This window comes from Oncorhynchus mykiss, chromosome 8 (assembly GCF_057628025.1).
Source record: "Oncorhynchus mykiss isolate SJ-2025 chromosome 8, ASM5762802v1, whole genome shotgun sequence".
Lineage (NCBI taxonomy): Eukaryota > Metazoa > Chordata > Actinopteri > Salmoniformes > Salmonidae > Oncorhynchus > Oncorhynchus mykiss.
In genome coordinates this window covers 24,756,691-24,872,193 of record NC_143029.1, presented here as the reverse complement: position 1 = coordinate 24,872,193, position 115,503 = coordinate 24,756,691, and the positions used below count along the sequence as shown (strand labels likewise).

Genomic DNA, 115,503 nt, shown 5'->3' with positions numbered 1-115,503 from the left:
ATCTGTGGAAAGAACTGAAAACTGCTGTTCACAAATGCTCTCCATTCAACCTCACTGAGCTCGAGCTGTTTTGCAAGGAGGTATGGGAAAAAAATTCAGTCTCTCGATGTGCAAAACTGATAGAGACATACCCCAAGCGACTTACAGCTGTAATCGCAGCAAAAGGTGGCGCTACAAAGTATTAACTTAAGGGGGCTGAATAATTTTGCACGCCCAATTTTTCAGTTTTTGATTTGTTAAAAAAGTTTGAAATATCCAATAAATGTCGTTCCACTTCATGATTGTGTCCCACTTGTTGTTGAATCTTCACAAAAAAATACAGTTTTATATCTTTATGTTTGAAGCCTGAAATGTGGCAAAAGGTCGCAAAGTTCAAGGGGGCCGAATACTTTCGCAAGGCACTGTATATCCCAATGCCCCAGGGCAGTAATTGGGGACACTGCCCTGTATAAGGTGCCGTCTTTCGGATGGGATGTTAAACGGGTGTTTTGAATCTCTTAGGTCATTAAAGATCCCATGGCACCTATTGTAAGAGTAGGGGTGTTAACCCTGGTGTCCTGGCTAAAATTCCCAATCTGGCTCTCAAACCATCATGGTCACGGAATAATCTCCAGTTTACAATTGGCTCATTCATCCCCCACCTCCCCCCTGTAAGTATTCACCAGGTCGTTGCTGCAAATGAGAATGTGTTCTCAGTCATCTTACCTGGTAAAAGAGCGGAAAAAAAAAAAAATATTCAGGCCCAGACTACTCTTAAATGCTGAAGCTATTCTGAAATGTGCGTGTGTTTATTGATGTAATTATAGTAGGCCTACAAAGGGCTTCCATCGATCGGCCCCTGAGATCACCAGTAATGGCCATTAGTGGACAGTGGTCTATTGTAATAGTTATGCATCTGCCAGGTCACAAGTTTAGACTTGTTTACAAGAGGAAAGATGCCTGCCTAATGAAATGGTCCTATTGAAAACATTGAGTGAAGATAGAGGTTGATTAGATTAGAAAGTTAGGCTACTGGACACACACTTGAGTGTGTCTGGCAAAAGAGATTTCTTTTCCTGGTGAAATACATTTTAAAAAATGTGACCAACCATTTTTAATAATTTGATTTTTTAAATAAATGATTGATAGCCTGTCATCAAACGCAGTGACAGTCTGGTTATGCATTTCAAAATGGTGATGAATCATTACCTATAGGCCTATAACACATGCATGGCAGCTGTTTCAAATTTCAGTGTTCAATGAACAAACATGCTCAGAGTTCAAAGGGCTAAAATATCCCAGACAACTGCCACCTATGAATGACACCAATCATTAGCTTACCGAAACAAATACGTTTCTTGCACTGGCATCTGATTGTCAAATATCGACTGCACATTATTTGCGTGGCCTATGACCGCAGTAAATGTCATCAGGCATGTTTGATTTGATTCTACATGAAGCCAGCAAACACCACACCAGCCTGCAAGTGCGCGCGAAAGAAAGCGCTGACGTTCATTTGTAGTTATTTTTTTAGACCCTCCGCTCCGGAGTAGCCTAGACTATTGGTCAAATAATGCCCCCTGTGGTGATAGCTGCATTTCATTACTGGGTAACACAAATATAATTTGGATGCAGCAGGCCAGTCATTGGTGAGTCAAGCTGTCTGCAAAAACGTCAGGATAATATCGGCTCGCAGCTGGAATGCAAGGTTGATTCACGAAGAAGAGTTAGGAGGTAGAGGCAACGCTGAAGACACGCCAGTCCGACCGATACACACTGCACATACAGGTAGAGAGAAGCGATGGCGACTCCGGTTTCGCAGATCGCGTTTCTGTGGAAAATTGACAGTGATGCAAAGTGTCGCTTGCGTTGCATTGAAGCTATGGGGTGTGGATAGGGTAAAGTCAGCGGGTGAGAAAGTGCTCTAACTTGCGAGAGAACGAGTTTGAATAGAGGTTAGCCTACATTTGGGATTTTGTTAGCGATGCAACTGTGCTGACCTGCACAATTGGCTGCTTTGAGAATAACGTATGCTATGCTATATTATTTTTCATATGTATAAATCTGTTTAGTTTACCTTCAATTTATGTTGCTTGGCAATTTAGAGGTGATGTTACTCCACTCCCCCAATGTAACCCCTAGGATGCTTTAGTGACATTGACCGTTCTGAGACCGAAATACCAGCTGTCAATGCACTCACCTTCTTTAAACATGATAGACAGTCACCATTGAGTATTTTGTAACATTGCAAGCAGAATGGATTTATTGGTGAATACTGCTGCAATTGAATGTAAGGTTTAAGAATACTTGTCTATTTGTCTATAGACTACTTGTCTATTAATCTTGAATTATTATTATTATTATTATTTAATATTCAACAGCCTCCATGAAAAGTACATGTAGCCTATTAGTATCCGACCTGAGGTGGGCTGTCAGGTATGATTCGGCAGTGCTCGACTTGGACCGAAATAGATGCCGGTACTCGTTTTGGGTGCGGGGCTGTTTATATTAAGGTGCAGGAGCTCCACGATACTTTTGAACTAATATTCTGTAAGAGGAACAGGAGCTCAAGCCATAGAAAATGTGAGGTGCTGGAAGGCTACTCATGTCAAGCGCAGTGTTCGGGTGTTTCTCTCTTTCCCATGAGAACGTTGTGGTATTCTGACAGCAAAAGCGCGGGCCCTCCAGACATTTTCCCCTCTGACATCAACAGGTTGCTCTTGGTTAAACCTCTGCAGATATGACTCATTGAAAGTCTGAACGAGTATGTTTGCCTCATATTGTTGCTTTCCTGTGCGGTGTGGATGAGACATTCCTGATCTAACTGTTGCATAGACAGTCAGTAACTGGTTGGATTTTGTAATTACTGTGATATAAAGCATGCCTTTTCAGTGCTTGTGTCGCATACGGTCATAACATTCAGTAATCAATATCGCACTGCACTTTATTATAGATAATATGAACTATTGAATCCTACATGTTTTTTGTTGTTGTTGCACATTGATACGATGGTACGTTAGTGACCTCATTCATCAGGTGGGTTTCTGAGCTAAAGTTTATCCTTGTCAAGCCATGTGATGCTGGCTACATCACCACCACTATCATCCATATCTCTGTCGGTGCTCTGATAAGCATGTGTTTACCATCCAGCCATGAGGTCAGTGAAATGGAACTAGTGACAATTGAAATATTCTACAATGGGCCAATCAATAATGCCTAATGATTTTAACCATTTACCTCGTGGTTTGTCGAATGTTCCTTGCTGCTTAGTTAGCACTAGTTAGTTTGCAGAACAGTAATTCGATGGTCAATTGATTGTGGTCCATTGGTTGCATTGATAATGAGATAATTGACATTAAGCCTTGTTTATCATTCAGGTTATTTGAAAACTACAGTGCTTAATATATTGAATCTGAATCCATCATATTTAATCTGAAATGATGAGTGAACAAGCATACAGGTGACAGACTGACTGACTGACAGACAGACAGCACATCAAAGGCTGACTCACAGTTCTGAATGCATGAATGGAATACTGTGTCTGATTCATTCTATTCTCTAGGCCTGTTCCACTCTGACTGTCAAACACAGACACACATCCCTTCAGCAGAGACAGACAGCAGAGACAAATGGCTGTGTGTGTGAGCGAAAGAGAGCGCATCCGTGTGTGTCCGAGAGAGAGAGCATCCGTGTGTTTGCGTGCGAGTCGAGAGCTAGCGTCCGTGAGTGTGTGTGTGCAAGAGCATCTGTATGTGTGTGTGTGTGTGTGCGCGTGCTCTTGTTTTGGGCTCACTAACAGCCTTGTCTTAGAACACAGGGCACGCTTCTGATATTGAAATGAAACGAGGCCCTACTGGTCTGGAACACTTCAATTTAATCAGGTGCCCCAGCGATCTGTGCATTTCATTAGTTCTGCAGCTATTTATAGCAGCGTTTACACAGGCCAGGAATGATCCAGACAGCCACTATCTATAGCCTTTTGTGTGTGTTTGTGTGTGTGTGTGTGTGACAGGTGATGGGCTATTGATCCTAAAATAACCATGTGGTGACAGTGCTGGCTTGCCGGTGGACTGGACATGTCGGGGTGTATTAATGATGGGAAGGTGTGACAAGCCCCTTGTTCCTCCACTTCTCCCTATCTCCTTCTCACCTCCACCTCCCTCCCTTCCTCTCTCCACTTTTATCTCTGTTCTACTCCCCTACTCCACCTCTCTCCAACCTCTACTCTACCCTCTCACCCTCCAATCATCCTCTCCTCTTTTCTACCACATCCCTCTCCTCCACTCCTCTCCATCTCTCCTCCTTCCATCCCCATTCCTTCCCCCATTACACCTCTGTGGGAGCACCCATCCTAAACCCATCACCTAATCTTTTGCCAGAATATTACTGACCTGGGCCAGAGATTAACATCTGTTGGCTGGGGTTTAGAGAGGTAAACACTCTCTTTCTCTATTCGCTCTCGCTCCGACTCTTTCTCTCTATCTCTCTATCTCTCTCTTTCTGACTGCCTGTCTCTCTCTCTGTCTGCCTGTCTGTCTCTCAGTGTTGTTCTTTTACTTTCCTGTGGAGTGTTTTAGAAGGCATCAGTAGTTGTGAGAGCAGAGAGAGTGTAAAAAGACTCTATAACCAGTCTGATTAATCAGATCACCATTTCATCTGAATCATGCTAGGTTCACTTTAGATATATGAGAAAATATAGATGGGTAAGAGAGGGAGGGAGGGAGGGAGGGAGAGGTGGGGGTACTGGGGTTCATAACCAAGATGATGTCATAGTAAAACAGCCTGGAAGGTTAATCTCAGAACACATTTGTTATTCTAGGACATGAGCTAGAGATGCAAACCAACAGGACTAGTTGTGTGTATTTAACGGACTGAGTTTGAGCTCCATTATTCAGTAACATCAGTGGTCAGTTAGCCTTCCCATTGAACTGGTACGAAGGACAGTTTGACTGTCCACTTCCTCCACCCTTGAAGCCACCATTACTCTCTGCAAGGATTCATCACAGCATTTGGACTGAGCTCACCTTCATCTCTCTCTCTCACTCTCTCTCTCTCTCTCAATTCAATTCAATTCAATTCAAGGGCTTTATTGGCATGGGAAACATGTGTTAACATTGCCAAAGCAAGTGAGGTAGACAACATACAAAGTGAATATATAAAGTGAAAAACAACAAAAATGAACAGTAAACATTACACATACAGAGGTTTCAAAACAGTAAAGACATTACAAATGTCATATTATATATATATATATATATATACAGTGTTTTAACAATGTACAAATGGTTAAAGGACACAAGATAAAATAAATAAGCATAAATATGGGTTGTATTTACAATGGTGTGTGTTCTTCACTGGTTGCCCTTTTCTCGTGGCAACAGGTCACAAATCTTGCTGCTGTGATGGCACACTGTGGAATTTCACCCAGTAGATATGGGAGTTTTTCAAAATTGGATTTGTTTTCGAATTCTTTGTGGATCTGTGTAATCTGAGGGAAATATGTCTCTCTAATATGGTCATACATTGGGCAGGAGGTTAGGAAGTGCAGCTCAGTTTCCACCTCATTTTGTGGGCAGTGAGCACATAGCCTGTCTTCTCTTGAGAGCCATGTCTGCCTACAGCGGCCTTTCTCAATAGCAAGGCTATGCTCACTGAGTCTGTACATAGTCAAAGCTTTCCTTAATTTTGTGTCAGTCACAGTGGTCAGGTATTCTGCCGCTGTGTACTCTCTGTGTAGGGCCAAATAGCATTCTAGTTTGCTCTGTTTTTTTGTTAATTCTTTCCAATGTGTTAAGTAATTATCTTGTTGTTTTCTCATGATTTGGTTGGGTCTAATTGTGCTGTTGTCCTGGGGCTCTGTAGGGTGTGTTTGTGAACAGAGCCCCAGGACCAGCTTGCTTAGGGGACTCTTCTCCAGGTTCATCTCTCTGTAGGTGATGGCTTTGTTATGGAAGGTTTGTGAATCGCTTCCTTTTAGGTGGTTGTAGAATTTAACGGCTCTTTTCTGGATTTTGATAATTAGTGGGTATCGGCCTAATTCTGCTCTGCATGCGTTATTTGGTGTTCTACGTTGTACACGGAGGATATTTTTGCAGAATTCTGCGTGCAGAGTCTCAATTTGGTGTTTGTCCCATTTTGTGAAGTCTTGGTTGGTGAGCGGACCCCAGACCTCACAACCATAAAGGGCAATGGGCTCTATGACTGATTCAAGTATTTTTAGCCTAATCCTAATTGGTATGTTGAAATTTATGTTTCTTTTGATGGCATAGAATGCCCTTCTTGGCTTGTCTCTCAGATCGTTCACAGCTTTGTGGAAGTGACCTGTGGCGCTGATGTTTAGGCCAAGGTATGTATAGTTTTTTGTGTGCTCTAGGGCAACAGTGTCTAGATGGAATTTGTATTTGTGGTCCTGGTGACTGGACCTTTTTTGGAACACCATTATTTTGGTCTTACTGAGATTTACTGTCAGGGCCCAGGTCTGACAGAATCTGTGCATAAGATCTAGGTGCTGCTGTAGGCCGTCCTTGGTTGGTGACAGAAGCAACAGATCATCGGCAAACAGCAGACATTTGACTTCGGATTCTAGCAGGGGGAGGCCGGGTGCTGCAGACTTTTCTAGTGCCCGCGCCAATTCGTTGATATATATGTTGAAGAGGGTGGGGCTTAAGCTGCATCCCTGTCTAACCCCACGACCCTGTGTGAAGAAATCTCTCTCTCTCTCTCTCTTTCTCTCTCTGTCTCTAGTCATGAAGGGGGATCATTTATTTTCCAACCTGAGAAAAGCCACGTTCTACCAGCGGGTCTACCTTCTGGGAGGAGAGGAGCTGCTGGTGCTGCAAAGCACTGTGGGAGTTTCCACGCTGGGTGACAGCTTCCATCAGATCACCGACTTCAACGACCTACCCACCTCCCTATTTGCCTGCAACGTGGACCAGTCCGTGTTTGAGGAGCAGGATGGCAAGGTAAGGTCAAACCACTCTCTTCCTATCTATGGGGGAGATAGTTGCACAATGTTCCCCCTGCTATTTTCACTCAGGCCTAGTTTGTTCTCATTTGGCAACCCATCTGAGGAAAAGTGTGATTCAAAGGTGATGAAATTGTAAAGGTCACATTGACCTTGTTTTTCCTCCTGGTCCATGCTTCCTCCACAGATCTTGTTATCTACTGTATGACTGTTTGATTCTCATATTCTGTATGACATATTGATTCTCCACGCGGTCCCGTGTGGCTCAGTTGGTAGCGCATGGCGATTGCAGAGCGTCTGCTTAATGACTAAAATGTAAATGAATAAATTAAATAAATGTCTTATTGAGGGCAATTTGTCCTTGGCAAACAAACACAGCAAATATCTCTCTGACCTACTGCACTCCACTCTGTGGATGCCTGGCAGCCATTTTCTCCATTTATCTGGTCTGCTGATGGGTATCATGTCTCTCGGGCTGTCCTCGTACCCCACACTGTCCTCATAAACCACCATTACCCGGGCTCGGCCTGTCAGGCCTGTTATGTCATCCAGTTCCCAGCTAAAGGTCAGATCAGTGGTCGTCCACTGTTTTGTGGCTCTTGCTATGCATTCTTCTGATCACCATCTTGGCAGGCAGTGGTTTTGAAATGTGGCTGAGGAGTCCTAAGGGATGTCCACAGAGCCATATGACTTGTCTGAAGTTCTATCTGCTGTCCATTAGGGAAGGGCTCTTTGAATCTCAGCATCTGAGGACAATGGTCATCTAGACCTTGACCTCTGCTCCCCCTTGTACATGCATAAAACATACATGTGCTGCCATGACAACCAGTATAAGCATCACCATTCCATTTCCCTCTATATAATGAGCCATGCTGAACCTTAACACCAGCCTGACAAGGCGACACCATTCAGTACCTCTGCTTCTGCTGACTGATCTACCAGGAAGAAATCAGCCCAACAGAACCTGGATGTTTCCCTGTCTGTTTTTCTTCCTGATTTGCCTCGCCCTCAAATTGCTTGACCCTTGTTGGCCACGACGACTGAAGCGTAGTTTCTGTTTGTGGACCCTGGCCAGAATCAATTCAAGTTTCTGTGATAAGATTACCTTGATGGAAAGCCCTCCGTAATGAATCATGACTATTTATAGCTACGTAGTGTTATTAGCTTGTTTCTATTAATAGTTAAGTCTGTCTGGGGAGTGGGGATGGAAAATCAGTCAGTCCTAAAGCCCCAGTGGACTGCAATGGAATTTGGAGTGTCATTGTTGGCCCTCTCAGTTCCAAGTTCTAACTACGTGATTTATCTCTGAATGTCCTCGCCGTTGAGGCTCCAGACTGTTTCCAGGACTTGGGGTGAGACACAGCCACTTGTAGAGCTGAAGGTTGTTTGAGCCAGAGCACCTCCAAGACTAATACTAAATGGCTGTAAGGATGGAATCCCTTCCACCTGTGTGCCACAGACCTTTTCCTATAGTCCTTCACTGCTCAGGGCCTTTTCACAATCGATGGTATTGATCGTCAGCTTGGAAATGTCAAGGTACAGTGGAGGAGTCTGAGTATGATTCATAACCAGTGCGACGGGGACTGACTGACATGGCATTGCAGTTGACAGGGAGAGTTCAGTAGACTGACGTGTTGCGCCTTCTCTGTTTTCTTCTACAAGGTTATTTTCTTTGTCCTTTGAATGCTGCAACACGTTCCTGTTGAGAATGTAAGTGGGTCGTTTCACAAAATGCCATCCCTTTTGATATTTTAAGTCAATATTTGTGCACAAATGTTGCATTTTAAAAGCCTGTTATATTAAACAAAGTGCTATAGACCACGTGGAAATTCTAATAAATCAGATTTGTTATACGAATAAAGGCAAAGTGCCATAATTCAGCATTTTGATGTGTCTCAGTGTACCCTCTGTGACTCCTAGGAAGATTTGAACCCACTTAACCCCAAAATGTTTTCTCCATCATGGTAAAGTCATTTCTAAACGTTATTATTTATTTCATGTTATTAGTCATTTTAAGGTCCAAAAACAACAACCTGTTCCTCATTTTAAGGTCAACCCTGGTACGTGAGCTGAACTCTCCTTTTAATATGGTGAAACTACAACTTGTTAAAAATATTTATTTCTAGAGGAACATTGAACATGTGATAGTCAAATCACAGTGTAAAATCAGGTGAGCCGGTTCTACACTTTCTATCATTTTTTGTTTGTTTGTTGTGACGCTTGCATTCAATTGCCCCTCCCTGTTGCACACAACAAGCTTCCATTTTTCCTGTTACAAGGAGATTTATGGCTGGTGTAAGATGAAATCATCAATCCTGTTACTTTATTTGGGACTCATTCAAGTCTTTTTTTTTTCTTTCTTGAGATGGGGGGAAAAAGTGTTTTTTATCCACGTGAACATGTGCTCTTTATGCCAATGTTACAATAAGGTGAAATAAACATTTAAAAAGTAGTTACACTACTCAAAAGGAACGACCCGATTGTGTAGGTTTTAGTGTCTGATAGCAGCTTTAGCTGGGGTGAGAGAACACCTTGGATCAGAAGGGGAGTCTCTGAAAGGCAATGTGTTGGCTAGACCCTAGACTAGTGTGTCCTCTGCCCCATACACTATTACAGCCAGGGCGTTGAAAGGGAGAGGGCTCAGAAATGCAACACCAATGGAAAGTTTCCTCCTTAATGGAAGGACGAAGTTGGCTATTAATGGAATGTCCGAAACAAGGAAGTAGCGGAGGAAAATAGCTGATTAATGGGAAAAAACTGGAGCTGGGGGTGACACCCTGACCGGTCAGTTCCTCTCTGAAGATCCCAAGTTTCCTGACAACATTGTAAGGAATCTAAATGTGAGGTTAGCGGTTATGTAACCCGTCGTTTCTACTTTATATGGGCATATCACTTTTATGTGCCCAGCTACAAGTATGGCCTTTTGCGCCGCATGGATAGTTTACTTAGACTAAGTACTCTGTGTGCGTCGACCCCCTACCCTATGATCCTGTCTGCTGCAAGGTTGGCCAAAGTTTAAGGAGATTAGCTGAAACAGTATCTGGGTAACAAGACACTGTGTTAAGAGTGCTGTATCAGACGGTTGCTCTCTGAACAACATTTATGGGGTGGCGGGAACAGAAAAAGTGCTGATGGTTTTGCAGCAGAAAAGCATTAACATTCCTCCGTCTCCACTTTATTGAGTTAGCCAGCGAGGATACACACAGAGACTTGGGCTTTTTGTTTTGAAGCCTTGTGGTTACAATGCAATATCCATGTACGGGAGTGACTATCAATGTGCAGTTTTAAAGACTGGTTTGACCAAACACAACAAAGTTCCATCCGAGTTAGCACCTCAAAGGTTACGATATACTGTATATGTGAAGATGGCTACACTGTAATAGAATTCCTGCGTGGCCATCTTCAGTGACTGGGTAAGTTTCCTACTCTTTAGGGGAGTTGTTGAGACCATTTTAGAAAACTCAAAGGCATTGTGAATGAATGAGATCGATACAATCTATAATCCCTGTTTCATCTCTGACACTGACTGAGGTCCGGAAAGGGTTTGTCCTGCCTTGTGCAGGTCCTCCCATTCACTGCTTATGTCACTCCTGTCTCTCTCTCTCTCTCTCTCTCTCTCTCTCTCTCTCTCTCTCTCTCTCTCACACTGTCTTTCTCTCTCTCTCTCTCTCTCTCTCTCTCTCTCTCTCTCTGTCTCTCTCTCTCTCTCTCTTTCTCTGTGTCTGTGTCCCCGCTCTGTCCCTGCTGAATTTTCAACACCCGCACCATGCCTGAGCTTTCTCACTTCATGTCCAACAAAACAATGCTTTCTCATCCTCTAGGCTGCAGATGCCTGCTGGATTAAATCCACCGTTGATATTTACTCTAAGTGTCCCTGTTAGAGTTCTTTCCTCACATAATTTTCTCTGATGCGGAGAAGGAAAGAGCTGCTGATGGTCCCCTCTGGTCCTACAGATGTAGGATCTTAATTTGATCACCCTGTTGCAGGATAACTTTCCAACACAGGACATTTTAAACTTGTAATGTGTTTGAGGTTTAAAAAGGCTTCTAAAGTTTGTAATTTCCACTTTGAAATCCCTTACGAAAATGTTTTAAATCGTAACAAAAATGGCCATTAATTAGAATCCACGTAATAATTCATATTTCCTGTTGCTGCAAGATTGTCCTGCTGTGGGAGACTGGCTCAAATTAAGATCCTACATCTGTATAAATATGTTTCTATATCTATAGGTATCTTCTTGTGTGGTTTTAATTTTCTCCTTCATGCTGGACTCCTCTGCACAGCGATGAGTCAAGCATCTTTTACATTATGCTGCTGTGTATAATAGGCTGTGGATTATTGATGGCAGTTCTCAGTCAATCGGTTAGGTGGACACAGCAGTGAGATGTGTTTGTGCTGTTACCCAAGGTTGTAAATAAATCCCCTACTCCAGATATCTCTCCACCAGAGTTTCAGAGAATGGATCAGACTCTTATTGTCTCTCTCTCACCGCTCTCTCTCTCCAGTTCTCGCTCTCTCTGACTCGCTCTTCTTCTCTCTCTCCGTCTCCATCTCTCTCTCTTCTCCCTATCTCCTTAAAGAAAACGAGGAGCCTTTGCTTTGACAACAAAGACCAGAATGCCCTTTAGAAGACATTTGCAAATATATAGCGTAATTGGTTTTCAAAGATGCCAGCTTGTAAGGGTTTGCTGGGCCTTTTTCATTGCTTTCTCTCTCTATAATATATTATGGTAATAGCATCTTGCCAGGATGAGAGAGTTAGATAGGAAAGGTAATTTATTTTCCTTCCCTTCTGGCTTTCTAACTGAAAACGGTTTGTTATTTTATTTCTTCACAATTCACAAAGTATTGCGTCTAATTACACTGGACACAAATATAAACGCAACATGTAAAGTGTAGGTCCATGTTGCATGAGCTGAAATAAAAGATCCCATCATTTCTCCCTACACACAAAAAGCTTATTTCTCTAAATGTGTTTACATCCCTGTTAGTGAACATTTCTCCTTTGGCAAGATAATCCATCCACCTGACAGGTGCTGGCATATCAAGAAGCTGCTTAAACAGCATGACCATTACACAATAAAACAATAAAAAGCCATACTGAACAATAAAAGACAATAAAAGGCCATACTGAAATGTGCAGTTTTGTCACACAACACAATGCCACAGATGTCTCAAGTTTTGAGGGAGCGTGCAATTGGCATGCTGACTGCAGGAATGAACACCAGAGCTGTTGCCAGAGAACTAAATGTTTATTTCTCTTCCTTAAGCCGCCTTCAACATTGTTTCAGAGAATCTGGCAATATGTCCAACCGGCCTCACAACTGCAGACCACGTGTAACCACGCCAGCCCAGGACCTCCACATCCTGCTTCTTCACCTGTGGGATCGTCTGAGACCAGCTGATGAAACTGAGGAGTGTTTCTGTCTGTAATAAAGCCTTTTTGTGGGGAAAAACTGTCTCAGGCTGACCCACAGCTAGGGCCTAATGAATTTATTTCATTTGACTGATTTCCTTATGTGAACTGTAACTCAGTAAATTAGTTTAAATTGTTGTATTTATATTTTTGTTCAGTAGAAATACTTTCACAACCACTCATCGTACTCTGTTTGTTGTGAACAGCAGATCCTCCTGGTGCCGCAGATCCTCCTGTTTTGTTTTTTTCTTCCTTGTTGACGCTGTAAGTTATTCCTCTGGGAGCCTGTGCTGCTCACTCTTGCCTGGAGACACGGTTGAACGGTAATAGAAGTGACCTTCGTGTTGGGGCTGAAGGGATTTAGAGAGCGAAGGGGTGTGTGTGTGTGCGTGTGTATGACAATAGGAGTGACCATCGTGGTGAGCTGAGCTAAAGAGACTGATTGGTACGTTTGGGACTAATAGATGTTGGTCCGCTGTGCACCATCTCACACACACACACACACACACACACACACACACTAAAACTAACACTCATGCTAAATGCACAGTCATATTGTGCTCTCTCTCATAGTCTTATTCACTCATATTATACTGAAGTCACTCACACATCCCCCAGGCACACACACACACGGTAGGCCTACACTTTACCAAACTCATGAAGCTTTAGCCTCAGGTAATGGGAGGAGAGACAGCCATTAACATCCAACCTCCAGCCGTGATTAGTTACATAACACCCTGCTCTACCCTTCAGGTGACAGTATAAGTATCTGACATTCCAGGGCGATTCTAGGTACACCTGGTCAAAAGGATTCTAGTATATTACCGCTTGATTTGAGTGATCACTCGTTAGAGCTCTCTAATGAACCTGTTCTGGGTTCATCGCTGGCTGTCAATGGGCACAGTGCACCCCACCACGCTCTGAGAAGACATAGCAGACAATTGTTTGATATGGGTCATTATCTGAGGCAGCAAAAAAAAATACCTGTACGGGCCCCATTCATCTCGTGCAGACAGTCTCTGACACTTTCTCTGCAAACTTTCAATCAGATTAACAACAAATAAAACAGAGCTGAAATGTCGTCAAGCTGAACAAATGAATGACAGTAGATGAAGAACGCTGTCTGTTTGAGTGGATGTGTGTTAGAGTTGGCGTTTACTGACCGTGGGAAAAGGCTTACAAGAGATCTGACTCAAATCATCCTTGATGGTCTGGTTCCTAATGAAATGACAAATCATTCTAATTAAAAACACATTGCTGTATTTGCTTAGCTATCTCAACGACCTGGGAACAAGTCATTAATAAACTGAATAACAAATCTGTTTTTTATTGTATTTCTGGGGATATCTGAGAACAACTTGCAGTCTGTCTTCTGGGTTGAAAGATTATCTAGCTTGTGCTAATGTTGTTGCAATGGATGATGTGCAGCTATGCGCACACACACACACACACACACACACACACACACACACACACACACACTGGTTAATTATTAGCCTCAGGAGTCCTGTTGCTGTACCATGTCTATAGTTTGTACACAAACTCAGTAACTGCAAACACCAATTCTGTGGAGAGAGAGAGAGAGAGACCTTTACAATTCTGTTTGGTTCATGAAAGCTCAAGAACACCAGACAGCTAGTGATTGAATCAGAATCCTCTCAGGTGCTATGTGTATGCTTCTTATGATGGTGACAAGGCTCTATCTGTTGAGACTGACCTGTTATACAGGTCACATTCTGGATGCGGTCTGCCACAAACCGGACACCTCAATCTTATGTTCCCTTGTACAATAAATCACAAACAAACTAGTATCAACTATACAAAAAATACAAAACTGGTCAATTCTCCATAATATCATGCACATACTGTACTACTACTACCTTGTGGTAGAATAATTAATAATGCTAGGTTTTTCCATCTTCGGTTACTGTGGTATAAAGTGTTTATGTACAGGCTGTGTGTGTGTGTGTGCACGCCTTGTTATTGTCATACCCTGCAATGTCTGTGACGCGAAGGTCACAAGGTCACACCGCGCTGCTGATTCCACAACAAATGCTTCCGGGGGAAGCAAATATGGGACAGCTCTCAAACACACCACACATACTCATCAATACTATCCAGTTATAGACTGCCACAGACTGCCACAGACTGCCACAGACTGCCACAGCTACTCATGGCTTTAGGCTTTTCACGGGGTGCTTCATGATGTAGTATGGAATGATATCGAATCTTTCCAGTAGACAAATATAAGCACCCACCAAATGATTGTATTATTGGAACGTTTTGACTGGAGATAGCAGATGTTTTCAGCTGTAAGGGAGTCATGGTATTGTGCTGGTAGTGGAGAATATGGCAGAGTTTTCAGCTGTAAGGGAGTCATGGTATTGTGCTGGTAGTGGAGGATATGGCAGAGTTTTCAGCTGTAAGGGAGTCATGGTATTGTGCTGGTAGTGGAGGATATGGCAGAGTTTTCAGCTGTAAGGGAGTCATGGTATTGTGCTGGTAGTGGAGGATATGGAAGAGTTTTCAGCTGTAAGGGAGTCATGGTATTGTGCTGGTAGTGGAGGATATGGCAGATGTTTTCAGCTGTAAGGGAGTCATGGTATTGTGCTGGTAGTGGAGGATATGGCAGAGTTTTCAGCTGTAAGGGAGTCATGGTATTGTGCTGGTAGTGGAGGATATGGAAGAGTTTTCAGCTGTAAGGGAGTCATGGTATTGTGCTGGTAGTGGAGGATATGGCAGAGTTTTCAGCTGTAAGGGAGTCATGGTATTGTGCTGGTAGTGGAGGATATGGCAGAGTTTTCAGCTGTAAGGGAGTCATGGTATTGTGCTGGTAGTGGAGGATATGGCAGAGTTTTCAGCTGTAAGGGAGTCATGGTATTGTGCTGGTAGTGGAGGATATGGCAGAGTTTTCAGCTGTAAGGGAGTCATGGTATTGTGCTGGTAGTGGAGGATATGGCAGAGTTTTCTGAAGTATTTGTTGGATAAGAGCAGGGTTTCTTCTGGATCAAAAAATGGCTTAGGTGGTAGGTGTGGATGGGGGGGTGGGCCTGTGGTAATGGGTGTTGGTCTTTCGGCAGGCTGCATTTGGTCCGGGCCCTGGGCAAGAACATTTTAAAGGTCCCTGTCTTGGCAGGGGTGCTGTTTTAAAGTAAATGTCCTGCAATTCTATCCATTCTTCCATGGAGCTGAGAGAGAACAATGCTGTTTTAATCCTAATTTTCCTGCATTATCTTTGTCCATTATCTCTTCAACATACTTTCTATCCGTTTATATATTTTTGTCCCAAACATTATTTTCATTTTTCTACTGTTTGGGCCGAAGTGGCCTGCCCAAGACTTGTCTACGCACACATGTGTGTGTGTGTGCATGTGTGTGTGCGTGTGCGTGTGCTGGCAGCTTCCTGCCCTGCTCCTGTGTGAGGGAAAGTAGATGGAAATATCCAGTGAGTGAGCATCCCTCTGGCCCAGGGCTGATAGCCAGACCATAATCACCTCCACAGAGCAGCGACAGGAAGTGGCTCGCACTCACAACCTTCACCTCTGGGAGTTGTGTGTGTGTGTGTGTGTGTGTGTGTGTGTGTGTGTGTGTGTGTGTGTGTGTGTGTGAGCTCTCCTAGGTCCTGAATAACAGCTTCCTGAGACAGACATACAGTATATCATATTAACACACACACTGATGCACGACTGCACACTATACACACACACATACTGACTCTGAGGAGGAGCTGCCATTCACAGCTCCTAACTAGTTTCCATAAGACTGTCTTTTTGATAAGGATATGTATTTAATTGTCTTTTTGATAAGGATATGTATTGGCTGTCTTTTCGATAAGGATATGTATCGACTGTCTTCTTGATAAGGATATGTATTGACTGTCTTTTTGATAAGGATATGTATTGACTGTCTTTTTGATAAGGATATGTATCGACCGTCTTTTTGATAAGGATATGTATCGACCGTCTTTTTGATAAGGATATGTATTGACCGTCTTTTTGATAAGGATATGTATTGACTGTCTTTTTGATAAGGATATGTATTGACTGTCTTTTCGATAAGGATATGTATTGACTGTCTTTTCGATAAGGATATGTATTGATTGTCTTTTTGATAAGGATATGTATTGACTGTCTTTTTAATAAGGATATGTATTGATTGTCTTTTTGATAAGGATATGTATTGATTGTCTTTTTGATAAGGATATGTATTGACTGTCTTTTTAATAAGGATATGTATTGACTGTCTTTTTAATAAGAATATGTATTGATTGTCTTTTTGCTAAGGATATGTATTGATTGTCTTACCTCTTGTGATTGGATTTGTGCAGTAAAACCCTCCAATTTAGTAAAATGTTGTTTTGAGTGTCCAAAGCTTTTTAATATTTAGAGGCAGAGAATGAGAGAAATACAATGAGAGAAATATGGAGACAAGCCAGGGTGGGAAGAGTAAGAGAGGGAGGAGGAGATATGTGTATGTGTTCTTGGCTACTGTCGCACATGGCAGGGTGTTGCTATGTGTCATCACATCGTTAGACTCCGGCCCTGCAGGGTGACTGGCGATGCCTCTGGGCCCTGGGGGGCACAGTCACAGATGCTGGGCCACAGCCCTGACAGGCATGAAGCACAAACAGGCATACACAGACACACGAATGCATGCACACAAATGCACACGCACACATACAGACACGAACCCAAGAATGCACGCACTCATGCACACACACACACACACGCACACGCACGCACACACACACACACACACACACACACACACACACACGCCCCTACCTAGTTTCCAACCACTTAGGCTACCAGCTGTGGATCAGGGAAGACGCTGTGGGGCTGTCAGTCAGGCTGGGAAGAGAGGTGGATGGTAATGGGGGGAGGGAGGGAGGCTGTGGGGGTAGGGGTGAGCCTATCCAACCCAACCCTGCTATGTTCTTGTTGTTGTAACATTGTAAAGCCATATCTTTCTGGAGCCATGCCATTCTGTTTCAGAGCTCTGTGGAATGCATTCTGGGCCGGAGCACCAGGTGGCAGGCTTGTCTGGAACAGAGTTGGCATGCTTTACTGGTCACCTGAGTAGCTCTCGCAGTAGATAGCTGATCACCTCAAACACAGAGATCAACACAGCTCTGATGCTGTCATGTAAGCTCATGTAGACTGGATCAAAATGGCTTCCTCCTGAAAGACTGTTTAGCACTGGGTTTTATAGAACCGTCTGATAACAATTTGTAAGGAATGACAAATACATGTGGTTCAGTCCTAATGCCAAGCCATTTAGTCATGTTGATAATATATGTTCCTCAGAGTCTAGTGGAAACTCCCTGAGACCTCCTGTATAGAAAGGGAGACATGGGGAAAACATAGACGCTGTGGTGCACATGGAGATGCGCTGTGTTTCAGAGTATGACACGGCTGGGAAATAGATTAGGGTTGTAGTTCTGCTGGACTCTCTGTAGCTATGTTCAGGCAATTGGATTCCTTTACAAATGACAGCCCATGCTCATGTAGTTCTACCTGTGATGGGGAGTCTACCGAGCTAATAGCTCTGTGGTTTTACAGTATCCCAAACCATTCTGTGGTTTATTTGTCCATGGGAAAGATTTTATTTGAAGTCCAGGCTAGGATCCAGATTGGATTGAATTCCACTAGTGTTTGTTGTTTAAGTCCAGTGTGTTCCTGCTCTGTGTAACTCAAAGGGCTGTGTTGTTGCTCAGTCAGTCACTTATCACAATGAGGAGGAGCATTGCAACATCCGGCTCCAGGCCCCCGACATGGATACAAGTGGAAAATCTATAAATTGATGAATGTTGGGAAGGAGAGAGGGAGAGAGGCTGATGGGACCAGCTGGATGCAGCTGTGCTGGAGGAGTGTGTGTGTGTGTGTGTGTGTGTGTGTGTGTGTGTGTGTGTGTGTGTGTGTGTGTGTGTGTGTGTGTGAGTGAGCGAGCGAGCGAGCGAGCGAGAGTGAGTGAGTGAGACCAGGACGTACTGTACAGTGCAATGGTCTGACCTGCCCTCTGTGCTTTGTGGTGTAGTGTAGACCTTTATTAGCTGTGAAGTAGCAGAGGGACCGTTTGTTTTAACTTTACCCTACAATGGCCTTTAACTGGTCACTGTTGTCACTGCTGAGAGAGAGAGACCGGATCCATCCAGCCAAGGATAATCAGGCCTATTGAGCTGGACTACAGTGATGATGAGTCTGGTAGTGTTATGGAAATCTCCTGCAACATCATCTTACATGCTCAGGTTGGGTTAGGAACATCATTCTCAGTAGCATGTTATAAACTAGTTCCTCACACCATTCATTCATGTAGCATTACATCCGGTCCTGTATAGCCAGGCAGACAGGCCCTGGGGGGATGCAACAGTATGACTCATAGAGTCTCTGTGGGTTAGCCCAGTGTAAGACAAGGGTACAGGTAATAGGTAGGCACCAGGGTATATTTAGCTACTGAACTGAGACCTGAAGTCAGAAATAGCCTCAGAATGGAGGGGTTCTGCAGACTTCCTAGTAGGGAATGCGTCAAATGCTTGCATAAACATGGTGACTACGCAACAGCTTAGCCATTGAGTGCAGTTAAATATGTTTCTGTGCTTATTCACATTTAGCTTTGTGTTATCTGGCCAGGCTGGCAGACTTACATTTAGCTTTGTGTGTTCTGGCCAGGCTGGCAGACTTACATTTAGCTTTGTGTTATCTGGCCAGGCTGGCAGACTTACATTTAGCTTTGTGTGATCTGGCCAGGCTGGCCAGACTTACATTTAGCTTTGTGTTATCTGGCCAGGCTGGCAGACTTACATTTAGCTTTGTGTGATCTGGCCAGGCTGGCAGACTTGCATTTAGCTTTGTGTTATCTTGCCAGGCTGGCAGACTTACATTTAGCTTTGTGTTATCTGGCCAGGCTGGCAGACTTACATTTAGCTTTGTGTTATCTGGCCAGGCTGGCAGACTTACATTTAGCTTTGTGTTATCTGGACAGGCTGGCAGACTTACATTTAGCTTTGTGTGATCTGGCCAGGCTGGCAGACTTACATTTAGCTTTGTGTTATCTGGCCAGGCTGGCAGACTTACATTTAGCTTTGTGTGATCTGGCCAGGCTGGCAGACTTACATTTGGTGTCAATGGAGGATTTGGGCAAAAGTTGGTGTTCTGTTTCTTATCTAAGTCTTGATGTAGGCCTAAAGCCTCAAGAAAAATATTGAGTGATACCATAGTTTGCCGCATCAGTTAGGTTGATGATGTTCACTGTATTTATCTGTGGGAACTTGGGGCAGTGTAATATAGTACGTCAGACACACACACACACACACACACACACACACACACACACACACACACACACACACACACAGGGATGTTTTCAGAGTTACATGAACACTGGGACATGAATAAACACCCATTTAGCATTTACTTTGTCTTCAGCCCTGCCTCATCTGTAAACTCTTGAAAGCTCAGCAGCCTCCACTTGATTTTATTCCAGTTTATTTTTCCACGTCGCACAAATGCTTTACGAGTCTTGACAACCCAGAGCAATTCCTTTTGTGTTTATCCAAAAGCTTTCTGCCGGCTCGATAAATCAAATGTTTTGTGAGGTTGTTTCGTTTTATTTTCTTGTCAGTTTGTCCCAGCTAATTTATCTACCTCTTTTCCGTCTGGAAATACAGACAGTCCACCTTATCTTAATAAGTCGTTTACTTAATAAGTACATCACTGATGGCTTTGTTATGGAAGGTTTGGGAATCGCTTCCTTTTAGGTGGTTGTAGAATTGAACGTCTCTTTTCTGGATTTTGATCATTAGTGGGTATCGGCCAAATTCTGCTCTGCATGCATTATTTGGTGTATTATGTTGTCCTCAGAGGATATGTTTTGCAGAATTCTGCATGCTGAGTCTCAATTTAGTGTTTGTCCCATTTTGTGAATTCTTGGTTGGTGAGCGGACCCCAGACCTCACAACCATAAAGGGCAATAGGTTCTATAACTGACTCAAGTGTTTTTTGCCAGATCCTAATTGGTATGTTGAATTTTATGTTCCTTTTGATGGCATAGAATGCCCTTCTTGCCTTGTCTCTCAGGTCGTTCACAGCTTTGTGGAAGTGACCTGTGGCGCTGATGTTTAGGCCGAGGTATGTATAGTTTTGTGTGTACTCTAGGGCAACGGTGTTTAGATGGAATTTGTGTTTGTGGTCCTGGCAACTGACCTTTTTTGGAACACCATTATTTTTGTCTTACTGAGATTTACTGTCAGGGCCCAGGTCTGGCAGAATCTGTGCAGAAGATCTAGGTGATGCTGTAGGTTCTCCTTGGTTGGTGACAGAAGCACCAGATAATCAGTAGACACTTGACTTCAGATTCTAGTAGGGTGAGGCCGGGTGCTGCAGACTTTTCTAGTGCCATCGCCAATTCGTTGATATATATATGCTGATGAGAGTGGGGCTTAAGCTGCATCCCTGTCTCACCCCATGGCCCTGTGGGAAGAAATGCATGTGTTTTTTGCCTATTTATACCGCACACTTGTTGTTTGTGTACATTCATTTTTTAATGTCGTATGTTTTTCCCCCAACACCACTTTCCATCAATTTGTATAGCAGACCCTCATGCCAAATTGAGTCGAAGGCTTTTTTAAATCAACAAGCATGAGAAGACTTTGCTTTGTTTTGGTTTGTTTGTTTGTCAATTAATGTGTGCAGGGTGAATGCGTGGTCTGTCGTACGATAATTTGGCAAAAAGCCAATTTGACATTTCCTCAGTACATTATTTTCACTGAGGAAATGTACGAGTCTGCTGTTAATGATAATGCAGAGGATTTTCCCAAGGTTGCTGTTGACACATATCCCATGGTTATTGGGGTTAAATTTGTCTCCACTTTTGTGGATTGGGGTCCTTGGTTCCTTGGTTCCAAATATTGGGGAAGATGCCAGAGCTAAGGATGATGTTAAAGAGTTTTAGTATAGCCAATAGGAATTTGTTGTCTGTATATTTGATCATTTCATTGGGGATACCATCCACACCACAAACCTTTTTGGGTTGGAGGGTTTTTATTTTGTCCTGTAGCTCATTCAATGTAATTAGAGAATCCTGTGGGTTCTGGTAGTCTTTAATAGTTGATTCTAAGATTTTGTCTTTGATCATGTATATGTTTTTGCTGTTTGTTCTTTGTTATAGAGCCAAAAAGATTGGAGAAGTGGTTTACCCATACATCTCCATTCTTCGTGTTGTTGTTTGTTGGATTCTTCAATTACATTGAGCTGATTTCTGACGTGCTGTTCCTTCTTTTTCCGTAGTGTATTTCTGTATTGTTTTAGTGATTCACAATAGTGAAGGCGTAGACTCAGGTTTTCCGGGTCTCTATGTTTTTGGTTGGACAGGTTTCTCAATTTCTTTCTTAGATTTTTGCATTCTTCATCAAAACATTTGTCATTGTTGTTAATTTTCTTCGGTTTTCTATTTGAGATTTTTAGATCTGATAGGGAAGCTGACAGGTCAAATATACTGTTAAGATTTTCTACTGCCAAGTTTACACCTTCACTATTACAGTGGAACGTTTTGTCCAGGAAGATGTCTAAAAGGGTGTCACGTTCTGACCTTAGTTATTTTGTTATGTCTTTGTTTTAGTATGGTCAGGGCGTGAGTTGGGTGGGTTGTCTATGTTAGTTTTTCTATGATTTGCTATTTCTGTGTTTGGCCTGGTATGGTTCTCAATCAGAGGCAGCTGTCAATTGTTGTCCCTGATTGAGAACCATATTTAGGGAGCCTGTTTTCTATTGTGTTTCGTGGGTGATTGTTTTCTGTTTTCTGTTGTGTGTCTGCACCAGCTAGAACTGTTTTCGGTCGTTTCTCTTTGTTAATTTGTTATTTCGGTGTTCATTAAATAAATATGGACACATACCACGCTGCACCTTGGTCCTCACCTTCTTCCACCGACGACGACCATTACAAAGGGATTGAATTTGTTGTTGCCCAATTGTTTTTTGGTAGGTTTCCAAACTACATTCCTTCCATCTATAGCGTTTCTTCATATTATTCAGTTCCTTTCGCTTTGATGCCTCATGATTGAGTATTGCTCTGTTCAAGTAGACTGTGATTTTGCTGTGGTCTGGGGTGTCAGTGGACTGACTGTGAACGCTCTGAGAGACTCTGGGTTGAGGTCAGCGATAAAGTAGTCTACAGAACTACTGCCAAGCGATGAGTTATAGGTGTACCTACCATAGGAGTCCTCTTGAAGCCTACCATTGACTATGTACATACTCAGCGTGCGATAGAGCTGCAGGAGTTGTGACCAGTTTTTGTTGGTTATGTTGTCATAGTTGTGGCTAGTGGGGCATATGGGGGAGGGTATGCGTCACCACAGTCAGGGGAAATACTTGCGTTTACCTGCTGTATGGTAGCAGGGTGGAAGTCTTTTTGTGGTAGCAGGGTGGAGATAACCACTTGTGCGTTGGGGAAAGTAGAAGCTTTTTCAATCACTACCTTGAGTGCTGTGGCCACCCTTTCCTGCTCTGCTCTCAGGTCGTTTGTGCCTGTGTGTGTTATTATGTGGCTGGGTGACCCTAGTTGGTCCTCAGAGGTCTAGGGGGCGCTGGGTGTTTGGACATCAGGGTTTAGACACGGCGTTGGGGGAAAATATTATTTTCTTGTATATATTTCCCATTTGAGTCCATAAGGAGTACAATCTGTGTCTTGTTTGTCCTCAGTGGGTATGGGGCGGTTGTCAGGAGGGCTATCAGGGTGGCTGACAGGGTGTGTGCTCAGAGGGGGTGAGACCCCCTTGGCTTGGGGTTCTTCATTTGTCTGTCCCACTGTGATGTCGACGCTATGGTCAGGGGTGGACTGTTCTGTTATGGTGTCGAGACTTTTCTCGGAAGCTCAGGTGGGCTGTTCTGCTGGCTTCTCTGCAAGGGTGGCCACCTCTCTCTAGTAGGTTGTTCTCTGTCACACGTCATCCCCTCACCCTCTCCTCCAGCAGTCTGATCCTCTCCTCTAGTGCTCAGTTCTTCTCCTGCTCTTTCTCCTGTAGATGTTGTCTCACTACAGTCCAGAGTGCAGATATGTCTCTCTCCACCAGCTTTCCAGGTCTGGTTAAGGGGATGTTGTTGTGCTGGACTGTTGTCTGGGTCTGTGCTGACTGGAGTGTAATCACCTGCTGTTCCAGCTCCACCTGCCTTACCTCCAGCTGGGTGAATTTAACCTTCATTTCAATGAGGGAGTAGTATTCTGTGCTGGGAGGTTGACTTTCAGCTTGGGGTTGCTCGTCTGTGGTGTTATATAATGAAGAGGTCTGGTCTGACCCGCCCGGGGTGGGGGTGGGGGTATCTTTCTCAAGGGAGAGCTTCTCCTGCTGGGCTAATTCTTTGATTAGGTGAAAGTCCAGCTGAAACTGTTTGGGGTTGCCCTGTACCAATACGGTTCCAGATTTATAGAGATTTATATTAGCTGACTCAGAGTCCTCATTGTCTAATATCCTAATATCTAATTTAATCTAATCTAATTTCATTTCTAATTTCCACCCCTCGTTAACCCCCCCCCCCTCTTAACAGAGAGGTAGTGTGTTAATATAGCACTGTGCCATGCCAGGGGATGGTCTGTGTGGAAGATTAAGTTGCTTATGTTCTCATTTTTATAAGTCAGCAAAAAGTGTCTCTTGATTTTCCATAAGGAGCTCCATTTTGCACTATTTTCTTGCCTCATCATTTTTACATACAGAGGGTAATGTATTTTATTTACCTCTGAACTGCAGGAGACAGATTCAAATCCCTCTGCATTTGGATGGAGTAGCCTGTTTGATTCTCCTGTTGTCACTTGACACGTCAGTGCTAATTGAAGCTGTATCTCCTTGTCCTAGCAGGCTTGGTAGTCCATCTCCTTGTCCTAGCAGGCTTGGTAGTCCATCTCCTTGTCCTAGCAGGCTTGGTAGTCCATCTCCTTGTCCTAGCAGGCTTGGTAGTCCATCTCCTTGTCCTAGCAGGCTTGGTAGTCCATCTCCTTGTCCTAGCAGGCTTGGTAGTCCATCTCATTGTCCTAGCAGGCTTGGTAGTCCAACTCCTTGTCCTAGCAGGCTTGGTAGTCCAACTCCTTGTCCTAGCAGGCTTGGTAGTCCATCTCCTTGTCCTAGTAGGCTTGGTAGTCCAACTCCTTGTCCTAGCAGGCTTACTAGTCCAACACTCTAACCACTAGGCTACCTGCCGCCCCATGATAGTCCAACTCCTTGTCCTAGCAAGATTGCTAGTCCAACTCCTTGTCCTAGCAGGCTTGGTAGTTCAACTCCTTGTCCTAGCAGGCTTGGTAGTCCAACTCCTTGTCCTAGCAGGCTTGGTAGTCCAACTCCTTGTCCTAGCAGGCTTGGTAGTCCAACTCCTTGTCCTAGCAGGCTTGGTAGTCCAACTCCTTGTCCTAGCAGGCTTGGTAGTCCAACTCCTTGTCCTAGCAGGTTTGGTAGTCTAACTCAGCATTCAGTCCTAATAATGTCAAATATATCATTGTAATGTATTTCTCTTCTTGGCTTTTGAATATAAAATATGGCTTCAGACTAAACATTACTCACTCAGTTCCAGGTTGGATGGTGTTTTCTGTTTGTTTGCCAGAGCATTTGCTGTATAGCTTGGGCCTTCCAGGTAATTCCGTAATTCTGTCCAAAATCAGGTTGCAGGTTTTTGAGTTTTGATCTGGAGTGAAGGTTATGCTGTGGAGGGTAGAATCCTGTACATGTCCCTGCCTAAAAAAATCTAAGTTTATCCAACTCCAAATCTATATTTTTCCAATAACATGCTGAAAAATGCAGGAGCTCACCTGCTCATGACCTCTCTGTCTCTGTCTCAGTCTCTGTCTTCTCTCTCTCTGTCTCTCTGTTTATCTTCTCTCTCTCTGTGTCTCTGTGTGTCTCTCCATCTGTCTACTCTCTGTGTGTGTCTCTCTGTCTCTCTGTGGCTCTCCATCTTCTCTCTCTCTGTGTCTCTCTCTCTCTGCTTATCTTCTCTCTCTCTCTTTCTCTCTCCCCCGTCTCTCGATATATACTCTCTCTCTCCTCTCTCTCTCTCTCTCTCTCTCTCTCTCTCTCTCTCTCCCGTCTCTCGATATATACTCTCTCTCTCTCCCGTCTCTCTATATACAGTTGAAGTCAGAAGTTTACATACACTTAGGTTGGAGTCATTAACTCATTTTTCAAACACTCCACAAATTTCTTGTTTGTTTCTTTGTTAAACTATAGTTTTGGCAAGTCAGTTAGGACATCTACTTTGTGCATGACAAGTAATTTTTACAACAATTATTTACTGACAGATTATTTCACTTATAATTCACTATTTCACAATTCCAGTGGGTCAGAAGTTTACATACACTAAGTTGACTGTGCCTTTAAACAGCTTGGAAAATTCCAGAAAATGAGGTCATGGCTTTAGAAGCTTCTGATAGGCTAATTGACTAATAGGCTAATCATTTGAGTCAATTGGAGGTGTACCTGTGGAATTATTTCAAGGCCTTCCTTCAAACTCAGTTTTTTTTGCTTGACATCATGGGAAAATCAAAAGAAATCAGCCAAGACCTCAGAAAAAAAATTGTAGACCTTCACAAGTCTGGTTCATCCTTGGGAGCAATTTCCAAACGCCTGAAGGTACCACGTTCCTCTGTATAAACAATAGTACGCAAGTATAAACACCATGGGACCACGCAGCCGTCATACCGCTCAGGAAGGAGACGCGTTCTGTCTCCTATAGATGAACATACTTTGGTGCGGAAAGTGAAAATCAATTCTAGAACAACAGCAGAGGACCTTGTGAAGATGCTGGAAGAAACAGGTACAAAAGTATCTATATCCACAGTAAAAACAAGTCCTATATCGACATAACCTGAAAGGCCACTCAGCAAGGAAGAAGCCACTGCTCCAAAACTGCCATAAAAAAGGCAGACTATGGTTTGGGGACAAAGATCGTACTTTTTGGAGAAATGTCCTCTGGTCTGATGAAACAAAAATAGAACTGTTTGGCCATAATGACAATCGTTATGTTTGGTGGAAAAGGGGGAGGCTTGCAAGCCGAAGAACACCATCCCAACCGTGAAGCACGGGGGTGGCAGCATCATGTTGTGGGGGTGCTTTGCTACAGGAGGGACTGGTGCACTTCACAGAATAGATGGCATCATGAGGAAGGAAAATTATGTGGATATATTGAAGCAACATCTCAAGTTATCAGTCAGGAATTTTAAGCTTGGTCGCAAATGGGTCTTCCAAATGGACAATGACCCCAAGCATACTTCCGAAGTTGTGGCAAAATGGCTTAAGGACAACAAAGTCAAGGTATTGGAGTGGCCATCACAAAGCCCTGACCTCAATCCTATAGAAAATTTGTGGGCAGAACTGAAAAAGCATGTGTGAGCAAGGATGCCTATAAACCTGACTCAGTTACACCAGCTCTGTCAGGAGGAATGGGCCAAAATTCACCCAACAAGTTAAACAATTTAAAGGCAATGCTACCAAATACTAATTGAGTATGTAAACTTCTGACCCACTGGGAATGTGATGAAAGAAATAAAAGCTGAAAGAAATTATTCTCTCTACTATTATTCTGACATTTCACATTCTTAAAATGAAGTGGTGATCCTAATTGACCTAAAACAGGGAATTTTTACTAGGATTAAATGTCAGGAATTGTGAAAACTGAATTTAATGTTTATTTTAATTCTATAGTTAGACTATAAATAATAGTGGACAACTTGAATACAGTGTTTGACATGACAACGAATGAAAATGCCATGGACGAGTTATTGTGACAGGGTAGGAAACAAAGTGATGTTCAGTGTTTCCTAGGGGAACCTATAATCTTTGGCTACATTAAATCTTTATTCGTATTTATTCATATAGCTAACTAGCGATTAGCATTAGTGGCTAACACGAGTTAGCTTAATTTGGTAATAAAATACTAACTAGCTGTTTGCAGATACATTTGATTTCCATTGATCATTTTTTGTGTGATTTTGTTGTCAGCACATTCAAAAAAGTATTTAATAAGAATATTTCATTCATTCAGATCTAGGATGTGTTATTTTAGTGTTCCCTTTATTCTTTTGAGCAGTGTATATATATTTTGTTCATATTCAATGGGGTATTGATTGTGTGACTCAGTAGAGGAGTGTGTTTCTGCATAGATGTTGGGGTAGGGACGCGAGAGGAGCAGGGGTCGGTTTGTCTGACACAGAGGGAGAGAGACAAAGTAGCCAAACCGACTTGCGCAAGTTAAACTTGTTTCTGCAATAGGTTCTTTTATCTCATCTGGTAGTGTCTGTCTTGACTGCATCAACTTGATGTAAAGAATCTAGCTAGCACTCCCTGTGTCCTTGTCTACATTCATTTTGAACAACCTGTTGGTTGATCATTGTAGCCTTCTCCTTCTCATTTAGCCAACTTCATTCTATAATTGTAAATCCATTTTGCATTGATTTGGACTTTTCCCACTTCATTTGCTACACATGGAGCATCTGACTGGAGTGGTGTTTGATGGACCCACGGTTACACGTTACACGGTTACACGTTACACGTTACACGGTTACACGTTACACGTTACACGGTTACACGTTACCGGTTACACGGTTACACGTTACACGCCTGAGACGTGTCGCCTGCCGGTAAAACTGTCATAAAACTCTTGTTTTATATGAATCTATAATGTCATGGTCTAACCTTGTATGTAGCAATGCCACATAGATAATTACATTTTTGACAAAGCCTTTTAATTCAAATAAGCTTTAAAAAAGAAATAAGAACCTCGCAAGTAATCGAATACTAACGTCCGTTCGAATGCCGGTGTCTGCCGGTCTGCCGGTGTCTGCCGGTGTGTTCTAACAGTAGTCAGTGTGTAATTCCCTCGGCTCGGTGGTGTGCAATGGATGAGTCATACACACACTGTCTCCCTGACTGACTGGCAGACAGATCACACAGCTACAGCTGCTCAGCCAATGGGATGAGGCACAGCATTGAAGGGGAAAGAGAGAGTGACCATAGAGAGACAGACATTACCCCCATCCGACACACATCTATGAATGCACGCACGTACGCACCCACGCACAAACACAGGCATCCACGTACAAACACAGGCACCCACGCGCAAACACACGCACCCACGCACAAACACACGCACCCAGCAACAAACACACGCACAAACACACACCCACGCACGCACAAACACACGCACCCACGCACAAACACACACACCCACGCACAAATACACGCACCCACGCACACACACACGCACTCACGCACAAACACACACACCCACGCACAAACACACGCACCCACGCACAAACACACGCACCCACGCACGCACACACACACCCAGCAACAAACACAAGCACAAACACACGTACCCACGCACAAACACACGCACCCACGCACAAACACATGCACGCACAAACGCACAAACGCACAAACACACACACACACACAAACACATGCACGCACAAACGCACAAACGCACAAACACACACACACACACAAACACATGCACGCACAAACGCACAAACGCACAAACACACACACACACACAAACACATGCACGCACAAACGCACGCACCCAGCAACAAACACACGCACAAACACATGCACACACACAAACACACGCACCCACGCACAAACACACACACGCACCCACGCACAAACGCACAAACACACACACACACACAAACACACGCACCCACGCACAAACACACACACGCACCCACGCACAAACACACGCACACACACACACAAACACACGCACAAACACACACACGCACCCACGCACAAACACACGCACACACACACACAAACACACGCACAAACGCACGCATGCACCCACACACAAACGCACCCACGCACGCACAAACACACGCACCCACGCATGCACAAAGACACGCACCCACGCATGCACAAACACACGTACAAAAACACGCACGCACAAACACACGCACAAACACACGGACAAACACGCGCACAAATACATGCACCCACACACGCACGCACGCACGCACCCACGCACAAACGCACGCACGCAAACACGCGCACCAACACACGCACCCACGCACAAACACACGCACCCACAAACACACGCACAAACACACGAACCCACAAACACCCACACATACACACACACAAACGCATGCACCCGCACACAAACACACGCACCCAGCAACAAACACACGCACAAACACACACACACAAACACATGCACCCGCGCACAAACACACGCACCCACGCACACACACACGCACAAACACACACACCCAGCAACAAACACACGCACAAACACATGCACAAACACACGTACGCACGCACAAACACACGCACCCACGCACACACACACGCACCAACACACGGACCCACGCACAAACACACGCACCCACAAACACACGCACCCACGCACACACACACGCACCAACACACGCACCCACGCACAAACACACGCACCCACAAACACACGCACAAACACACAAACCCACAAACACCCACACATACACACGCACAAACACATGCACAAACACACGTACGCACGCACGCACAAACACACACAAACACACACAAACACACGCACCCACGCACAAACACACGCACCCACGCACACACACACACACAAACACACACACCCAGCAACAAACACACGCACAAACACACGCACGCACAAACACACACAAACACACACACACGCACCCACAAACCCACGCACAAACACACGCACGCACCCACACACGCAACCACGCACAAACACACGCAACCACACACAAACACACGCACAAACACACGCAACCACACACAAACACACGCACAAACACACGCACAAACACACACACACCCAGCAACAAACACACGCACAAACACACACACACCCAGCAACAAACACATGCACAAACACACGCACAACCACGCGCACAAACACACGCACCCACACACAAACACACGCACCCACGCACAAACACACGCATAAACACACGCACCACACACAAACACACGCACAAACACACGCACCCACACACAAACACATGCACAAACACACGCACGCACCCACACACAAACACACGCACAAATGCACCCACACACAAACGCACGCACGCACGCACCCACGCACAAACACACGCACCCACGCACAAACACACGCACACCCACACACATACACACACACCCAGCAACAAACACACGCACAAACACACGCACAACCACGCGCACAAACACGCGCACCCACACACAAACACACGCACCCACGCACAAACACACGCACCCACGCACAAACACACGCATAAACACACGCACCACACACAAACACACGCACAAACACACGCACCCACACACAAACACATGCACAAACACACGCACAAACACACGCATGCACCCACACACGCACAAATGCACCCACACACAAACGCACGCACGCACCCACGCACCCACGCACAAACCCACGCACAAACACACGCACGCACCCACGCACAAACACACACACGCACCCACGCACAAACACACACACCCATGCACAAACACACGCACCCACGCACAAACACGCACCCACACACAAACACACACTGCACGGATTCAAATCAAAATGTATTTGTCACATGTGCTGAATAAAACAAGTGTAGACTTTACCCTGAAATGCTTACTTACAAGCCCTTAACCAACAATGCGAGTTAAAAGGTAAGAATATTTGCACACACAAATAGTAACACAATAAAATAACATACTGAAATAGATGACACTAGCACGAGTGGCGAAACACAGACACAGACTCAGAGACACAGACTCAGAGACACAGACTCAGAGACACAGACACAGAGACACAGACAGACACACAGAGAGACACAGACAAGAGAGACAGAGAGACACAGACATAGACATAGAGACACAGACATAGACATAGAGACACAGACATAGACAGAGAGGCATAGACAGAGAGACAGACATAGAGACACAGACACACACAAACCTAGAGAGACAGGCAGACACAGACAGACAGACAGACGGGAGAGAGACAGACAGACAGACAGACGGGGAGAGAGAGAGAGACAGACAGACAGACGGGGAGAGAGAGAGAGACAGACAGACAGACGGGGGGAGAGAGACAGACAGACATAGAGAGCGATAGACAGACAGACAGACATACGGGGAGAGAGAGACAAAGAGACATAGAGAGCGATAGACAGACAGACAGACGGGGAGAGAGAGACAAAGAGACACAGAGACTGAGAGAGAGGCAGAGAGGTCATGTCTTGAATGGCAGTACCACAACAGCAGCCTGGTTCACTGGAGTTTTACACTTCCTGCGTGCCTGGCTCCCTGTCTACACTGCTAGCATTGGCACACACACACACACAGCCCTGACTGGGTCATGTGTGGTGCAGCTGTGGAGCTGTTAGGTGTGTGTGTAGTGTTGAGCGAAGATCAAGTCTGATAAAGTTGCTTAAACAGAGACCACAGTAACCTTGCTGCCAGGCTGACAGACACAGGGGAGGAGAGGTGTGTGGTCCAGGGTGTACGTGCAGGCCCAGGGGTCGCAGGACCGATGGAGCTGTCATTGGGACAGGGAATAACGTGCTTCTCCTCTGGTATGGATTGGCTGATGATGGTAGCACAACCATAGCTGTTGTAACCGCTGTCGTTAATGCAGTAGAGGTCAGCAGATGTTTTGGACACTTGCTACATATTATTTCTATATAAGCGTTGGTGGTCTGTAGCAGGTCGTGACATTCGTTGCTCTATGATTCAAAATGGAGATTGTCCTGTAATAGCAGGTCAATAGGCCCTGGTTGTCACACAATGAGAGGTCAGACCCTCACCCTCTGAGTTACAGATAGGACTGTGTGGTCCTATCTGTCCACCGTCACGGCGGCAGGTAGCCTAGCGGTTAAGAGCGTTGGGTCAGTAACCGAAATGTTGCTGGTTCGAATCCCAGAGCCGGCAAGGTGGACAAATCTGCCACTCTGCCCTTGATCAAGGCAGTTAACCCCCAACAGCAACTGGTCCCTGGGTGCCAATGACGAGGATGTTGGGTTAAATGCAGAAGTCATATTTCAGTTGAATGAGTTCTGTTTTTAATTTGCTGTATGGGGGGAGAGAGGGGCGTAAGGTAATGTATTTTCGGGGCGTGTAGCGTACAGCTGTATGTATTGGCTCCCTTCACCCCTCCGTGTCTGGCCCTGGACCAGACCCCACCTGCCCCAACCAGAAGCCCTCCTCCTTTTCCCTGCTGTCTCCTCTCCTCCAGGCTCCAAGCTGCAGCTGGCTGGCCTCAGGGAGAGATGGCCTGACTCCAGGTCTGTCGACTGGATATGTGGCTGTGGTCCTCAGCCTATTGTATGTTCATATTTTCATTTAAACCTAGCTAAATAAAGTCTTTAAGATGAAAAAATCTCAGGATATTGGATGGAATAATTGTCTGTTTACTAAACCACTAAAGCTAACAGAGCTGTATGCAGGCACAAACACACACACACACACACTCATCCCTCACCTCTTCCGACAGGATCAAACACAGGGAGGTCCAGAGCTGTCAAACATTGATCATAAAGCCATGGGTTTATACAATAACCATAATCCCTCGCCTCGCAGAAAAAACTACCAAATCCTAGCCGGCTGAATTACATTTATTTTAGGAAAAGGCTTAATCCAAATATATCCCAAGCTTGTCATTTGCTTTGATTCATGACATAAAAACCCCAGCTGTGCTGTGTGTTGTGTTCACTCTTCTTCCCCTGCTGTCTATCTGTCTGTCTCTGTGCTGCTCAGGAGAGGAGAGAAGAAACCCCTCAGTAAACATTCTGACAGGCTGGCTTTGCTGCTATTTATAATTCCTGGTGTTAAGTCCTGACTGGGCAGGACTATGCAGGGATAGTTGAGGATGGACAGATGCTATAAAATACTAAGATTCCTGTAGTCCATGAGTGAAATTGATTGAAATCTGCCATACTCTTCTGACTGGTGTAACACATTCCATGCCTGACTGTTTTAAAAATGTAGCATTGAGAGCTATAACAACCCAATTTGCTGTTCCGCTGTATCTACGTCATTGCGTCCACTACCTATCAATGCTATTCTAGGCACTTCCTCCATCACCTGACCTGTTTCAGCTGGAGATGTGTAATAGTCCCTACCAGAAAACTGTTCTGTGGGTCAGTCTCAAACTCCATTGCGGAGGAATGGACCTAATCCCTTCAGAAATAGTCTCTAATCCAGGAGACATTGGCCCTAATCCTGCACTGTCCGGCCAATCTGCTATGCTCTCTGTCTTCAATGACATTTCAGAGAGGATGCCCTGGCACATTGAGACACTTCCCCTCTGCTGGCGCTCTCCAGTAATTAAGGAAATGCTCTTGACTTCCCAGAGTGCACCAGGCTACAGTCTCCCCCCATGTGACACAGACTGTCAGGTCACACTGACCTTGAACATGCTGCGTTTTGTTTCTGATGTTGTCTGTTGAATTTAGATATGCATAGTGCTCCCACCCTTCATTTAGAAAAGGACTGTGGGTGAGTGAGGTGAGTGAGGTGAGTGAGGTGAGTGAGGTGAGTGAGGTGAGTGAGTGAGTGAGTGAGCGAGGTAAGTAAGTGAGTGAGGTAAGTGAGTAAGTTAGGTAGGTAGGTAGGTTCTGCTCCATCCATTCCATCTCCAACCCGAAACACACTCACCTACCTACCTATGTCAGAGATGTGGAGGGGGTGGAGAGAGAAGAGGTGAGGCACCAAGTTGGACAGTGGTTTGTATCAGTTAATTGATTGGAGGGAGGGGGGATTAAGAAATAAGGAATGGCCAGGACACGTGAGCTAACCACACAATGGTTTCCACTGTTGCCCCTAGTGGACACTCATTGATAATGCACTCTCTGTTTCATAACAGGTATAAACTGATAGAAGATACACTCCCATAGAAAACAGAACAATGTACAATGCATTCAGAAATTATTTAGACCCCTTGACTTACTTAGTATTTAGACCCCATAATCTAAACACAATACCCCATAATGACATAGCAAAAACAGGTTTTTAGACATTTTTGCAAATATATTAAAAATAAAAACAGAAATGCATTTATTTACATAAGAATTCAGACCCTTTGCTATGAGACTTGAAATTGAGCTCAGGTCCATCCTGTTTCCATTGACCATCCTTGTTTCTACAACTTGATTGTAGTCCACCTGTGGTAAATTCAATTGATTGGACATGATTTGGAAAGGCACACACACACCTGTCTATATAAGGTCCCACAGTTGACAGTGCATGTCAGAGGAAAAACCAAGCCATGAGGTTGAAGGAATTGTCCGTAGAGCTCTGAGACAGGATTGTGTCAGGGGCACAGATCTGGGGAAGGGTACCAAAAAATGTCTGCACCATTGAAGGTCCCCAAGAACTCAGTGGCCTCCATCATTCTTAAATGGAAGAAGTTTGGAACCACCAAGACTCTTCCTAGAGCTGACCGCCCGGCCAAACTGAGAAAACGGGGGAGAAGGGCCTTGGTCAAGGAGGTGATCAAGAACCCAGAGCTCCTCTGTGGAGATGGGAGAACTTTCCAGAAGGACAACCATCTCTGCACCACTCCACTAATCAGGCCTTTTATGGTAGAGTGGTCAGGTGGAAGCCACTCCTCAGTAAAAGGCACATGACAGCCTACTTGGAGTTTGCCAAAAGGCACCTAAAGGACTCAGACCATGAGAAACGACATTCTCTGGTCTGATGAAATCAATATTGAACTCTTTGGCCTGAATGCCAAGCGTCAAGTCTGGAGGAAACCTGGCACCATCCCTATGGTGAAGCATGGTGGTGGCAGCATCATGCTGTGGGGATGTTTTTCATTGGCAAGGACTGGGAGTCTAGTCGGGATCGAGGGAAAGATGAACAGAGCAAAGTACAGAGAGATCCTTGACGAAAACCTGCTCCAGAGCCTCAGGACCTCAGACTGGGGTGAAGTTTTACCTTCCAACAGGACAACGACCCTAAACACACACCCAAGACAGCGCAGGAGTGGCTTCGGGACAAGTCTCTGTATGTCCTTGAGTGGCCCAGCCAGAGCCCGGATTTGAACCCAATCGGACAATTCTGGAGAGACCTGAAAATAACTGTAACGTGACAAAATGTGGAAGAAGTCAAAGGTTCTGAATACTTTCCGAATGCACTGTATCTGCAATTCATCCTATGAGTAAATAAACTGCTGATGAAGCTCATCACCAAATACAATCAACCACCACAGTCAGAAATAATTCACACATTTACTAGTGTGGCTTTAGTTTCAATGTCATTCTGAGAGTCACCCAGGGAGCGGTATGTAGCCCAGCGGCTAAATTGTTGGACATGTAGCCGAAAGGTCGCCAGTTCAAATCCCAGTCCGGGCGTTGTGAAAGGGGGGAAATTGATCTGGCAACTGGAGGGCTGCTGGGTTCATATTCTAACCCAAAATAACCCTACCGTTTGGCCCTTGAGCAAGACCCGTAACCCCACACCATGCTCTCCATCCAGCTTGACCCTGTGCTCCTCTCAACTGTGTGTCTGAAGATTCATTTCTGTTGTTCGCTGTAACTATGAACAATAAAGTTGTGTTGTATTTTACCCCTCTTCTCCTCTTCATCCCCCCTCTCCCTCTCCTCCCTGCATTGTGTGCTGCTGAGCTGAGTCCGTTGGCGTCAACATGAGTCTTTCATCAGCCCTCTCATTAATCAAGTCATCACTCTGCAGTCTTCTGTCTCTCTCTTTCACTTCCTCATCTGTCTATTTTCCCTCTCTTATGCTCGCTTGCTTTTCCCCTTTCTATCCCTCTCTCCCTTTGACTCACTGTTTCATTCCCTTTCTCTCTTTCCTCCAACTCCCCTTCTCTCTCTCTCTCTCCCTGCGGTATTCAATTTAGGAGCTACATTTTGAACTGTGATATGCCCCTGAAAACACACAAACACAGTTGAGACAGACAGACAGACAGACAGACAGACAGACACCCTTTTGAGCTAGTTTTAGCTTCACCTGTGAGTGCACTGCTTCTTTGACGTCATTGCAGAGATTGCTCAGTTGTCTGTGAGGAGAGAGTGAGAGCTGGCTTGAGCTGGTGTGAGACGCCTCACCATGTCCTAGTATTAGCATCAGAAAATAAGTTCTGCAGCCACTCCTCTCCCCTCTGAGAGATGTAGCCTAGCTATTTCCTCCAGCCGCTCCTCTCCCCTCTGAGAGATGTAGCCTAGCTATTTCCTCCAGCCACTCCTCTCCCCCTCTGAGAGATGTAGCCTAGCTATTTCCTCCAGCAGCTCCTCTCCCCCTCAGAGATGTAGCCTAGCTATTTCCTCCAGCCTCTCCTCTCCCCCTCTGAGAGATGTAGCCTAGCTATTTCCTCCAGCCACTCCTCTCCCCTCTGAGAGATGTAGCCTAGCTATTTCCTCCAGCCACTCCTCTCCCCCTCTGAGAGATGTAGCCTAGCTATTTCCTCCAGCCACTCCTCTCCCCTCTGAGAGATGTAGCCTAGCTATTTCCTCCTGTGATGGCCCTAACTGCAGATGTAGCCCCTGTGTATTGTAGCATATAGGCACCACTGGCTGATCCAATTTGAGATTGACTGACTGGGAGGAAACAGGCTCCATCTGGCCACCTGCTTTTCCTTTAGATGGAGACGCTGATACGACTAGGTCCCGCTTTGAAGACAGCTGCAACTTTGTTCTTGTGTCCAAGGATGGAAGCAGTAATGTAGAGTTACAGTAGATAGACATGCGTCTATGGCTGTCACGCTTGGAGTGGACATGAGGCAGGACCCTAAAGGCGTCAACATGCTTCAGTTCAGCTGGCGGCTAGCCGAGGTCAGCTAGGCGAACCGAACGAGGTTGATTGCATACTCCCTTATCCCTTAAAAGACCTTCGCTTGAAAAACTAGAAAAAAAGAGGCAATAGTACTGTTTGTCCCTGTACTGTAGCCCATATATACTTCCTCAAAATAGTCAGAATTAATCTAAGATCAATTTTGCCGTTTTTGCAGAGGAGATCTTTTGAAAAACATTTTTCTTTTTAGAATTTTCCAACTAACTAAGATGTTTGGTGCAGTATTTCTCAATAAAAAAATTGGGTTGAAAACAAGTCGTCTCTCATTGAATGACAACAGACTTAATTGAAAGAATCCCTACAGTTGACCAATCACGGATGAAGGGGCGTATATAGAAAACATTTTGTGTGCCCGAACAGCTGGGGAAAAAACCTTACCGAAGTTCAAAACGAACTGTTTCAGCTGGGAAGCATGCCGACGCCTTAATAAAGGCAATTAGTCCCAGTGTCTTCAGTGTCTCCACATTACATGGGCAGAATGGCAGCACAGTAAGTGCACCAATGCCTCTTATGGAATACAGCTTGTAGTATACTATACTCCTTTGCATTCGTGTTGGACAACATTGATTCTTTCTTTCTTCCCGATTTCCCCCTCTTCTATTTGCTGGCATCCAATAATTTTCCATTTGACTCCTTCTCTTTCCTTCTCCATCAATATCTCACCTTTTGTTTCACCCCCATTTTTCTCTCAGGCTCTCTTCCCCCATTAACTGTAGTGTAGATTTGGTCACACCTTCATTTGTTCACCTTATATGAACCTCACCTCATCATGTTCTCATCTCAACCACAGCTCTCTCTCTTTCTGCTCTCTCTCTCTCCATATCTAGCTCCCTCTCCTCTCCCTCTCTCCCCCTTTTCCTTTTCTCTCTATCAATCTCTAGCTCCCTCTACTCTCTTTCTCTCTCATCCCGCTCTCTCTATTTTCTTTCTCTACCTCCATCTCTTCTCTTCTCCCTCTCTTTCCTCTCTGTGCTGACTGTGATGGCAGCATAGTGGTGTGACTGGGTCTGAATTCTCAGTGAGGTAGTGCTGCAGTGGAGACAGCAGTCTGAGATTAGGGACATTTCCATAACAAACCCCTCACAGATTGGTTCTGGGCCTTCTCACATCGGGTCCTGGCAGCACTACAGTATTTTTGGAGCAGATTGACGTTTACTGGGATGAATCTTGTCCTGGAGGCAGAGCTCAGCGATTTCCACTAGATGGGCCAGTGGCAATTTGACTATATCGTCAAAATCCATGAAAACAACAATTAGCTTTTTTTACTTAATTTATGTTTAGGGTTAGACATAAGGTTAGCAGTGAGGTTAGGGTTAGGTTTAAAATGTTATGACTTGTGTGACTATGCCAGCTAGTGAATACTCTGCAGAGCTACCTCCAGGTCATGAGTCAACCCAATAAATGCCAACCTGCATTCTCTTCAGGCATAGCCAGGCCAGCATCAGTCAGTACCAGAGGTCCCGGGGCATAAGGGCTGAGGGCCAGACCCAGATGCAGACACGGGAGGCAGATCGTTTGAGTATTTTATATTTCTTAGTTCCAAAAGGGGTAGGCAAGAGAATGGTCGTGGACAGGCAAAAGGTCAAAACCAGATCAGAGTCCAGGAGGTACAGAGTGGCAGGCTGGCTCGAGGTCAGGGCAGGCAGACTGGTCAGGCAGGTGGGTACAGAGTAAAAAAAAAAGCAAGAGTCAAAACCGGGAGGACTAGCATAAGAGAGAATAGCAAAGCAGGAGCACGGGAAAAACATGCTGGTTGACTTGAAACAGACAAGATGAACTGGCACAGAGAGACAGGGAACACAGGGATAAATACACTGGGGAAAATAAGCGACACCTGGAGGGGGTGGAGACAATAACGAGGACAGGTGAAACAGATCAGGGCGTGACACTGGTGTATCAGTCTGGGTCTTAATGAAGAATACATCCCTGTGTTTATTGTTGACTGTCTGTGAGAAGATAGGATGGCTCTCTCTGTCATTCACCACAACACCTCCTCATTGTTTTAGAGGAAAAAGGGGGAGGCTTGCAAGCTGAAGAACACCATCCCAACCGTGAAGCACGGGGGTGGTAGCATCATGTTGTGTGGGTGTTTTGCTGCAAGAGCGACTGGTGCACTTCACAAAATAGATGGCATTATGAGGTAGGAAAATTATGTAGATATATTGAAGAAACATCTCAAGACATCAGTTAAAGCTTTGTCGTAAATGGGTCTTCCAAATAGACAATGACCCCAAGCATACTTCCTAAGATGTGGCAAAATGGCTTAAGGACAACAAAGTCAAGGTATTGGAGTGGCCATCACAAAGCCCTGATCTTAATCCTATAGAACATTTGTGGGCACAACTGAAAAAGCGTTTGCAAGCAAGGAGGCCTACACACCTGATTCAGTTACACCAGCTCTGTCAGGAGGAATGGACCAAAATTCACCCAACTTATTGTGGGAAGCTTGTGGAAGGCTACCCGAAATGTTGAACCCAACTTAAACAATTTAAAGGCAATGCTACCAAATACTAATTGAGTGTATGTAGACTTCTGACCAACTGGGATTGTGATGAAAGAAATAAAAGCAGAAATAAATCATTATCTCTACTATTATTCTAACATTTCACATTCTTAAAATGAAGTGGTGATCCTAACTGACCTAAGACAGGTAATTTTACTAGGATTAAATGTCAGGAATTGTGAAAAACTGAGTTTAAATGTATAAGGTGTATGTAAAGACTTCAACTGTGTGTGAGAATGTTGTTCATTGACTACAGCTAAGCATTCAACACCATTGTGCCCACAAAGCTCATCACTAAGCTAAGGACCCTGGGTCTAAACACCTCCTTCTGCAACTGGATCCTGGACTTCCTGACAGGCCGCCCTCAGGTGGTAAAGGTAGGTAACAACAAGTCTGCCACGCTGATCCTCAACACTGGGGCCCCTCAGGGGTGCGTGCTTAGTCCCCTACTGTACTACCTGTTCATTCACCCACGACTGAATGGCCAAGCACGACTCCAACACCATCATTAAGTTTGCTGACGACAGTGGTAGGCCTGATCACCGACAACGATGAGACAGCCTATAGGGAGGAGGTCAGAGACTGCCCGGACAACAACCTTTCCCTCAATGTGAACAAGACAGAGGAGATGACTGTGGACTACAGGAAAAGGCGGGCCGAACAGGCTCCCGTTAACAGCAACAGGGCTGTAGTGGAGCAGGTTGAGAGTTTCACTTTCCATGGTGTTCACATCACCAACAAACTATCATGGTCCAAACACACCAAAACAGTCATGATGAAGGCACAACAACACCTTTTCCCCCTAAGGAGACTGAAAAGATTTGGCATGGGTCCCCACATCCTCAAAGTTATACAGCTGCAACACGAAGAGCATCCTGACTGGTTGTGTCATCGCCTGGTATGGCAACTGCTCGGCATTGGACCGTAAAGTGCTACAGAGGGTAGTGTGTACGGCTGAGTACATCACCGGGGCCAAGCTTCCTGCCATCCAGGACCTATATACTAGGCGGTGTCAGAGGAAGGCCCCAGTCACCCTAGTCATAGACTGTTGTCTCTGCTGGAGCCCAAGTCTAGGTTCAAAAGGCTCCTGAACAGCTTCTACCCACAAGCTATAAGCCATAAGACATAGCAATTGATCAAATTCCCCCCCGGACTATTTACATTGGTTGTGTGTTTCAATGAATTCTAAGCTGTTCTGTATGTACTTGTGTACTTGAAAATGTAATTTGTCTGTGTGGTTGCGTGCAGTGCATGTACATGTAATGTACATCTGGACATGCCACGTGCATGCACTGCACGCAACCACATAATGTCAAAGTTGAAACACTCATCTTGAACTTAGAAACAGCTCTGTCTGTGTTGTCCAGAGACTCCTTTGACAACAGGCAGTTCCCAGCCTGGGTACAAAGGTCTCTCTCTGGGCTGCTGTTCCACTGAACACTAGATTTTCCATTTCCCCCATTAACGTTTGTCTGTCAATAACTGGTTAGAAGACTGGGTGGGCCTTCTATTGTGACTCTCCTTTATCTAATCAAGGGTTTCCCACAGGCAGGCAGGCCGTTGTGGCCGGAGTGATGATGGCTTTGTGTGGCCAAAGATAAGCAGCTAAATGGATGGACTGGGCTTTGTTTACAATAGAAAACCGTGGCGAGTGGGAGGCTTTATTGGTTTAAACTGACAGTTTGGTTTCAACTTACCTTATATACAGTTGAGTCCTGATAAGTACACATCGGATAAGTGAACATACGTCAGTTTAAGTGCAGTTCTGTTGATCAATCCCGTGTCTCTTGCTTCAGATATCACGAGTGGACTGTATTCCATTGACTCTGCTGTTACTGTCTCTCTCATCTAACTCTGGTCCCGTTTCTACTCTATTGCCATGTGGACAAGTGGCTGTTAAACTGCTCCGCTTATGCAGACAGTCTGTCTTTGTGTGTGTTTTATCAAGGACCTTGTAGTGGTGTGTGAAATCAGCCCCAGCCTCTGTCTTAGCCAGCGCAATTAGTCTAAGCGACGTCGTCTTGGTCTGGCTGTGTTGAAGCCCTTACACTCTTTTATTTTCAGCTCAACGACACAAACGGGTCCTTGTGAATTAGGTGGGTTTATGAAATGGTGTTCCCCCTGGTCGCTCACCCACTGGTTTGTGACAGGCTGAGATGGGTTGTTTATCGACACCAAGGAAAACCGTGTGGGTGGGTGGGTGGGTTGGTGTGTGTGTGTGTGTGTGTGTGCGTGTGTGCGTGCGTGGTGACAGAGGCTGATTTTCCATTAAGGAAGGACAACATGATAAAATATTACATTGGTACTGCATGATCGTTCTGTCAATACACCCGAATAGACAGAGGGGAGAGACAGGGCAAAAGAGAGAGTAAGAGATAGAGAAAGGAAATTAGGAGAGATGGAGTGGAGAGAGGCAAACACATGCTACCCTCTATGCAGTGTACCTGGTTGGCATTAGTGTGAGTGTATGACTTAACACAGTCATGCAATACCGCCATATAATAACCTGTCCCTTGCCTCAGCATGGCTGATGTTCTGTGCATCGCATGTATTCACATACAGATGAGTACTATCCCGGTCTATGTGTATTCCATGGAGGTAATGTGTTAGCTGTATTACATAGAGGTAATGTGTTAGCTGTATTCCATGAAGGAAATGTGTTAGCTGTATTCCATAGAGGTAATGTGTTAGCTGTATTCCATACTGGTAATGCATTAGCTGTATTCCATGGAGGTAATGTGTTAGCTGTATTACATAGAGGTAATGTGTTAGCTGTATTCCATGGAGGTAATGTGTTAGCTGTATTCCATGGAGGTAATGTGTTATCTGTATTCCATACTGGTAATGTGTTAGCTGTATTCCATGGAGGTAATGTGTTAGCTGTATTCCATAGAGGTAATGTGTTAGCTGTATTCCATGGAGGTAATGTGTTAGCTGTATTCCATGGAGGTAATGTGTTATCTGTATTCCATACTGGTAATGTGTTAGCTGTATTCCATGGAGGTAATGTGTTAGCTGTATTCCATGGAGGTAATGTGTTAGCTGTATTCCATAGAGGTAATGTGTTAGCTGTATTACATAGAGGTAATGTGTTAGCTGTATTCCATAGAGGTAATGTGTTAGCTGTATTACATAGAGGTAATGTGTTAGCTGTATTCCATGGAGGTAATGTGTTAGCTGTATTACATAGAGGTAATGTGTTAGCTGTATTACATACTGGTAATGTGTTAGCTGTATTCCATGGAGGTAATGTGTTAGCTGTATTCCATAGAGGTAATGTGTTAGCTGTATTCCATGGAGGTAATGTGTTAGCTGTATTCCATGGAGGTAATGAGTTAGCTGTATTCTATGGCACCTCTGTTGTTTACCCTGGACAAATAGCCGTGTTTCACCACCGGGTAGCTCAAATTCTAAGACGAGGAGGAGGAGACAGACTGGTCAGTGGAAGATGTGATATGAACACAAAGCACCCCTGTAAAATAACATCAGCATTAGACCCATGTATTAATCATCATCATTTCATCCTTTGATACAAGTAGTGTTTACTACAGTAGAATAAGCAACGAGGATGCGGAAATGATTTATAATATGATTATTATATGACTATGAGTGGTTATACTAGTATTTTATCAATATTTTTAGAATATTAAATGAATTGGTATATGTTTCATTAGCCTCACCAATGCTGCCTGATCCCGCAAGCTTACATGATTGTTGCTGCACGTCATTGGCGGTCGTTGCCATTTAAGATGAGGGAGGATGATAATTTTCTTAATGAACATGGCCTTATTTCTATTACAGCGTATTGGATGACTGTCATTCATATTCCATTCACCCAGTTCAATGTAACAGTGATAGGTTTAGGCTAATACATGATACTCACATTTACCCTGTACCCATCATGAGGTTGCTACAACCTAGCCTATGAATGAAAGTTTACAGCGTAGTTGCACAGGTCGAGAGAATTTTGAATAATCTCGGTGACAGACAGTGACACATTCAATACCGCCTTGCACACTCTTGCCTGCATTTCGCTGTACAATCATTAGTCCAACAGTTGCAAACAAGCATTTCTATTGGACAATTATCGCCATTTCTTTCCTTTTGTTTCAATTTAAGTTAACGTTTTTCAACACAATCGGCTCAATGAATACACCCCATGTCATACACAAACACAGTTCACTTACATAGCAGCCACATAAAAACAACTTGTTGTGTATATATAGTAGAGGTCGACTGATTAATCGGAATGGACGATTAATTAGGGCCGATTTCAAGTTTTCATAACAATCGGAAGTCTGTATTTTTGGGTGCCGACTTTGCCAATTTTTTTAATTTAACACCTTTATTTAACGAGGCAAGTCAGTTAAGAACACATTCTTATTTTCAATGACGGCCTAGGAACAAGGCAGAATGACAGATTTTTACCTTGTCAGCTCGGGGGATCCAATCTTGCAACCTTACAGTTAACTTGTCCAACGCTCCAACCACCTGATTACATTGCACTCCAATAGGAGCCTGCCTGTTACGCGAATGCAGTAAGCCAAGGTAAGTTTGCTAGCTAGCATTAAACTTATCTTATAAAAAACAATCAATCAACGACTGTCGTTGCTCCAATGTGTACTTAACCATAAACATTAATGCCTTTCTTAAAATCAATACACAAGTATATATTTTTAAACCTGCCTTATTTAGCTAAAAGAAATCCAGGATAGCAGGCAATATTAACCAGGTGAAATTGTGTCACTTCTCTTGCGTTTATTGCACGCAGAGTCAGGGTCTCTGCAACAGTTTGGGCAGCCTGGCTCTTTGCCAACTAATTTGCCAGAATTGTACGTAATTATGACATAACATTGAAGGTTGTGCAATGTAACAGGAATATTTAGACTCATGGATGCCACCCGTTAGATAAAATACGGAACGGATTATTTTTTTTTTTTACCGTTCATGTCTTCCATAGAGAATGCCTTGATCTACTTCAAATAAGGTCTGTGTTTCGTGCAGGTTAGGGTGCAGGCTTAAACCGCCTCAGCGTTTTGATACCCGTGTAAATCTTACTAGGATAAGGTCACGTTTGTCAAAATATTTTCATAAATCCACTCTACAAAAAAAATGATATTCGCTTATATTTAGCCAATATTGATCAGAGTTACCTTATCCTATGGATATCTACACAGTTTAAAATTGGCAAGGTGGTGTAAGCCTACACGAAACACCTTATTTTAAGTGAATCTAAGATTATCCTATGGAATAAATGAATGAAGGAACTGCTTTTCAGATTTTGCTAGGTGTCATGGGAATTATGACTCGCACTTTGGTAGTCAATTCTTACCATGCCAATTATTAAAATAGGATTTCCTGCATATAGAAATTAGTTTTTTTTTCTCAACATTCATCACAGGTAACTTAAACTCTATTTTTATTCAAACAGTTGAGAGTATTTGTCTCCTAAGCAGACTCTTCAGTATCATTGTCACTTCAGAGCTGTGTGTGTGTTTTACAGATGGCAGAGAAAAGCAGAGCACCAGTGTGGGACTATTACATGGAATTGGCACCAGGGAAAGCAAGGTGTCTTATTTGTGATAAAGATGTAAGCATGGGGTCAGCAACGGCTAAATCAAAAAATACCACCAACATGTGGAACACCCATTCAAAAGCCCATAATATGTATTATATTAAGTTCAAATAAAAGTGTTCATTGTTCATTCAGTATTGTTGCAATTGTCATTATTACAAACATGTGTGTGTGTGTGTGTGTGTGTTTTTTTTATCGGCTGATTAATCGGTATCAGCTTTTTTTGTCCTCAAATAATCGGTATCGGTATCGGCGTTGGAAAATCATAATCAGTCGACCTCTAGTATATAGTTCCTTCAAGCATCTATCAATATACTCTCATCTCACCTTTTCCATCGCTTGTGGACTTCAGTGCACAACACATCAGCTGTCTGTGACCAGGCAAAAACACTTTTCCAAGCCAAACCTTCATATCATGACCGCTAACCACTACACGTTGTCACGTCATAGTCAACCAGAACTACTAGAACTAATACATCTGCTACAATCATGCAGTACAGTGTACAGTCAAAAAGCCATAGCCAGCTAGCTAACATAGCATCCCTCTCTGTTTGAGCTGGGTGTTTGAGTAGGCTAAACTCTCTCCTTCTCTCTCTCTCTCCTTAATTTTGTAATAAATTAATTTGTTAAAAACAGATCAACTATTGTCTTTCTCTCTCTTTTAGTCAACTACTCACCACATTTTATGCACTGCAGTGCTAGCTAGCTGTAGCTTATGCTTTCAGTACTAGATTAATTCTCTGATCCTTTGATTGGGTGGACAACATGTCAGTTCATGCTGCAAGAGCCCTGATAGGTTGGAGGACGTCCTTCGGAAGTTGTCATAATTACTGTGTAAGTCTATATAGGTGAAGAACCATGAGCATTGAAGTCAATGTACCCAGAGGAGGAAGGAAGCTAGCTGTCCTCCAGCTACACCATGGCGCTACCCTACAGAGTGCTGCTGAGACTACTGTAGATCTTCATTGCAACAGTTTATATTCATAAATTATTTGGTGACGTGAAATTAATTTATTATAAAAAGGACAACTTTTTTAAATTGTTCACTATTTTTATGAAGTTCACTAAGGAGGATGGACCTCCCCTTACTCCTCTGAGGAGCCTCCACTGCTGCACATGTAGCGCAGCGGGAATCAGCCTGGTATTTATGAAGCTAATATTCCATATTCATACTGCAGAATATTGTTTGAATCCTTCCCCAGAGCCAATGTGTCTGAGTGTGTCTCTTGATTTTAGGGAGCATGGTGTGGAATACAAATCAACGTTTTGATATTGTGTGTGTGTGCTGGGGGCAGTGATGTCATAACTGGAAGAGGGAGCGAGGGGAGGGGAGGGGGGGCTAGTGGTCTGATTCCTCTCGGAGTCTCGACTTCTCTAGTCAGCCAGCTCTGACTAACAACCAGCCTGCCTCACAGCTAGAGATTATTACAGAGTGGGCTCTTCAGAGCACAATACAACACACACACTCTCCTCCTCACACACACACACCGGCGTGAACACACACACAGAAACACACAGCCAGGTGCTTCGGACCGAGACGTAGATTCTAGCAGTTATTTGTCTGTTTGAGCGGTACAGAGAGGAGCAAAGTGGAAATGCCTTCGCGAAACCTGGACTGTGATATCTTTGTCCTCATTGCCTGTGTGGTGGACGTTGAGGTGTTCACCAGTCAGGAGGTCAAGGTAGGACAAGATACACATACACAGTCCTAGAAGGCAGCACAGAACACACTTCACACACATTTTAAAATACAGGACTAGAATGTGTGTTCTGTGGGTCTGTCTATGCTGCTCAAACAACTTGGCACAACTGAATTTTGTGCTTTCAGTCTGCAATTACTGTAAGACTATTCTGAGGGTGTGTCTGACAGTGTTGTACAGTGACCGTTGTTTTGTCCCATCATCAGCCGACTAGAAGTGACACCATGTCAATGTGAACACGGTCTCTGCTGTGAGTCCAGCTGGACCAGATGAGCTGATGGATAAATGGCTGTGTTCTGTTTGATGTGGGATTAGAGAGACATTAGGTTAGCTCGTCACCTGTCAGTCACTCCACAGAAGCCATTTTAGTTATTTTAATCAACCTTTATTTAACTGGGCAAGTCAGTTAAGAACAAATTCTTATTTACAATGGTGGCCTAGGAACGGTGGGTTAACTGCCTTGTTCAGGGGCATAACAACCTTGTCAGATCAGGGATTTGATCTAGCAACCTTTCGGTTACTGGCTCAATGCTCTAACCACTAGGCTACCTGCTGCCAATGCGCATGCCTAGGGTAGTTAACAAGGTGTACAGGTTAGTACAGGTTAGCTGCCCAGCTAACCTGTACTGTCTGTTTCTGATTGTATTACTGTCTGTACATGCACAACAAACCTTTGATGTATTGATTTTAACACTGAAGTATTATTTGAATGCACTGTATGCAGTTGGTGTTCATTTTACATCAAACATGTCAGAGCCTTTTTACCATTACTTTGATTTGTGTTGGAACAAGTTTCATTTTTAGGGTGAAGTGTGTTGAATTGCACAGCAAGATGCTGCAGCTTTGTTCTACTTTTGGCACTCTGAAATGTTCATAATTGACTTGCGTAAGACACACACACACACACCCACACACACTCATGCACACACTACTGTGCATCCATCCATAATAGTCAGTGATTAGGAAAGGAGGCTCTGTCTGAGTGATCATTACTCCTCCAATCACCTTGGACACACATGTTTTGTTTAATGAATCACTGTCTGCTGCTCGGCTGCTCTGGTCTGGCTGCTCTCCCAACCACCATCTTCAACTGGGTTAATCATCTAAAATATAGAAGATTCTGGAATCTAGACTATCCTCTGATAGAAGATGAGGCAGAGAGACTGAAGAGATGAAGTTATGATTGGAGTGATGTGAATAATTTTTTTAATGGAATATCTATATATGAGTCAAGGAGGCCCATTATCAGCAACCATCACTACTGTCTTCTAATGGCACAGGTTTATCATTTTAAAAGGCTAATGGATCATTAGAAAACCCTTTTGCAATTATGTTAGCACAGCTGAAAACTGTTGTGCTCATTAAAGAAGCAATACAACTGGCCTTCTTTAGACTAGTTGAGTATCTGGAGCATCAGCATTCATGGGTTCAATTTACAGGCTCCAAATGGCCAGAAACAAATAACTTTCTTCTGAAACTCATCAGTCTATTCTTGTTCTGAGAAATGAAGGCTATTCCATGTGAGAAATTGCCAAGAAACTGAAGATCTGGTACAACGCTGTGTACTACTCCCTTCACAGAACAGCGCAAACTGGCTCTAACCAGAATAGAAAGAGGAGTGGGAGGCCCCGGTGCACAACTGAGCAAGAGGACAAGTACATTAGTGTCTAGTTTGAGAAACAGACACCTCACAAGTCCTCAACTGACAGCTTTATTAAATAGTACCCACAAAACACCAGTCTCAATGTCAACAGTGAAGAGGCGACTCCGGGACTCTGCCTTCCTCTGTCCAGTGTCTGTGTTCTTTTGCCCATCTTAATCTTTTCTTTTTATTGGCCAGTCTGAGATATTCCTTTTTCTTTGCAACTCTGCCTAGAAGGCCAGCATCCTGGAGTCCCGGGTACTATTTAATGAAGCTGCCAGTTGAGGACTTGTGAGGTGTCTGTTTCTCAAACTCAGTTGTGCTCAGTTGTGCACCGGGGTCTCCCACTCTTCTATTCTGGTTAGAGCCAGTTTGCACTGTTCTGTGAAGGAAGTAGTACACAGAGTGGCAAATTCTCGCATGGAATAGCCTTCATTTCTCAGAACAAGAATAGACTGATGAGTTTCAGAAGAAAGTTATTTGTTTCTGGCCATTTTGAGCCTGTAATTGAACCCATAAATCCTGATGCTCCAGATACTCAACTAGTCTAAAGAAGGCCAGTTTTATTGTTTTTTTAATTAGGACAACAGTTTTCAGCTGTGCTAACATAATTGCAAAATGGTTTTCTAATGATCAATTATCCTTTTAAAATGATGAACTTGGATTAGCTAACACAGGAGTGATTGTTGCTGATAATGGGCCTCCTTGACTCCTATATAGATATTCCGTAAAAAAAATCTGCGTTTCCAGCTACAATAGTAATTTACAACATTAACAATGTCTGCACTGTATTTCTGATCAATGTTATGTTATTTTAATGGACAGAAAATGTGCTTTTCTTTCAAAAACAAGCAAATTTCTAGTGACCCCAAACTTTTGAACGGTAGTGTAGATGGAGGATAACAGCTGAGATCCTAACCGCTCTGAAGCGTTCTGATTTGAACGCTAAAGCAGCTTCTCCCTATGCTTAGTCACAGCAGCTAATGGTGGTGACCAAGTCACTTGTATCAGTTGCTGCTGAGAATATCACTGACACGGATGTGTTATTTTACATGTTGCCAGGCTTCCATATCCCTTCTGCCACAGATACTTATGAATATGGAATGAATATGGATTGAATATGAAGTGAATATGGAATGAATATGGAATGAATATGGAGTGAATATGGAATGAATATGGAGTGAATATGGAGTGAATATGGAATTAATATGGAATGAATATGGAGTGAATATGGAATGAATATGGAGTGAATATGGAGTGTTGAAGTCGCTCAGTCGTGGGTTCTTAATGTTCACACGAGCACGTCTACAGCCTGACGTGACTGGTCAACGGTGTTGTTGACCATGACATGGCACCATGACCTCTCTCTCCCCCTTCTCTTCCTCCTTTTTCTCCCCCTCCCCCCTCGCTCCCTTCCTGCTCTCTTTCTCTCATTCTCTCTCCCTCTTTCTCCCTCCCTCTTCCACCCCCTTTCTCTCTCCCCCCACAGTCTGCCTGTGTCCATGCTTTCCATTGAGCTGTGTCCTATATAGTCAAAAGAGGGGTTAGAGGTTGAGGCAGGCTGTAATACCATTTAATGAAAGGAGGAGTAGCTGGTCACAGAGACATGTCATCTCTCTCTTCAGCCCTACAGTAAGAAACTCACCAGTCACCAGAGTCAGGACCAGGGTCAGTGTCATTCCTGTACCAGTCGTGAACTTGAACCCTGACTTGTGACCTATCAGCCTCCTGAATTTTGAAAGACTGAGCAATTATGGAGGTCTCTATGAAGGTTACAGTTACTGCAGTAGGCTGTGTTAATAATGAGTTGTTTTGACACTGTACTCCTTGAATAAGTGAACTTGGTTCTGAACTGTATTTTTGTATATATTTTTTTATATTGACGTTTATGGGTGCGTTGTTTGGGATACTGTACTGTGGGTGATTGAGCACAGAAATACTATATTCCCAACACTAAACACTATCATTACTGAAGTAATTGCTGTGTACTGACTATGGAAACATGACAGTGAAAGAGGTCATGGCAGTGGTTTGGGTTAAGGATGGGGTAGGTTCAGGGTCAGTGAGAGGGTAAAACTGTCTCTCAGCTGTATTTACAGGGAGGCATTTTCACAACATGGTTGTTAACATGAGGAAGTCACCATTTCTGTTAGTTACACAACTATTACTATGATCCCAAGAGGTCCATTCATCATAATTCCTATTCAGCCAGTGTATGAATAATCATTTTGAGTTCAAGCATTCACATCTGTCTAGCTCTTTTTGAACATACTGTAGTTTTGTTCTTCTGATCTACCGCCATGATAGATAAAGGAACTGTGATCCCAGCATTTGTTCATAGTGCATCTCTTTAGTGTTCCATTGTGTGAATTTTACACTCTATAACTGGATTCTCTGTTTAGTTGGGTGTTTCAAAGGTAAGGAGAAAGAGAACAGAGAAAGAGGGGCTCAATTAGAGAGGTTAGGAATGTTACTATGAACAGGCTTAACCTGGCACAGACATTAGATATTCTATCTCGTTGTACTGAGCAGTGGTTAGATAAAACCTCCCATTTCCATAAAGCCTCACCAATCACAATGTGCTGTAATAAAGTGTGGTGTTTTAATGAATGAGAATTCATTAACCTTTGAGAAATCTATCCATGCCAGTTCTAATGGGCGACTTGTTCAATTTCTCCTCTAAGATGGAAAATCACATTGCAGTAAAATGACTGGATGGATGGATAGGGGATGTTATTAACAATCCTTCCTCCCCCACAAGCTTGCTATGTGAAATTTCCTGCCCTGGTTAAAACATGACCATTCCTTACACAAGGTTACACAACGCAGGAGCTATTTTTGGCTGTAGGTCAAGGTTCAACATGAAAAAGAGCAATCTGGGAGTCTAGAATCTGGATGTGTTTAAGATGAATTATAGTTTCTTCCCCTAAAAGGAAGAGAGAACAGAAAAAGCCTGTATTCTGGCCTCTGTTTCTTTAGTCTCTGGCTGATTCATCTCCTAGTCTGTCTGTATGTGATTAAAGCCAAAGCCTGTGTTGTTAAAGTTGACATTCATCTGTGAATGAGTCTAAAGGTGAGCCTAGTTTCATGTTGAGTTGTTCGCCTCTTCTCTCCTCTGCTGCCCCTGTTAAGAAGGGATTGATGAGGTTAATGCCAGTAAGTGAACAGTAAACATGCCTGTTTGGCTCTGGTAGCTTACCACTGTAATTACGTAAATATCCACACGCATACCGCATCGCCTTCAAAGGCGGCTATGGAAAAAACACAACACCTTGGATCACTTTTGTTCCTTCCTCTAACACAGCCCCATTTAACTTGTAATGTTATTCCAGTGGAGAGCTGTTGTGTTCCTATTGGAGAGAGTGCTTCTCATACTGATGAGGAGTGGTCTGTCCTGTCGTCCAGTGCTCCTGGTTTGCTGTAGATATATCTGTGTGTTGCTCAAGGAGAGGTGTTAACAGAAAGGTTAAGTTGAGTGGCACTTCCCTCTGTCACTCACTTAGCCCAGGGATATTCAACCGGAGTTCCGTGGGGGTACTGCAGGGCGTCCGCAAAGAAAATCTAATAAAAATACAAAATATATAAAAAACAATAGCTTTTTTTTTTTTCGTTGTTTTTATGAATATCACTAGCAACAACAGAATAAGCACATTTTTTTATTACATACCAGCAGTAAAAAAAGAGGAGAATATACTGTATCTTTCCAATGATGTCAACTTCTCAACTCCTAATGTTGAGCAAATTACACTCATTGGAGCCAATTACATTCACTAGAGTATCTGACATAGGCTTTGAAAAAGCAGCTGTGAATATCCTACCAGTGCAGTAAGTGATGCTGGCTGTTGGTAAGCTTTCTTGACTTGCACATTCATTTTTGCCAACACATGGCTAACCTTTGTTTTAACCAACTAAACCGGGGCTCTTAGCGAAAATGTTTTTGGAGTTACCGTTCTAGCTAATAGGCTGTTAGTTTCCATTTCCTCTTCCAATTATAATGTGGGGAGGCCAAAATAATGAATACCGATCTACCAAATCTATTCATTACTATATACCTGATGATATCATTCACCTGATCACAAGTTCATTTATTTTTTTTCGCTAATGTATGATGGGGTCCCTGGGTCTCCGGTTCGTCTTGGCAAGAAAAGTTTGAAGACCTCTGAACGTAACACTCAGTGGTAATGTCATGCTTTACTGGGCTTTACTTGTATACGTCAGAGAGAGCTGGATGTTTAGAAACCAGGGCTGCTGCTTGGCCTATCCCCAGGCTTCCTACACAACACCTTATGTTCTCTCCATATCTCTGTTTTTTGCCGACTCACATTTGATTTTGAGCAAGCCTTTGCGTCACCCCTTCCTCCCCCAAACTCTCAAATGTGAGGCTGTCAACACAAGTACCCCAAATAGCCACTTAGCTCCACCAGTTATCATTGGTGGTGTTGTGGAAATATGCAGAGTACTGCTCATTTTCTCTGAATAAAAGTTGTGATTAGTTATAACACTGTTAGTTAGCAGACACAATAATGCTAGACACCAATGTTCTTTGGCCAACCCACATCTCTCTCCCATTTACTGTCCGTTATAGCTGTAGCACCACTGAACCAGCATCCCCTCTCCTTTCACCCTCTCGTTTGCTTTTACTCTCATCCGGAGCCCTTTGCTTCATTAGGATATTTATTTCCATAATTGGAGCACATAAACTGTGGAACGCAGTTTAATAGATTTGAGAATGGGCCCCTCCATCTTGACATTTAGTTTTAACTGCATGACTACTACAAACACCAGATGGCAGTTATGAGGATGTTCACTGTTCACCTTTATAGCTCTCTATTATCTAAGGGCACTTAGAGCCATCAGACGCCCGCACGAACAGACTGGACTGTGCTACCTCTGCTCATGTGTGTGTGTGTGCGTGCTCATGTACGAATAGGTCTTTGTTTGTGAGCCTGAGAATTGCCATGGCCCTGTTGCCAGTTGATGTTTAAAAGCCCTGATTGCTACTTCATGGGAAGTGACATTTCTCAGGCTGTATATGTTGAAGCTTTTATTTATTTAACCTGGAAAAGACCCTTGAGGTTAGAAACCTCTTGTTTCCAGTAAGATTAGTAATCTTGATAGCCTCTACATGATGGATGTGTTCTATTGGCGTAACAGTAGGACGTGTGTGTTTGTCATTGTCTTATCCCGTGTCTTATCCCGTGTAAATAGCCAGTCTTTTTCAAATATATCTTAAACTCACTTTCTATCTACAAACTAAATATACTTTCCTGCAACACGCCTCAACCAAGGTGGTACGGATCTGCTATTTTATTCCTTATAACTGGAACTTCCACCAGGAGCTTTCCAGCTAACTAGCTTCTAGTCTTTGTTCGCCACGGCTAGCGGTCTTCACCTTTTTCTCAGTCACCAACCAGCCTTAGCTCAGACAACACCTGCCAGCCTGCACAGCGCGATATCAACCTAGAGCATATCGGACTGCTTCTCTCTACCACATTACCGGAATCCTGCTGCTCTGGATCATTAGACCGGATCATCGCAGCTAGCTAGCTGCAAACAGTGGGCTTCTGTTAGCTAATGCCTCTTTCCAGATGCAAGCACCAGCTAGCCTCGAGCTAGGCCCATATACCAGCGAATTCTAGGGCTACAATACCTCCTTTGCCAATTGGCCTGAACCCTTTATTGTCGACACGGAGCCAGGTCCTGTATGTACCTAACTGACCCGCTCTTCCCATTTATCGCCATTTACTCGTTGTTGTCTTAGCTCTCCTGGTCAACACCTGTGATTGCTTTATGCCTCGCTCTAATGTCAATATGCCTTGTCTTCTGCTGTCTTGGCTAGTTCTTATTGTTTTATTTCACTGTAGAGCCCTCAGTCCCTCTCAAAATGCCTTAGATAGCTTTTGTCCCACCCCACACACATGCAGAGACCTCACCTGGCTTAACTGGTGCCTCCAGAGACTAAACCTCTCTCATCGTCACTCAACGCCTAGGTTTACCTCCATTGTACTCCCATCCTACCATACCCTTGTCTGTACATTATGCCTTGAATCTATTCTACCACGCCCAGAAATCTGCTCCTTTTATTCTCTGTCCCCAACGCACTAGACGACCAGTTCTTATAGCCTTTAGCCGTACCCTTATCCTACTCCTCCTCTGTTCCTCTGGTGATGTAGAGGTTAACCCAGGCCCTGTAGCCCCCAGTTCCACTCCTATTCCCCAGGCGCTATCATTTGTTGACTTCTGTAACCAAAAAAAGCCTTGTTTTCATGCATGTTAACATCAGAAGCCTCCTCCCTAAGTTTGTTTTATTCACTGCTTTAGCATACTCCACCAACCCTGATGTCCTAGCCGTGTCTGAATCCTGGCATAGGAAGGCCACCAAAAATTCTGAAATTTCCATCCCCAACTACAACATTTTCCACCAAGACAGAACTGCCAAAGTGGGTGGAGTTGCAATCTACTGCAGAGATAGCCTGCAGAGTTCTGTCTGTGCCCAAACAGGTCGAGCTTCAACTTTTAAAAATCCACCTTTCCAAAAAGAAGTCTCTCACTGTTGCCGCTTGTTATAGACCCTCCTCAGCCCCCAGCTGTGCCCTGGACACCATATGTGAATTAATTGCCCCACATATATCTTCAGAGTTTGTACTGTTAGGTGACCTAAACTGGGATATGCTTAACACCCCGGCCATCCTACAATCTCCGCTAGATGCCCTCAATCTCACACAAATTATCAAGGAATCTACCAGGTACAACCCTACATCCGTAAACACGGGCACCCTCATAGATATCCTCCTGACCAACCTGCCCTCTAAATACACCTCTGCTGTCTTCAACCAGGATCTCAGCGATCACTGTGTCCGAAATGGGTCTGCGATCAAAGGACCACCCCTCATCACTGTCGAACGCTCCCTAAAACACTTCAGCGAGCAGGTCTTTCTAATCGACCTGGCCCGGGTATCCTGGAAGGATATTGACCTCATTCTGTCAGTAGAGGATGCCTGGTTATTCACTCCAAACTAGACTGCCCTTGACCAGCACAAAAACATCCTGTGGCATTCTGCATTAGCATCGAATAGCCCCTGCGATATGCAACTTTTCGGGGAAGTTAGGAACCAATATACACAGGCAGTTGGGAACGCTAAGGCTAGCTTTTTCAAACAGAAATTTTCATCCTGTAGCACAAGCTCCAAAAAGTTCTGGGACACTGTAAAGTCCATAGAGATTAAGATAACCTCCTCCCAGCTGCATTCTGCACTGAGGCTAGGAAACACTGTCACCACCGATAAATCTCCGATAATCGAGAATTTCAACAATAATTTTTCTACAGCTGGCAATGCTTTCCACTTGGCTACCCCTAACCCGGTCAACAGCTCTGCACCCCCCACAGCTACTTTTCCAAGTATCCCCCATTTCTCCTAGATACCTAAAGATTGGAAAACTGTCGCTGTCATCCCCCTCTTCAAAGGGGGAGACACTCTAGACCCAAACTGTTACAGACCTATATCTATCCTACCCTGCCTTTCTAAAGTCTTCGAAAGCCAAGTTAACAAACAGATCACCCTCCATTTCGAATCTAACCGTACCTTCTCCGCTATGCAATCTGGTTTCCGAGCTGGTCATGGGTGCACCTCAGCCACGCTCAAGGTCCTAAACGATATCATAACCGCCATCAATAAAAGACAGTACTGTGCAGCCGTCTTCATCGAGCTGGCCAAGGATTTTGACTCTGTCAATCACCATGTTCTTATTGGCAGGCTCAACAGTCTTGGTTTCTCAAATGACTGCCTCGCCTGGTTCACCAACTACTTCTCAGATAGAGTTTAGTGTGTCAAATTGGAGGGCCTGTTGTCATGACCTCTGTCAGTTAACTAACCTCCAGACACCTAGGTGTATAAACTCTCCTTCTTGAATCACATTAAGCATCTCCAATCCAAAATTAAATCTCGGGCTGTGTCTTTTCTCTGTATACATCAATGATGTCGCTCTTGCTGCTGGTGATTCTCTGATCCACCTCTACGCAGACGACACCATTCTGTATACTTCTGGCCCTTCTTTGGACACTGTGTTAACTAACCTCCAGACGAGCTTCAATGCCATACAACACTCCTTCCGTGGCCTCCAACTGCTCTTAAATGCAAGTGAAACTAAATTAATGCTCTTCAACCGATCGCTGCCTGCACCTGCCCGTTCGTCTAGCATCACTACTCTGGACGGTTCTGACTTAGAATATTTGGACAACTACAAATACCTAGGTGTCTGGTTAAACTGTAAACTCTCCTTCTTGAATCACATTAAGCATCTCCAATCCAAAATTAAATCTAGAATCTGCTACCTATTTCGCAACAAAGCATCCATGCTGCCAGACATACCCTCGTAAAACTGACCATCCTACCGATCCTTGACTTTGGCGATGTCATTTACAAAATAGCCTTCAACACTCTACTCAGCAAACTGGATGTAGTCTATCACAATGCAGTTGGTTTTGTCACCAAAGCCCCAAATACAGTTGAAGTCAGAAGTTTACATACACCTTAGCCAATTTAAACTCAGTTTTTCACTATTCCTGACATTTAATCCTAGTACAAATTAATTGTCTTAGGTCAGTTAGGATCACCACTTCATTTTAAGAATGTGAAATGTCAGAATAATTAGTAGAGAGAATTATTTTTTCCAGCTTTTATTCCTTTCATCACATTCCCAGTGGGTCAGAAGTTTACATACACTCAATTAGTATTTGGTAGCATTGCCTTTCAATTGTTTAACTTGGGTCAAACGTTTCGGGTAGCCTTCCACAAGCTTCCCACAATAAGTTAGGTTAGTTTTGGCCCATTCCTCCTGACAGAGCTGGTGTGACTGAGTCAGGTTTGTAAGCCTCCTTGCTCGCACATGCTTTTTCAGTTCTGCCCACAAATGTTCTATGGGATTGAAGTCAGGCCTTTGGGATGGCAACTCCAATACCTTGAAGTTGTTGTCCTTAAGCCATTTTGTCACAACTTTGGAAGTATGCTTGGGGTCATTGTCCATTTGGAAGACCCATTTGCGACCAAGCTGATGTCTTGAGATGTTGCTTCAATACATCCATATTATTTTCCTGCTTCATGATGCCATCTATTTTTCCTTCAACATGATGCTGCCACCCCCGTGCTTCACGGTTGGCTTGGTGTTCTTCGGCTTGCAAGCCTTTCCCTCCAAACATAACAATGGTCATTATGGCCAAACAGTTCTATTTTTGTTTCATCAGACCAGAGAACATTTTCCCAAAAAGTACGCTCTTTGTCTCCATGTGCAGTTGCAAACCGTAGTCTGGATTTTTTTTATGGCGGTTTTGGAGCAGTGGCTTCTTCCTTGCTGAGTGGCCTTTCAGGTTATGTGGATGTAGGACTCGTTTTTGTACCTGTTTCCTCTAGCATCTTTGTTCTGGGATTGATTCGCACTTTTCGCAACAAAGTACATTCATCTCTAGGATGAGCGATATGACGGCTGCGTGGTCCCATGGTGTTTACACTTGCGTACTATTGTTTGTACAGATGAACGTGGTACCTTCAGGCATTTGAAAATGGCTCCCAATGGTGAACCAGACTTGTGGAGGTCTACAATTGTTTTCTGCGGTCTTGGCTGATTTCTTTTGATTTTCCCATGATTTTCCCAAAGAGTTTGCACTGGGTTTGAAGGTAGGCCTTGAAATACATCCACAGGTACACCTCCAATTGACTCAAATGATGTCAATTAGCCTATCAGAAGCTTCTTAAAACCAGTTATGCATTAGGGGGCGCTATTAACATTTTTGGATGAAAAACGTTCCCCTTTTAAACAAGATATTTTGTCACGAAAAGATGCTCGACTATGCATATAATTGACAGCTTTGGAAAGAAAACACTCTGACGTTTCCAAAACTGAACTGATGTTACAGGCGAAACCCAGATAAAAATCCAATCAGGAAGTGCCGCATTTTTTGAAACCGCCTCATGCAAATGACTCCTTATATGGCTGTGAATGAGCTACGAATGAGCTTACATTTTCCACGCATTCCCCAAGGTGTCTACAGCATTGTGACGTCTTTTTAGGCATTTCCATTGGAGAATAGCTGTAAGGGACCATATTTGGCGAGTGGTCACATGGTGTCACCCGGAGAAAATCTTGCGTCAAATACTGAGGTAGCCATTTTTCCAATCACTTCTTATGAGAAACCAATTGCCTCGACGGATATATTATCGAATATATATGTTAAAAACACCTGGAGGATGGATCCTAAACAACGTTTGCCGTGTTTCTGTCGATATTGTGGAGCAAATTTTGAAAAGAGTTTGGCGTTATAGTTTCTCAGCCAAGCATGATGAAAAAACGGGAGCTTTTTCGCCTACAAAAATATTATTTTTGGAAAAAAGGAACATTTGCTATCTAACTGGGAGTCTCCTGAGTGAAAGCATCTGAAGTTCTTCAAAGGTAAATGATTTAGTTTGGTTGCTTTTCTTATTTTTGTTAAAATGTTGCCTGCTGCCAGCAGAGCCTAGCATAGCATTATGCCATGCTAAACTTACACAAATGCTTGTCTAGCGTTGGCTGTAACGCATATTTTGAAAATCTGAGATGACAGTGTTGTTAACAAAAGGCTAAGCTTGTGTTTAAATATATTTATTTCATTTCATTTGCGATTTTCATGAATAGGAAAAGTTGCGTTATGCTAATGCAGTTTGAGGCTCGTTGCAAGAGGTTTTAAGCCATGACATATTTTTCTGGAATTTTCAAAGCTGTTTAAAGGCACAGTCAACTTACTGTACGGAAACTTCTGACCCACTGGGTTGTGATACAGTGAATTATAAGTGAAATAATCTGTCTGTAAACAATTGTTGGAAAATCCCTTGTGTCATGCACAAAGTAGATGTCCTAACCAACTTGCCTAAGCTATAGTTTGTCAACAAGAAATGTGTGGAGTGGCTGAAAAATGAGTTTTAATGACTCCAACCTAAGTGTATGTAAACTTCAGACTTCAACTGTACTACCCACCACTGCGACCTGTATGCTCTCGTTGGCTGGCCGTCACTTCATATTTGTTGCCAAACCCACTGGCTCCAGGTCATCTATAAGTATTTTCTAGGTAATGCCTTATCTCAGCTCTCCGGTCACCATAGCAGCATCCACCCGTAGCACGCGCTACAGCAGGTATATTTCACTGGTCATCCCCAAAGCCAACTCCTCCTTTGGCCGCCTTTCCTTCCAGTTCTCTGCTGCCAATGACTGTAACGAATTGCAAGAATCACTGAAGCTGAAGTCTTATCTCCCTCACTAACTTTAAGAATCAGCTTTTCAGAGCAGCTTACCGATCGTTGCACCTGTACACAGCCCATCTGTAAATAGCCCACCCATCTACCTCATCCCCATATTGTTATTTATTTATTTTTGCTCCTTTGCACCCCAGTATCTCTACTTGCACATTCATCTTCTGCACATCTATCACTCCAGTGTTTAATTGCTAAATAGTATTTTTTTCGCCACTATGGCCATTTTTTTGCCTTGCCTCCCTAATGTTACTACATTTGCACACACTGTATATAGATTTTTCTAATGTTATTGACTGTATGTTTGTTTATCCCATGTGTAACTCTGTGTTGTTTATGTCGCACTGCTTTGCTTTATCTTGGCCAGGTCACAGTTGCAAATAAGAACTTGTTCTCAACTAGCCTACCTGGTTAAATGTAGGTGAAATATTATTATTTCTCTCGAACACTGTGTGCAGTATGTTGACAGCCAGTGTTGTGTCCCCGTGTTTAGCGTGTTGCCATAACCACTGTTACGGTCTCCTCACCTTGTTCCCAGTAGGGTTACTTTCCCTTTCAATCTCATGCCAAATATCATCATAACCCACAAAGACTCTCCTCAGCTGATCCAGCATGGGAATCACGCCACTAAAGGCTTTGTGGTCTGTAACTAAACAGTACAGTGGACAGTAAGACCCATTTGAATGGATACACCATGGCTTCCCTTTTTCTTGGAAGGATTGTGTTGGTCACATCATCATGGTGTGAGCAGCAGGCCTCGACGATGACAGTTCTGCATCACAGCATACACATTACACTGTTAAGTCATCGTCAACTCCTATTCACCCATATGTTATGTCAAGACCATGTGACCTTTTCCTGGTCAAATCAGATTTTCAAAAACACTCATGGTCCTAGTTATGCAATAGCTCTTCTGTGTTGATGTTTGATGGAAGAGACAACAGAAGACTCCATGCCTCCTGGGCTCTGAAACTAATATGAAGAGTGAGATACTGAGATGGTACCTTAAACAGATGCTAGTGGTGGCCAAGCACAAGCCTTTCCCCTCCAGTGAATAAGCTGCTTGCTCTCTTTCAGAATACATTTTCTTTGTGTATTTCTCTCGGTCCGTTGCCTAGAAGGAGCTGGGGCAAGTCTTTGGGAACACAATGCTACCCTCTTTCTCATGCCAGATCACCTTACTGTCTCCCCAAAGAGAAACTCAAGGAGTTCTTAATCTTCTCACCCTCTTCTCCTGCAACAGGTTGGTCAAATTAAGATCCTACATCTGTAGCATACTTTATGCATATTTATTCAATCACTAGCCAGATTGAGTGTGCTCAAATCCTCATCTGCAATGTACAGTCAGTCTGGCCCAGCTAAAGCCTCAGGTCACTTGGAAGGTCAGTTAAGATGAATTAGCCATGTCCTAGTCATTCCTGTCTGTCCTCTGTAGTGGAATGTTGCACCCAGTCAGTCCCTCCTGGTTGGGGATGCTGTGTGAGTGTTCTGGAACGCTGTGTCTGGAATCTCCAGTGAAAACAATGTAGGAACAGAACACAAGCTGTTTCTCATTAACATTCTGAGTGCAGAGAGAGCACAACACAGGGCAGCTCGGAACGGTGAAATACTGGAAGCTGCTCTGCATTCCCAGCGTACCTCCGCTGTGTGCATTATTTTAGCCCAGAAATTCTCCTATTGCCTTTGGCTTGTGTCAATGTTGTCGAAGGGTAATGAGTTTCAGTGGACTCGTCTTTTTCATCCAGCGTAATATTTTCTAGGTCATCTTTGTTTATGTTGAGTATTATTGTTCGTTGTGCTACTTTGTGCTAGATTTATTGAAATATGCTGATGTTGCATAACCCCATGGCAACAGTTAGCAAAATGGCACCTCATGCTTTGCTCTTAACACACTTCACTGTGTGTAGCAGTAGGTCTCGTTTGAGCATGTTCCGTCACCCATTCACATCACCTGATTTAAACATATAACCCCACACGGGCACCACCACTTTCCAACTCATCAGCTCTGAAACACAAAGCACTGTGCAAGATGAGTTACATTTCCTCCTCTCCTCTACTCCTGCTGTCATCCACAGACTACATTTGGATGGTTCTGCGTCAGAACATTAGATGACAGTTGATACCTCGCTAACGAGTCAACTCTGAGTCATTCTCAAAGTGATATATAGTTTGCATGGGGAAAACGTAGCTATGAATAATTGGCTGCACCTTGTGTGTGTGTGTGTGTGTGTGTGTGTGTGTGTGTGTGTGTGCATATCTTTCTCGTTTTGCGGTCAGAATGTGTTGGATTCTGTGGCGTTTCTAGAGGTTGTATCAGTCGTATTCATTCCTTTTCCCCGCTCTTAAAGTAATATGATACATCACACTACGGTAGAGAATATCGAATGCATTCTACCTGGATGTCTCAGTATTGCAGGGGCCTTGCTTTGAAATATGGTAACAGTCAGTCAAAGTGAAACTCAATATGCCTCAGGCTGCTGCCAGCCTTCACTATCACTGGAGGAGAAAATCAAATCTATTTTATAAAGCCCTTTTTACATCAGCAGATGTCACAAAGTGCTTATATTAAATACCCAGTCTAAAACCCCAAAGAGCAAGGAATGCAGATGTAGAAGCACGGTGTCTGGGAAAAACTCCCTAGAAAGGCAGGAACCTAGGAAGAAACCTAGAGATGAACCAAAATGTGTGATGTTGAACTACAGTAATGCTTCTGCAAGATCATTGTAATTTCCTTAATGTATTTTGTATTGCTTTGGATAAGAGCATCTGTGATGCATCCTGACTTAGCTACGCCTCTGGAAGCAGCTCCAGACAAGTAATGGGCCTCGCCAACAATAAGTACCATCACTTACTCACTCCCATCCTGTCCTTCCTGGTCATCCCCTCTAACAGCAGCTGTATGCTTGCACATCCTCCCTGCCCCTCCAGTCTAACACCGTCTTTCCTAATCACTTTTCTGATATTATTTGTCTTCGAGCCTCCGCAGTGTTTGATACGTTTGTTATGGACACACTCTCACTAACCATTAGGCTGATAAGTGTCCTGAAAGCCTTCAGTACTTAGCCCCACACACACCCCACACACACACACTCATGACCCATCTGAGTGATGTCAGAGAGGTTATACTTTCCTTATCACAACTATCTTATCACAACTATCTTTGTACACACACACACACACACACACACACACACACACACACCCAAACATACCCGTCCAGATGACATCAGGGCCTCAGCCTCTCTAATTGTCAGATTCTGATAAAAAAGGATCATTCTGAAGCTATTTTTATCAATCTCTCCTCCTGAGCATCATGCGTTATTCCACCAGTAATGTGCCTGAGCCATTTGCTTAACTAGGAGGAATGTGCCCACCAGCTCTTTGGTAATGCATGGATCGGTCGGCAGGTGGAGAGAGAAAGAGTATTTTTAGAAAGCTACAGTATGTTCCCTCCATTCCAGCTCCAACGAAACCCTCCCTCTCTTTTCCTCCACTCCTCACCTCGCTGTCCATATTTGCGAAAGAATGTGATCTATTCTCGAATTACACTCACAATGCCTTCTCTGCAGAACACTCTAAAGTAGAGCAGGCTAGGTATTTTAATGCCATTAGGCCTATGTAAGCTAAAGCCCTAGTGATGGAACATAAACCTGACCCAGAGGGTGATGTTACTGATTGGTGGATCAGGTTTCATGTTTGACAGGTTCCCATGCTAAGCCAGCTCAGATCCACACACTGCCCTGCTGGTGCTGCTTTCCATCCTACTGCTGAAACACTTTCCTCCTCTGTGTGGTGTGGGTCTGAGGCTCTAGAGTCTTGGAGATGGATACATCACCTGAGTTGGAATATTGTTGTACAGAGAGGGAACCCAGTACATTTTTGTTCATGAGTTGGACGCAACATTATGTCTGCTTTAGCCTTAACTCAGGCTAGAAGTTGCTTCTAGGTACAGATCTAGGAGCAGTTTGCCTCAATCTTGAGCTTAGACCATTCGGGTAGAGGAATGCAAACATGACCTCTTATCTGTGTCTAGTGGGCAACGTAATCCTACTGCTCTGGCTTATTGAAAGGCAGAAGAACATGCTACCGAAGTGAAACGTTGAAGCAGCAACATTTGCTGCTGTATTCATTCCCACTACTCTGACAACGCAGAGGGAAACTGTTAAAGTGCTGATCCAAGGCACCTACAGTGAGCCAGGTCCTCCTCCACCAGACCTCTCTATTTTACACACCCTCACCTGTCGAAGGGGAGGAGTACAGCAAACTGAACCGAGCTGTCACCACTCATTTCCAGCCCCCCAATCAGGACAGACACATACCGGTCCCAGCTGTCAGCTCCCAGGACACTTACTAGGCATCGGGAGCCTGCTACACGCCACCGATCTCACACACACTGACAGGAAACAAACTCTGAGACACATTTACTAGTTTGGAAAGTGACTGCCTGTCTCTACAGACCAGCTCCACCAAGGAAGTCATATTTTCATCTGTCACCGGCTCTGACATAACGAGCTGCTAATGCGCTCTCTTTGTCAGGCGTGCTGATAGACGACTATTGTATCTGAGTGACTCAGAGTGTTGTGAATAGATGTTTTGATGGGAGTGAGATGTGGCATCTTGGAACTAGGCTATTCTGTCAGACTAGTTTTAACAGACGTCTTTTAAACAATGTTATGTGTTCACATTGTTTATTTGAGGGAGCACAGCCGAATCTAAAAATCTTCCTTGGCTCGGGAATGTATTAACTGATGAACAAAAGATCCATTGAATTGATTGTACTGTAGATGAACACACTCTCTGTAACCTGCCCAGGCAGTCTCACTATTACTGATCCTTCTAAGGAGGATGTAAATCAAATCACATTTTATTTGTCACATACACATGGTTAGCAGATGTTAATGCGAGTGTAGCGAAATGCTTGTGGTTCTAGTTCCGACATTGCAGTAATAACCAACGAGTAATCTAACCTAATAATTCCACAACTACTACCTTATACACACAAGTGTAAAGGGATAAAGTATGTACATAAAGATATATGAATGAGTGATGGTACAGAACGGCATAGGCAAGGTGCAGTAGATGGTATAGAGTACATATGAGATGAGTAATGTAGGGTATATAAACAAAGTGGCATAGTTTAAAGTGGCTAGTGATACATGTATTACATAAAGATGGCAAGATGCAGTAGATGGAATAGAGTACAGTATATACAGTGCCTTGCGAAAGTATTCGGCCCCCTTGAACCTTGCAACCTTTTGCCACATTTCAGGCTTCAAACATAAAGATATAAAACTGTATTTTTTTGTGAAGAACCAACAACAAGTGGGACACAATCATGAAGTGGAACGACATTTATTGGATATTTCAAACTTTTTTAACAAATCAAAAACTGAAAAATTGGGCGTGCAAAATTATTCAGCACCCTTAAGTTAATACTTTGTAGCGCCACCTTTTGCTGCGATTACAGCTGTAAGTCGCTTGGGGTATGTCTCTATCAGTTTTGCACATCGAGAGACTGAATTTTTTTCCCATTCCTCCTTGCAAAACAGCTCGAGCTCAGTGAGGTTGGATGGAGAGCATTTGTGAACAGCAGTTTTCAGTTCTTTCCACAGATTCTCGATTGGATTCAGGTCTGGACTTTGACTTGGCCATTCTAACACCTGGATATGTTTATTTTTGAACCATTCCATTGTAGATTTTGCTTTATGTTTTGGATCATTGTCTTGTTGGAAGACAAATCTCCGTCCCAGTCTCAGGTCTTTTGCAGACTCCATCAGGTTTTCTTCCAGAATGGTCCTGTATTTGGCTCCATCCATCTTCCCATCAATTTTAACCATCTTCCCTGTCCCTGCTGAAGAAAAGCAGGCCCAAACCATGATGCTGCCACCACCATGTTTGACAGTGGGGATGGTGTGTTCAGGGTGTTGCTTTTACGCCAAACATAACGTTTTGCATTGTTGCCAAAAAGTTCAATTTTGGTTTCATCTGACCAGAGCACCTTCTTCCACATGTTTGGTGTGTCTCCCAGGTGGCTTGTGGCAAACTTTAAACAACACTTTTTATGGATATCTTTAAGAAATGGCTTTCTTCTTGCCACTCTTCCATAAAGGCCAGATTTGTGCAATATACGACTGATTGTTGTCCTATGGACAGAGTCTCCCACCTCAGCTGTAGATCTCTGCAGTTCATCCAGAGTGATCATTGGCCTCTTGGCTGCATCTCTGATCAGTCTTCTCCTTGTATGAGCTGAAAGTTTAGAGGGACGGCCAGGTCTTGGTAGATTTGCAGTGGTCTGATACTCCTTCCATTTCAATATTATCGCTTGCACAGTGCTCCTTGGGATGTTTAAAGCTTGGGAAATCTTTTTGTATCCAAATCCGGCTTTAAACTTCTTCACAACAGTATCTCGGACCTGCCTGGTGTGTTCCTTGTTCTTCATGATGCTCTCTGCGCTTTTAACGGACCTCTGAGACTATCACAGTGCAGGTGCATTTATACGGAGACTTGATTACACACAGGTGGATTGTATTTATCATCATTAGTCTTTTAGGTCAACATTGGATCATTCAGAGATCCTCACTGAACTTCTGGAGAGAGTTTGCTGCACTGAAAGTGAAGGGGCTGAATAATTTTGCACGTCCAATTTTTCAGTTTTTGATTTGGAGTGGGTCTAGGGTGTCAGGTAGGGTGGAGGTGATATGGTCCTTGACTAGTCTCTCAAAGCACTTCATGATGACGGAAGGGAGTGCTACGGGTTGGTAGTCGTTTAGCTCATTTACCTTAGCTTTCTTGGGAACAGGAACAATGGTGGCCTTCTTGAAGCATGTGGGAACAGCAGACTGGGATAAGGATTGATTGAATATGTCCGTAAACACACCAGCCAGCTGGTCTGCGCATGCTCTGAGGACGCGGCTGGGGGTGCCGTCTGGGCCTGCAGCCTTGCGATGGTTAACACGTTTAAATGTTTTACTCACGTCGTCTGCAGTGAAGGGGAGCCTGCAGGTTTTGGTAGCGGGCCGTGTCAGTGGCACTGTATTGTCCTCAAAGCGAGCCAAAAAGTTATTTAGTCTGTCTGGGAGCAAGACATCCTGGTCCGCGACATGGCTGGTTTTCTTTTTGTAATCCGTGATTGACTGTAGACCCTGCCACATTCCTCTTGTGTCTGAACCATTGAATTGCAACTCTGCTTTGTCTCTATAATGACACGTAGCTTGTTCGATTGCCTTGCGGAGGGAATAGCTACACTGTTTGTATTCGGTCATGTTTCCGGTCACCTTGCCCTGCTTAAAAGCAGTGGTTCGCGCTTTCAGTTTCGTGCGAATGCTGCCGTCAATCCACGGTTTCTGGTTGGGGAATGTTTTAATCGTTGCTGTGGGAATAGCGTCGCAGATGCACTTTCCAATGAACTCGCTCACCGAATCAGCGTATTCGTCTATGTTGTTGTTGGACGCAATGTGGAACATATCCCAATCCACGTGATCGAAGCAGTCTTGAAGCGTGGAATCAGATTGGTCGGTCCAGCGTTGAACAGACCTGAGCGCGGGAGCTTCTTGTTTTAATTTCTGTCTGTAGGCTGGAAGCAAGAAGATTAGGTCGTGGTCAGCTTTTCCGAATGGAGTGCGGGGGAGGGCCTTATATGCGTCGCGGAAGTTAGAATAACAATGATCCAAGGTTTTACCAGCCCTGGTAGCACAATCGATATGCTGATAGAATTTAGGGAGTCTTGTTTTCCGATTAGCCTTGTTAAAATCCCCAGCTACAATGAATGCAGCCTCAGGATATGTGGTTTACAGTTTACATAGAGTCAAATAAAGTTTGTTCAGGGCCATCGATGTGTCTGCTTGGGAGGGAATATGTACCTCTGTGATTATAATCGAAGATAATTCCCTTGGTAGATAATGCGGTCGACATTTGATTGTGGCAGTAGTGAAATCCCTGTTCAAGTGTTTATTTTATTTGGTTGTTTTTTTACCCATGCACTGCTAATCAATTTACAGCAAATATTTATTCAGGTGGACAGTTAAGCACCAAATTATCTCTTTAAAAGTGCTCATCTTCACACTCATTACTGGCTGAATGAGCTGGCTCGTTTAGAGTCTGCTAGAACAGCATCTCCGCTCACCACCATGTGGGAGGGAGGGAGGGAGGGGAAATACTGTGGGCCATATGCTCTGCTCTGTCTTTAATGCTGTGTTTAAGACCTGCTTGTTATTGTGAACAAACGTCTCATTTGGGGAAAGTACCAGTCGTGTGAGTTAACTGAGGTGGGAGATTTACTTTTCGGTTGAGTGTCTTAATTCACAGAATTGAGTGTTTGACACAATCATCCCTATTGCACACTTGTTCTGTGTATAACCTGGTCTGGCTATAACCTATGAATTCTATCCTGGGGTTATGAGGTGTGGTCATAGAGGACAGACATAGCTACAGTAACAGAGATGTTGTGTTAGCGATCAGGCTGTAGAGCACAGAGGTTGTGGGAGATTTTCCCAGAACTGACTGTGGCCCCCTGGTCTGAGGAAATGAGGAAATGACTCCCTCTTCCTTTCTTTCTCCTCTTTCCTCTACCCTGCGTCCCTCTCTCCCCCAACTCTGCCTTCCGCTGTTTCCAAATCGCTACACTTCTCCCTTCTCCCTTTCTACTCTCTGCCTTTCTACTCTCTCTCCTTTCTCTATGGAGCCCAGGGCAGGTCTGGGAGATGATGCTCAGATAAGACACCTTTCATTAGCTCTACTCCGCAGCAGGAAATTAATGCTAAGCGAGCAGATAGATTCCAAACACACACACACACACGTTTTTCCTCGCTCTCTTGCTCCCTCTCGCTCTTCTCTCTCGCTCCTTCTCTCCTCTGGCCAGGCTTAATGAATGGCCGATTTATTTGGTCTGCAAAAGAAAACATCATCTAGACTGCACCCAATAAAACAACACAGAGACATGCAGCATCCCCTGTGCACGATTAACAGGTTGTTACCTGGATTCTGTGGGGACTGGTGGAGGCTGTGATAAATATAGAGCCTCACCCCAGACACTGCTGACGGTCTCTTTCTCCCTCAGGGCTTACTGTATGTCTATCTGAATTATTCATGCTTCGGCATTTACCACCTGAAACCATATTATGCACAACTTCATGTGGTTTGTTTTTGTCTCTCTATATTGTCTTGGTTCAGGAGATGTTTGAGGCTCTGTTCCTGTCCTACGATGAGCGGGTGACGTTCCAGCTGTTCAAGAGCTTCCGGCGTGTCCGTATCAACTTCAGCAACCCCAAAGCAGCCGCAAGCGCCAGGATAGAGCTGCACGAAACGCCCTTCAGGGGCAAGAAGCTCAAACTCTACTTCGCTCAGGTCAGTATTTATACAGTACAACAGGCAGGACTGACTTTGATTTACCCTTATGATAGTTATGTTGCCTATTGCTGGAAGGAAAGGACACCTTAAGACACTAGCTTTAATTATGGTGTATAGTTCAGGGAAAAAACTGTGTTTATGGAAAAGGTTTTGTCACCGTTGCAGTGTGACTAACTTTAAAAGCCTCTCCAGGGTGTGTGTGTTTGTGTGTGTGTGTATGTATGTGTGTACGTGTGTGTGTGTGTGTGTGTGTGTGTGTGTGTGTGTGTGTGTGTGTGTGTGTGTGTGTGTGTGTGTGTGTGTGTGTGTGTGTGTGTGTGTGTCTGTGTGTGCCGTCCTCCTTGCAGCAGCGTGTGATTGCTCCACATTAGCCAATAGGCCTGTCTAATTCCTTTCCCAAAGGATATCAGGGTCACAAACACTCCGCTGAGGCAGAGAGAAAGAGAGATTAAGCCCATGAGTTATTCTCCTGTTAGAGAAGACCTATTATCTGCAGGACCAAATGTTCCGTTGTGTTGCCTGAAGGCTGGAGCACACTTCACAGCACTCTGGTGATCTACATGCACCCTGAACGCCGTTGGTAGAACGTGGATGTTGCCAGTTTTCAGGGGTACAGTATTTTCAACCTATCCTCCGTTTCCCCTGAAAAACGGAAGTGGGGACTCCGCTCAGCCGTCTTTCTACACCTGCGCTACATTAGGTTCATCTGCATGTGATCTGCACTAATTTAGGCCTATTAGCTATTAGTCAAGATGACAGGCCTGGTGGCGATGATGAGGGCCAACCTCACTAGACTAGGTTTTTGTTCAAGCCTATTACTAAGAGACATCGGATTCAAACACATTCACTAATAATTGGTTTCTCTCTCTCTCTCTCTCTCTCTCTCCCTCCCTCAGGTCCAGAACCCAGTATCAGATGGTGATAACCTGCACCTGGCTCCTCCTCAGCCCTCTAAACAGTTCCTCATCTCCCCTCCCGGCTCACCGCCCATTGGCTGGCAGCAGATAGACGAGGCTACGACCGTCATCAACTATGACCTGCTCTATGCGGTGGCCAAGCTGGGCCCCGGTGAGTTATACCACTATATTGTGCATACTGTTTCTTACAGAGCGACCTCGCTCTGTCAGTTTTAATTTGTCAGTCTCAATCCTTGTCTCACAACATTCAATTACTCTCCATGTTTCCTTTTCTCAATCATTTCTGTCTCCCATTCTCTGTCAGATCTTTCTAATCAAATCAAATGTATTTATATAGCCCTTCGTACATCAGCTGATATCTCAAAGTGCTGTACAGAAACCCAGCCTAAAACCCCAAACAGCAAGCAATGCAGGTGTTGAAGCACGATGGCTAGGAAAAACTCCCTAGAAAGGCAAAAACCTAGGAAGAAACCTAGAGAGGAACCAGGCTATGAGGGGTGGCCAGTCCTCTTCTGGCTGTTCCGGGTGGAGATTATAACAGAACATGGCCAAGATGTTCAAATGTTCATAAATAATAGGTCTGGGACAGGTAGCACGTCCGGTGAACAGATCAGGATTCCATAGCCGCAGGCAGAACATTTGAAACTGGAGCAGCAGCACGGCCAGGTGGACTGGGGACAGCAAGGAGTCATCATGCCAGGTAGTCCTGGGGCATGGTCCAAGGGCTCAGGTCCTCGGTGAGAGAGAAAGAAAGAAAGAGAGAAAGAGAGAATTAGAGAGCATACTTAAATTCACACAGGACACCGGATAAGACAGGAGAAGTACTCCAGATATAACAAACTGACCCTAGCCCCCCGACACATAAACTACTGCAGCATAAATACTGGAGGCTGAGACAGAATGTCCCATTCTCCGTCTGAACTTTCTAGTGTCCCATTCTCTGTCTGATCTTTCTAGTGTCCCATTCTCTGTCTGATCTTTCTAGTGTCCATTCGCTGTCTGATCTTTCTATTGTCCCATTCTCTGTCTGATCTTTCTAGTGTCCCATTCTCTGTCTGATCTTTCTAGTGTCCCATTCTCTGTCTGATCTTTCTATTGTCCCATTCTCTGTCTGATCTTTCTATTGTCCCATTCTCTGTCTGATCTTTCTAGTGTCCCATTCTCTGTCTGATCTTTCTAGTGTCCCATTCTCTGTCTGATCTTTCTATTGTCCCATTTTCTTGCTTGATAGCTATTTGTCATTCTCCCTCTCGTTCCCTCTCTCACATCTCTGTCTGTAAATATATCCACTCTGTAAATGTATCCAGTTCTACGTGAGCGTCAGGTAATTGGACATCCTAGATCACCTACCCTCGGTTAAGCAGGGGATCAGGTCAAATCATTGTTGTTTAAAGTGGTAATCTGAAGTTCAAACAATAACAAAGCGCCTCTCCACCACTGATATGGTGAACAGCTGAGGGATGTGGCTGGAGAAATGTACCTGCTCTCAAACTCATGCACAGAGCTATGGATACAAGGACTGACCATCCATGATATCAAAATGATAGTTTTCACCATGCATTTGTATTGATTTGCATTTATTATGGATCCCCATTAGCTGCTATCCTTCGTGGGGTCCAGCAAAATGAAGGCAGTTAGATATTTTTTTAAACATTACAATACATTCACAACAGATTTCACAACATATTAAGTATGTGTCCTCAGGCCCTACTCTACTACCACATATCCACAACACAAAAGCCATGTGTAGGTGTGTGTACAGTGCGTATGTTATCGTGCATTTGTATGCATGTGTCTGTGCCTATGTTTGTGTTGCTTCACAGTCCCCACTGGTCCATATGGTGTATTTGTATCTGTTTTTTTAATCAAATTTTACTCCTTGCATGATTTACTTGTATTTATTTATTTTATTGAATCTTTATTTAAACAGGGAGTCACATTGAGATTAAAAATCTCTTTGACAAGAGAGCCCTCTACACATTACAATAAAAACAGAATTAAACATACACGTGTATAAAACAATATAAACGCAGCAAAAAAAGAAACTGGTCGTTAAGACACTAACAGCTTACAGACGGTAGGCAATTAAGGTCACAGTTATGAAAACGTAGGACACTAAAGAGGCCTTTCTACTGACTCTGAGAAACACCAAAAGAAAGATGCCCAGGGTCCCTGCTCATCTGCATGAACGTGCCTTAGGCATGCTGCAAGGAGGCATGAGGACTGCAGATGTGGCCAGGGCAATAAATTGCAATGTCCGTACTATGAGACGCCTAAGACAGCGCTACAGGGAGACAGGACAGACAGCTGATCATCCTCAAAGTGGCAGACCACGTGCAACAACACCTGCACAGGATCGGTACATCTGAACATCACACCTGCGGGACAGGTCTAGGATGGCAACAACAACTGCCCGAGTTGCACCAGGAATGCAAAATCCCTGCATCAGTGCTCAGACTGTCCGCAATAGGTTGAGAGAGGCTGGACTGAGGGCTTGACTGCTGGACTGAGCTTTTGTCATTGCAGGCAATCTCAACGCTGTGTTACAGGGAAGACACCCTCCTCCCTCATGCAGTACCCTTCCTGCATGCTCATCCTGACATGACCCTCCAGCATGACAATGCCACCAGCCATACTGCCCGTTCTGTGCGTGATTTCCTGCAAGACAGGAATGTCAGTGTTCTGCCATTGCCAGCGAAGAGCCCGGATCTCAATCCCATTGAGCACGTCTGGGACCTGTTGGATCGGAGGGTGAGGGCTAGGGCCATTCCCCCCAGAAATGTCCGCGAACTTGCAGGTGCCTTGATGGAAGAATGGGGTAACATCTCACAGCAAGAACTGGCAAATCTGGTGCAGTCCATGAGGAGGAGATGCACTGCAGTACTTAATGCAGCTGGTGGCCACACCAGATACTGACTGTTACTTTGGATTTTGACCCCCCCCCCCTTTGTTCAGGGACACATTATTCAATTTATGTTAGTCACATGTCTGTGGAACTTGTTCAGTTTGTCTGTTGTTGAATCTTGTTATGTTCATACAAATATTTGCACATGTTAAGGTTGCTGAAAATAAACTCAGTTGACAGCGAGAGGACGTTTCTTTTTTTGCTGAGTTTAATTCTGCACAATAAACAAAAATAAACATGTAATAAAAGCAATCACATTCAACTACATAGAGGTCCTCAATCAATAATGTAAACTGCCTGAGTGTCATCAGCACATCTAGCTGCAGTGAACTCTGTAGATTGTTACACAAATTAGGGGGGGGGGGGGCAAAATGCAGATTTTCCCAAATCTGTGGAGACTGGAGTTATAATAGTAGAGAGAATGATTTATTTCAGATTTGATTTCTTTCATCACATTCCCAATGGGTCAGAAGTTTACATACAATCAATTAGTATTTGGTAGCATTGCCTTTTAATTTTTTAACTTGGGTCGAACGTTTCAGGGAGCCTTCCACAAGCTTCCCACAATACGTTGGGTGAATTTTGGCCCATTCCTCCTGACAGAGCTAGTGTAACTGAGTCAGGTTTATAGGCCTGCTTGCTCGCACACGGTTTTTCAGTTCTGCCCACACATTTTCTATAGGATTGAGGTCAGGGCTTTCTGATGGCCACTCCAATACCTTGAATTTGTTGTCCCTAAGCCATTTTGCCACAACTATTGAAGTATGCTTGGGGTCATTGTCCATTTGGAAGACCCATTTGCGACCAAACTTTAACTTCCAGACTGATGTCTTGATATGTTGCTTCAATATATCCACATAATTTTCCTACCTCATGATGCCATCTATTTTGCAAAGCACCTATACAACATGATGCTGCCACCCCCGTGCTTCACGGTTGGGATGGTGTTCTTCAGCTTGCAAGCCTCCCCCTTTTTCCTCCAAACATAACGATTGTCATTATGGCAAAACAGTTATATTTTTGTTTCATCAGACCAGAGGACATTTCTCCAAAAAGTACGATCTTTGTCCCCATGTGCAGTTGCAAACTGTAGTCTGGCTTTTTTATGGTGGTTTTGTAGCAGTGGCCTCTTCCTTGCTGAGCGACCTTTCAGGTTATGTCGATATAGGACTCATTTTACTGTGGATATAGATACATTTGTACCTGTTTCCTCCAACATCTTCAATAGGTCCTTTTCTGTTGTTCTGGGATTGATTTGCACTTTTCGCACCAAAGTATGTTCATCTCTAGGAGACAGAACGCGTCTCCTTCCTGAGCGGTAAGACGGCTGTGTGGTCCCATGGTATTTATACTGGCTTACTATTGTTTTGTACAGATGACTGTGGTACCGTCAGGTGTTTGGGAATTGCTCCCAAGAATGAAACAGACTTGTGGAGGTCTACATTTTTTTCTGAGGTCTTGGCTGACTTCTTTTGATTTTCCCATGATGTCAAGCAAATAGTTTGCACTGAGTTTGAAGGTAGACTTTGAAATACATCCACAGGTACACCTCCAATTGACTCAAATGATGTCAATTAGCCTATCAGAAGCTTCTAAAGCCATGACTTCATTTTCTGGAATTTTCCAAGCTGATTAAAGGCACAGTCAACTTAGTGTATGTAAACTTCTCACCCACTGGAACAGTGAATTATAAGTGAAATAATCTGTCTGTAAACAATTGTTGGAAAAATGACTTGAGTGTCATGCACAAAGTAGATGTCCTAACTGACTTGCCAAAACTATAGTTTGTTAACAAGACATTTGTGGAGTGGTTGTAAAACAAGTTTTAATGACTCCAACCTAAATGTATGTGAACTTCCTACTTCAACTGTAAATAGAAGAGAATGCAGCTCTCTTCTTACAGACAGAGGTCCATCCCACATTCTTATACAGACTACAATGATCAGTTCTAAAATTGTCCCCTGTGATAAAACGTATTGCTGAATGGTAGACAGTGTCCAAGGGTTTTAAAACAGAGGTTGTCAAATGCATGTAAACAATATCACCAAAATTCAAAACAGGGAGAAGCGTTGTTTGAACAATATTTATCCTATTTTTAATACTAAGTTGTGATCTATATTTTGATATAAAAAAAACAATCTTGGATTTTTGCTTCTTAGACAGATTTTCTATATGTGTTACGAAGGATAACTTGTCATCAATCCAGACACCCAGATACTTCTATTGAAAAACAAGCTCAATTTGGGCTCCATTTATAGCTCAAATATGCAGGTCGTCGGGATCAACATTTCATGACCTAGAGAACAGCAATTGCTTGGTTTTACTTGTATTTAACACTAATTAAGATCTGTAAGTGATTTCTGAATTGAATCAAAGTCATGCTGAAGTTCACAAATTCCCTGCTGCACTGAGGTGGCACAGAATTGTGTCATCTGCATAGAGATGACAAGTATAGAGTTACAAGTATTAACAGTGTTTCCTATGTCATTAATATACAAAGTGAACAATAATGGACCCAAAATTGAACCCGGATGGACACCTTTTTGAATATCAAGAAATTCTGTCACTAAGATCATTCTGAAACCATAAACAGGCTGTGTATCCCAGGCCTACTCTTTATCATTTATTCAGCAAAACAGAAAAACAGTTTATTTATTTAACCGGGCAAGTCAGATAAGAACAAATGCTTATTTACAATGACAGGCTACCCCGGCCAAACCCGGACGACGCTGGGCCAATTGTGCACCGCCCTATGGGACTCCCAATTACAGCCGGATGTGATACAGCCTGGAATCGAACCAGGGACTGTAGTAACGCCTCTTGCTCTGAGATGCAGTGCCTTTGACCGCTCCGCCACTCGGGAGCCATGGTTGCTGTGGTAGTAATATGCTCAGGCCTAAACCCTGATTGGTTTATATTAAGAATACAATTATCAGATAAAAAGGAACGAAGTTGTACATTAACCAAGTATTCAATAACCTATGGCGATAGTTGTCAAGATCATTTGTATCCCCACATATGTGGATTTCCATGCTTTTGGAATACTTCCTGATAAAAATGTTAAATTAGAAATGTGAGCTACTCAGCCAGCAATAAGGGGTGCTGCACACTTAAGCAGACTAGGCTCCAAATGAACAGCCCCTGTGGATTTTTTTTGTCTAATGTTAGCAAAGCATCCAGGACTTCTTTATCAATGAATTTCCAAAAAGAAAACTCCTGACCAGCGTTTTCAGTATCATTCAATAGATTTTCACCATCTACATCCAAACTACTGCGTTGAAAATACATTCAAATATAAAGCCCGTAGAGATAAAATGGTGATTAAATGCATTAATGAGATCAATTTTGTCAGTAATAGGGCCAGAATCTAAATTAATTTCTTTGGGGAGAGAATAGGAGACGCAACCCTAAAGTGATTTAACAGCTTTCCAACATTTGTCTGGGTTCCCTGTACATTAAGATAGTCTATTAACATAATAATCTGATTTAGCTTTTTTAACTAGTTTTACACACCGATTTCTCAATCGCCTGAAAGACTGCCAGTCTAGGCCCGGGTCTGTGAATCTAGCTTTGGCCCATGCAGCATCTCTGTTGTGTATGACTTCAGATAGCTCTGGACTGAAGCAAAGGCAAGACCGATTTTTAATTCTCTGTTTTTTTAAAGGGAGCATGTTAATCTACAATACAATTGAAAACATTTGAGAAGTGGTTCAGAGCCAACTCTGGGTCGGGTATAGATGCAATACAATCAAAGTCACCAAAATAAAGGTCACAAAAAAAGGCCTGTTCATTCAAATGTTTAAAATTCCTCTTGTTGATAAAACAAGGTTTGGATCGAGGCATGCGTATATCCCTGACACATACAATGGGACAGTGGTCACTAATATCCAAAGCAAATACCCCACTCCCAGCATATTTATCTGGAGTATTTGTAAGTATGAGGTCAATCAAAGTCGATTTCGTAGGGTCCTTTAAGCGAGTGGACTTTGTAATCAGCTGGGTCACATTTAGATTAGTTCACTTGATGTGGAATAGAGTTCCATGTAGTCATGGCTCTATGTAGTACTGTGCACCTCCCATCGTCTGTTCTGGACTTGGGGACTGTGATCTCTGGTGGCATGTCTTGTGGGGTATGCATGGGTGTCCAAACTGTGTGCCAGTAGTTCAAACAGGCAGCTCGGTGCATTCAACATGTCAAAACTTCTCCCAAATACAAGTAGTGATGAAGTTAATCTCTACTCTACTTTGGGCCAGGAAAGATTGACATGCACATTATTAATGTTAGGTCTCGGTGTACATCCAAGGGCCAGCCGTGCTGCCCTGTTCTGAGCCAATTGCAATTTTCTTAAGTCCCTCTTTGTTGCACCTGACCACACAACTGAACAGTAGTCCAGGTATGACAAAACTAGGGCCTGTAGGACCTGCCTTGTTGATAGTGCTGTTAAGAATGCAGAACAGCTCTTTATTATGGACAGACTTCTCCCCATCTTAGCTACTGTTGCATCAACATGTATTGACCGTGACAGTTTACAATTTTGATTTTGAAATATGTAAGACTAACTTATTCCTTGGCACCCATTCTGAAACTAACTGCAGCTCTTTGTTAAGTGTTGCAGTCATTTCAGTCACTGTGGTAGCTGACATGTTTAGTGTTGAGTCATCCGGACACACACGCTGGCATTACTCAAATGTCATTAGTAAAGATTGAAAAAGGTAAGGGGCCTAGACAGCTGCCCTGGTGAATTCCTGATTCTACCTGGATTTTGTTGGAGAGGCTTCCATTAAAGAACACCCCCTGTGTTCTGTTAGACAGGTAACTCTTTATCCACAATATAACAGGGGGTGTAAAGCCATAACACATTTTCACAAGTTTTTCCAGCAACAGACTATGATCGATAATGTCAAAAGTCGCACTGAAGTCTAACAAAACAGCCCCACAATCTTTTATCATCAATTTCTCTAAGCCAATCATCAGTAATTTGTGTAAGTGCTGTGCTTGTTGAATGTCCTTCCCTATAAGCATGAAAGTCTGTTTTCAATAAAATAGCATTGTATCTGTTCAAACACCATTTTTTCCAAAAGTTTACAAAGGGTTGGTAAAAGGCTGATTGGTCTGCTATTTGAGCCAGTAAAGGGTTTTTTACTATCCTTAGGTAGGGGAATACATTTTTCTTCCCTCCAGGCCTGAGGGCCACACTTTCTAGTAGTCTTAAATTGAAGATGTGGCAATATCATCCACTATTATCCTCAGTCATTTTCCATCCAAGTTGTCAGACCCCGGTGGCTTGTCATTGTTGATAGACAATTTTTTCAACTCTCAACACTTACTTTACGGAATTCAAAATTATAATGCTTGTCTTTCATAATTTGGTCAGATATACTTGGATGTGTAGTGTAAGCGTTTGTTGGTGTCATGTCATGCCTAAATTGCTAATCTTACCAATGAAAAAACATGAAAGTAGTTGGCAATATCAGTGGGTTTTGTGATGAATGAGCCATCTGATTCAATTAATGATGGAGCAGAGTTTGCGTTTTTGCCCAAAATGTAATTTAAAGTGCTCCAAAGCTTTTTACTCTCATTCTTTATGTCCTTTATCTTTGTTTCATAGTGTAGTTTCTTCTTCTTTTTATTTAGTTTAGTCACATTACTTCTCAATTTGCAGTACTTTTGTCAATCAGTTGTACAGTCAGACCTATTTGGGAGGTGCACAATTGGCTCAGCATCGTCCGGGTTAGAGGAGGGTTTGGCCGGGGTAGGCCGTCATTCTAAATAAGAATTTGTTCCTAACTGACATGCCTTGTTAAATAAAGGTTAAAAAAAATGCAATTTCTTTTGCCTCATCCCTTTCAGCCATGCAGTTTTTAAATTCCACATCAATCCACAGGGATTTAACAGTTTTAACATTTACATAAGTCATTTTCTTAATGGGTGCATGCTTATTAGTAACTGGGATAAGCAATTTCATAAATGTGTCAAGTGCAGCATCTGGTTGCTCCTATTTACACACCACGGACCAACAAATATTCTTTACATCAACAACATAGGAATCGCTACAAAGCTTTGTATGGCCTCTTATGCACTATATTAGGCCCAGCCTTTGGAACTTTGATTTTCATAGATATTGCTACTATATTGTGATCACTACATCCGATGGATTTGGTTACTGCTTTCAAACACATTTCTGCAGTATTAGTAAAGATGTGATCAATACATGTTGATGGTTTCATTCCTGTGTTGTTTGTAACTACCCTGGTAGGTTGATTGATAACCTGAACCTGTTTGCAGGCACTAGTTACAGTTTAAAGCTTTCTCTTGATTGGGCAGCCTTATGAAAGCCGGTCAATATTTAAATCACCCAGAAAATATACCTCTCAATCAATATCACATACATTAACAAGCATTTCACACGTTATTCAGATACTGACTGTTAACACTTGGTGGTCTATAGCAGCTTCCCACCAGAATGAGATTTAGGTGAGGCAGATGAACTTGTTGCCATATTACTTCGACAGTATTTAACATGAGATCCTCTCTAATCTTTACAGGAATGTGGTTTTGAATATAAACAGCCACACCTCCACCTTTGGCATTTCTGTCTTCTGTAGATCTTCTAACCATGTATTGCTACCACTGTATCATCAAAGGTATTATCTAAGTGATTTTCAGAGATTGTCAGAATATGAATGTCATCTGTTACTAGTATGACGGCTCCTCCCTGCTCTGTCCACTGGGTTTTGCTGTGCTTACTTCCTGCAGGAGATTGGTGGGTGGAGCTGGGAGGGTTGTCAGTGCTGATGGGGCTCGGCTGTGGCATAAAGCCACTGTTTCCCCATTCAGCAAGAGATTCCTCTCGCCATGCGAGAGTTGTTTCGTTGTGGCTTTGGCAGTTGAACCCTAAATTACTGACTTTCATGCCTCATCTGATTATTGTTGTGAGTGTTCACTTTATTTATGGAATAAATTCACTTTACTCAGTGTGTGGTTTCCCATTGTTTGTTACAATCTTGAGCCAGGTTGTAACACTAGTAAATTATCAAATCAAATTTATTTGTCACATACATATGGTTAACAGATGTTAATGCGAGTGTATTTTCTTCAATAATCAATTGGTATATTTCATTAATTTAAAGGTCTTAAAATGGATGTAGCAACTGCAGGCTGCCTCTTTAAAGGATTAATGGTCTCAAGTCACACCGGTCAGAACCTGTACCTTTTTAAACTTCTTAGTATTCATAGAATACGTCCTCTGGCATCAATCCCTGTCTGTTCTATAATCAGCCCTAATTCAACCCTCTGTGTACAGAACAAGGGCATAGAGACACAACAACAAAGACTGAGAGTGAAGGACAATTTATGAGCTGGACCCCAGTTGACCTTCAGATGCCGTATAGAGACATCAATAAGTCTTACTGCCATACAATGTAAAGCCCTTTGAGTCCATAAAAATACTTTATGATCATAACAAGAGTATTAACTCCCGTATCGTTCCACTTCAGAGTATAGGGAAGGTTGTGTTCTGGCCTTTATGACCGTGTCATGTCCAGTTAGTGTTTGTAGTGGACCACACATGTTGACCGACAGAGTAGATGACCGCTCAGGATGTAACCGTCCATTTCACAAGAGTCAGGTCAACCTCTCTACAACCACAGCTGTTGGTCTAATTAAATACTGGTCCCATGGGGAATGTGTTCCACAATATTTATTACAGGCAACAAGCTATTTACATATGTATTTAAACTGAGGAAGGACATTCTGCACAAGGTTGTGTGTGACATTATAGTAAAAGAGGGGAGAGTTCATCTAAAATAACTATGTATTTAGATCCATGGACATGTTTAGCACTGTCTGTCAGACTATGCAATATTGCCCAGTAGGCTTCCTATGACATGTGTTGATTTAAAAAGCATTTCACACACAGTAAAATATGAGGTTGAGATGGAGAAACTTGTCTGTCTGTAATACAGTATCTCTCACCAGTTTAAGACACGAGGCTTCACTTTTGATTTAAAGAACAGCACTCCAGTCAGAATGTATCCTATCCGCCTTCACTCCTCTGCTCCAGTCTGCCTATGTTTTTCATGCCAACAGAGGGACTGTGCAAGTGTGCTAAATGTCATATTCCACCGACTTGAAAGAGCTGCACGCCAAAGCAGTGCCACTCTCTCCACAAAGGTTCTGCTGCGTGTCGCCATGTCAACCATAAATAATGCATGAGGCTGAGAGATATCGACGACCTGTGCCTACTGAACCCGATACACCACGGGCTTATTAATCTCTGCTATGAGAGGAATATCAACAGTCCTCTCATTAAAGGAAAACTTCACGCCAGACACTATTTGATGTGTTTTTCCAGTCTCCCTACATAATTCTGATTGATGAGAGGGTGTTTCAGACATAATTATGCACTATAGGGGCACTATAGGGGCACAATAGGGGCGGCAGCGTAGCCTAGTAGTTAGAGCATTGGACTAGTAACCGAAAGGTTGCAAGTTCAAATCCCCGAGCTTACAAATCTATCGTTCTGCCCCTGAACAAGGCAGTTAACCCACTGTTCCTAGACCATCATTGAAAATAAAAATTTGTTCTTAACTGACTTGCCTAGTTAAATAAAGATAAAATATAGCTGGATTAAAAAAAATCGTGCTAGGAGATGTCTAAAAATAAATGGAGTTGCATTTTGTAGCAATAATTGTGGCCTTTGTGTTTGCCGATTACATGATCACGACAGCAGCGATTAGATATGGTTTTCCTTGCTCAATAGAGCCTTTGGACTGCCAGGACATTGCAGGATATCTAAGTTAACTCATTTTCCCTGGCTTTGTAAAGACTACAGCCTGAAGGGAGGTCTACTGTCTTGTTCCCACTTTCGAAAGCAGGCTTTTCAAAACAGGGGCGGTACAAGTTTACCGCTTCACTAGAGATATGTTACCGTGCACTATCTATCGGAGATTGCAAATGAATTAGCTACAAGGGCTGCTTCTGATGATTTCTCTTTCCAAGAAGAACTGGACATTGATTTGTTTTTAATGTTCTTTTACATAGGAACATACAGCACTATTTATTTGAGCCAGAATACACTGAAGAGAAGTTGAGACCGAGAAAAATAATTGCGAGACAAGCAAGCAGTGGCGGTAGCCTAGACCAGCTGGACCAGGACTCAGGAGGGCAAATGACAAAGAAGTAAGTTGTTTTGCTGTCGGTAGCTAGCTAGTATTATAAACTGGGTGGTTCGAGCCCTGAATGCTGATCGGCTGACAGCCGTGGTACAGTGGGGCAAAAAAGTATTTAGTCAGCCACCAATTGTGCAAGTTCTACAACTTAAAAAGATGAGAGAGGCCTGTCATAGGTACACTTCAACTGTGACAGACAAAATGAGAAAAAAAATCCAGAAAATCACATTGTAGGATTTTTAATGAATTTATTTGCAAATTATGGTGGAAAATAAGTATTTGGTCACCTACAAACAAGCAAGATTTCTGGCTCTCACAGACCTGTAACTTCTTCTTTAAAAGGCTCCTCTGTCCTCCACTCGTTACCTGTATTAATGGCACCTGTTTGAACTTGTTATCAGTATAAAAAACACCGGTCCACAACCTCACACTCCAAACTCCACTATGGCCAAGACCAAAGAGCTGACAAAGGACACCAGAAACAAAATTGTAGACCTGCACCAGGCTGGAAAGACTGAATCTGCAATAGGTAAGCAGCTTGGTTTGAAGAAATCAACTGTGGGAGTAATTATTAGGAAATGGAAGACATACAAGACCACTGATAATCTCCCTAAATCTGGGGCTCCACGCAAGATCTCACCCCGTGGGGTCAAAATGATCACAAGCAAAAATCCCAGAACCACATGGGGGGACCTAGTGAATGACCTGCAGAGAGCTGGGACCAAATTAACAAAGCCTACCATCAGTAACATACTACGCCGCCAAGGACTCAAATCCTGCAGTGCCAGACGTGTCCCCCTGCTTAAGCCAGTACATGTCCAGGCCCGTCTGAAGTTTGCTAGAGAGCATTTGGATGATCCAGAAGAAGATTGGGAGAATGTCATATGGTCAGATGAAACCAAAATATAACTTTTTGGTAAAAACGCAACTCGTCGTGTTTGGAGGACAAATAATGCTGAGTTGCATCCAAAGAACACCATACCTACTGTGAAGCATGGGGGTGGAAACATCATGCTTTGGGGCTGTTTTTCTGCAAAGGGACCAGGACGACTGATCCATGTAAAGGAAAGAATGAATGGGGCCATGTATCGTGAGATTTTGAGTGAAAACCTCCTTCCATCAGCAAGGCATTGAAGATGAAACGTGGCTGGGTCTTTCAGCATGACAATTATCCCAAACACACCGCCCGGGCAACGAAGGAGTGGCTTCGTAAGAAGCATTTCAAGGTCCTGGAGTGGCCTAGCCAGTCTCCAGATCTCATCCCCATAGAACTTCTTTGGAGGGAGTTGAAAGTCCGTGTTGCCCAGCAGCAGCCCCAAAACATCACTGCTCTATAGGAGATCTGCATGGAGGAATAGGCCAAAATACCAGCAACAGTGTGTGAAAACCTTGTGAAGACTTACAGAAAATGTTTGACCTCTGTCATTGCCTACAAAGGGTATATAACAAAGTATTGAGATAAACTTTTGTTATTGACCAAATACTTATTTTCCACCATCATTTGCAAATAATAATTCAGTAATAATTCATTAAAAATCCTACAATGTGATTTTCTGGATTTTTTCCCCTCATTTTGTCTGTCATAGTTGAAGTGTACCTATGATGAAAATTGCAGGCCTCTCTCATCTTTTTAAGTGGAAGAACAATTGGTGGCTGACTAAATACTTTTTTGCCCCACTGTATATCAGACCGTATACTATGGGTATGACAAAACAGTTATTTTTACTGCTCTAATTACGTTGGTAAACAGTTTATGATAGCAATAAGGCACCTCGGGGGTTTGCAATATATGGCCAACATACCACGGCTAAGGGCTGTATCCAGGCACTCCGCGTTGTGTCTTGCTTAGGAACAGCCCTTAGCCGTGGTATATTGGCCATATACCACACCTCCTCGGGCCTTATTGCTTAAATATAACCTCTCTTTTTACACAAAGCAGTGTTGTTCAGTACAGTACAATTTGGTGATTGATTCGGCCATAACAGGACTTGTAAGTACCGTTACAAGACATGGTTAGCTAGCTAGCTGCATTTGCTATACCTAAAAAGTACTGTCATCTAACATTTTAGCTATTTACCTAACTAGCCTAGCTAGCCTCAGTGCCTCTCATTAGGAGCAAAACGTTGATGATTATGGTGGAGAGTAAAGGAAAGACTTTGGCTTTATTACTCATATTAGTATTGGAGTAACTATATCTGTGTGTTGTAGCTAGCTAACATGTGTCTGTGAGATGTCTCATTTTCTACACCATGCTGCTACAGTAGAAATACAGAGAGTACACATCGATTGCCCTTGAATGTCTAATAGTGTTTTCGTCTTTCTCTCGCAGACAATACCGCTTGGATACAAAGAAGTTGATGACTCTCAAGAGGAGATGCGAAAGGTCCTATAACAACAATCGCCCCCTTGTATCAAAGTGACTCTGAACACCTCACTGCACCACCCCAACATACCCTATGCAAGTATTCCCTTTGTAGAACTGTGGTATGTATTATAAGCATTAGTAGTATATTTATCTTCTACTGTATATACAGTTGAAGTCGGAAGTTTACATACACTTAGGTTGGAGTCATTAAAATTCATTTTTCAACCACCACAAATTTCTTGTTAACAAACTATAGTTTTGGCAAGTCTGTAAGGACATCTACTTTGTGCATGAGACAAGTAATTTCTTCCAACAAATGTTTACGGCCAGATTATTTAACTTATAATTCACTGTATCACAATTCCAGTGGGTCAGAAGTTTACATACACTAAGTTGACTGTGCCTTTAAACAGCTTGAAAAATTCCAGAAAATGATGTTGTGACTTTAGAAGCTTCTGATAGGCTAATTGACATCATTTGAGTCAATTGGAGGTGTATCTGTGGATGTATTACCTTCAGACTCAGTGCAAACTCTTTGCTTAACATCATGGGAAAATCAAAAGAAATCAGCCAAGACCTCAGAACAACCATTGTAGACCTCCACAAGTCTGGTTTATCCTTGGGAGCAATTTCCAAACGCCTGAAGGTACCACGTTCATCTGTACAAACAATAGTACGCAAGTATGAACACCATGGGACCACGCAGCCGTCATACCGCTCAGGAAGGAGACGTGTTCTGTCTCCTAGAGATGAACGTACTTTGGTGCAAAAAGTGCAGATCAATCCCAGAACAACAGCAAAGGACCTTGTGAAGATGCTGGAGGAAGCAGGTACAACACTGTTTGGCCATAATGACCATCATTATGTTGGAGGAAAAAGGAGAGGCTTGCAAGCCGAAGAAAACCATCCCAACCGTGAAGCACGGGGGTGGCAGCATCATGTTGTGGGGGTTCTTTGCTGCAGGAGGGACTTGTGCACTTCACAAAATAGATGGCAATATGAGGGAGGAAAATTGTGTGGATATATTGAAGCAACATCTCAAGACATCAGTCAAGTTACAGCTTGGTCGCAAATGGCGACCCCAAGCATACTTCCAAAGTTGTGTCAACATGGCTTAAGGACAACAGCATCAAGGTATTGGAGTGGCCATCACAAAGCCCTGACCTCAATCTGATAGAAAATGTGTGGTCAGAACTGAAAAGGCTGTATGTGAGCAAGGAGGCCTACAAACCTGACTCAGTTACACCAGCTCTGTCAGGAAGAATGGGCCAAAATGCACCCAACGTATTGTGGGAAGCTTGTGGAAGGCACGGTGAAAATCTGAGTTTAACTCTATTTGGCTAAGGTGTATATTAACCTCTGACTTAAACTGTATGTCATACATTGACATAACTGTCCCTGCATACTGCTGTGTAAACTCATCTCGGTCTCCAGAGCAAATAAACTTTGTCTTGAATACAAGCCATGTTTACTTATTTGTTATATTGATAAACTAATCTAGTAAACTAATTTTTACTTGCCAACAAATTAAAGTTTAAATTATACACCAACTCTCTGCATCATTTGTTTTAGCAGTAAGATTGAACCTAGATTAACCAAATATATTTCATGAATATCACAATGAATTGATCCAGAAGTTAAAGTCAGCACTTTATTGGTTTCTGATAATCTATATTATACAACGGATAGTTCTAATTCTGAATACTGATTGGTTAAAACTGCATTCCAGCCGGTGTCTATTCCACAAGTTACCACCAGCTAAATCTATAACCTTAAAATGCACAATCTGACTGCACAATCCACTTTCTCATCAGCCCAGCCAGGCAATTTATAAACTTGATCTCCACTATAAAATGCATCTAGACATTATGTCACATATCTTTTAGACTAACATTTAGTTTTCAACAGCGGAGATTTGTATAAACCTTGCTGTTTGTCCCTCCGACATTTGCAACCTTGTTTCAATATTCAAATTCGATCTCCAGCTGTCCCATAGTAATGAACGGGAGTCGGGACGAGACAGACAGGCAGGCTGTGTTTCTCGGACAGTCGAAATCATGAATCAGCAGGCATCCTTTAATCTATATTATACTAGAACATGAGTCTAACTGAATATGGATGTGGTTTTAGTTGAATGGTCTTCAGCTGGTGAACCTCTGCTTGTGAAGGGTAATGGCAGCTGGTTTAGCAGGCTTTGGCGATGTTCTTCACTAGCCACTGCTTCGACCTCTTGCAGAAGATTTGTATGTACCGCAAGTCCCCTGGAAAGACATGAAGAGGATGTATAAAACATCAATACTGATCATGAGGATGTGTAACCATACAATAAACCATGTTCATCTGTAAACAAAAAAAGGATACAGTAGACTGGTACAGTATGTGTTCTGTTACACTCATTGAGATGGACTGTTAGCAAAGATGTGAAAAGTTTGATGGGGGCTTGACTTGTAGAGTCCAGTTGTGTATTGTTGTATATGAGTGCCTACAGTTGTGCTGTTGGGTAGACAAGCACTGCCAACAATAGTGTGAATAGGTTAGAAAAGTATACTAACAGCCCCTCTCACCCCTGCCAAAGAACTGACTGCAAGGGTGTAAAAAGTTTGAGGAGCACTTGTCTTGTAGACAGTTTAGTGTATTGGTGATTTTGTTTTCTCAAGAGGGTTTTGTGCTTTCATAAATACCTTTGGCTGTCCTGGCTTGTTTCAACGTCAGATGATGTTGAGCTTAGGCTTATTCCAGGCTGAAAGCTTTCATCCAATGGGTCTACAGGCTCTGTACTACTAACGCTGGTGTCAAGGTCGTCCTCAGTAGCAGGATTAGTCTGAAGGACACACAGTAGTCAGCGATGAGACAACATTTTACTACTTTGTCCCCATCAATACACACTCAAACAAGGTACAATATCCACCCTCCACACTCATGTCAATAGATCATGCATCCTAACCTTCACACACACACACCCCAACAGACACCAGTCAGTCACCCACACCATCCTCTCCTTACTAATACCTCATTTTCTCCAATGTAGACTTCAAGCCTTGTATGAACAATCAACTAAGCCTCCACTACACAGAGAAAACGACAGTAGAAGTTGTAGCCTACTTGTAAACACCAGTATATTTATTTACTCGTCATATTTACTAGTCAATTTTTTGTACGATTTTAGAAGGTGACGTATACTTACTAGTTCCTGGTGTTGAGCTTGATGTTGATGCCGCTGCAGATGTTGATGCGATCGGACTCAAAATAGAACATAAACAAATGTAGTTTGCTAGCAAGCTAGTTAGATAAGTAACGTTAACAACATTACCTCAGCTTGGCTTCTTTTCTGTTGCACTGATGTTGGCTGATCGGATGCCTTCCTCTTTGAAGAGAAGGGGGAAATCGATGGAATACCATCACTTTTTTCAGACTTCCGTTTCAAAATCCTCTGGCTGAAAGTGCTGGCTACAAACAATCATTTTTAGATTTCTCACATAGATTTCTCACACCCTTTAAATCGCACCATCTGATAAACAACACAATCAATCCCTCCCCGCCCCCACTCCTCTAGGTTTGAATCACCTCAGCCACTGTGTCAGGCAGTCAGTCAGGAGAGTGACAACCACAATTGTGTCTGGTGTGGTAATGATGGCCGTCTTTGAGTTAGAGGTTTAGTCAGAGCAAGCAGCGGATGCAAATGTCAATCAGTCAGCTATTATGTCTTGTTCTTGTTTACACTACATCTATGTGGAGTGTCATTCATCTTTTTGTCTGTCATTTTTTTATAGCTCACTAAATTCCTTATACTAGAGTGCTTTTTTGTCCAGTAGTAGGCCTAACCCTACTCAAAAAGCCAAGATTGGTATGATGATCATATAGTGTCCAGTAGTTAAGCTTAGTATTGTGAAAGCTAGGCTACTACGCTCTGAGAATGCTCCATTTCAGTGAGTATCTAAATGTGCAAGGATTATACAGTATTCCATACAGCCAGAGTCAAGCCCACCTCAAGCCCTTCCTGGAAAGAGCCTCAATTTCTCATCAGAACAGCTGTTTCACGGAATCTGGCCATCTTGCTTATTTTAACTAGACGTAACTTGAGCTGCCAATCGCACGGTTAACTCCCACAGTAAACACCCTTAGTTCCAGACAATGATATAAAGAGAGAGGGGGAGCAAGCACCTGCAGTTCCTTGCTAACCTCTCTTCTATTTTAAGTATCTCTCTCTCTCTTCTATTTTAAGTATCTCTCTCTTCTTCTATTTTAATCTGCAGTGGCTGTTAAAATGGCTCCAGGTGGTGGGATGAGATGTAGGAACATTTAAATTATGCAACAGTGTTTGGCATTACTAACTCTCAGCTGTCAACCCCCTAGGGAATTCTCTATTTCTCTCACCCCCCTCTCTCACTATCTTTCCTCTCTCGGTCCCTCTATCCTCACTCTCTCGCCCTCTCTATCCCTCCTCTCCCTGATCTGATAAATTGGGGTTATCCCCTATACCTTAGGGAATAGCCTGCATGACTGCATAGGCCCACTCACCGAAATATACTGTAGGCCTACAACTAAGATTGGTTACTCATATGACTCTGACTCGGTTGTATTTTAATAGAATGTTCTTCCTGTATCTATCAAAACATGCAATATACTTACTTCCTCTCATATTTACTGGAACACCATTTCATATTCCTATTGAGTCCCTGTTTGAGATTAAACTGCATCTGTTACTAGGCTCTTTACAGATAGTGAAACTGATCTTATCCATCACTATAACCAGGCTCATTGTGTACACAGGAAGTTAGAGTTGAGTCTAAACAAATCTGTAGGTGTACTTGTTAGTGGAGATCAGGCCCTGTCAGCATGGGCAATAGGTACTTCTCTCTGGGGCAGAGGGCTCTCTCTAGCTGGGTCTAAACCCCCAGGACAGCCAAAGCTGTGGGTTAACACCCTACATCAGCCACTTTGTGACCTCTCAGTCACTCTGTATAACGTCTAACTTTTACAAGCAACAAAATATCCCACCAGAAATGTTCATTTTCTTGTCAACCAAACATGCAGGTCCCCTCACAAGCACCCAGTGATACATCTGGTGGAAAACACTGCATGATGCACTTACCTGAATGTTTATGTGGCCGCAACCCACAAACCCTACCAGTCCCTTTCACTACTACATCACTGTAAGTGTATACAGCACATGAAATGTCTCTTAAGTGCCTGCATCCTTCCTCTGTTTAGGGACTAGAGTGGGTTGCATAAGTGATTAATTTAAAGCAGGGGTCTCCAAAAGGTCGATCGCAAGCTACCAGTAGCTCTACCAGTAGCTCTACCAGTAGCTCGCAGCCCACATATGAGTAGTTCACATTTTTCATGTTTTCCACCGCAAACTGTCATAAACAAATCTCACAAGTATCAGACTCTGTAAGCTCCCAGCTACTATTTAATCAATGCGACTTGACATTATCCCACCCCTGGTTTGCCACTATTGACTTAAAAAGACTAACTTAACACTATATGGCAATTAATTTCCAGAAATATCGCCGCTGTCTGTCTGTGTGGTATCGCGCGTTTGTCTGTCACTCTGTCGTGTGTAGCCAGTTGTGATAACCGTCTTGTGGGTTGACAGAAATACTTTCCACAAAACCTTCTCATTCAAATTGTAGCTGCAAAGTAGGCTTATCTAGTATATTATGAGTAAGTATAGAATTTGAATATATTATTTGCTGTGGCAATTTTAGCATGTGTATCTTGGTGGGGCAATTTTTTGGGGGGGATGCATGCCAGCAAAGCCACTACACAACACTAAACAAGACATTAATTGCACTATAACAGTGACAAACGGTGCACAATAACGGTGACAAACAGTGTTAGGGCCTACATAAAGCTGTCCCAACACCTTACCGCTGCTACACCTGGCTATCAGCGGAGCCTTGTCTGGCAGCAAAACAATTCATTCAGCCTCATTTACTGCCTTTTAAAAAAACATAACTGATATGTCTGACTTGCTTAAGCAAATGTGGTTTCTTATGACAATTGAGATGTGTCAACAATGGCATAAGGGGACGACAAGCGAATAAGAGGCAATCCGTCATTTCGATTCAGACATTAATGAGCGAGCTAGGAAGAAACATAGTCTATATAACTATTTGTTTAACACTTCGAAATGTACAGCGACAAAATTAAGAACGTAGGGCGTTCTTAGTGTTCTCCCTGTACACCAAGTCAGAACTGCAGGATAAATAAAGGGGGCATATAAGCAGACAATGAAAGCTCTTACAATATTCAATGATTACATTTCTCTAAACCAGGCTATATGCTACATGTGCACCACCAAGTCATAACAGTAGGCGAAATTAAGATGGGTAAATATACCAAATTATTAGGGTAATTAAGGCACATGGGCTACTAACATCTTACTACACAACATACACTCAGTATTACTTTCTTAGCTACAGTATGCATATCTCCTTGGCATATTACATAATTTATTCAGCAGCATACAATACATTTTTGGCCTCACCTTGTTGTGCTGTGCTCACTTGAACAGGAAGGAGGCGCGACAGTCCTTCATGGCCTTTTGTCATCAAAGTCTGACATTCTCTGGATTTATGGTACTTTCAAAACAACTGGGAACTCGGAAAAAAACAAGGTTGAATCATGAAGACGTCATTGATCTTCAGGTCGTACCTCTAAAAAGAGGCCGGATTTACAATTCTGAGTTGGATGACTCTTCAAAACGTATTTTCCCAGTCGGAGCTCATTTATTCCTGACTTACCAGTTGTCTTGAACTCACTGAAGTTAAGTTTTCGCAGTTCAGAGTTAACAGTTGTTTTGAGCGTGGCACGAATCATGCTTCATTGACAGCATGGCCATTGTTGAATGTTTATCATTTTAAACTTGGAAAAGCCCCTTAATCCCAGATTTGGGACCACACAGCCACTCCACTGAATAGCAGGCTAATGATTGCTTTGCAATGCTTGCAGTTAGCCATTGTCACTGATTCCTTCCAAACCACTCATTGTTGAATTTGCGATTTCCAACTTGTTGTTTAATGTTTATGTCCAATGGCTGATGAGCACCGATACCTTTTATCTATCATTTCTCTTAATTATTTATCTTCATATGACAGCGATTAAAAAAGATTTGCCAGTAGATTGTCGACCTGATTCCTGATGATGACTGCTAGCTAAGATATGTGACACGTAAACTCACTGTCAACTGCGTTTATTTTCAGCAAACGTTGAAATTGCCTGCAATGACAACAAGCTCAGTCCGATGATGCTGTGACACACTGCCCCAGACCATGAAGGACACTCCACCTACAAATTGATCCCGCTCCAGAGTACAGGCCTCGGTGTAACACTCATTCCTTCGACGATAAACTTGAATCCGACCATCACCCCTGGTGAGACAAAACCGCGACTCGTCAGTGAAGAGCACTTTTTGCCAGTCCTGTCTGGTCCAACGATGGTGGGTTTGTGCCCAAAGGCGACATTGTTGCCGGTGATGTCTGGTGAGGACCTGCCTTACAACAGGCCTACAAGCCCTCAGTCCAGCCTCTCTCAGCCTTTTGCGGACAGTCTGAGCACTGATGGAGGCATTGTGTATTCCTGGTGTAACTCGGGCAGTTGTTGTTGCCATCCTGTACCTGTCCCGCAGGTGTGATATTCAGATGTACCGATCCTGTGCAGGTGTTGTTGCACGTGGTCTGCCACTGCGAGGACGACCAGCTCCGTCCTGTTTCCCTGTAGCCCTGTCTTAGATGTCTCACAGTATGGACATTGCAATTTATTACGCTGGCCACATCTGCAGTCCTCATGCCTCCTTGCAGCATGCCTAGGGCACGTTCACGCAGATGAGCAGGGACCCTGGACATCTTTCTTTTGGTGTTTTTCAGAGTCAGTAGAAAGGCCTCTTTAGTGTCCTAAGTTTTTTCATAACTGTGACCTTCATTGCCTACCGTCTGTAAGCTGTTAGTGTCTTAACGACCGTTCCACAGGTGCATGTTCATTAATTGTTTATGGTTCATTGAACAAGCATGGGAAACAGTGTTTAAACCCTTTACAATGAAGATCGGTGAATTTATTGGAATTTTTACGAATTATCTTTGAAAGACATGCTCCTGAAAAACATTTTGTTTTTTGCTGAGTTTATTCATGCCAAAATAACATGCAAAAAATGTAAAAAATGTGGGGCTCAAAACAGGTGGGGCAGAGCCCTGAATGACGGGTCGACACTGATTATTTCTTATTTGCAAACTTTCCAATGAAATGAGCAGCAGCAGTATCAAACCATTGCTAGAGCGGCACATTCGACCTCACATTCATCACTCGCTTGATGTACATTAAAAGGGCCAGATGTGCAATTAAAGGGGAACTACACAAAAAAATATATATTTGTTAGTTTTCTTCCAGACATAAAAAAGTGAAGCATGGGGCACTATTTTCTCTTGTACACCAAGAACCTGGGGAACAGTTGTAGGGGTGAAGAGAAGAATGTGCCTATTTGAAAGCTATAATTATTTTTAGGGCTTACGTTATGTTGAATATTTTTACAGAGGCTCTCATGCTAGAAAAGGTTGGAGACCCCCGATTTAAAGGATATTGTATAATCATGGGAACAGAGGAGAGCGGCATCAAGCTGGTCTTTACCCCCTGCATCGCTGGACATTAGTTTATATACTGACTTGGACTCAGAAGTGGAGCAGCGACTGTAGTTAGAGATTCTGAGCTTAGGGGTCAGAGACTGACAAGAGGTCAGGGAATAGTAGTGACAACTAGAGGTCGACCGATTAATCAGAATGGCCGATTAATTAGGGCTGATTTCAAGTTTTCATAACAATCGTAAATCTGTATTTTTGGACATCGATTTGGCCGATTAAAAAAATTAAATAATAATAATTATACCTTTACTTAACTAGGCAAGTCAGTTAAGAACACATTCTTATTTTCAATGACGGCCTAGGATCGGTGGGTTAACTGTCTCGCTCAGGGGCAGAACCACTGATTTTTACCTTGTCAGCTCGGGGGATTCAATCTTGCAACAGTTAACTAGTCCAACGCTCTAACCACCTGATTACATTGCACTCCACGAGGAGACTGCCTGTTACGCGAATGCAGTAAGCCAAGGTAAGTGGCTAGCTAGCATTAAACTTATCTTATAAAAAACAATCAATCAATCATAATCACTAGTTAACTACACATGGTTGATGATATTACTAGTTTATCTAGCGTGTCCTGCGTTGCATATAATCGATGCGGTGCGTATCGTTGCTCCAATGTGTACCTAACCATAAACATCAATGCATTTCTTAAAATCAATACACAGAAGTATATATTTTTAAACCTGCATATTTAGCTAAAAGAAATCCAGGTTAGCAGGCAATATTAACCAGGTGAAATTGTGTCACTTCTCTTGCGTTCATTGCACGCAGAGTTAAGTTAGTGTATATGCAACAATTTGGGCCACCTAATTTGCCAGAATTTTATGTAATTATGACATAACATTGAAGGTTGTGCAATGTAACAGGAATATTTAGACTTATGGATGCCACCCGTTAGATAGAATACGGAACGGTTCCGTATTTCACTGAAAGAATAAACGTCTTGTTTTTGAGATGATCGTTTCCGGATTCGGCCATATTAATGACCGAAGGCTCGTATTTCTGTGTTTTATCATGTTATAACTAAGTCTATGATTTGATAGAGCAGTCTGACTGAGTGATGGTAGGCAGCAGCAGGTAAGTATTCATTCAAACAGCACTTTCGTGCATTTGCCAGCAGCTGTTTATGACTTCAAGCCTATCAACTCCCGAGATTAGGCTGGTGGAACCGATGTGAAATGGCTAGCTAGTTAGCGGGGTGCGCGCTAATAGCGTTTCAAACGTCACTCGCTCTGAGACTTGGAGTAGTTATTCCCCTTGCTCTGCATGGGTAACGCTGCTTCGAGGGTGGCTGTTGTCGTTGTGTTCCTGGTTCGAGCACAGGTAGGAGCGAGGAGAGGTACGGAAGCTATACTGTTACACTGGCAATACTAAAGTACCTATAAGAACATCCAATAGTCAAAGGTTAATGAAATACAAATGGTATAGAGAGAAATAGTCCTATAATTCCTATAATAACTACAACATAAAACTTCTTACCTGGGAATATTGAAGACTCATGTTAAAAGGAACCACCAGCTTTCATATGTTCTCATGTTCTGAGCAAGGAACTTAAACGTTAGCTTTCTTACATGGCACATATTGCACTTTTACTTTCTTCTCCAACACTTTGTTTTTGCATTATTTAAATCAAGTTGAACATGTTTCATTATTTATTTGAGGCTAAATTGATTTTATTGATGTATTATATTAAGTTAAAATCAGTGTTCATTCAGTATTGTTGCAATTGTCATTATTACAAATAAAATAGCAAATCGGCCGATTAATCGGTATCGGCTTTTTTTGGTCCTCCAATAATTGGTATCGGTATCGGCGTTGAAAAATCATAATTGGTCGACCTCTAGTGACAACACCTGTAGAGATACAACTGGTATTGTAGCCTAGTGGGAATGGTTATCTGATATGTTTAGAACACTTCTAGTGCAGAAAATGTAAATGTGATTGGGCTAAAAATAAAGATGCATTGGTGGTGAATGTTTCCTGGTACACTGAAGTAGCTCTTAAATGATAAGGCCTGGGCATATGCGTTCTAGGTCATGGAATAGAGTGCAGTATATGAATGTAAACTTTTAAAACACTGTTTAGACTTGCAATGCAATAATGTAGAGTGCAGTATGTATAGAAATATTTTATTTAAAAAACTCTGTTTATGTTTAAACTGTAAACATCACAGGCGTTTACTATAGTTATCTGGCATACATAATTTGTGTGTGTGTGTGTGTGTGTGTGTGTGTGTGTGTGTGTGTGTGCGTGTGTGTGCGCGCGTGCGTGCGTGCGTGCGTGCGTGCATACTCCATAGTATGCGTGTGTGTGAGCATTGCAGGCTTTTATTCTTCAGAGTATTGTTGGCGAAGCCTTGGGGTTAGCACTCCTGAGAGAGTTGACTCAGTCGGTCTGATGTTTCATGCTCATTTAACAAACAAATGATGAAGTTAACAGAGAATAGGGATTTTAATTTGAACATTCTTCTAGTCATTAGTTGTTTATTGAACTCTTTAAACTGTGAAAATTATATTGTTTCTGTTGTTTCCTAGCTGCATTAAACTGTCTCAACTCATCCCCATTAAAACTAGCAACAAGAGACAGACCATAACTTCAGCGCTTGGCATTTTGGCACAAAACCTTTATCCAGTCAGATTGCCTTCTTCCAGCATGGCAATAATAGCCAGTTACACAAGGTGTGTGTGTGTTTTTCCACTACAGTGTATCCATATGCAACCCAGCCTTCAGAGAGAGGGGCTACCTGAGTGTAGTATAGTGCTGCGGCTCCACCAGGCTGCCTCCCTACAACACAAGGCCTCGTTAAGGAGAGAATTATTTTGTTGTTCCCAGCCTGCCAGCCTCGCACTCGCTTTCTCATTAAGCCTGAGAAATAAAAACACTTAATCAAATATTTGAGGCGCATCTGTGGGCAGTTAGATGGGCGAGGGGGTTGCCAAGCATGTGTGGCAGCAGGTAGTGCTGTACTGTTACCATACCAGGGTCTGGAGAGCAGAAGGAACAGTGGTACAGTACAATACTAATAACGTAGTACTTTGGCAGTACAGTGAAGACATGGCTGGGTGTATTGGACTATACAGCATACAGTAGAATAGATAAGGTCTTTATAATTTCATTTGACATTTCAGTGATTTAGCAGACGCTCTTATCCAAAGCGACTTAAGTGCATTCACCATAAAGACGGCTAGGCGGGACAACCACATATCACAGTCATAGTAAGTATTATTTTTCCTCCATAAAGCAGCTATCAGCAGTCAGTGCTAGCGAGGAAACATTTCAATGTTTCCACACTAGATCAGAGGACATCAGTGCATGGGATGCAGCACACATTCCTCCCAGTATCAAACACTCCATCAAATCAAATTTAATTTTCACATGCACCGAATACAACAGGTGTAGACTTTACTGTGAAATGCTTACTTGTAAGCCCTTAGCCCTTAACCAACAATGCAGTTCAAGAAATAGAATTTAAAAAATATAAAGTAAAAAATGTAATAAAAAGTAACACAATAAAATAACAATAATGAGGCAGGGGGGGTACCAGTCAATGTGCTGGGTTACAGGTTAGTCGAGGTCATTTGTACCTGTAGGTAGAGGTAAAGTGACTATGCATAGATAATAAACAGCGAGTAGCAGTAGTGTAAAAACAAAGGGGTTGCCAATGTAAATAGGCTGGGTGGCCATTTGATTAATTATTCAGCAGTCTTATGACTTGGGGGTAGAAGCTGTTAAGGAACCTTTTGGACCTAGACTTGGCGCTCCGGTACCGCTTGCCGTGCGCTAGCAGAGAGAACAGTCTATGACTAGGGTGGCTGGAGTCTCTGACCATTTTTGGCACTGTGGCACACCTGTTTATTTTGAGACTGTTAAGGAATGTTGTAAACCCTCTGTAGCGCCTTACTGTATAACGTTTTGAGGATCTGAGGACCCTTGCCAAATCTTTTCAGTCTCCTAAAGGGGGAAAAGGCATTGACATGCCCTCTTCACAACTTTCTTGGTGTGTTTGGATCATGATAGTTTGTTGGTGATGTGGACACCAAGGAACGCAAAACTCTCGACCAGCTCCACGACAGCCCCGTCGATGTGAATGGGGGCGTGTTCGGCCCTCCTTTTCCTGTAGTCCACGATCATCTCCTTTGTCTTGCTCACATTGAGGGAGAGATTGTTGTCTTGGCACCACACTGCCAGGTCTCTGGCCTCCTCCCTATAGGCTGTCTCATCATTGTCAGTAATCATGCCTACCACCGTTGTGTCATCAGCAAACTTAATGATGGTGTTGGAGTCGTGCTTGGCCACGCATTCATGTGTGAACAGGGAGTACAGGAGGGGACTAAGCATGCACCCCAGAGGGGCCCCAGTGTTGAGGATCAGTGTGGCAGACGTGTTGTTACCTACCCTTACCAGCTGGGAGCGGCACATCAGGAAGTCCAGGATCCAGTTGCAGAGGGAGGTGTTTAGTCCCAGGGTCCTTAGCTTAGTCATGAGCATTGTGGGCAGTATGGTGTTTAACGCTGACCTGTAGTCAGTGAACAGCATTCTCACATAGGTGTTCCTTTAGTCCAGGTGGGAAAGGGCAGTGTGTAGTACGATTGAGATTGCGTCCTCTGTGGATCTGTTGGGGCGGTATGCGAATTGGAGTTGGTCTAGGGTTACCGGGATGATGGTGCTGATGTGAGCCATGACAAAGCACTTCATGGCTACCAACGTAGTCATTTAGGCAGATTACCTTCGCCTTCTTGGGCGCAGGTGGTCTGCTTGAAACATGTAGGTATTACAGTCTTGAACAGGGAGAGGTTGAAATGTCAGTGAAGACACTTGCCATTTGGTCCACGCATACTCTGAGTACACGTCCTGGTAATCCGTCTGGCCTGGCGGCCTTGTGAAACACTGCAGCTCCATGTACTGTACTCTGGCACACCTGTTTATTTTGAGACTGTTGCTAAGGAATGTTGTATATTTAAGAAATGGTGATACAGGGAGTAAATTATTTGGAGTGTTTGGCCTGGCTTGAAAGAATGCAGTAATAATAGCTGCAGTCTGTTAGTGGTCCTGGGCTTAGGCCACGCTTAACCCAAAGGAGAGAGACCATCATGTCTATCTGTCCTTCCACCCCCACTACCCACCGCACACACACGCACTCTGCATGGTATAAGCCATCACTTTTGATAGGAGCTGGCTGGCTGGGTGGGGGACAGACATTCACCAGAGATGGTGAGCTCACCACATACAGTACAGTACACACACACACACACAGAGCACATTTATTAGCAGAGCCTGAAATAGCATGGATAATGCTAGGTCCAGATAGGCAGCATTCATGATGGGCTAGTGTGTGTGTCGTGATAGAGAACGGTAATGCTGTCGTTATTTGAATCCCTCAGTATGATAGATGATGGCTAGGAGAGTGTTGCGATCCCAGTGGTCTTTTAGGTGGGGAGATGTTTGAAACTCTGTATCTTATAGTTGACGGATACTGATATGGTAGTCAGGTCCTTTATCTTGTTCTGAGGACTGGGCTTGTGCAGTGTGGTGTCAGATCTCCTCTCCTCTACTATCCCCTGTCATTCTCTTCCTCTCAGCACCTCTCATTCGTTCTCTATTTCCTTTTCACTCGTTTTATTTTCTGCATTCCCCCTCTCTCGCTCTCCCCTCCTCTCCCTCTCTGCGCGTCAGAATGCAGCAGCATTGACGTCACCCAGTGGTTGGCTGAGGAGTCCAGGCCCTCAGGAGAAATGGAGAGAGAGACTCACTTTGTAACACAATGCTGTGTGAATACTCTGAATAACAATTATTATTATTTTTTTTTTTAACATTTAACCTTTATTTAACTAGGCAAGTCAGTTAAGAACAAATTCTTATTTACAATGACGGCCTACCGGGGAACAGTGAGGTAACGGCCTTGTTCAGGGGCAGAAATACGCATTTTTACCTCGTCAGCTCCGGGATTCGAAACCAGGAACCTTTCGGTTACTGGCCCAACGCTGTGAACACTAGGCTACCTGCCGCCGGGCAGATCCCCAAGAGCTGTTGCAAAATCAGGGGTCTTCCAGGGGTCCACACAAAACATGAAACATGTCATAATACAGAACAAGAACAGCTCAAGGACAGAACTACATTTTTTTGAAAGGCACAAGTAGCCTAGATATCAATGCATACACACAAACTATCTAGGTCAAATAGGGGAGAGGCGTTGTGCCGTGAGGTGTTACTTTATCTGTTCATTTGAGCAATTTGAGATGGAACTGAGTTCTATGCAATAATGGCTCTATATAATACTGTACACTTTCTTAAATTTGTTCTGGATTTGGGGACTGTGAAAAGACCCCTCGTGGCATGTCTGGTGAGGTAAGTGTGTGTGTCAGAGCTGTGTGTAAGTTGACTATGCAAACAATTTGGGATTTTCAACACATTAATGTTTCTTATAAAAAGAAGTGACGCGGTCAGTCTCTCATCAACTCTTAGCCAAGAGAAACGGGCATACATAGTATTTATATCAGCCCTCTGATTACAATGAAGAGCAAGACGTGCCGCTCTGTTCTGGGCCAGTTGCAGCTTAACTAGGTCTTTCCTTGCAGCACTGGACCACACGACTGGACAATAATCAAGATTAGACAAAACTAGAGCCTGCAGAACTTGCTTTTTGGAGTGTGGTGTCAAAAAAGCAGAGCATCTCTTTATTACGGACAGACCTCTCCCCATCTTTACAACTATTGAATCTATATGTTTTGACCATTTTACAATCTAAGGTAACGCCAAATAATTTTGTCTCCTCAACTTGTTCAACAGCCACACCATTCATTACCAGATTCAGCTGAGGTCTAGAACTAAGGCATGATTTGTACCAAATAAAATGCTATTAGTTTTAGAGATGTTCAGGACCAGTTTATTACTGGCCACCCATTCCAAAACAGACTGTAACTCTTTGTTAAGGATTTCAGTGACTTCATTAGCTGTGGTTGTGTCACGCGGGACTAGGTGGGTGAAGGAATCAGACACAGAGAGTTCCACTGGGGAAAAGTGCTCTTTACTTCGGCACATAAAATGATAAGCCCAACAATACAGGGCGTGGACATACAACGTGACAACCCAAAAAACACAGGGTGCCAAGTTAAGGAAATAAATCCACCTCTACCTAAAATGCACACACTTAACATAAAGACAATCCCGCACAAAACAAGGGCAGGTCTACCTACTAAATATAGGGAAGCTCATGAAGCCAAACAACAGAAACACAGGTGAAACTAATAAGACAAAACAAACAGACAAACGAAAAAGGGATCAGTGGCGGCTAGTAGCACGGTGACGACGACTGTCGAGCACCGCCCGAACAGGCAGGGGAGCCAACTTTGGCGGAAGTCATGACAGGTTGCTGATGTGTATATGGTTGAATCATCAGCATACATGGACACACATGCTTTGTTTAATGCCAGTGGCAGGTCATTGGTAAAAAATAGAAAAGAGTAGAGGACCTAGAGATCTGCCCTGTGGTAAACCACACTTTAAATGTTGGATATTAGAGAAGCTTCCGATTAAAGAAAACATTTTTGAGTTCTATTAGATAGATAGCTCTGAATCCACGCTATGGCAGAGGTCAAAAAGCCATAACACATACATTTTTTCAACCACAGTTCAATAATATCAAAGGCTGCACTGAAATCTAACAGTACAGCTCTGACAATCTTCTTATTATCAATTTCTTTCAACCAATCATTTGTGTCAGTGTTGAGGGCACATGTTGAGTACCCGTCTCTATAAGCATGCTGAAAGTCTGTTGTAAATTTGTTTACAGAGAAATAGCATTGTATTTGGTCAATCACAATTTTTTTAAACAGGTTGCTAAGAGCTGGCAGCAAGCTTATAGGTCTGCTATTAGAACCAGCAAAGGCCGATTTACCACTCTTGGGTAGCGGAATTACTTTGGCTTCCCTCGAGGCCTGAGGACAAAGACTTTCCTCTAGGCTCAGATTAAAGATATGATAGATAGGAGTGGCTATAGAGTCAGCCACCATCATCAGTAGCTTTCCATCTAAGTTGTCAATGTTTTCTTTGATTATTAGTTTTTTTTAATGCATGAATATCAAGGCTCACTGTTCATTGTTGGCATTTCCTGCCTAAATTTGCCCACTTTGCCAATGAAGTAATCATTAAAATAATTGCCAACATCAAATGGCTATGTGATGAATAGGCAATCTGATTCGATGAAAGATGGAGTTGAATTTGTCTTTCTGCCCATCATTTTTATTTGAAGTACTTTTTCCATCATTCTTTATATCATAGATCTTGGCCTCATAATACAGTTTCTTCTTCTTTTTGTTGCGTTTAGTCACAAAATGTCTCAATTTGCAGTAAGTCAGCCAGTCAGATGTCCAGCCAGACTTATTAGCCACTCCTTTTGCCCCATCTCTTAAACCATACTGTTTTTCAATTCCTCATCAATCCATGGATCTTGGCTCTTCCAAGATGGCATAGCAGTCGGACGTGTGTTTGTCTTGTCCCGTGTACATAGTCGTTTTCCTTGTTTGTTTTTTTCATATATATTTTGTATATATTTTAATCTCACTTTCCATCTACGAACTGAATATACTTACCTGCAACCTGCCTCACCCAATGTGGTACGGATCTGCTATTTTCATACTTTAGAATTGGAAACCCCATCAGAAGTTAGCCAGCTAACTAGCTACGAGCTAGTAGTCAGTTAGCCACTGCTAGCGGTCTTCACCGTTAACTCGGACATTAGCCAGCTTCAGCTTGTCAATACCTGCCAGCCTGCACAGCGCGATATCAACCCAGAGCACAACGGACTGCTTTTTTCTCTACCGCATCACTGGATTCCTGCCGCAAGCCCTGGTCCATTACACCGGATCATCGCAGCTAGCTAGCTGCATTCGAGTGACTACTGCTAGATAACGCCTGCTAGAACCATCTCCCGGCTAGCCAAATAGGTCTACCAGCTAATTCTTGGGCTACAATACCTCTTTTGCCAATTGGCCTGGAACCTTTATTGCTGACACGGAGCCCCGCCAATCCATCACGATTGGTCTGTCGACGTAATCGTCCGAGCTAGTTTCAACAGGCTTTTCCGTTGCGACATCGCCGAAGGCCCATCTGCTAGCCCTGGCCCGCTAGCTGTCTGAATCGCCGTCTCTCCAGCTCGCCTAGCCTAGTAGCAACTACTCAACGGCTCCCTGTCTAATCTGTTGCTGCTCATTGGACCCTATGATCACTCGGCTACACATGCCTCTTCCTAATGTCAACATGCCTTGTCTATTGCTGTTTTGGTTAGTTATTATTGTCTTATTTCACTGTAGAGCCCCCAGCCCTGCCCAACATGCCTTAGATAGGCCTTTTGTCCCACCCCCCACACATGCGTAAACCTCACCTGGCTTAACTGGTGCCTCTAGAGACAAAACCTCTCTCATCGTCACTCAATGCCTAGGTTTACCTCCGCTGTACTCACATCCTACCATACCCTTATCTGTACATTATGCCGTGAATCTATTCTTCCACGCCCAGAAATCTGCTTATTTTACTCTATTCCAAATGCACTAGACAACCAGTTCTTATAGCCTTTAGCCGTACCCGTCTCCTACTCCTCCTCTATTACTCTGGTGATGTAGAGGTTAACCCAGGCCCTGCAGCCCCCAGCACCACTCCTATTCCCCAGGCACTCTTATTTGTTGACTTCTGTAACCGTAAAAGCCTTGGTTTCATGCATGTTAACATCAGAAGCCTCCTCCCTAAGTTTGTTTTATTCACTGCTTTAGCACACTCTGCCAACCTTGATGTCCTAGCCGTGTCTGAATCCTGGCTTAGAATGACCCCCAAAAATTCTGAAATTTCCAACCCCAACTACAATATTTTCCGCCAAGACAGAACTGCCAAAGTGGGTGGAGTTGTAATCTACTGCAGAGATAGCCTGCAGAGTTCTGTCATGCTATCCAGGTCTGTGCCCAAACAATTCTACTTTTAAAAATCCACCTTTCCAGAAAGAAGTCTCTCACCGTTGCGCTTGTTATCGACCCCCCTCAGCCCCCAGCTGTGCCCTGGACAACATATGTGAATTGATTGCCCCCATATATCTTCAGAGTTCATACTGTTAGGTGACCTAAACTGGGTTATGGTCGTTCTACAGTCTAAGCTAGATGCCCTCAATCTCACACAAATTATCAAGGAACCTACCAGGTACAACCCTAAATCCGTAACCATGGGTACCCTCTTAGATATCATCCTGACTAACCTGTCCTCTAAATACACCTCTGCTGTCTTCAACCAGGATCTCAGCAATCACTGCCTCATTGCCTGCGTCCGTAATGGGTCCGTGGTCAAACGAACACCCCTCCTCACTGTCAAACGCTCCCTAAAACACTTCAGGAAACAGGCCTTTCCAATCGACCTGGCCCAGGTATCCTGTAAGGATTTTGACCTCATCCCGTCAGTAGAGGATGCCTGGTTGCTCTTTAAAAGTGATTTCCTCACCATCTTAAATAAGCATGCCCCATTCATAAAATGTAGAACTAAGAACAGATATAGCCCTTGGTTCACCCCAGACTTGACTGCACTTGACTAGCACAAAAACATCCTGTGGCGTTCTGCATTAGCTTCGAATAGCCCCCGCGATATGCAACTTTTCAGGGAAGTCAGGAACCAATATACAAAATCAGTTAGGAAAGCTAAGGCTAGCTTTTTCAAACAGACATTTGCATCCTGTAGCACTAATTCCAAAACGTTTTGGGACACTAACATCCATGGAGAATAAGAGCACCTCCTCCCAGCTGCCCACTGCACCGAGGCTAGGAAACACTGTCACCACTGATAAATCTACGATAATCGATAATTTCAATAAGCATTTTTCTACAGCTGGCCATGCTTTCCACCTGGCTACCCCTACCCCGGCCAACAACTCTGCACCCCCTGCAGCAACTTGCCACCCCCCCCTTCCCCACTTAGAATATGTGAACAACTACAAATACCTAGGTGTCTGGTTAGACTGTAAACTCTCCTTACAGACTCACATTAAGCATCTCCAATCCAAAATTAAATCTAGAATCGGCTTCCTATTTCGCAACAAAGCCTCCTTCACTTATGCTGCCAAACATACCCTCGTAAAACGGACTATCCTACCGATCCTTGACTTCGGCGAAGTAATTTACAAAATAGCCTCCAACACTCTACTCAGCAAACTGGATGTAGTCTATCACAGTGCCATCCATTTTGTCACCAAAGCCCCATATACTACCCACCACTGCGACCTGTATGCACTCGTTGGCTGGCCAACGCTACATATTCTTTGCCAAACCCACTGGCTCCAGGTCCTCTATAAGTCCTTGCTAGGTAAAGCCCCACTTTATCTCAGCTCACTGGTCACCATAGCAACACCCACCCGTAGCACACGCTCCAGCAGGTATATTTCACTGGACATCCCCAAAGCCAACACCTCTTTGGCTGCCTTTCCTTCCAGTTCTCTGCTGCCAATGACTGTAACGAATTGCAAAAATCACTGAAGCTGGAGACTTATATCTCCCTCTCTAATCTCCCTCTCTAACTCTAGCTGTCAGAGCCAATCTACACAGCCAATCTGTAAATAACACACCCAACTACCTCGCCCCATGTTATTGTTTATCTTTTTGCTCTTTTGCACCCCAGTATCTCTACTTGCACATCATAATCTGCACATCTATCACTCCAGTGTTAATGCTCAATTGTAATTATTTCGCCTCTATGGCCTATTTATTGCCTTACCTAATCTTGTACATTTGCACACACTGTACATAGATTTTTCTATTGTGTTATTGACTGTGCATTTGTTTATGTGTAACTCTGTGTTGTTGTTTTTGTCGCACTGCTTTGCTTTATCTTGACCAGGTCGCAGTTGTAAATGAGTGTTGTAAATTGTAAATGCTAAACGCGTTTGACATGTTTCTGCGGACTGTAACGGAACTTTTTGACATTTCGTCTGCAACTAGTGAACGCACTTCGTGACTTTGGATTTGTTTACAAAACGCGCTAACAAAAGTAGCTATTTGGACATAAATGAAGGACATTATCGAACAAAACGAACATTTATTGTGGAACTGGGATTCCTGGGAGTGCATTCTGATGAAGATCATCAAAGGTAAGTGAATATTTATAATGTTATTTCTGACTTCTGTTGACTGCACAATATGGCGGATATATTTTTGGCTTGTTGGGTCTCTGAGCGCCGTACTCAGATTATTGCATGGTTTGCTTTTTCCCATAAAGCTTTTTTGAAATCTGACACAGCGGTTGCATTAAGGAGTTTATCTAAAGTTTATCTAAAGTTCCATGTATAACACTTGTATTTTCTGTAAATTTATGTGGCTTTCTGCAAAATCACCGGATGTATTTGGAACGACTGAACATAACACGCCAATGTATACTGAGATTTTGTTATATAAATATGAACTTTATCGAACAAAACATACATGTATTGTGTAACATGAAATCCAATGAGTGTCATCTGATGAAGATCATCAAAGGTTAGTGATTAGTTCTATCTCTATTTCTGATTTTTGTGACTCCACTCTTTGGCTGAAAAAATGGCTGTGTTTTTCTGTGACTTGGCTCTGACCTAATATAATCGTTTGTGGTGCTTTCGCTATAAACCCTATTTGAAATCGGACACTGTGGTGGGATTAACAATAAGATACTTGTATGTTTGAGAAGTTTTTATTATGAGATTTCTGTTGTTTGAATTTGGCGCCCTGCACTTTTACTGGCTGTTGTCATATCGATCCCGTTAACGGGATCTCGGCCCTACAAAGTTTTTAACAGGTGCATGTTTATCAATAATTGGAAGAAGCAATTTCATAAATGTATTAAGTGCAGCATCTGTGTCTAATTGTCTAATTTAATGCTGATGCGCAAGTCCGATGTCAAAGCTGACGTGCATACCTACATATATGACGTAAGTAGATTTCGTAATGATGCCATGGAGCGCACACTAAGCGCACACTTCCAACAACTCAACAAGTTCAAGACGAGCAGTCATTTGAAAGAGTAAGAACATTTCAGCGAGACAACTCAAAGGTGAAATCCTTTAACGCCAAGATAATGGAATTCATTGTCCTTGACAATCAACCGTTCTCTGTCGTGGATGATGTTGGCTTTCGCCGACTGGTCGAGCCCCGGTACACACTATTCTTCAGATGTTGCCCGATTTGGTGGCATTCTCTCTGAGCCTCTTTACTGTGTCGCCACCATGTTCGATGCTAGGTACAAGGACTGCTACTTCAATGCGGACAAGAAACAGGGTTTACGTGAAATACACAGCTGGACAAGATGGAAACGGACACAATGACAGTGCGCACCGAGGAAGAGATGCCACGGACAGACAGAGCTGAAACTTCACTGCTTGACATGTATGATGAAATCCTGGTTGAGAATGAAACGACTGAACAAATGAACAACAAAACAGCACAGCAAGTAAATGAAGGAAATAGATTTTGATTATGTTTTACTGGTAACGGAGTCATACGTAAATGCCAACAAAATAACTTTTGGGTCAGTGTGGTGTGTGTGTGTGTGGTGTGTGTGTAACCTTTATTTAACTCGGCAAGTCAGTTAAGAACAAATTCTTATTTACAATGACGGCCTACCCCGGCCAACACTGGGCCAATTGTGCGCCGCCCTATGGGACTCTCAATCACAGCCAGATATGATACAGCCTGGATCTGAACCAGGGACTGTAGTGACGCCTCTTGCACTGAGATGCAGTGCCTTAGACCGCTGTGTCCCTGTGTGTGTGTGTGTGTGTGTGTGTGTGTTAACTGTACTAGAATGCTTAAAATGCCGCTAAAATTGTAATATCGGTTATCAGTATTCTGGGGGTTTTTGTCAAGGAAAATATTGGATATCGGTATCGGGCAAAAATGTAATATCGGTGCATCCCTACTTTAGATGTGCCCAGTGAACCTGCAACCACAACACTTCAATAACACTTGACATAAGATCTTCTCTAAGCATTACAGGGATATGGCTCTGAATATATACAACACCTCCCCCATAATCATTTCTGTCTCTTCTATAGATGTTATATACTTGTATTGCTACTACTGTATCATCAAATTCATTATCTAAGTGAGTCTCAGAAATGGCTAATATATGAATGTTATCTGATGTTAGAAAGTTATTGATTTCATGAACCTTATTTCTAAGGCTACGTACAGTGGTTTGCGAAAGTATTCACCCCTTTGGCATTTTTCCTATTTTCTTACAACCTGGAATTAAAATAGATTTTTGGGTGGTTTGTATCATTTCATTTACACAACTTGCCTACCACTTTTTTTAAAATTATTTATATTTTTTCTTGTGAAACAAACAAGAAATAACAAAAAAACGAAAACTTGAGTGTGCATAACCCCCCCCCCCCCCCCAAAAAAGTAGAGCCACCTTTTGCAGCAATTACAGCTGCAAGTCTCTTGGGGTATATATTTTCCTTGATGGCCAAAAAGCTCAATTTTAGTCTCATCTGACCAGAGTACCTTCTTCCATCTGTTTGGGGAGTCTCCCACATGCCTTTTGGGGAACACCAAACATGTTTACTTATTTTTTTCTTTTAAGCAATGGCTTTTTTCTGGCCACTCTTCCGTAAAGCCCAGCTCTGTGGAGTGTGTGGCTTAAAGTGGTCCTATGGACAGATACTCCAATCTCTGCTGTGGAGCTTTGCAGCTACTTCAGGGTTATCTTTGGTCTCTTTGTTGCCTCTCTGATTAATGCCCTCCTTGCCTGGTCCGTGAGTTTTGGTGGGCTGCCCTCTCTTGGCAGGTTTGTTGTGGTGCCATATTCTTTCAATTTTTTAATAATGGATTTTATGGTGCTCCGTGGGATGTTCAAAGTTTCTGATATTATTTTATAACCCAACCCTGATCTGTACTTCTCCACAATTGTCCCAGGCCTGTTTGGGGAGCTCCTTGGTCTTCATAGTGCCGCTTGCTTGGTGGTGCCCCCTGGTTAGTGCTGTTGCAGACTCTGGGGCCTTTTTAGAACAGGTGCATATATATATATATATATATATATATATATATATATATATATATATATATATATATATATATACTGAGATCATGTGACACTTAGATTGCACACAGGTGGACTTTCTTTAACAAATGACGTGACTTCTGAAGGTAATTGGTTGCACCAGATCTTATTTAGGGGCTTCATAGTAAAGGTGGTGAATACATACGCACACACCACTTTTCCTTTTTTTTTTTTTTTTTTTTGAATTTGAAGTTATTTTGTTCATTTCACTATTTTGTGTGTCTATTACATGAAATCCAAAATAAAATCAATTTAAATTACATGTTGTAATGCAACAAAGTAGGAAAAACGCCAAGGGGGTGAATGTCAATACTTTTGCAAGGCACTGTATATTAAATATTGGCTATATTCAGCCCTTTCCAGGGTAGCTTATCAGAGACACATAATACTGAAAAGAGCAAACAAAGCAAGAGGAAAATAAATATACATTCAGTTGTCCATTAATCAATTGGTGTGTGTGTGTGTGTGTGTGTGTGTGTGTGTGTGTGTGTGTGTGTGTGTGTGTGCTGGGGGTTGAAGCTACAAACCCATAGGCTTGGCTCTCTCATCCCCTCCAGGCTTCTGGGAAGGAGGGTGGACAATGAGCCTGTCATAGCGGATGTAAGCAATGTCCCCACTCGCTCTGGCAGCTTTCATGGCTGGGATCAGTTCTTTCCTCTTCTGGAGCACAGCTTCAGAATAGTCCTCATTGAGGAAGATACACGTTCCTCTCAAGTTCTTGGCTCTTTCCAGAACAGCTACCTTGTCCTTAAACATCAGGAACCACTATTGTCCTGGGCTTGTCACCTGGGCTTTTTGGTGGGTTTTACAGTCCTGTGGGCGCACTCCACCTCAAACTTCCTGTGGTCCATCAGTCTCCGTCATGTGGAGATTCGGCAATTCCAACCACAACCATGTTGTTCCACCTTGATTGTCCCTTGAGAGTCTGATTCATCCATCATTGTTATCATAGATTCACACAGAACTGATGTACTCTTTCAATGACTTACAGATTGCTGTCATCGAGCTGACCCTGGGAGAACTGCAAACTGTTATTCAGGTCCGGGACCTCTCTGGTCAGGTCGTCCATTCATTTATCAGTTGAATCCACCAGGATTTGGTTAAAACACTTGAAGCTACAGTTGAAGTCGGAAGTTTACATACACCTTAGCCAACTACATTTAAACACAGTTTTTCACAATTCCTGACATTTATTCCTAGTAACAATTCTCTGTCTTAGGTCAGTTAGAATCACCACTTTATTTTAAGAATGTGAAATGTCAGAATAACAGTAGAGAGAATGATTTCTTTCAGCTTTTCATGTAGCCTTCCACAAGCTTCCCACAATAAGTTGGGTGAATTTTGGCCCATTCCTCCTGACAGAGCTGGTGTCAGGTTTGTAGGCCTCCTTGCTCACACACACTTTTTCAGTTCTGCCCACAAATTTTCTATAGGATTGAGATCAGGGCTTTGTGATAGCCACTACAATACCTTGACTTTGCCCTTAAGCCATTTTTCCACAACTTTGGAAGTATGCTTGGGGTCATTGTCCATTTGGAAGACCCATTTGCGACCAAGCTTTAACTTCCTGACTGATGTCTTGAGATGTTGCTTCAATATATCTACATAATTTTCCTCCCTCATGATGCCATCTATTTTGTGAAGTGCACCATTCCCTCCTACAGCAAAGCACCCACATAACATGATGCTGCCACCCCCGTGCTTCACGGTTGCGATGGTGTTCTTCGACATGCAAGCCTCCCCCTTTTTCCTCCAAACATAACGATGGTCATTATGGCCAAACAGTTATATTTTTGTTTCATCAGACCAGAGGACATTTCTCCAAAAAGTACGATCTTTGTCCCTATGTGCAGTTGCAAACCGTGGCTTTTTTATGGCGGTATTGGAGCAGTGGCTTCTACCTTGCTGAGTGGCCTTTTAGGTTATGTCGATATAGGATTCTTTTTACTGTGGATATAGATACTTTTGTACCGTTTTCCTTCAGCATCTTCACAAGGTCCTTTGCTGTTGTTCTGGGATTGATGTGCACTTTTCGCACCAAAGTATGTTCATCTCTAGGAGACAGAGCGCATCTCCTTCCTGAGCGGTATGGCAGCTGCGTGGTCCCATGGTGTTTATACTTGTATACTATTGTTTGTACAGATGAACGTGGTACCTTCAGGCGCTTGGAAATTACTCCCAATGATGAACCAGACTTGTAGGGGACTACCATTTTTTTTCTGTGGTCTTGGCTGATTTATTTTGATTTTCCCATGATGTCAAGCAAAGAGGCACTGAGTTTGAAGGTAGGCCTTGAAATACATACACAGGTACACCTCCAATTGACTCAAATGATGTCAATTAGCCTATCAGAAGCTTCTAAAGCCATGACATCATTTTCTGGAATATTCCAAGCTGTTTAAAGGCACAGTCAACTTTTGACCCACTGGAATTGTGATACAGTGAATAAGTGAAATAATCTGTCTGTAAACAATTGTTGGAAAAATGACTTGTGTCATGCACAAAGTAGATGTCCTTACCAACTTGCCAAAACTATAGTTTGTTAACAAGAAATTTGTGGAGTGATTGAAAAACGAGTTTTACTGACTCCAACGTAAGTGTATGTCAACTTCCGACTTCAACTGTATTTTCCTGTTGTGGTAACAACTGCTTGTAGAACTATTTTTGTTTGATTAAAAGATCCTTCACGTGTGACAGACACCACTGTCCTCAACGGTACTCCCGCCGGCTTTGGTCTTTGTCTTCGTAGCTAGGAACATAGGTTACGCTGTTAGTCCTCGCAGTTCCAGACAGGGCAGGTTACAGGGAAGATAGAAAACAACAAACAGCAGTGATCTAGACAGACACAGACCCTGGACAATCCGCAGTCCCAGCCACAATGGCTAACCGCATCGTGGGCTGCGTTCAATCATTCAAGAAAACCCAGCTAGCTCTAAATGCAGCTAGCTAGCAGCTGGGCTAGCTGCAAGCCCAAATAGCTACTCAGACCAGTCCTTGGTCAGCAGGATCACTAGACAGAGACAAGCAGTCCCAGCAACTGATGCCAACTACGTCGCGGGATTCAATCTAAAAAGTTAGCTAGCTACTAAGAACTTTCCAATGCACCATAGAAGTAGCAGTGCAGTGTGTGTGTGTGTGTTTGGTCGAGCCTCTTTGCAAACAAGATGTGTGTACTGACTGCCCAGGGCTAATGGTATACTTTGATTCAGCTCTCTATCCTTACTAAACTTACTGCAATAGTTTTACATTTAAATTGTCAAAAATAAACAAAAATAGCTGTTTAGTGAAAAGCTATTTCTCAGGCAAGAATTTTGCTAAGACTGTGTAGGAGTGGTTTGAGTGAAGGGTCTATTTGGAGGAGCTTAGTGGCAGGAATATGTACTGTAACCTGAAAACTAGCTGTTATTGGCAGAGAGGTTTGAAACTCTGTTTGTTATTGGTCTATTAACTTATACTGCCTGGTAAAGTCCTGTGTGAATTGTATTCTGAACCAGCAACTACCAGGAAATAACTCTGATCACATTTTTACAGTGTTCGTTTCATCAGCTGTTGTACAATATGTATAAACGGGATTTTGGCAGAGACTTTAATATTTTCTTGAAGTTTTATTGGGTGCACACACACACAGACAAGCACACTTGTATTGATTGATTTGGCCAACATTACTGTACTAGAATCATACCTCTTGGCCCAAGGGATGCCGCTGCTATACCTCAGATACATAGACATTCCTAATATGTCACAGAACTTCCAGGTTTAAGAACACATTTTTATTTACAATGACAGCCTAGGAACACTGGGTTAACTGCCTTGTTCAGGGGCAGAATGACAGATGTTTAACTTGTCAGCTCGGGGATTCGATCTAGCGACCTTTAGGGGACTGGCCCAACGCTCTAACCACTAGGCTACCTGCCGCCCCATATTATCTCAGTCTTCCCTGTGTTGAGGTCCTTATAACCAGATAATTACAAAGACTGTATATTCATCTTCTGCTCACTGAAATGCCCCCAATTCATGAGTAGAAAATCCTAGAGTTTGCCTCGTCATACTGAACGTGGGCTCCCTCTTGAGGTCATGTATTCTACTGTAGAAAAATGTTCTGAGATCTGCTGCTTTGAATTCTGAAACGTCTGCCTTGTACTTACCTTCTCTCTCTGTCTCTGTTTCTCCCGCTCTCTTCTCACTCACTCTCTACAGGAGAGAAGTTTGAGCTGCATGCGGGAACAGAGTCCACTCCCAGCGTCGTAGTCCACGTGTGCGATAGCGACACAGAGGAGGAGGAAGAGGAACCAAAGAATTGCCCCAAACCAAAAATCATCCAGACCCGGCGCCCTGACCTTCCTGTGTCCAACTGAACTCTGTCCCCCTGCCACTTCCTTCCGTAACATCCTCGTGTGGAGGAAGGAGAATTTGACCCCCCCCCCCCCCCAATCTCTCTCACAGGAACATTCCCCATGTTCAGCCTTCCCGCCTTAAGGCTGTCCACCTGGGCCAGAGGGGGAGTGATCTCTGTTCCTCGTCCTCGCCGACATACAGCCGTTGATGTGCTACATGTATGATCACAGAGTTAGTTTCCGTCCACTATCATTTTCACATTTCTAGTTGCAGCCACCATGCCCTCAGTGATTGGTTCCTCTCTTTATGATTCTGTTGATGTAATGTCACACAGTTAGCAGTGATGGGGCAGCACCTTGCTTTGAGCTCTTAGCGGTTGTGGTGCATGCCAGTTTAAAGAAGCCCATAGGTCGCTTTTATGGACTGTTTGCTGGACGTTAGCTTTGCTCTCGCACCACTGCGTATGTACCACAAGCACTAATGATGAATAGCACTTCTCTCATCAGGGCATGTTAGCCACTGAGGTGGTGAGGGACTGGCGCTGCATGAATTGAAGTAACCCTAAGGAATATTATAAATACTCAATACTTAAAGTTGTCAGAGGTTGTTCCTCATGTTGTCAGTGCTGTCTGTCGACCATGGGATTTTTTTTTATCTTGCCAATGCATGCACTGGTCTGATACAGTTTGTGTATTTACTTTGCTCCGTTTGCTGTATGTAACTGTCAATGTGACCTCTCTCTCTTCTCTATCTTCTCTCTCTCCTCCCTGGGTGTTCTGGCTATCGGTGTTCTTCACAGAAAACAATGTTTAAACCTGTTACAAGCCATGCGCCTTCAAGTGAAAACATTATGTACAATGATATTTCTGTGATTTTTCCTCAATGTGAATTTTTCTGTGTCCATGTCTTGTCCCTGACAGTCTGTTTTAAAGAAAGTTGGGGGAAAAGTGAACTAAGAAAAAAAAACAGAATGACCTTTTCCTCCTAGGTAAAAAAATGGATAGCCAATTAGATGTCATCACGTAAGGACAGTCTATAAAGTGCATGGTTACATTTTTATAGAGATATTGTGTTGTTTGAGAACAGTGGTTCAGGCATGGGGTTTCCTTGCAGTTTGTGTGCTTCTGTAGAGAGTGAGAAAGAAACATTTATTCAGACTCATAAGGAATAAGAAAATGCATCACAACGATCTTGTGAGGATGGAAAAAAAAAACGTATTATGTTACACAAAATGTTCCAAGTGCTATTACACAGTTTCTGTGAAAATGGTCAAGGGGAATGACATTCACTCACACAATCACACAATCATTTTTGTTTCCCTTTGTGTGTTTTGTTGAGTTTTTCCTGTGTTGGTGCAATGAGTGTCTTGGTATGCCTGAATAACTTATAGGACTATAGAACAAGCTCTGTACAAAATGCATTTAAAATGCCCTGTCTGTTTGTGGAGAACGGGCGTTGTGATCAGTTGGCCCTTCCTTTTTTAGACACCTTTTTTAGACACTACACCAACACTGAGATTCTACACTGAGATTCATTTTTTTGACACACTGATTCCACCCTGGTGCTTTTCTACACTCTAACCACTCAGCCTGTAACCTCAGTGTCTGTCATTTCAACCCCGATCTCTGATGATGATGATGATGATGATGATGACAAATCCAATGGTCTGATTTGATGACCCAGTTCAAAGTGTGATGATTGATAATATGGTTTACTTCACCAAGCTCCAGTAGGTTGCGCTAAATGCCCTTTTCTTCTACCTGCAATATTTCCCCATCTGCTTATAATTGACGTTTAAAGCAGATCAAATGTTGTTGGTAATAATGTGCCACTATCCTTTTTGAAAAACACAGACATCAAATGAAATTGAATACGGTCCACCAGGTTTGAATCATGGAACATTTCTTTCTTTCAAATGTTTGGGGTAACAGTAGTCCTTCATCCTTGTTTTGTTTCGTACATGCTGGTTTTAAGACACTCTTCCCTCACTGCATTTATCTGATGGTTACCAACAACACAATAACATGCCCCTGTCCAAATTATGTACTACAGCCACCATTATAACCCAAAATGAGGTGACTTGTATACATGCAATGACTTTGTTTCTAGATTTTGGTGTTTTTCGCCTAGACCCCTGGTCTGTTGAATCTGCTCTATAAGCTTGTCCTGCAGTCATATCCTTAAACATAAACACAGTAAGAATTCTGCATGTTGTCAATATGTACCTGTATGTGATTCAAAATGTCCAGATATTTGTATTTTACAGATTTTTTTTTCTCCAATTATTTTTTAAATCAAATTATTGTCTGTTTTATTTTGAGAGTCTGTTGGATTGGGAAGTAGTATCAGTGATGGGGGGGGACCAATATCTTTATTGTGTAAAACTTGTGCAACACCTTCAATGTACTTGTCATTCTACATGTACAACCTGCCTGCCTACACTAAGGATACATATCTGTATATATTAATCAATACTATTTTTACTGCATTTTTGTACAAATATTCATGGTAGCCATGTAAAAGTAGTTGACATGATTCTACGGTAGTATTAAAAGAGTTTGGTTTTAATGCATTGTCTTGTTTTTAATGTGTCCTATTGTTGCTTCTAGGCCTACTGATTTTATAGGAAAATAAGGGGGAAATTCTCAAGTCTACATCCCCTCCCCAGCCCCCATTTACTAAGAGATTTGACTCCCATCTTGACTCCTCCATTCTCCTAACCTTCACTCAATCACTTTCTCTCCCGTGTGCATCATCAGTGTGTAAGACTAGTCACGGCCAATTTAAATTGTATTTCTCAAGAGCTATCATCATTATAGTGTTTAATTTTTAACAAAGAGGACATCACTGTGATAAACAACGTTCATCTCTCTCGTGTTCCTTATTGCTTTATCGGCTGTTGGAGAACGCTTGTTATTCCCCTCACTTA

The 115,503-nt window shown here is 43.2% G+C and overlaps 1 protein-coding gene and 1 long non-coding RNA gene across 4 annotated transcripts; both read left to right on the top strand.

Annotated features, from left to right (window-relative positions):
• The first annotated feature begins 1,358 nt into the window (after window positions 1-1,358).
• On the top strand, window positions 1,359-115,142 carry LOC110529653 (calcipressin-2). 3 transcript variants are annotated; one of them, XM_021612052.3, is made up of 5 exons: window positions 1,359-1,767; window positions 6,724-6,941; window positions 69,012-69,185; window positions 70,085-70,256; window positions 112,437-115,142. In XM_021612052.3, exons 2-5 carry the CDS (start codon window positions 6,726-6,728, stop codon window positions 112,592-112,594), a joined length of 720 nt encoding a protein of 239 aa, XP_021467727.3. In that variant the 5' UTR covers window positions 1,359-1,767; window positions 6,724-6,725; the 3' UTR covers window positions 112,595-115,142. The 3 variants fall into 3 exon arrangements, with proteins under 3 accessions (XP_021467727.3, XP_021467728.3, XP_090099131.1); XM_021612053.3 differs by lacking the exons at window positions 1,359-1,767; window positions 6,724-6,941 and adding an exon at window positions 46,400-46,907; XM_090243005.1 differs by lacking the exons at window positions 1,359-1,767; window positions 6,724-6,941 and adding an exon at window positions 58,872-59,010.
• LOC149981464 (uncharacterized) lies at window positions 81,826-86,090 on the top strand. Its single transcript, XR_016497692.1, has 2 exons — window positions 81,826-82,191; window positions 84,511-86,090. It is a non-coding gene; the product is annotated as an uncharacterized LOC149981464 (long non-coding RNA).
• Window positions 115,143-115,503: the final 361 nt, after the last annotated feature.

Excerpts from the sequence above, each read along its gene's own strand:
- LOC110529653 (XM_021612052.3), top strand. The coding sequence starts at position 6,726 with ATGAAGGGGGATCATTTATTTTCCAACCTGAGAAAAGCCACGTTCTAC. Across the intron at positions 69,186-70,084 it reads TCAAACTCTACTTCGCTCAG|GTCCAGAACCCAGTATCAGA; the intron begins GTCAGTATTTAT and ends TCCCTCCCTCAG. Across the intron at positions 70,257-112,436 it reads GGTGGCCAAGCTGGGCCCCG|GAGAGAAGTTTGAGCTGCAT; the intron begins GTGAGTTATACC and ends CACTCTCTACAG.